Source organism: Hypanus sabinus, chromosome 8, assembly GCF_030144855.1.
Source record: "Hypanus sabinus isolate sHypSab1 chromosome 8, sHypSab1.hap1, whole genome shotgun sequence".
NCBI lineage: Eukaryota > Metazoa > Chordata > Chondrichthyes > Myliobatiformes > Dasyatidae > Hypanus > Hypanus sabinus.
Genome location: NC_082713.1, coordinates 150,016,320 through 150,160,498, shown reverse-complemented (window position 1 = coordinate 150,160,498; position 144,179 = coordinate 150,016,320). Strand labels below are relative to the sequence as shown.

At 40.4% G+C, this 144,179-nt stretch overlaps 2 long non-coding RNA genes across 3 annotated transcripts; one reads left to right on the top strand and one right to left on the bottom strand.

Annotated features, from left to right (window-relative positions):
• Window positions 1-28,187: 28,187 nt before the first annotated feature.
• LOC132398591 (uncharacterized) lies at window positions 28,188-68,815 on the bottom strand. Of its 2 annotated transcripts, none has more exons than XR_009513708.1 (3): window positions 68,716-68,815; window positions 60,593-60,713; window positions 28,188-29,364 (listed from the first exon to the last, which is right to left on the bottom strand). It is a non-coding gene; the product is annotated as an uncharacterized LOC132398591 (long non-coding RNA). The 2 variants fall into 2 exon arrangements; XR_009513707.1 differs by lacking the exon at window positions 68,716-68,815 and adding an exon at window positions 60,928-60,976.
• Window positions 68,816-74,250: 5,435 nt separating this feature from the next.
• LOC132398588 (uncharacterized) lies at window positions 74,251-106,185 on the top strand. Its single transcript, XR_009513704.1, has 4 exons — window positions 74,251-74,336; window positions 77,845-78,074; window positions 80,856-81,003; window positions 102,726-106,185. It is a non-coding gene; the product is annotated as an uncharacterized LOC132398588 (long non-coding RNA).
• Window positions 106,186-144,179: the final 37,994 nt, after the last annotated feature.

Here is a 144,179-nt window from a genome sequence, read left to right as displayed (position 1 = left end):
CAAGCAGTGAGTGACCTCCATACTACATCCTGGAGACAGAAAGGCTGGGCTCAGGCCTTGATCGCCTTTATACAGGGGTCTGTGGGAGGAGCCACAGGAGCAGTCAGCAAGGGGGCGTGTCCAGACAGGTATATGTAGTTCACCACACTGGCTAACGTCCACATGCTTGCGCAGTCGTGCCCCGATCAAACTGCTGAAGAAACTAGTAGGAGGCTGGAGGATTAGTCTGGGGGGATTGAGAGGGAAGAGAGAGAGGCCAAAGAAAGTTAATCTGGTTTAGAAATGGCAGCAAAGGTGGACAGAGGGATTGCTAGGTTTGTGGTGAAGTGTTAGGGGCATTGGGGACAGCTTGAGAGAGGTCATTCCAGTGTAGAGCATAGGGTGCAAGGATGAATGTAAGTAATTTATTTACTTTGCAGGCCTCCTAGCTTGACACTGCAGTGAAAAGAACACCCGATTCTAAGAAAGACCATCAGTACTCCCAAGGCATAGATAGGGTAGATAGTCAGTATTTTTTTACCAAGGGTAGAAATGTCAGATAGTAGAGGACATGCAAAAAGTGAGGTGATGAGGAGAAGGATTAAGGGAGATGTGTAAGGCAAGCTTTTTACACAGAGAATAGGAATAGGCTGCAAGAGAGAGTTAAGGGAAGAGATTTGATACTGGCATTTAAGAGGCTTTTAGATAGACACTTGAATATTCATGGAATGGAGGGATATGGATCATGTGCAGGCAGAGCAAATGTAATTAAATTTGGCATCACGTTCTTCATAAATGTCATGGGCAAAAGGGCCTGTTCCTGTGCTGTATTGTTCAATGTTCTGTAACGCTCTCCAAGTTCCCCTACAAGGGGACTCATTCAAGAATGACACCATCTAGGGCATCTCTGACATGGAAGTTACTTCAGGGTGGTAAGACTGTTTAACAGCTAGAAACATCTGGTTTAACTTTAAAAGTGATGAATAACAATTTAGAAATGGTGCTCCACAGAAGGAAACCTGTGTTTAACTGCATACTGCTGATTAAAACAGCATTATGCCATTGAATTTCTGGGGTAATTTACTTAATTAAAAATGTTCATAGGAGTAGAATGGATAACCCAAGCAGATAACACTCTAAAGTATTAAGCTTAAGGCTTAGAAATACTAATGCAGTGTCAACAGAAGTTTAATATTTTATTAACGACAAATCAGTGGGAATTTAGCTATAAAGTATGGCTAAAGTCTCCACAGAAGTCACTTTGACAAATGCAGCTAGATTTCTTCTGGGTTTAGTAGTCTGTCAGCAGATAGGTGTTGTATCATATGCAATGAATTCTGAATGGATTTAGTGCAGCAGCTTGATACATTTTAATACATTTTTCATTAGTTGCAACAACAGGTATAGATATAAGGATTTTGCCAAAGCAACAGATCTTACTGTATTTCTTGCATTAGCAAGGCCCTGCAGAGTAAGAGGACAATTTGTTTAATGCTGAACGCTGATGAAAATCCACCCTCTAAGTCCGGGGTTCCCCACCTGGAGAAAACAGACCCTTTGGTTAATGGTAGGGGTCTGTGGCATAAAAAAGATAGGGAACCTCTGCTCTAAGTGGGTGTAGAAACAGCTTGAATCAGTTTTTCTGAACTGATTTGAATGCAACTGGACTAAACTAAACTGAATACTACTGGACTCCTGGTTTGATGTTTGATATTCTGTGTTGTTCACTCGCTATTTTGCCAGTTGTGTAATTTGTTCTCTTTTCACAGGTTGGGTGTCTGATGTTTTCTTGAACAGGTTCCAAGGTGTTTCTTTGTTTTGTGGCAGCCTGCTGGAGGATGAATCTCAGAGCTGTATTCTGTAAAGAAACATAGAAACATAGAAAGCCTACAGCACAATACAGGCCCTTCAGACCACAAAGTTGTGCCAAACACGTCCTTACCTTAGAACTACTTAGGCTTACCCATAGCCCTCTATTTTTCTAAGCTCCATGTATTCATCCCAGAGTCTCTTAAAGGACGCTATCATTTCCGCCTCCATCGCCGCTGCCAGCAGCTCATTCCACACGCTCACCACTCTCTGCGTAAAAAACATGCCCCTGACATCTCCTCTGTACCTGTATACATACTTTGATAATAAATATACATTGAATACTTTTGAAGGAGAGTTTCTGGATTTCAAATAAGAAACACATGCATTCTGAGATTTCAAGTGCCCTTGTGGACCTATTATTGATAACTACATTTAACGTATTTATCATATGGGTAAGACATTAAAGGAGTGATGTTTTGGGGTCTTCTTTACTAACTTAACACAAATACAAAGGGATAGCAGAACCCAAATTAAATTTGAAAAGGATATGAGGACTTAGCAGAGCCAACATGGGGTTATGGAAGGAAAATCATATAGTTGACTCATCTGTTGAGTTCTTTGGATGTGACAAGAAGAATGAATGAATGGCAACTAATAGACATGTTTCTTTTTCCAGTATATTTTACGTAAGTTTCTGCACATGAGGTTGATCAAGGTTAGAGCACAGAGTTGGGGTTAACATACAGATACGGATTAAGAAATGATAGACAGAAATCAAAGAGGGGGAATAAATGGCTCCTACTCAGGGTGATGACCAGTGATGCATTAAAGAGATCATGCCTAGGTCCCAACTTCTCACAATCTACAGTTTATCAATGATTTAGTTAAAAGGTCATTTCTCTAACTTTGTTGATGACACTAAACCTGTACTGTACTACATGCTGTATGTGACTAAAGATCAGTGAGATAAATGCCAGCTGATGAGTGGGCAAGAAAGTGCGACATGGAATATAGTGTGGAAAAAAGTGTACAGTCACCCACTTTTGTGATTATAATAGAAAAGCAGAGGATTAAATACATGTTGAAAGATTAGGTAGTGTTGCTATACAAAGTTACTGAGGAGTGCTTATCTGCAAATCACTAAAGGCCAAAATGCAGGTGCTGAAAGAGAGAAAATTGTATATTCATTTTTATTGAGAGGATTTGATCTGGTGCAGTTGAATAGGGCCTTTGTGAGGTTGTGCCAGAGTATTGTGTATAGTAAGCAGAATATACCTGCTCTGCTTGAGGAAATGCAAGAAAGATTCACTGGACTGGTTCCAGGGTTGACAGGATTGTTGTACACACAGAGACTGAGTTCACAGGGGCTGTAATCTTTAGAATTGTGAAGGAATTGTGGAGATTTCAGAGAATCATGTATAATTCTTAAAAGGCTTAACAGGCTAGATGCAGAGAAGGTGCTACCCCTGGCTGTGGAACCTATTTCAGAGTATGTGGTAGATTCTTTTAAGACTTAGATGAAGTTGCATGGTAGGTGGTAAATGTTTGGAGTTCGATACCAAAGGACTGTGGAGATTTAGTCATTGTGTTCATTAAAAACACAAGTCAATATCATGTCAATATCAGGTCAATATCAAGGATAAGATTATGCAGAGAGATTAAGTCTAAGGCCGTGGAAATAATTAAGTATAGGTTTTTGTTACACAGAGTAATGAAGCTTGAAGAATCATTTTATCGAAGTCTGTAGGGTTTTGAAAGAAATTGGTAGTGCATGGAGAGAGGCTTCTTATAGTATTGAGGACGTAACTTTTAAATCAGGCAAGTTGTATTGAAGAGAATTTGGGAAATTCTTCACCCAAAGAATTGCAGAAATATGAAATGCTGACCTCCCAAAATCATCATGATTCCAACTCAAGTAAAATTTTAAATTTGAAATCAATAGATGCTCTTCCAATTCTGTTGAAGCACCACAGCTCTCTTCCTCTCTCCATAGATGCCCAACTTAATATTTCAAGCACTTATTTGGGATATGGAGTCAAAGTGGGTTATAGCCAATTAGAGGAATAAGAATGAAGGATGAACAATTGATTGACATCCCAATCCTCCTGTTACAAAGTGGAAAGTTAAACAAGCCTGCACGCCATACTGAGGGACTTTCTCACATTTCCTTGCACATTGATAAGGGACATGGGAGTCCTAGTGGAGGATTCCTAAAGGTTAACTTGTAGGATGAGTTAGTAGTAAGGAAGGTACATTCATTTATTTTGAAAGGATACACTATTGATGCTTTATAATGCATTTGTCAGACTGTGGTTAGAATGTTGTGAGCAATTTTGGGCCCTGTAGCAAAGAAAAGATGTGTTGGCCCTGGAATGAGTCCAGAGGTGGTTTTCAAGAAAGATCCCAGGAATGAAAGAATTGATGTATGAGGAGCACTGGTCCGCTCTGGGCTTTTCTTGATGGAGTTCAGAAGGAGAAGGTGGGGGAAGAGTGGAGGAGGGAATCTCATGACACTTCCAGATACTGAAAGGCCTGAATAGAATTGACATAGAGAGGAGGTTTCCATTAGTAGGAGAGTCTACTGTCTAGGGGAATAGTCTCAGAACAAACGGGAATCCCTTTAGAACTGAGATGAGAAAGAATTTCTTCAGCCAGGGCGTGGTGAATCTGTGGAATTTGTTACCACAGTGGGCTGTGGAAGCCAAGTCATTGGTTGAATTTCAGGTTGAGATCCATAGATTCTTGATTAGTAAGATGATTAAGGTTAACAGGGAGAAGACAGGAGAATGAGGTTGAAAAACAATTAGCCATGATTGAATAGCAGAGCAGGCCCAATGAGCCAATGGCCTAATTCTGCTCCTATATATTTATGGTCTTATAGATAAATTGATTATTATTAATATAGTTTTTTTCCGAGTATGATGTTCAGACATTAATTATGGCTGGATAATCTGGATCAGAGTTGCCATTTGTGAATTTAGTACTTGTTAAATTGTTACCAATCAGATCCAAAAGGAAAGAATTGAATTGCAATACCCAAAAATCCAAGCAGACGTTGAATGGCAACAGATGTATTATTAAATATCAGAATGGGTTTTACCGGCACTTTTCTATGTAAATGCAAGCAAGTCATGTGATTCCCATGTGACTAGAAGAATCCTTATTGGCCAAAACTCACTAAAAATTACTGGTTGCTGACACTGCTGTATTCCACATGCAGTCCAATGGTGGAGAAGGAACTTACACTTTGAACAATCTGTTGTGTAGGGTTCCTGAGCCCAGTCCTGTGAGGAAGAAAGATAGGAACAGGATAGTATAAATTTTTTTGTATTTGGTTTAATCTTCTCAATTCACTAAATGTTTTGTGTTTTTGCTGACTTTTTAAAAAATCTTCTCATTATTTTTCTATTTTAATTTTTTTTAAATAGTGCTTAGATCCTTTTGTGTTTAAAAACATTGACACATTTGACAAACAACAAAGTTCATACCTAGAGTTTTTTTTCTTCTTACTCAATGATGAGTGCAGCCTTAATAAAACTCTCAAAAAGAATAAAAATATTGCCTGTAAATTTTAAATATCTTTATGGAATTTGTGAAACTTGCATAGTAAATGCCACAAATATCCAAATCCTGAATCTGCACTTTAAGATTTAAATTGATAAATTATACTCCGTCATTTTCCCAGAGAAATGTTCACCTGCACAGTGTCAAAAACTGCAGAGATCTGTGAGACCCAGCCCATCCATCAGAGTTTCACATAGCTGAAATATCCACTTCCATTGAATTAATAGGAATGACAAAATGAAATACTGCATATACCTTGAAACTGTCAATTGTCTCTTAAGAATTTAATACCATTTTTCTAAAGCCATTGAACAGAGTGGCAATTCTGTCACATCCTACAACATTCACTGGTTTTGACTTCTTGGAAATAATTTCCTGATCCTGGCATTTACTTTTAGCATTAATCTTGCCTTGTACCCTATAACTCAGTGTTTCTTTCCATTCTGATATCAAGCACATCATGGGTACTAGAAGCTTTTCTGTTTTTATATTAAAAACTAAGGAGCATTCCATTTTCATATATGTTAATTGTTTAAAATTTTTAGCCTTATTGCCCTTAGAAACTGAATAAATTCACTAAGGTCAGTACTTGTTTGCTTGAAGCAACCCCTGAATTGTTTGCACGGTATTAAGAGATAATCAGCAATGTTCTTGTCAACTGTTATACTGCTAATTATGTAGTTACTTGAACTGCACTGTCCACAGTATTATAGGCTACAGAATGATTTTTCCAAACACCATCTGAAGATAGATCAAGGAACAGTTGAATAATCATTAAGTGGAAATGTATTGCAAATCAATATAATCCACATCTATTGTTTTACTGTTGATGGATCGGTGATAAAGTGTTATAATTTTCTGTCAAGCTGAAGGTGAGACTAATGATTTCTGATATTTGTACTCACATCCAAAGGTGGATTCGTGTCGAAACACAGAAAGATAAAACTTGCTGATGGCATTTGAGGCTTGCCGTATGACAATCTACCCCATGGCACTGAAGGTCATCGAGTTGCTGAACTTGTGAAAAAGATGTGAATAATATGGCAAGTGGTAATTACTGTCACTCTCTAGCAATGAAACTTAATCATGACGAATTTGCAGTCTTATTCTGGCATTTGTTTTTAAGAGATTTTTTTTTAGAATTTGAATTTTTTAACTAAAATTTACATTTTTTAACTAACCAGCTCTGTCTCAATTCTCCTGGTTTCTGTAATATTATTTTTACTTCTTTTATTTCTCTTCTGGTGACAAATTTGGAATTACTCTTGTACTTCTTCCTCACTCCTTTAATTTGGTGGTTTGGGGAGGTGCACAGTTACACTTCCTGTTAATTTACATATGCCCGGATTCCCTGAATGTATTCCATTATCAGTTTGTATATTTGGCAAGTTGCCATACTAAAGATTTACAAAGCATGTGAAGTCAAATCTAACCAACGGTAAATACCCTACTACAGTAAATTCAAATCTGACCACATCAGTGTTCAGGTTTTTATCTGATCTGGCTCCATTCCAGAAGGCACATAGTGAGCTTATTTGACTGGAGACCCATTGCAATAAAATGTTACTTTGGAAGAGAGTAATTGATCTGGTTATATTTTAATAAATAGATTAACTTTGTCTGAAATTTTCAAAGGGTTTCAGTTTTCTCTTGAAAGCAGTCTCTTACATGATTTTTCTGTCAATTCACTCACTGGCTTGATTCTCAACAGCAGAATTATTCTCATTCCATTTGTCTAAGGCTTTGACATGGTTTAGCTCATTCACATATTGCTTACATTAGGAAGTATAAATACCTCTCACTCACACTTAACTCTTCCAGTGACATTGATGTTATCTATGAAGGTAGCTAATGGAATTCTTGGGAAATGCTGAAGTTGAAATTAGTTTTTTATACATATTACCACTTGAATACGAAGTTTTCTAACTAGTGGCATCCAATCCAAGAAAGCATCTTTCATTCTCCAGGCCACACAGATTCCAGAAATAGAATCAGAATCAGGTTTAATATCATCGGCATATGTCATGAAACTTGTTGTTATGCGGCAGCAATGCATTGCAATACATTATAATAAAAATACGTGAATTATGATAAGAAGTGTAATCTACATGTAGTAAAAAAGTTAAACTAAATAAGTTGTGCAAAAGCAAAGTAGTGAGGTAGTGTTCAATGTCCCGGAATTGTTGAGGGTGTGGCTTCAGACTCCCCTAGCTCTCCATGTCTGGATGATGGTAGTCCTTAATGATGGAGGAACCAGAATCAGGTTCATTATCACCAGCATGTCTCATAAAATTTGTTAGCTTAGCAGTTGCAGTTCAATCCAAACATAGTATAGAAGATAAATAGATAAATAAGTAAATAAATAGATGGATTACAGTATTTGTATATTGAATAGATTCAAATTGTGTAAAAACAGAAATAATATATATTAAAAAAGTGAGGTAGTGTCCAAGGGTTCAATGTCCATTTAGGAATCGGATGGCAGAGGGGAAGAAGCTGTTCCTGAATCGCTGAGTGTGTGCCTTCAGGCTTCTGTACCTCCTACCTGATGGTAACAGTGAGAAAAGGGCGTGCTCTGGGTGCTGGAAGTCATTAATAATGGACGCTGCCTTTCTGAGACACCGATCCCTAAAGATGTCCTGGGTACTGTGTAGGCTAGGACCCAAGATGGAGCCAACTAAACTTATGACCCTCTGCAGCTTCTTTCAGTCCTGTGCAATAGACCCCCCACCCTATACCAGACAGTGATGCAGCCTGACAGAATGCTCACCACAGTACATCTATAGAAGTTTTTGGGTGTTTTTGTTGACATACCAAATCTCTTCAAACTCCTAATGAAGTATAGTTGCTGTCTTTCCTTCTTTGTAGCTGCATCGATATGTTGGGACCAGGTTAGATCCTCAGAGGTCATGGAACCCAGGAACTTGAAGCTGCTCACTCTCTCCACTTCTGATCCCTCTATAACGATTGGTATGTGATTGACTGGCAGGTGTTCCCTCAACTTACCCTTCCTGAGGTCCACAATCAATTCTTTGGCCTTACTAACATTGAATGCAAGATAGATGTTGTGACACCACTCAACTAGCTGATATATCTCTCTCCTGTATGCCCTCTCATCACCATATGAGATTCTGCCAACAATTGTTGTGTCATCAGCAAAGTTATAGTTGCCGTTTGAGCTGTGCCTAGCCACACAGTCATTGGGGTAGAGAGTGTAGAGTAGTGGGCTATGCACACATCCTTGTGCCAGTGTTAATTATCAGCGAGTTATTTCTGATCCATCTACCAGTGAGAAAGTTGAGGACTTAGTTGCAGAGGTACAGAGGCTCAGGTTTTGGAGCTTTTTGATCAGATCTTTAGGAATGATTGTATTATACGCTCAGCTGTAGTCAATAAGCAGCAGTCTGATTTATTAGCCTGACTGTAGCATTGTCTCGATGATCCAAGAGACAATGAGATTGCTTCCGCTATGCAAATTGTTGTGGGTCCAGATCCTTGCTCAGACAAGAGTTGATTCTAGCTATCACTAACTTCTTCATCATAGATATTAGTGCTATATTGGACAAAAGTCGTCAACGCAGCTCACGCTGCTTTTCTTGGGCACTGGTATGATTATTTTGAAGCAGGTGGGAACTTCTGACTGTAGCAATGAGAGATTGAAACTGTCTTTGAACACCCCTATCAGTTGGTTGGCAAAGGGTTCAGAGCCCTGTAAAGTACTCCATCTACCACATAGTAAATCTCTTGCCTTAGTATGTTACTGATAAAATCAAAATTTGTCCTGAATGTTGATGATACTTCGCATCTCATCCAACAATCCAATGGAGCTTTCTTTAACTGTATGGCAGGTTTCTTCCCCTCCTTTCTCCTCTCCATAAGTATAGGCTCCAGTCATGGCTCTTTGAATGCTAATTACTCTCGTATATCTTATCTAAGAGAAGATGCAAGAGAGTAAATAGTATCTTCTAATATGCTTTGGTCTGCCAGCCTGCTACACTAAGCCCTGAGAGGCTCTTGCTTCTTATTGAGTATAATCCTGCAAGTGTTATCTAACATATTGTGAAAATTGGTTCGGTAATCAAATTACTCTCTATTACTTGAAAAGTGTGTTACTTATATTGTAAGCATATTTGGAAGAAGATAATGAAAATGTGCATGAATCTTAATGTACATTCAGAACATGTAACCATTTTCACAAAATAAATCGATGTTGTGGATTTTGAGGGCAGTGCCAAATGAAGAATACTTGTCAGTCTTTATACTTGCATATGCCCACAGATATTTTGTGCAATTTTTTATTTACTATGTGCCCTCTACGGGGGGCCTTACTTCTTAACTCAAAGAGGTGCACTGAAGCCTATGTCTCCTCACCCAATAATTCTTGCTCTTCATTTTGCAGTAAGAATACTTATTGCAATATGCAGAGTATAAATGAAAAAATGAAAGTTTATGTATTTAATACCATGCATAATTATTTATAGAAAGTGAAATAAAGAGAGGGAAAGAAAGATAGGAAATTTGGATGGAGCTGAATTAAAGAAAATGGAGGTTAATAAAAAATTGAAACAAGAAAGGCATCTCTCCCATTTCATGCACATCTGCTGTCACCCCATCCACCCGCCACCCCACTAGGGATAGGGTTCCTCCTGTCCTTACCTACCACCCCACCAGCCTCTGTGTCCAACGTGTAGTTCTCCGTAACTTCCACCATCACCAACGGGATCCCTCCACCAAAAAGGTCTTTCCCTTCCCCCAACTTTCTGCTTTCCACAGGAATCACTCCCTACTCGACTCCCTTGTCCACTCGTCCCCCCCATCCCTTCCCACTGATCTCCCTCCTGGCACTTACCCTTGTAAACGGAACAAGTGCTACACCTGCCCTTACACTTCCTCCCTCACCACCATTCACGGCCCCAGATAGTCCTTCCAAGTGAGGTGACACTTCACCTGTGAGTCTGCTGGAGTGATATACTGTGTCCAGTGCTCTCGGTGTGGCCTTCTATATATTGGTGAGACCCGACGCAGACTGGGAGACCATTTCGCTAAACACCTACACTCCGTCCACCAGAGAAAGCAGGATCTCCCAGTGGCCACACATTTTAATTTCATGTCCCATTACCATCCCGATATGCCAATCCATGGCTTCCTCTACTGTCAAAATGAATCCAAACTCAGTTTGGAGGAACAACACCTTATATTCTGTCTGGGTAGCCTCCAACCTGATGGCATAAACATTGATTTCTCTAACTTCTGTTAATGCCCCTCCTCCCCTTCTTACCCCATCCCTAATTTTTAATTTTTTTCCCTCTCTTTCCCTCTCACAATAACTCCTTGCCTGTTCTCTATCTTCCTCTGGTGCTCCCCTCCCCCTTTCTTTCTACAAAGGCCTTCCGTCCTATGATCCTCCCCTTTCTCCAGCCTTGTATCCCTTTTGTCAATCAACTTCCCAGCTCTTAGCTTCATCCCTCCCCCTCCTGTCTTCTCCTATCATTTCGGGTCTCCCCCTCCCCCTCCTACTTTCAAATCTCTTACTGTCTCCTTTTTCCATTAGTCCTGATGAAGGGTCTTGACCCGAAACGTCGACTTTACTTCTCCCTATAGATGCTGCCAGGCCTGTTGCGTTCCACCAGCATTTTGTGTGGGTTGCTTGAATTTCCAGCATCTGCAGATTTTATCATGTTATTGTATTTTTACTTTTGTAAAGTCTGTAGTAATAAATAAAAATTAAGTACTGAGCTTCCACAGTCTTACAAGATTTTTTTTCACAGGGGGATTTGTTTGATAATAATTAAGATCACCTTGCCATTCATGATATTCTTACATTGAGTAGACAAACTGTTAATTTTTCTGGTATGCTTAATAGGTATTTATTGAATAAGAATCACAAATGCATGCTTTTTCAAATTTGTGAATGCCAATTTTCTTTGTGACATATTGTTAAATCAAAACTTCTGCAAGAGCACAGCAACTCAAAATCCTGCATTTAACTGTGCACGTGAAGGTGTCAGAAATTAATTCTGATTTTCTGTTTAATAATAGTGAACACTAATAAACTTAACTTTATTCCTACCACAAATCCAGGACAATGTCAAAGATGCATACATGAGCATCAGATTTCCATAACTTGGGTTTTAATTTTGCACTGGAACTTGACAAATTTATTATGTTTATTGCATTGTTTAAAGGTCAGAGATTCTACAGTTAAATGTCAACGACAACTTCAATCTGTTCCCGCTTTGCCAAAGGAAAGGATAATCTTCCTTTGCATAATAAGCCTTCTTGCTAATGATACTGAAGGTGTACTTGTTCCAATGCAATGCAAACCTTTCACATCAGGAATACTATATTAAATATATTCTCCTTTATCATGACGTTAAAATATTTCCACAAGGTAAAGAACAGAGGAATCATCTTTTATTTACTGTTTATGTTATTTAGCTATCCAGCACAGTACTTGGTCCTTCTGGCCCAACAAACCCATGCTGCTCAATTACACCCATATGACCATTTAGCCTACTAACCTGTATGTCTTTAGAATGTGTAAGGAAACTGGAGCACCCAAGGGAAGCTGGCTAAATGTGTAATAATATAAATCATTGATTTACCACATGTAACAATCCAGAACAATTCTTACTGACTGGTTACTCACAGAGCTTCGAAGTTTTAATCACATAGGATAAAAGATAAACAATTAATATCCATGTGGATGACCCGATGAACAAAGAAACTTAGATAAAGTTCAAGATCTGTCCAAGGTGAACCCTGTTAAAAAACTAATGATAACAGAGCAACAGCTTCGCATGTATAATTGATATAGAAAAAATAATTGATACATATGATTGATTCTGAGAGAGCAATAAAATCAAACTCAAATGCTACAAGCTTGAACAGAGAATTGGAGATGTTTATAACCACAAACCCTTAAGTAGGAAAACTATCTTCTAACCAGTTTCTACTATCTGCTATTATTTTTAATGTAAACTGCAATAATTTTGTGGCTGGCTTTACCTGTTACTATTCAGTATACTGTATATGCTAATGGTAACTATTGGCTTGCCATGCTTCTTGGCCTTGATCTATGATGCTATTAACATGCTAATGATTTGCAACTTTGTTCCTGCAAGTTATCCAGTGGTTATCTAAGTTGACTGCCAGGAAGTTTTCTGTGTAGTCCACATTCAATTATAAAAATATTTTCCTGAATCATTAGAATAATTTAATTTCATTCTATGTTTATTGCATATTACAGCAATATGCCAAATATGTAAGAGAAGCAAACAAGTAAAACTATTGGTCATCTATTTATGAAATAGGTCTGATATTGAACTTTCTTTTGTGTCCATGAAATAATTCTCTGAACAGTTGTCTTCTATCTCCTTATCTTTTTGCCAAATGTGAATTATGCAAAATAGTATTCTTGTAAGGTTTCTAAAAGGGGTGTTGTACTCCACATATACTTGTGACAGAGGGACTTATGGCAAAATGGTACCTTCGATATACGGTGAAGTTTTACAGCAGCTCACAAATCTCCAAGGTATTCTACCAAACACACTTCTTCTGGACTAAGATCACTGCAATTAGTAACCTGTAATTTCCCTTTAAGACAGTGGTTCCCAACCATTTCTATGCCCCACACCCCTAGGAAATGTTTGATTAATGTTCGCACCCCCTACAAAAGTAATATCACATTTGAAGATGAAGAAGTCTAATTTCTCATTTTTGAACCACATACAATACTGTGGGTGAACAAATTGAATTAAAAAAAATAAGCTTTTAACTTAGTGCATAAAATGCAAATATAAATTGAGCAATTAGATTCTAATTTATTCAGAAAAAATTCTAAACAGTAAAATCAATCCCAATTGTGAACATAAAATTCAATGACTTCTTTGCTCCTGCTTCTGATTCATGATTTTGTCAACTTGCTGACTGCGATCCGCAGGTCTGCCTGTGGATTCAGGTGACTCCTAGGTTTTGTCTTGATTGACAAAAGATGACTGAATCCAGATTCACACAAGTATGTTGTTGCAAATGGAATGAGGACACGGAGTGCTTTTCCACCAAGCCTTGGGAACATATCCAGTGCTGCACACCAAAACTCCTCCGAAGTCTTGCTTTCAAATGGCATCTCAAGAGCTCGATTTGTCCACAAATCAATAAGATCTTCCTTTAGCTCTTCATCATCTGACATTTTCTCCAAATTGTAGGAATATGGATTCATGATCCATTCAGCTAAGTAAGCCAGCATTTGGGCGAATTCCTGTGATCCCATTGCCCCAACCAGATCACATTCACACTCCTCCAGGTATACTTTGATTTCTTCCTGCAGTTCAAAGAAGCAGGTTAAAGCTTGTCCTCGTGACAACCAACGGACTTCTGTGTGGAAAAGCAAAACTGAATGCTCACTTCCCAGATCCTCACAAAATGATTTGAAGATACAATGGTTCAAATCACACCCCCTGATCCAGTTAATGATCTTCACACAAGTATCAAGGACTTACTTCAAATTTGGAGGCAATGTTTTTGATGTCAAAGCATGCCGATGAAGAAAACAATGGGTAACTTGTAAGTCAGGAATCTCCTTTTTCATCAATGCAGAAAAGCCAGATTTATTTCCAAGCATTGCAGGTGCCCCGTCAGTGCACACAGAACCAATAACTTTGATATCTAAATCATGTTTGGCAAAGAAGTCTTTCACCAGTTGCATCACATCCTTTGCAGTTGTGTTTGTTTTCAGATCTTTACAAAACAGGAAATCTTCCTTCACAGCACCATCATTGACATACCTCACTAATGTGATGAGTTGACTACAAATGGAGACATCAGCTGACTCATCCAACTGAACAGAGATTTTAAGAGGACTAGCTCTGACATCTGAGGTGACTTGGTCCAAAATATCTTCACTCAAATCATTGATTTGGTTGTGAATGACATTATTCGATAGGGGTACCTGTTCAGATTTTTTTCTTGCTTCTTTGCCCAGGATAATTGTTGCCACTTCCAGTACATGTGGCTTGATGAGATCTTCCGCAATTGGCTTCTTGGATTCGGCCACTTTATATGCCACTTAGTATGAAGCAAGAAGTAGTTAGTGTTTTTTCAACAGAAATGAAACCTAATTTTGGAAGATTTCCTTGTGAAATAAAACGAGTTCTTTTGATTTTCAATGACCCAACATCATGTCCTTCAACATCAGCTCCACCATGCTTGTTCTTGAAGCGCTCTTGAAACTTGAATGGCTTCAGATTTGAGTTGGAAAACACAATGCTACAAAGAATGCACTGGGGTTTTTGCAAGCCATTATTTCCTGTTGTGCAAGTGAAGCCAAAGCACACATAGTCATCGTTCCATTTCCTTCTTTTTGACATGATGAAGGGTTAAGGGTAAAGAGGAAAATATGAACTAATATGAGAAAAACTATCTGACTAAATCAGGGATGACTGCTTTACTCAACCAGACATGTCTATAGCAAAGTATCGTGAGAAATACGCTTTTGAATATTATATTACGACATTATCTGCGGTTACACCAAGATAAGTTGTCAGGTGGAAATGCTACGGGGACATGACGCGACTTATTAGGCTACTCTCTACTGAATTTACACGCCTATTTCCGATGATTACCGGAGATATGAACTCCCATCACATGATTCAAAGTCCTCGGTGCTAACCATGATACCTCCTCAAATAACACAATTCAAAATTATCAACGATTCAAGAAAAAACCTTTGAAATTCAAAAACTCCTTTAATGCATTGAGACAAATACGAATGAATGACTTCAGCTGCTTTTTATCAAAACACGGCTTTTTAAGATTTTATAATTGACTAATTTACATACTGTCTGCGGGTTTGGTTTTAACACGAAGCCATTACTCAATGGTTGATTCGGGATGCATAAAGATTTTGGCATTATGAGATGATTTTTAACTCTGAGATGTAACCTTCTAGGCAACATTGATGAGACTCCTCAACTCTGAGGTGTAACTTCCCAGGTAACACTGATGAGAATCCTCAACACTGACTCGGGCAGCGGGAGACTGGAGTGAGTTTACATCTCTCTCGTCTCAGGCTGCGGGGGACTGGAGTGAGTTTACATCTCTCTCGTCTCAGGCTGCGGGGGACTGGAGCGTGCTTGGGACAAACGTTACTACCACTTCTCAAGGCGCACTGGCAGCTGGCTGAGAGATGACTCGTGACCCATCACTCAAGGACACAAACCACTCTTTGTCACACCCCCTGAAATTCCATCTCGCACCCCCTAGGGGTGCAGGCACCCCAGATTGGGAACCCCTGCTTTAAGAAATGTACTTTTGAACTGTATAAATGAACTAGCAATTTTATGATTTCCAGAAGAATTCAATGAACGACTCGAGAATGAAGGTACGGCACCTAGGAGACGAAGGCTGGCCATGGCGGGGGTGGATTTCAGGTCAGATTAAAGCGCCGAGGCCTGGGAGAGGAAAATGAACTGGTGTTCAACCCAATACTTCAAAGGCCACCAAGATTCCCCAGCTGAACCCATTCTGTCTGCCTGTACTTGACCCATCTCCCTCTCTTCTCACTACTGCCATTGTGTGGGAGGTGCAGCAGTCTAGGGTCCCATGCTGCCAGGTTCGGGGGCAACTGTTCCCTTGTGGTCATCAGGCTCCTGAAGCAGCTTCCCTCACCTCGGTCCTGAACTGACTCTGCTTTCGGGGACTCTACAGTTCACACACTATGCGCAATTTGTTTACTTTTTTATAATTTTCATGATTTGTCCTCTTTCGTACATTGGATGTGTGTCAGTCTTTGTTGTGGGTGGGTTTTCATGCATCCTGTTGTGTTTCTTTCTTTTGTGGGTGCCTGGAAGAAGATGAATCTCGAGGTTGTTTATGGTTTACATACTTAGATAATTAACTTACTTTCAACTTTCAAACTTAAAGAGCAAAGTTCAGAGATTGATTGTTGGGATGGCAGGTATGTCATAGGCTGAAGGACCAAACTGGGCTTGTACTCCCCTGAGTTTAGAAGAATCTCACTGAATCATATAAAATTCTTAAGGGCTTGATAGAATGAACACAAGACTAATATTTCTCCCAATAGGGATATTTAGAACGAAGAGTTTAATAGTGTTTAATAGGCCATCCAGGACTGGGAGAAACTGAAAGTGTATTCCCCCTCCAACTTCTGATGTTCCGGTTAATGCACTGTTGTCCTTTAAGAGAGAATCCTTGCACGTTCAGAATAATATTCCGAACTGGCTACATTCCGCTGTTTCCATCAACCTTTACTTTATAGTCCTAAACACTTGTCAAATCTTCATGAAGTATCATTAAGGTGCAATATCAAGGGTGGTTTACAGAGTTCATGCAGACCGTAAACATTTGTTTATTGGAGATGCTTTTAAACCTTGCAATCGATTAATAATTGTACCACTTGCAATCAAATATACGTATAGATTTTTATCAAATATTAATATAAAGATGGACGTATGAAGAAAAGTAGGCGCCATTGTTACATGGTGTTGTGCATTTGACATTTCAAAAATATTTGAGTATTTCTTGTATATATCGTATGTTGGTAGATTAAGCATTCTTGTCCGTATAAATAATTAATTATCGGTTAAATGTATAAATACATGAATCACGTAAGTCATCACACTACCACATTACATGCACATGCCTTGCTTAAAGTAAACATAAAGTTGGACCCACATTTTTGGACTCCCATGTCTTCCTTTGAATTTGTTAAATGTTTTGGTTACACAATATAACATTGATGATGAAGTATTTTTAAAATGAGTCTGAGATGGTTATCGTTCAAACGCAGTGAGATGTTCAAGTTTTCAAAAAAGCACAGCAAGGGACATCAAAACAAAGCAACGTGTATTCTTCGGAAGGGAAGACAAAATTGAGTTTTCTTAATAAAGTCAGAAAATGTAACAATTCATGGGTTCATAAAGAGTGAATACCAGATGATAATAATCATAACAAAGGAAGAGAAATGGCTGGCTATGTCAGAAAAATCCAAAAGTTTGATTGCTCAACGGGTAACTGGCTCATGTATACTGAGCTAATTCAACAATATTTTGAAGCAAATGAAAAAGCCTATGACAAACAAGTACAGATATTGCTGAGTGCATTGGGTTTAAACATATAAAATTTGCTTCGAAGTTTAACTGTTCCAATCAGACAAGCAGAACTATGCTGTGCTGATATTGTGAAAGTAATGCAGGAGCATTTAGAAACAAAGCTATTGCTGATTGCAGAATGCTTTAGCTTTCATAAGCAGAATCAAAAAGAAGGGAATATCAGCATTTGTGACTGACTTGAAGAGATTGTCAGACAGTTAAAAGGCATAATGGTGCAATATGAGATTAATTAGTTCGTAGAATCTTAAATGAAAGCATTCAAAAACAACTCCAAGCTGAAGCACAACTTAAATTTAAAAGAGCAGTTGAAATTGCTGTTTCAATGGAAACCACGGACAGAGATGCAATTGAGTTGCAGTCAGGGATGAAAGTGAGCATGAACAAAATAGAAGCCAGACTGGCTGAACAAATTGTGTTACCATAGTGGCAGAGGGTCACCTACACTAAACAAGTGCATGTTTAAAGGTGAAACTTGCAGAAAATGCAACAAAGTAGGTCACCTACAAGGAGCAGGTCAGGCAGACAAAAATAAATGGAAGGGATTAAATACAGAGCAAAGAGAAAAATTATTTTTTAAAAAAAGGCAAGCTGCAGTTTCAAAAGAGCACAAATCTGCATGCTGTTGATGAAAGAATCTGATAATGATTGAAGTGATGCAGGTCTGGGTACAGTGTAAAAATTAGCAATAGACAAACAAATGGCTTACACTAGAAGAGAACAGCAAATTAATTAAAATGGAATTGGACACTGGCCCAGCTGTTTCAGTCCATTCCACAAGATAAGTTTGGGCAGCATTTTAAAGATATCAGACAGAAGGCTGCAGATATCCAACTAAGAATTTACACTGGAGAAAAGGTAACCCTTGTTGGAACAACATTCATAACTGTGAAATACAACTAACAAGCCACATTGGGCTTGTATGTGCTGAAAATAGACGGACCAGCATTGTGGTGATGTGATTGGCTGAGGCAACTACAAATTGATTGGAGATCCATCCACCAATTACATGCCACATCCCCTCTAACAAAGCCATATGAAAGTGAAGTAAGAAAGATATTGGATGGTACCACAGTAGTGTGCAAAGATGGGACTGGAAAATTCAAACTGATCAAGGGTAAAATGGTGTTAAAAGGAAATGCCACATCCAAGTTTTGCAAAACCTGCCCGGTTCCTTATACCATATGTGATAAAATAGGAACCGAGCTCGGTCACATGGAGGCTGAAAGAATTCATTCCAAGGTTGAGTGGAGTTCATCGGCAATGCCAATGATCCCAGAAGCCAAGAAGAATGAGTCTGTCAGGATCTGTGGTGATCTTAAGGTCACCATCAACCCTATAGTAGATCAATACCCTCTACCCAGGATAGACAATATCTTTGCAAATCTTTCTGGAGGAAAACACTTCTGCAAAGTGGACTTAGCTGAGGCCTAACTACAGATGGAGGGGGATGAAGAGTCTAAACTGTTTCTCACCATAAACGCTCACAAAGGGCATATTTTTGGAGTAGCATCTGCACCTGCACTCTGGCAGAAAGCTGTAGACCAGCTGCTGCAAGGCTGCCCTCAAACTGTTACTGCAGAAGAAGCAATGGACAAAGCAGTGTGAGGTAGCTTTCAAAAAGGTAAAGAAAATAGTGGTGCCAGACACCATATTGACGCATCATGATCCATGTTGTCCAGTAAAACTAGTCTGTGATGCCTTGCCTAATGGTATAGGTGCAGTCATGTCACATGGAATGAGTGATGGAAATTAATGTCCCTCCAACTTCCCTTACCGCTGCAGAGAAAAGTTACTCACAGATTGACAGAGAGGCCTTGAGTCTGGTTTGAGGTCTAAAGCATTTCAATCAGAACTTATATGAGAGCAAGTTTTACGTCATTACTAATCATCAACCACTTGTGTCCATTTTCAATCCACAGAAAGGTGTTTCACAAACAGCAGCAGCATGAATGTAGAAATGGGCTCTGTTTCTTGGAGGGCATAATTATAAGAATGAACTCAAAAGGACGACCAATCACAGAAATCCTAATGGATTGTCCCATTTACCCCTGGAAAAGGGAGTACCAGAAAAATTTACTATAAAAGACACTTCTTGACGTATTCTCCCTGATGCAAATCTAAAGTCTCTCTGTTATGGCAGAGATGGTCCACAGGCAAACCGGAAAAGACCCCACACTGTCTCAAGTCTATATGGCCACCCAAAATGGCTGGAATGCGCAACAGAAACTCCAGTTTCCCCATTTATCAGTGGCGAGTTAAGCTTGCTTTTGACAGAGAGTACCTTATAGAGGGGTTGAGAGTTGATGTACCATTGAAGCTGAGATCTAACATTTTAGAGGAGCTACATGCCGGTATCTAGGTGTGGCTAAAATTAAAGCGTTGGCTCGAAGCTTTGTCTGGTGGCCTGGGACAGATCAGCAGATTGCGCAGCTTGCTATGCACTATCAGGGATAACAACATGTCCAGAAGATGCCAAGAGCAGTGCCTCTTCATTCCTGGGAATGGTCTGCATTGCCCTGGAAGAGGAATTATGTGGATTTTGCCAGGTCATTCATGGGCACAAAGTTCTTGGTAGTATTGGATGCAGCTACAAGGTGGCCAGAGGTGCTCCCAATAGCTTCCAGTGCAGCCTCGCATGCTGTTGATGTATTGAGAAAGCTCTTCACAAGGACTGGTGATCCTGAACACTTTGTCAGTGACATTGGACCACAGTTTCAATCATTCCTAAAAATGAATGGAATTAGACGTATTACATCAGCTTTATACCACCCAACTACAAATAGTTTGGTGGGAAGTTTGTCCAGAGTCTAAAGAATGAACTGTGAGTTCTGTCAGCAGAACCCACTACACTGACATTGAATCAGAAGCTCGTTGATTTCCTCCTTGCATATCGTAATGCAACACACTCCAGAACCAACAACTCACTAACTATGCTGCTCCTGGGTCGTCCCTTGTGTTAATGCTTGGATCTCCGCAAATCCAGTCTCAGAAGGAATGATAGGAGGGGGCAGGACAAATGGTTGAGACATGTTGAAGGCTCCTTTTGTTGAAGTTTTGTTGTTTCACTCCTGGACAAGCAATCCCTGACAAGGAATTACAGAGATGATCAAAAGTGGGTAGATTAAGGACAGAACTGGACCATTCTCCTACACAGTGGAGACTGTGTCTAATGTCATCTGGAGAAGACACATTGATCAGTTGAGGAGAGCAGAATCAATTGTTAGAGAAGAAAGTTGACTACTGCTATCAGAAGCACTTCCTGCAGTCTCAGAGTCAACTCCTACAATCACCACAGAGGAGGCCCCAGAACCCAAGCTTGTTTCACAGACACAAGTCTCACCTGCCAAGCAGAGTGACCCCCTTTGTCAGGAAAGATGTTATCCAACGACAGTAAGAAATCTTCCACAGCGATTAAATCTTTAAGCCTGAATGGGACAATTTAAAATTTACTATGCTGTGGATGTCTGTATATAGTAGTTGTATTCTACAGAGTACTGTGTACATAGATGAGATGTATTCATAAATTGGAGTTTATAGCTAAGCAGAGAGGAGTGTTGTGTATTTAAATTTTTCAATAATATTTGAGTAATCTTGTATATATCTTGGTTGATTAAGCATTCTTGTTTATTTAAATAATTCATTACAGGCTATATGTATAAATACGTGAATTGCATACATCATGGCACCTACCACATGATAGATGTGTAGATTTGTGCCTCACTTAAAGTAAGCACGAAGCTAGGTCTGCATTTCTGGACTCCCATGTCTTCCTTTGAATTAGTTTAATGTTTTGAAGTTAGAAAACATGAGCAGTCATAAGCCCCAATTAGTGTGGATGTGATGCCCAGCATATATTTTAGTTTACAGAGCTGAGAACATATGTGGTTATCTATAGTTAGAAATGAAAGCTGTATTACCATCAGTTTGGGTGTTTAAAAACAGTTGGCACAAATTGCAGATTAATTATTCATTAACTTGTGGAATTTAATTTGTATCATATTTACAGGTTAATACGATGGATCATGTGACAGTTATATGTGAAATATCATTCCAACTGTATTTACTGCAATTGCTGTCAGTGAGTATTATTTACTCTAATGTGCAGTGTTCCACAAAAGAGTTTTTAAGGAAAATACCTCCGGTAATGACATGTCATGTAATCCATGAAATCATTCCCATGATATTGGTATATGGGCAAAATATCAAACACTATTTAATTTTAATGCAGCAATTTCAATTCAATCTAAGAAGCCCCATGGCTAGAGTGCAGATTGCTGGGCTTTCAAACAAAGTCCCTGATTTCAATTTCTTGCCAACATTCACTAGCTTTCAAACTTGACTAAATTTATAGGATGATTTTCACAGATTCTTTTCCGGTGATATTCATTTTCCATCTCAGGACAAGAATGAGCTGACTTTGTAAAGATCGGTCTGGGGTGTTACACCTCCTGCTACCCAGTTATTGTAGAAAATATTCCAGAAATGAGATTTCAATATTGTTTTGTTGTGTCAAATGTGTATTGCACCTAATGCTAGCATTCTAACAGGGAACTCCAAGAAACTGCAATACTTAGCTTAAAAGAATAATTAGAATGTTTTTCAACGTAATTGCTGTATTAAAATGCGACCTACATGTTTCCCAAGTACAATTGCCTGAGAGATCTCAGTTGTCATGTCTCAGCCACTGGGAATCATAGGTTCATAGGTAACAAATCTCAGAATTAATAACTGTCTCCATGGCAACTACAGTGCAACAGCAATATATGGCTGGTTATGAGGGAAGGCATAGATGAGGGGAATAAGGTGGCTTTATTATGTTTTTAAATGTTTTTAATTGCCCTCAAAGATTGAGACCTATACCATGGTTGGGCCCATGTTCTGTGAGCCACAGGCTCATCATTCAGTCAGAGGTTACAGGAAATCTGCTCTCTGCAGCTTGGTGTGTCACAGTTCAGAATGCAATTCCAATGTCCTCTGTAAGGAGCTCTTCCCATATGAACCTGGCTTACTCGACAGTCCAAAGATGTTGTGGTTATTTGTTTAATCGGTCATTGTAAATTGTCCTGTGATTAGGCTAGAGTTAAACAGGTGGGTAGCTAGCCAGTGTGGATTTTTGGGTAGAAAGGGCCTGTTCCACACTGTATATCTAAATAAAAAAATAATAATTTTGCAAGTCTACAGTAAATATGTAATTATGCGCAGCAACTATGTAATGTACACATAGTACTGAAACTCAGGCCAGCAGATCCAAATAGCAACACATCGATGTTCCAATTGGAATCCTTTCCTAAAAGTCGCCCAGTCCAGATGCTGCAGAGTTTGCTCTTTGTCTCACTGTAAATTATAATGAGTATTACTCCAAGGTACAAGAATGGGATGCTCTTTCACAGTGCCTTCAGCTTTACGAACCATGTTGGTAAAAAGGTAGGTCCAACAAATGTAACTAATAGCTGGAACTGCTAGGTCCAGTTTCAAAAAGGCAGAACTTCCATGAGAAACATCACTATTGTGCTTAAAAACAGGTACAAATAGCTCAATTTTCTGGGAAAATGCACTTATGAACTTACAATGTCATGGTACGGCTGCGTAGAGGTTAGAGTAATGACTTATAGTACCAGCTACCCAGTTCAATTCTCATCACTGTCTACACAAAACACAAGGTGCTGGAGGAACTCAGCAGGCCAGGTAGCTTCTATGGAAAAGAGTAAACAGTCAATGCTTCAGGCTGTGTACCTTCAGCAAGACCCTTCATGGGGTCTCAACCTGAAGTGTCGAATGTTTATTCTTTTCCATGGATGCTGCCTGGCCTGTTGAGTTCCTCTAGTATTTTGTATGTAATGCTTGGATTCCTCACATCTGCAGATTTTCTTCTGCTTGTAGTCCCACCACTGTCTGTAAGGAGTTTGTATGTTCTCTCCATGACCGCGTGGTTTTCCTCCCACGTTCCAAAGACGTACTGGTTGATAGGTTGATTGGTCAATGTAAATTGTCCCATGATTGGGCTAGGGTTAAATAAGTGGGTTGTTGGGTAATACTTGCTTAATAAATGAGTAAACAAACAAACAAATAGATAGATAGATAAAAACCCAGATAGATAAAACCTTTCAGTTAGATTTTATGTTTCCAGGCATTTACAAACATAAGATGTCTGGTGTTTATAATAAAGTAGATGAGAAAATATGAGCAGTTCTCTGCAGCTACTATAACTACCTAGCCTCACTTCCCTCTCAGTGCCTGTTGCTGGTAAATGTAAATGCAACAAACACATAGAATGCAAATGAAGTTCTAAAAGCTTTTCCACCGTGGGAGGTAAAAATTACAGTGGCAGCAGGAAAGATGGCAAATCGGTTCAATCACAGCTCCCTATAAAGGAATTTATTAAAACCTTCAACATTGTATAGGACATGTGTGAATCAATGGAGCTTGAAATAAGGTGCCCAGTTTCAAAGAGCTGGTCAAAATGATTCCAAATAGCAAAAGGCTGATGACAGCAACACATTTAATGTGTGCAGTGGAAACTCTTTCATACATCTGATGTGACTGAATCTGATATTTTGTTGAATGAGTTAAGTATGCATAAAAGTATGACATGGCAGTGCCCAGAAGGTTTCCTCTGTGGTTCCAAGTTCTGATGGATACACTTATGATGTATTTCTAAAGAAATATTTAACAGCAAGAGTTATGTCTGATATTGTTTATGTCAGCATGTGAGTACTTTTAGTTGAATAGTTATTGGCTGTCAGTCTGTGTCCTGAAGATTCTATGAGATGTCCAGGCAAATTTGCACAGGATGGACTGTAGTTCACAACTAGTACACCAAAGGGGATCTCCATTTCCTCTATTTGTAGACAATTTCTCTTGTTGTGGACTTGTGAACACTCAGGCCTTTCGAAATGCATTTGCAGCCTTTTCCAGCTGCATGCATCTCTACAATTCTTCTAAGATCCAGAAAGTTGTTTTGGGAAAAGGCTCCGAAGCATTCGGGCTCTCACAACCAGACTATGTAACAGTTTCTTCCCCCAAGCTATCAGACTCCTCAATATCCAGAGCCTTCACTGACACCCTGCCCTATTGTCCTGTCTATTATTTATTGTAATGCCTGCACTGGTTTTGTGCACTTTACGCAGTCCTGTGTAGGCCTGTAGTCTAGTGTAGCTTTCTCTGTGTTGTTTTTTATTTTACGTAGTTCAGTCTAGTTTTTGTACTGTGTCATGTAACACCATGGTCCTGAAAAAGTGTTGTCTCATTTTTACTATGCACTGTACCAGCAGTTATGGTCGAAATGACAATAAAAGTGACTTGACTTGACTTGACTTGACCGAGGTATGGTGAACATAAACAGATCTTTCTTGAGAAGAGCAGACTCTATCAGTAACCTGATTTTGCGTGTCTTTTTTATAGGGCAGAGTACCTCTACAATCCACACCTCTAATCTCATCTCATTGATTGGAACACTTGACTCTAAATAGCTTTTGTAGAGAGCATTACCTCAGAGGTTCACATACTTTTTCCAACAAATACATGTAATATTGAATCATTTTTCTAAATAAATAAATAAACATGTAAAATGATTGTGTGTTATTTATTTAATTGGGTTCTCTTTATCTAGGTTTAGGACTTACATGAAGATCTGATCACATTTTAGGTCATACTTATGCAGAAATAGAGAACGTTCTACAGGGGTCACAAACTTTCTAGCACCGCTGTAGGTAAACTCTGCCGCAAAATTGGATTATGTGCATAAGTGACTTGGAATGAAATCACCAGAGATCACCATCCTGAAAGAGCACTGGATGCTCCCATATCCTGCTTACTTTAGCACATTTGAACTTCTTCCTATTTCAGATGCAAAGCATTCTATCAGAATGCATTACGGGTGCTATCACAGAAAAGCAGTATCCATCATCAAGGAACCCACCACCCAGGCCATGCTCTATCCCCACTGATGCCATTAGGAAGACAGTACAGAAACCTTAGGACCCATACCACCAGGTTCAAGAAAGGTTATTACCCTCAACCATTAGGCCCTTCAAACAGAGGGGATAACTTCACTCAGCTTCACTTACCCAAACACTAAACTGTTCTCACTGTAATGTTTTCTAATTCCAGAATATTACAAATAAAAGAAAACATAAAGCCAGGAGGTAACTCATGTAAGTTTAGTTTTCTTTTACTTTAATCAAAGTACACACATATCACATAGTGGCATGATGACGTATGCCATTTACTTACTTTTACATATAACCCATCATAAATTATTTAAACCAAGAATGCTTTATCAACAACATATTTACAATATTATTCAATTATTCCTGGTATTGAATACATAACTCTCCTCCCTGCTTAGCTATAAACTCCTATTCATTATAGAATGCAACATTATTATCCTATAGGTGGTTTCAGCACCTAAGTTACAGAGAAAGGTTGAACAAGTTAGGTCTTTATTCTTTGGAGCATAGAAGGTTGAGGGGGGACTTGATAGAGGTATTTAAAATTATGAGGGGGATAGATAGTTGATGTGGATAGGCTTTTTCCATTGAGTGTTGGGGAGATTCAAACAAGAGGACATGAGTTGAGAAATAGGGGGGCAAAAGTTTAAGGGTAACACGAGGGGGAACTTCTTTACTCAGAGAGTAGTAGCTGCGTGGAACGAGCTTCCAGAAGAAGTGGTAGAGGCAGGTTCAATATTGGCATTTAAAGTAAAATTGGATAGGTATATGGACAGGAAAGGAATGGAGGGTTATGGGCTAAGTGCGGGCCAGTGGGACTAGGTGAGAGTAAGTGTTCGGCACGGACTCGAAGGGCTGAGATGGCCTGTTTCCGTGCAGTAAATGTTATATGGTTTTATATATATATAATTTAACTACTATATAGACATTCACAGCATAGCAAATTTTAAATTGTACTATTCAAAATTTGATCAGTGTGGAGGATTTCTCATTCTCGTGGGATAACGTATGTCCTTACAGGTGGGGTTACTCTGCTTGGCAGGAGAGACTTGTGGCTGTGAAACAATCTCAGATTTTTATAGGAGTTCATTCTGGAACTACAGGAAATGGTTCTGACAGCTGTGGGCACCTTTCATTTGGACATGTTGACATCCTGAACTGTGCATTGCAGGCTTTAATGGATGATGTGGATCATAATGTGTGAGCACATTGTCTGATGTCACGATTTCCTTTAAACTGTTGGAATGACACCTCACACAGCTTGGTCCACTGCAATTTCTTCCTGATCTGTAGTAATGAGTTTAAGATGTGGAGGACAGTAGCCAGGTTTGGGAGGAACCAGTTATAGTAGTTGACAAATCCTGAAAAGGACCGCAACTGTGACATGTCCTTTGCCTTAGGAACATCCACCACTGCTTGAATTTTCTCAGCACACTTGTGTAATCCTTGTACATCAAGTGTGACAACTATAAATGATGCTTGGTATAAAGAATACACATTTATTGCATTGTGCTCTGAGCCCATAATCTTCTAATCTTTTTAAACTGCATTGAGATTTTGGAGATGTTCCTTGTCATTCTTGCAGGTAACAATAAGGGTCTGAGCAGCCTTGCAGCACCTGCTCCGCAGTCTTCTGCCAGAGTACAGGTGCAGGTGCTACTCCCAAAATGAGCTTATTATAAGGATAAAGTCCTTTATGAGTGTTTATGGGTGGAAACACTTTGGAATCTTCTTCCACCTCCATATGTAGGTAGGCCTCAGCATCATCCACTTAGCTGAACTGTTTTCTTCCAGAAAGGTTTGAGAAGATATCACCTATCCTGGGCAGAAGATATTGATCTGCTTCCAGTGCTGGGTTGATGGTGACCTTAAAATCACAATAGATTCTGTTAGACCCATTCTTCTAGGCTACTAGCACCACTGGCATTGCCCATGGGCTCCACTCAATCAGGGAGAGAATTCTTTCAGTCTCCATGCGATCTAGCTCACTGACAACTTTATTATGGTTGGTATAAGGAACCAGATGGGTGTTGCAAAATTTAGGTGTTGCATTTTTGTTCAACATTATGTTGGCCTTGATATCTTTGAGTGTTCCAGTGCTGCCATTAAACACTGCTGTGGCAATATCCAGTATCTTTATCAATTCACTTTCAATTAATTCAATTGCACAGGATATGGCATACAACTAGTGGATGGATCTCCAATTGCTTGTCTATTGTTAGTTTTCACATGTAAATCTCAAGGCTATGCAGTCCTGAGTCACTTTCATCATTACCAGAAGTTTCTTCTACAACATGTAGATTAATTGTCTTTTTAAAACTGCAGTTTGACATTTCATCTTTTTTCCCTTCCCTGTGCAGTTCATTTATTTTTGTCTGCCTGATATAATCTTTGTATGTGTCCTACTTAATTGCATTTTCTGCAAGTTTCACCTTAAACCTGCATCAGTCTAATGTATGTGAGCCCCTGCACAATGGTAACACAGTTTGTTTGGCCAGGCAGGTTTCTACTTAGACGTTGCAATTTTGTTCATGCTCACTTTCATTCATGCTGACTGCAACTCAGTTGTGTCAGCAGCAACATGTACAACAAGCTGGAGGAACTCAGCAGGTCGGGCAGCATCCGTGGAAATGAGCAGTCAATGTTTCAGGCCAAGACCCTTCGTCAGGACCGAATTGCGTCAGGACTGCTCGTTTCCACGGATGCTGCCCGACCTGCTGAGTTCCTCCAGCTTGTTGTACCTGTTGCTTTGATCACAACATCTGCAGTGTACTTTGTGTTTACAACTCAATTGTATCTCTGTCTATTGTTTCCATTGATACATTTAAAAGAGCAGTAGAAATTGCTATAAGCTGTGCTTCAGTTAGTAGCCATTTCCAAAAGCTTTCATGTAAGATTCCATAACCTAAACCATCTCTCAGAGCATAATTAAGCCCATTATCAAACTGAAAATGTTTAAACATCATCTTCAATTCAGCCTCGTAAGCTGAAGTGGATTCCTCCTCTTTTTGATTCTGCTTAGGAACCCTAAAGCATTTTGCAATTGAATATGGTTTCAGTTCTAAGTGTTCCTACACTACTTTCAGGATATCAACAAAACTCATTTTGGCAAGTTTGGTTGGAGCAGTCAAACTCCTTATCAAACTGTATGCTTTTCCACCAAATGCACTCAGCAAAATTGGCACTTGATTCATTGGCTATTTTCATTTCTAAATACTGTCACTTTGCTCAGTATACATATTCCAGTTATCTCTTGTGCAACCTAGCACATCTATCATTCTGACGTAGCTAGCCGTTTGTACATTTTTTATTTATGGTTATAATCACCCAGTATTCACTGTTTATGAACCCATGAATTTGTTCATTTCCGGCTTTTTTTTAACGACCAACTTTCTCCCCTTGCAAAGAAAGAAAGCAGGTGCTGCGCTGCTTTTTTCTTACTCAATTGTCTTGCTGCGCTGCAACAGGTTGAAGTAGGTTGTCTCAAGTTCACTTAAAACCTCCTCATCACCACTGTTATGTTTTGTAGCTCCAAGCTATAAAAATTAATTAAAAGAAAAACATGGAGTTGGGAGATAACTCAAGTATGTTTAGTTTCATTTTTACTTTAATCATGGTGTGCATGTATGACATGGTGGTGTGATAAAGTATGTCATTTATGTACTTGCACATATAACCCATAATGAATCAGTTAAACAAACAAGGAATACTTAATCAACAACATATTTACAATATTACTCAAATATTACTGATATATTAAATATGCAACACACTCAACCTTTAAGGACTCTTCATTTCATCTTCTTGATATTTATTGATTATTTGTTTCTCTTTTGTATTTACACTGTTTGTTGTCTTTTGCACCTTGGTTATTTGTCTGTCCTGTTGGGTGCGGTCTTTCATTGATTCTATTATGTTTCTGTATATGCCTGCAAGAAAATGAATCTCAGTGTTATATATGGTAACACATATGTATTTGATAATAAACTTATTTTGAACTTTGAACTTTGGTATGACAACTGCTCTGCATGAGAGCATTAGAAGCTGCGGAGAGTTGTGGATACAGCTCAGTGAATCACAGAAACTAGCCCCCACTCCATGGATTCTGTCTAATCTTCTCACTGCCTCAATAAACCAGCCAACATAATCAAAGACCCCACCCTTCCCATCCAGCAGAAGACACAAAAGCCTGTCCCCAGACTCAAGGACGGCTTCTCCTGTTATAAGGCTGTTGAACTGTTTCCTAGTACAATGAGATGAACCCTTGACCTCACAATGTATCTCGATGTGACCTTGCATCTTACCGTCTACTTGCACTACTCTTTCTCTGTAGCTGTTATGCTTTATTCTGGACTCTGTTGTTGTTTTATCTTGTACTACCTCAATGCACCATTGTAATGAAATGATCTCTATGGACTGTATACAAGTTTTTCAGTACGTGTCAGAAAAATAAACCAATCTACCAATTTATACTATTATTTGCTTAACCCCTGTTTCCACCCTTCAATAATTGTGGTTTAGGCACATTGCAACAAGGAGCTCATCTCTCCAATTTGTTGCTTTTTTTCCATTATTTACTAGAAAACTCCACTGACATTGACAGACCTAACGTGGTAGATTTAGAACAACTGCAGACAGATGAAACACATTTGTTTTATCATACTTCCACGGTGCTGCTGCTCAGAGAGTCTCATCACCTCGGTTCATCCATGTTGAGGAACATGCAGCATAGTTCAAAGATAGAATGCTGCGTGATTTCCAGTGCAAACTGGCGGTGTTGGTTCCCCATGCACCTGCTACCCTTGTCTTCCTTGCTGGTAGAGATGCAATCAGATTAGTCTGGCCAAAAAAATGTGAAGCACTTGATAGAAGAGAAATAGTGTTGCCTCTGTATTATACTGGTGTGGTGAATGCATATTTAGGGAGTTTGATGGGGTATAAACATTTTATTTATTTATTGGGATACAGCACAGAATAGGCTCTTCCCGGCTTATCAAGCTGGACCCACCCCCCCCCCCCCCCCCCCAGCAACCCACCAATTTAACCCTAGCTTAATCACAGGAAAATGTACAATGACTGATTAAACTACTCACCAGTATTTCTTTGGACTGTGGGAGGAAGCAGGAGCACCGGGAGAAACCTCTGCATTTCACAGGAAGGGCACACAGACTCTTTACAAGTGACGTTGGAATTGAATTCCAAATCCCGATGCCTCGAGCAGTAATAACATTGCAATAACCACTACACTACTGTGATGTCCTGTGCGTTGCATTGTTGCAGATAATGCTACATTTCAGAAGAACATTTCTGACTTGAGTTTTATAGAAGATGGAAAGGCTTTAGTGTGTCCGGAGGTGAGTGACACACTGCTGGATACTAAGCTAATGTCCTGGTGCAATTACAACCTGGAGCTGAAAGCCCTCAAAACCATGGAGATGCATATTGTTTTCAGGAGAAATGAGTTTCCTCTGCACCCACTCATCAAAAGCTCCACAGTTAGCTCTGCTTCAAACTTCAGGTTCATCATTATTTTGTAAGGCGTCATGTGGCGGAGCCATATCTCCTTCATTAACAAAAAGGTTCAGCAGTGGATGTTCTTGCGGCAGTCGGTAAAATTCCACCTTCTCCAATTCTACACTGGCATCACGGAGAGCATCCTCACATCTGTCTGGTTTGGTGCAGCATCCTCTCACAAAATACGAACAATACATTGAATTGTCAGGTCAGCAGGACAGGTGATTGGCTGCAATCTACCATCACTGCAGGACTTGTATCTGTCCAGGACGAAGAAGTGAGCAGGAAAATCACTGAGGACTACACACCCCACAAGCTGCTTTTTTTGGAAAGCGCTCTAGATTATTAAAACAAAACTTAACCTATTTTAAAAGTTTCTTCACCCAGACAGTTAATCTGATCGAGTTAGCCCTCTCCCCACCCCCCTCTATCTATTGCCACTGTACTGCACTGCAAACACTCTAAACCACTTTTTATAATGCTATTTACCTTGCAATACGTGCTGGTACCTCCTTCTAGAATTCAGCAGATCTCCTATACCTTTTCTTAATCCTGCCACCACCCCCACAACTCCCAACACAGAGAAACTCCCTCTTGGCATTTATGTACCGATGAGAGTACCATGTTTCTTTCACTAAATTCAGAGGCTCTCCTCTCCCCTGCAGCCCCTGCCTCCTCCTTTGCAGTCAATGTTTGCCCGGTGTCAGGCTTCTCAGAGGAATGTGTGGTTAAGGCTAATACTTTTCCCAGATTGATATGCAGCACACTGTCAGGGGCTGCATTCTGCTGAGCCAGTCCTGTTGTGATCTGTGCAGTTGCTTCTCACACCGTTTCTAATATCTTTCGAAATAACTTCACAATATTTTTTTCAAATAAATGGAGGAACCTCAGGTTCACGAGCAGAACAGAACAGAAAAAGAGAAATAAATTTTTAGTGAATGCTTTCGTGAAGAGTTTGTCCAGCCTTTTGCTACCTTTGATCTCCATTTCCCAATGCAACGCTGAGCCCTTCTTTTGATGCACAATATATCACACCTGACATCCGCAGAGTCTGACCAGGCAAGGCTGCTGTTGTCATCGGGTGCAAAGAGGAGTGTATTCCAGTCTTACAGATCCAGCCATCCGTCACTTTGATGGGCAAGCATGCACACAAAGTCATAATAAATTTGCATAAGTGTCTGAGCTTAGCAATTATCATAGTTCCCAGCAAAATCAAATTAACGGCCTTACTGAGTCCCATCTGTGCCATCTTCAGTAATATTTAATTATATAATTGCTATTCTGTGAACAAGTGCGGCTTCCTCACAATTTGTTTCTGTTCCTTTCGGACTCTGTGAGATTAAGGCAGCATTTGAGTAAAGGAAAAACAAAAGAGAAAGAACTCTTAATACCCCTGAGGATGACCATTCTCAGTTTGAAGAGAATGAGAGAAAAAAACATGATCTTTAACCATTATAATGAAACAAAACACCAGCAATAGCAGGTGGCATTTCTAAATTATAATTGTTTGAAATGCAATTTCATTAGTATTAATAATAAAGTACAAGCCACTGACAACATAACAGCAGTAATGATCTCTCCACACTTCTGAGAAAACAATCAAACCAACTGACATCTATAAATCTCATAAAGGCTCAGCCGCAAAATGTGGATTGTGAAAACATTTGAAAGACAGAGGTTTAAAATGTGCTGTTTCTACAACAGAACAGTACACATCCTGGGAAATAACACATTCTTAGTTTAGGGGTCTATTGATGTAATCACACCCACAGCACATACGTAAGTGCAGGGTTAGACCACATACTCAGCTCCTCAACACTGCTGTTGCATTCAAAGAAATGGAGATTTTGCAAGGTTGAAGATCTGCAGCATGCTGTGCGCAGAGAGATTTGGGAGTGCGTGTGCATGAATCGCAAGAGATTGGCTTGCATGTGCAACAGGTTATCAAAAAGGCAAATTTAACATTGGCTTTCATTTCTAGAGAGATTGAATTTAAGCGTTAGGAAGGTTATGCTGAAACTGTATAGGGTACTGGTGAGGCCATATCTGGAATGTGTGGCTTTGTCAAGGGCAGGTCGTGCCTTACGAGCCTGATTGAATTTTTTGAGGATGTGACTAAACACATTGATGAGGGAAGAGCAGTAAATGTAGTATATATGGATTTCAGCAAGGCATTTGATAAGGTACCCCATGCAAGGCTTATTGATAAGGAGGCATGGGATCCAAGGGGACATTGCTTTGTGGATCCAGAACTGGCTTGCCCACAGAAAGCAAAGAGTGGTTGTAGACGGGTCATATTCTGCATGGAGGTCAGTGACCAGTGGTGTGCCTCAGGGATCTGTTCTGGGACCACTTCTCTTCATGATTTTTATAAATAACCTGGATGAGGAAGTGGAGGGATGTGTTAATAAGTTTGTTGATGACACAAAGGTTGGAGGTGTTCTGGATAGTGTGGAGGGCTGTCAGAGGTTACAACGGGACATTGATAGGATGCAAAACTGGGCTGAGAAGTGGCAGATGGAGTTCAACACAGATAAGTGCAAAGTGGCTCATTTTGGTAGGTCATATCTGATGGCAGAATATAGTATTAATGGTAAGACTCTTGGCAGTGTGGAGGATCAGAGGGATCTTGGGGTCTGAGTCCATAGGACACGCAAAGCAGCTGCGCAGATTGACTCAGTGGTTAAGAAGGCGTACGGTGTATTGGCCTTCATCAATCCTGGAATTGAATTTAGGAGCTGAGAGGTAATGTTGCAGCTATATAGGACCCTAGTCAGCCCCCACTTGGAGTACTGTGCTCAGTTCTGGTCACCTCACTACAGGAAGGATGTAGAAGCCATAGAAAGGGTGCAGAGATTTACAAGGATGTTGCCTGGTTTGGGGAGCAGGCCTTACGAGAATAGGTTGAATGAACTCGGCCTTTTATCCTTGGAGCAATGAAGGATGAGAGGCGACCTGATAGAGGTGTACAAGATGATGAGAAACATTGATCGTGTGGATAGTCAGAGGCCTTTTCCCACGGCTGCAATAGTTGCCACAAGAGGACACAGGTTTAAGGTGCTGGGGAGTAGGTACAGAGGAGATGTCAGGGTTAAGTTTTTTACTTAAACTTAAAGAGTGGTGAGTGTGTGGAATGGGCTGTCGCCAACAGTGGTGGAGGCGGATACGATAGGGTCTTTTAAGAATCTATTAGATAGGTACATGGAGTTTAGAAAAATAGAGGGCTATAGGTAAGCACAGTAATTTCTGAGGTATAGACATGTTCAGCACAACTTTGTGGGCCGAAGGACCTGTATTGTGCTGTAGGTTTTCTATGTTTCTATGGAATACTTTGTGCAGTTCTGGTCTCCTTACTTTGGGGAAAGATATGCTGGCTTGAGATGTGGTGCAGGGGAGGGTCACGCAGTTGATTCCAGAGATCAGGGTGTTAGCCTATAAAGAGGGGTAGAGTTACCTGGGACTACATTTGCTGGAGAGAAGATTTTATAAAAACATTTAAAATTATGAAAGGATTCAAGGCAGGGAAGTTATTTCCACTGGTTAGTGGGATTAGAACTAAGAGACATAGTTTCAAGATCCCTCAAGATCCAGTAGAATAGATATGACAAAAAAAAGGCTATTCTCAGCAAGTAGGTTATCTATGGAATTCTCTGCCCAGGGAAGCAATAGAGGCTATCTCGTTAAATAAATACAGAAAGACAGATTTTTGTATAGCAGGAGAATTAAGGGTTCTGGGGTAAAGGAAGAAGGGTGGAGCTGAGTTCATGGCCAGAAAAGCTATGATCTTATTGAATGGCAGAGCAGACTCATGGGAGAGATGGCCTATATCTTCTCCTATTTCTAAGGTTCTTATGTTCTTATGTAAATATCAGTCATCTTCTTAATTAATACCATAGTTCTCCTGTTCTATATAAACCTTAAAAAGCCTGGATTCCCAAATTTTATTCATTTTGGCTCAATCTTCATTAATCTTCACACATTAGCATCCACTGTCCTTTAGGTGGAGAACTTAAAAGAATTACTCCTGTGTGTCAAAGTTGGCTTGTTAGTTATTAGATGAGACTCCCAAAGCCCATCTGATTCATAGAACATAGAAACAAGTTATAGAATGGCACTGACGCATGAGGCCAAGCCTCAGCTGAAAAACAAAGGATAATTAACGTGAAAAACCTTGAATATTTAAACATGTTAAGGGAATTATAACAAAATATAAGACACGGTAATGCTGTGTTAAGCGTATTACATTATACATGGTAGATTGAAGGAATAATTATATTGCAGAAAGGAATTTTCTGAGGCAAGTGGATAAGCCAGAAACCCAGTGATTTTTTAAAATATTTCATGGTAATTTTGTGGAGGGTTTGCTTTTTCTGGAAGGGGTGGCTGTAGGAGAAGATGATACAAATCCCATTCTACGTGTGAATACATTGGCAGAAATATAATATCCAAATTAAACTTGCCATGAAGCAGCTGCCTCAGTCTATAACCTTAGAGGCTTTATAGGTGTGTGCAAGCAACCCCCATAATTCCATCTGCTGGGAGGTCAGGTGGTGCCAATCACATTTTAATTAGATTAACTTAATGGTGCTTTCCCCAATGATTTCAAACAAGAAATTCCCCAGCAATGGCATCCTGTGCTTCATGAAACTTGTTAATACAACAGAAACAAAACTGACCGGCATATCCCAGGTTAATTAAATGTCAGAAATTGCAACATTTATAAGGGTTCAGTGTCCGTTGCTGGTTTTCCAGTTTCCTCTGGAAATTGATTTGTTGGCAATAGCTGTTGTGAGCACTTAATTGTGGTTTGGGGGGTCTTCACACAGAAACGTTTGGCTGGGAGGCGTCTTCACTGCCTTGGATGACGATCAGCAGGGCCAGGGCTTATTGCGGAGAGAACTGCAGGCTGAGAAAGGGGAAAGAACACAGATTGCTCAGGTGTAGATAGGAATGCCAGCAGCGGGAACAGCAAAAGGAAAGGAATAGGGTTAGTAGAAACTGAAAGATGATCAGCAGAGAGGGGAGGAACAAAGTGGGGGGAAATAGGGCCCCCAGCGGCCACTGCAAGTGCAGCATGTGTACAGACAGAAGCAGAGACAGTCACATCTGGTGATTGCACACCTCTGCAATTTCTAGGAACAAAATCTGTTTATTGCTAAATCAAAAAGTAACTGCACTGAACTAGCACTGGTCATGAGTAGCATTTGATGGTGCTGGGCCTGCACTCACTGGACTTTAGCAGAATGGCAGGGGATCTCACTGAAACTTATTAAATATTGAAAGTCCTAGAGAATGGATATGGCGAAGGTGTTTCCTGTAATGGGGGAATGTAGGACCAGAGGGCACAGCCTTTAGAACAGAGATGAGGAGGAATTTATTTAGCCGCAGGGTAGTAAATGTGTGGAATTCATTGCCATAGATGGCTGTAAAGTCAATGGGTATATTTAAAGTGGAGGTGAATATGTTCTTGATATGTAAGGGTGTTGAAGGTTACAGGAGAATGGGGTTGAGAAGGTTAACAAGTCAAGGCTAATGGCCAAATTTGCCTCAGTCTTATGGTCATAGAAATGTGTTGCTAGTTAAGAAATTAAACCCCCTTCTCTGTTAGCTGATGACTGGTTGTCAAGTGCCTTTTAATGCAGCTTTCATGAGTTTGTCTAGTAGGGATTTCCAGATTTGCCTTCAGCCAATTAATTGAGAAGAGATGGTTAATTCACAAACTGACAATCTATTATAGGCAATAGACAATAGGTGCAGAAGTAGACCATTTGGCCCTTCGAGCCTGCACCGCCATTTTGAGATCATGGCTGATCAACTACTATCAATACCCGGTTCCTGCCTTGTCCCCATATCCCTTGATTCCCCTATCCATAAGATACCTATCTAGCTCCTTCTTGAAAGCATCCAGAGAATTGGCCTCCACCACCTTCCGAGGCAGTGCATTCCATACCCCCACTACTCTCTGGGAGAAGAAGTTTTTCCTTAAATCTGTCCTAAATGACCGACCCCTTATTCTCAAACCATGCCCTCTGGTACTGGTCTCTCCCAGCATCTGGAACATACTTCCTGCCTCTATCTTGTCCAATCCCTTAATAATCTTATATGTTGCAATCAGATCCCCTCTCAATCTCCTTAACTCCAGTGTGTACAAGCCCAGTCTCTCTAACCTCTTTGCGAAAGACGGTTCGGACATCCCAGGAATTAACCTCGTGAATCTACGCTGCACTTCCTCTATAGCCAGGATGTCCTTCCTTAACCCTGGAGACCAAAACTGTACACAATACTCCAGGTGTGGTCTCACCAGGGCTTTGTACAAATGTAAGAGGATTTCCTTGCTCTTGTACTCAATTCCCTTTGTAATAAAGGCCAACATTCCATTAGCCTTCTTCACTGCCTGCTGCACTTGCTCATTCACCTTCAGTGACTGATGAGCAAGGACTCCTAGATCTCTTTGTATTTTTCCCTTACCTAACTCTACACCATTCAGATAATAATCTGCCTTCCTGTTCTTACTCCCAAAGTGGATAACCTCACACTTATTCACATTAAACGTCATCTGCCAAGTATCTGCCCACTCACCCAGCCTATCCAGGTCACCCTGAATTCTCCTAACATCCTCATCACATGTCACACTGCCACCCAACTTAGTATCATCAGCAAATTTGCTGATGTTATTCTCAATGCCTTCATCTGAATTGTTGAAGTAAATTGTAAACAGCTGTGGTCCCAATACCAAACCCTATGGCACCCCACTAGTCACCACCTGCCATTCCAAGAAACACCCATTCACCTCTATCCTTTGCTTTCTATCTGCCAACCAGTTTTCTATCCATGTCAATGTCTTCCCCCCGATGCCCTGAGCTTTGATTTTACCCACCAATCTCCTATGTGGGACCTTATCAAATGCCTTCTGAAAATCGAGGTACACTATATCCACTGGATCTCCCTTGTCTAATTTCCTGGTTACATCCTTGAAAAACTCCAATAGATTAGTCAAGCATGATTTACCCTTGGTAAATCCATGCTGGCTCGGCCCAATCCTATCACTGCTATCTAGATATGCCACTATTTCATCTTTAATAATGGACTCTAGCATCTTCCCCACCACCGATGTCAGGCTGACAGGTCGATAGTTCTCTGTTTTCTCCCTCCCTCCTTTCTTAAAAAGTGGGATAACATTAGCCATTCTCCAATCCTCAGGAACTGATCCTGAATCTAAGGAATATTGGAAAATGATTACCAATGCATCCGCAATTTCCAGGGCCACCTCCTTTAGTACCCTAGGATGCAGACCATCTGGACCTGGGGATTTGTCAGCCTTCAGTCCCATCAGTCTACTCATCACCATTTCCTTCCTAATGTCAATCTGTTTCATTTCCTCTGTTACCCTATGTCCTTGGCCCATCCATACATCTGGGAGATTGCTTGCGTCTTCCTTAGTGAAAACAGATCTAAAGTACTCATTAAATTCTTCTGTCATTTCTCTGTTTCCCATAACAATTTCACCCAATTCATTCTTCAAGGGCCCAACATTGTTCTTAACTATCTTCTTTCTCTTCACATACCTAAAAAAAGCTTTTGCTATCTTCCTTTATATTCCTGGCTAGCTTGCGTTCGTACCTCATTTTTTCTCCCCGTATTGCCTTTTAAGTTAAGTTCTGTTGTTCCTTAAAAACTTCCCAATCATCTGTCCTCCCACTCACCTTAGCTCTGTCATACTTCCTTTTTTTTAATGCTATGCAATCTCTGACTTGCTTTGTCAACCACTGTGGCCCCTTTCCCCCCTTTGAATCCTTCCTTCTCTGGGGGATGAACTGATTTTGCACCTTGTGCATTATTCCCAAGAATACCTGCCATGACTAAGTGTATTTTAAATGTTTTAGTTGTACCTGCAACTACCACGTCCTCTGACAGCTTGTTCTATCTACCCCTCTGTGTGAAAAAAAAGTTGTTCCTCAGCTCCCCTTTAAATTTTTGCCTTCCACTCCCCCATCCACACCGTAAACCTATGCCTGCCCTAACCTGCAGAAAAAGACAGTGACCATTCATCTTATCAATGTCCTTCATGATTTTATAACCCTCTGTAAGATCACCCCTCAACCTCTTTCATTGGGGCTCCACCTTTCTCACGTTGACTGTTTTATCTGTTATATACATTGATATAAATTAGTAATGTGACTAAAAAGCTATCTTTTACACATGTGGACTCGGCTAATTTGTGTCTTCCTACTCATCAACAATTTAAAAGGCCAATTCACAATATGCCTGTAAAAGAAACAGGCAATAAAGGAGTTGAGAGGGAAATGCATGCATTTTATGTGACTGATTTTAAAAATGGAAACAATGAATAGTACTTTTCAAATACTCAGCTCCAAGCCCTTAGGGAAGTACAATGAAAGGGTAGAGGCATTCTGTTAGATCTCTGCCTAATCAGGGCCAGGACAGATGATATTGTATCTGAATGGGAAAACTAGCCAAATTTGATTACTACTGAACACAGGCTGAATATAAGTCTGCAAGTCAACAATAAAAGTCTTATCAGTCATTGTCCAATGAAGCACAGTCATTATGTAGTCTGGTTTGGGATGAAATAAAATCCATCAAGATTAAAGGTGCTGTCCAAATTAGGCAGGAACTTTTAACCCTTGTTAAAAGACTGTTTTAACCCTTGACACAGTCATTGTGTGTACAATACACCCACAATGGCTAATGTGTAGTATGAGGCCTGTGTAGTGCTGCCATATTCTACAGATTTATAGACTTGCTGGACCATTACTTGATTTTTCACATGGTGATTCACAACTCAAGGTGAACTGGTATGGTTTATTGTATTCACACAAACAATAAAATGTACTGCTCTCAGCAGTAAGGTGTCAGATCAGATCAGATCATTAAGAGATTTCTGCCCATTCTTCAAAGTAGCATCTTACAATAAAGCAATAATTTACAGTTACTGACAAGGAAGGCAGCCGGTGATAAATGTCCACAGCAGCAGGGAAGTTCCACGTCTGTGACCCCCTCCTACGCCAGGCCCATATCTCTCCTATACGCAGTGCAAAATAGCTTGACTAAAATTAATGACACAGATGGGGTTGTGTTCAATCTGTTTTAGGTAATGCATGTTGACACCTAGACATAATAAATGTCAACTGTTTATTCTCCTTCATAGATGCTGCCTGACTTTCTGAGTTTTTCCAGCATTTTCTGTGAGTTACTCTAGATTTCGGTATCTATAGACTCTCTTGTGTTGGCATCCAGAAACCATGTGGCTTCTATAATTGGCCTGCTAATACTAATCTGAGTACCATGATCTTCTTATTCCATAGGTGAGTCTAGGTAACCACAGCAGACAAATTTGTACTGCTTGCAATACCTATCCACAGGTACTTGAGCTGCAATCTTCAATCGCCTTAGCAACTATATAGCATCATGGACAACACATTACAAAGTTTCTGCTGTGTCTTTTGTGATTGTTCTTTTCAATGATGGCATTCATCATTTCTGTCCAGCTGATTGGAGGTGAGGGAGTGCAGTTGCTTCATCAAAAGACTCTTGACAGCAGCCTCTTTTAGCACCATCCGCTCTTCTTCACTCCTGAACTGTGAGTCACCAGGTGAAATGCAGTGAGCCATCCAACAGAAGCTCTCTGGTGGTTGAAATGCATCCTGTGTTGTGTGCCCTTGTCAGGAGTCAGCTCCTTGAAGGAAGCATCATCCACAGGAGGTGTTTTCACATAGAGATCCAGAAAGAGGCAAGTTAAGCAAATAACTCATCAAAGTCAAAGTAAAAGTCAAGATAAATTTTATTATGGAAGTACATATGTGTCAGAATACACAACCCTGAGATTCATTTTCCTGTGGCATACTCAACAAATCTACAGAATAGTAACTATGACAAGATCAACCAGAGTGCAGAAGACAACAAACTGCAAATAGCAATGAATAATGAGAACATGAGATACTGAGATAAAGAGTCCTGAAGGTGAGATCAGTGGTTGTAGGAATATCTCAATGGATGGGCAAGTGAGTGTAGTTACTACCCCCTTTTGTTCAGAGCCTGATGGTTGAGCAGTAGTAACTATTCTTAAACCTGGCAGTATGAGTCTTGCGGCTCTTTTACCTTCTACCTGATGGCAGCAATGAGAAAAATGCATGGCCTGAGTGGTGGGGATCTCTGATGATGGGTGCTGCTTTCCAACAACAGTGTTTCATATAGATGTGCTCAATGGTTGGGCAGGCTTTACCCATGATGTACAGGACTGAATCCACTACCTTGATAAGACAAGGAGTTGCTATTGCATCTCTAATCAAACCTTGGTGAGCCCAGCATGTTCCTCCTTCTCAATTTCATCTCAAGCATTGAAATATGCAGCTTATGAAAGTCTACGTGCTAACTTCACTAACATTTCTAAACATTTCCACCTCCTCCACTGGTTGCTTAAGTGGTCAAGTTGAGAAGGCATCATATGAATGTGCATCTTAGTCACTTAAGTGCTCTAGAAATACATAGCCAGGAAATTATTGTAACCCCCCCATCGTCAGAATGAAGCCTGTTGCCTGGACAGCAGCAATCATCAAACTGATATTCAGAAGGGAAAGAGATGAGGACACTGAGGAACAATTAGTCCACAATAAAAGAATGGAAAATGCCAGTATTTTTTAATTAAGATGGCAATGGGGCATCTAAAAACAGAACATCACTGATAAGTTATAAAAAGAGAATTATGTTTGTCAATATCAGAAATCATCCCTTCCTCCTTGGTTGCACCCTAGGTATGGGGCTGTAGTGTTCTCGCTCAGGTGGAAGATAACGCTGAACTAAACACCGAGGTAAACCGTAGTCAATGAAAACAGGATTGCAGTAAGATTAACCGTTTACTGTTCAGTCTTCCTCATTAATGTATGGTGAAAACTGTTGATAAAACAATACGAGATTTGTACAGCATTTGTTTTCTTCTTGATATTACATTTACATCGTAAATACTTGCAAAAGTAATACTACAACAACTACATTACATTAAAGTGCAGCATACAGTCAGAATCTACCTATGTCATTGACTGCTTTAAATACACTTCAACACAAACTATCCTCAACTCTTTAACTAACGCAAACATAAACCTTATCAACCATCATTACTTTTAACGGAATCGGCGTTAACATTTTAATTCAACATATCGATTATCTCATGAACTTACGGCGTTGCTTCACTATGTTTCTAGTACATAGAAAGACAACTTTACTTGCGCTGATCTTGCACATGTGAGCCCTCTCCTTCCTGTTTCTCCAAACCGGCATTTTCCCACAGGACGTGGCAAAACCGGATGTGACGTCATCGCATGCCGCAATATATCACAGTTAATGAATTTACTTTAAACAATCCTAACTTTAACTAGAAAAATGCTAACAAACGACTTACTAAAGCGAAAATATTATAAACTAAACAAATGCCATAAAGGCAGCACAGGGGCCACACCTGTCTAAGACCAGAATCAGTCCTTTCTACATTCAGATATCTCTCCCTGCATTCCTCCTCACCTTGCCTCCAGGGCTAGAGATCAAATCCGCCTCAAAGTCTAACCTAATCCACATGCCTTTCACCCAAATGAAAGCCCATCCTTTAGGATGACTTGTGAGTGATGGGGTCCTTGCCAAGTAAAAATAATGAGGTGCTGTGGATTTAAACTTCAATGCATGGTGGTCAGTACAGTTTTGCCACCACTTCCCCTACACTCCCCACTCCCAAAATATATAAGTTGGGTTGACAAATATCCAGGTCATTTTTTTAACATTATTTGATACCCTTCAGCAGAACTGAAATAGGTTGAAGATGGAATATAATTAAACAAATAGGGAGGGCAGGGAAAGATAAAAAGATAAGGAGAGAATGGATGAAAGGCCTATGATTGGGCAAAAGGCAAGAGTAATTAGAGGATGATGCTCCAAAACAATTGGTCATTAAGTAATGGTCATAGTCCAGTCTTCTCAAAATAGGAAAGATCAAGCACTGATAGGTGATTGCTTTGTGAAACTGCCACATCTGACTGACCCTTAATTCTGTTTGTTTGCCATTTCAAGTCTCTTTTCCATTCGTTTTCGAACCTCAGTCTCCTACACAGTTCAAATGAAGCTCAAGGGAAACATCCTTTAGTCATGCACCTTACAAACTTCTGCACTCTGCGTTAAGCACTCCCACATATTTGGATAGCAGCTTCTGGAGTTACTTCACGACTCCCATAGAGATAACAGACAAAATTAGCAGAGTGGAAATGCATCACTTTTCACTAGCATGTCCAAGAGCTTGCCTCACTATCAATAAGCAGAAGATCAGTTTATTCTCATCCCGAAGTATTCTCATCTCTCTCAGAACATAGAGGGAGAACTTTCAATCCACTGACTCAATCCTTCTTTATACCATGGAGCCTTACCATTAACCGAGGGGTCAGTGGACCAGAGGTTGGGAACCCCTGGTCTATGCCGTCTCTCAGAGCATTCCAGTCCCCCTACTTACTTGCCTGAAATCCATTCATTGTCACATCTCTTCAATAGACAATAGGTGCAGAAGTAGACCATTCGGTCCTTCGAGCTTGCACCACCATTCTGAGACCATGGCTGATCAACTATTATCAATACCCGGTTCCTGCCTTGTCTCCATATCCCTTGATTCCCCTATCCATAAGATACCTATCTAGCTCCTTCTTGAAAGCATCCAGAGAATTGGACTCCACTGCCTTCTGAGGCAGTGCATTCCAGACCCCCACAACTCTCTGGGAGAAGAAGTTTTTCCTTAACTCTGTCCTAAATGACCTACCCCTTATTCTCAAACCATGCCCTCTGGTACTGGACTCTCCCAGCATCTGGAACATATTTCCTTCCTCTATCTTGTCCAATCCCTTAATAATCTTATATGTTACAATCAGATCCCCTCTCAATCTCCTTAATTCCAGCATGTACAAGCCCAGTCTCTCTAACCTCTCTGCGTCAGACAGTCCAGACATCCCAGGAATTAACCTCGTGAATCTACGCTGCACTTCCTCTATAGCCAGGATGTCCTTCCTTAACCCTGGAGACCAAAACTGTACACAATACTCCAGGTGTGGTCTCACCAGGGCCCTGTACAAATGCAATTCATCTTCAACTCATCTCCTGGTTCTTCCAGTGCTTTACTTCTCCTAATACCAGTTCCTGTTGCCTTCCATTATTATGCTGTACTTCCTTCCTCACTTCCCATTTTCCCTGCCCTTACTCACTGATCTTCAACTACTGCTGAACAGTCAATAACCTGAAATATTAGCTCAGTTTCATTTTCTACAGACACTACCTGACCTGCTGAGTACATCCAATTTCTTCTGTCATCATTAGCACCAGACAATTTCTTTGCTGTCACTCTCTCTCTCGACATCTCTGCACTATTCACATATGCCCACGTTCTTACAATGGTTCATTAACAGAAGATTGCTCCCTCTTGGATTCTAATCATTTCTATACACCTCCTATCTGTTGAATCAGAATGAAATGAGATTGTCAATATTCATTGAAGTGTATGTGGTGCATGGCTAATATGATAATAAAGTAAATATTGACTTAATTGGAACTTGCATTATTTCCCCCTTATAGCACAGTTTATAATTGCATGCCAGATGGGTTTCATGGAAACTAGAAAAGCAAAGCAATGAATTTGTTTGTGGGGTATTTGTTTTTAATTATTTTGCTGAACTCTGTGTTGTCCCAAAGCACTGAAAAATTAAATAGTGTTTGTTTTATCAGTAAATTGGCATCAGCAAATTACCATTTCAACATTGATTAACATGGTAATTTATTCAGGAGCAGGACAGAGGGGTCCTGCCTGATTTGGAGAAGTTAATGCCCTCTGGCCTCTGCTTTGAAGCATCAGGCCTTCCCCCTGGCTGAATGACAATCTATAACCAGCTGCAGGGCTTGCTGTTTAACTGAAGAATTTTAATGCAGCCATTTAAAAAATGAAGAGTATCACAAAGCTGTTCTGCTTTTGTAAGCCTCATTTAAGTTGCACTTTAAAACTTATCCTAACATGAATCACATGAAGAGTTGTTGAATCAAGGATATAGTCAAGAAGGGGTATGTATAGGAAAGCTCTTCTGTCTCATGTCATCTTGTCAACCCTCTGAACTGCCGGTTCGGGTTCAATGTGGGCCAGTGCTGTTTCAGCATGTCTAATCCTGTCTTACTGTTAGGGCATATTCTGGAATTAGGGTATTGAGCAAACATTAACTTCAGCAACTAACCAATCTTTAGACCTGAATATGGATTATACAAGGGGTGATTGATAAGTTCATGGCCAAAGGTAGAAGGAGTCAATTTTAGAAAACCTGGCACATTTATTTTTCAACATAGTCCCCTCTACATTTACACACTTAGTCCAGCGGTTGTGGAGCATATGGATCTTGGACCTTCAGAAAGTGTCCACAGCTTGGCTGATTGATAAGTCTGTGGCCTAAAGTAGAAGGAGATGAGTTATACAGCTCTCATTATATGCACATGCAGGTCAACTCTTTGAGTGATTATGCAGAAAGTTTGAAGTTAATAACTCATCAGTTAATAACTCATTGGGGTGATTGATAAGTTTGTGGCCTAAGGTAGAAGGAAATGAGTTATTATTAAAAATAAATGTGCTAGGTTTTCTAAAATTGACTCCTTCTACCTTAGGCCACAAACTTATCAATCACCCCTCGTAAATTAAATTTAAAATGCAGCCCTGGACATTAGTTTCCTGAAGTTATGGACAGCAGTTAATTGAAAAGCCAGTCAATGCTGATTGACATTCATTTTGGGTGTCTGGAGTGTGGGTGTGAAGGAGGAGTGAAAATTACATGTAATTCAAAGGAAGCATTGTAGATACATCGTAACTATAGAATTGCCCTTTGACCTTAAGCATACAAAACATCATGTAAGATTGGGTTGAAGAGGCTTCTTTCTCCAGAGAGTGTCCCCTTTTGATAAATAAACCACTTCTGTTTTCACTAGCTTCAGTCTCCCTCTGGCAACTTTGTTCACCTTACAACACCGACAATCTTAACTTACTAATGAACAAACAAAATTAGGCTAACAGGCATTTGTTTTCACAAGGTGCTCTTTGGCTTGAAAATTAACAGCCTAGTTCATTCTACCTATCCCCTCCACCAGATAGTTTCATCTGTCCATCATCCCTCCTTTATCTTGTTCCACCTATCACCTACCAGCCTCTATCTCTCCCTTCCTCCTATTCTGTCCCACTTAGCTTCATCTACCTATATTTTTTCTTATCAATTTCCATCTATTATCCATCAGTCTTTAACTCAACACTCCTACGCTCCCCACTCACCCGATTCCACCTATCACAGGGAGCAGCTTCACCCCTCCCTTTCACTTCTGTGGGAGTGGGAGGAGCCGAAGTTGGCGCAAGAGGCTTTTGCAAACCTGGGCAACTTCTTCCAGTTTGTCCATGAAACAGCTTATTCTCCTCTTCTCATGTCTCTCTTTTCTTTTCAAGGTGACTGGAGTTCTGATGGAGTCTCTGATCTACAGCTGTAGCTCAAACTACAGTTATCCATGTCATTCTTGGACAAGACGAGCAACCTGGTGTTTCGATATCACCAGGTGCGGCCTGGAAGACGTGTGCCTTCGGGGTTCGGCACTGTGACTGTCACGGTTCCTCGCCGATGTCGCCAGCTGAAGTGTCGTAGCCGATTGAAACGTCAAGGCAGCAGGTGGTGTACGCTGCTCACGAAAGAAGGGCCCTGTACTCCCTTAAGTCAGGGACCTTGGAAAAGCAATGCAGCATTGAAACAGCAAGCTGTTGGTCTTCACTCACGCTACTGCAGGAGCGATATCTCTCTCTCTCCCTTGCTAAGTGAGAGAGTGGGCCTGTCTGAGACGTGGAAGTGTTGGGATGGACAGTAGTTTTGATGGGCTCTAGGTCATGGTCTCTGGGAGCTTTGCTATTGCTTGCATGGTGGGTGGGGGAGGGTTTGATGCTTTTGCCCCAGCAGGTGGGGGGAGGGGGAGGGGGGGTTGATGATTTTGCTACTGCTTGTGAAGGGGGAAAGGAGTCTTTGGGGTTCTACTATTTTCTGTCATTCATTCTTTGGGGGTTTTTCTGTTTTGTGGATATCTGTGAACAGTAAGAATTTCAGGTTGTATACTTTGTACATTCTCTGATATTCAATTGAAACATTGAATTTTGGAACAATTGAACCATATATAAATACTGGCATCTTCCCTCTCCACTTTTAGTCCTGATTAAAAGTCTCAATCTGAACCACTGATGTTTCTGCAGATGCCATTTGACTTGCTGAGTTATTCCAGCAGTTCATTTTTGAGTTTAACATATACTGCTTTATGTAGAAGACAACTTCAAACTTCATGATCATTTACTGTACATCAAGTGGTGTTTCTCGCCAGGGATGGTTTTCTACATTAAGATTATATATTTTTACCCCAGACTCTACAACCAAAAAGATTTTGTTTTATTGATTTCTTTCAGAAATTTTTCAAAAACTACCTTGTAACCCTCTTCATTAAAAGGTACACAACTCTTAAATATTTAATTTATTTTCTTAATCCACCCTTTGAACTCCCAAGGATAATGTTTCTTCCCATGATAAATATGTAGCAAGGTGTCAAAGGATTTTGAATAATTTTATTATAACTTCTTTTTTCTATTCGGGTTTGAACTGCTGGGTCCAGTGATGGATGGAAGAGTGCGCAGGAAACAAGGTGGTCGCAGGGAATGGTGGTGGTCAGGGATTCCTATAGAATTATTAAATCATAGTCACACTTCATGAGAACAGGCTGTTTGGCCCATTGAGTTTGCACTGTTAATCAATTACCAATCTCAAACAAGAGAAAATCTGCAGATGCTGGAAATCCGAGCAACACACACAAAATGCTGGAGGAACTCAGTAGGCCAGGCAGCATCTATGGAGAAAAGTACAGCTGATGTTTTAGGCTGAGACTCTTCAGCGGGACTGGAGAAATGAAGCTGGGGAGTAGATTAAAAAGAAGGGGGCCGGGGAGAGAGAAACACAAGGTGATAGGTGAAACCTGAAGGGGGAAGGATGAAGTAAAGAGCTGGGAAATTGATTGGTGAAGGTAATACAGGGCCTGATAGAGGGGAGCCTGATAGAAGAAGACATGTCCATGGAAGAAAGACCGAGGAAGAGAACCAGGGGAGGCAATGGGCAGGTCAGGAGATAAAGAGAGAGGGAAGGGGGATAGATAATGGTGAAGGACAGGAGGAGGAGGCATTAACAGAAGTTTGAGAAATCGATGTTCATGCCATCAGGTTGGAGGTTACCCAGACAGGATATAAGGTGTTGTTCCTCCACCTAAGTGTGGCCTCATCACCGCAGTGGAGGAGGCCATGGCTAAACATATCGAAATGCAAATGGGAAGTGGAATTAACATGGGTGGCCACTGGGAGGTCCCGCTTTTTCTGGCAGCGGGATCATAGGTACTCGGCAAAGAGGTCTCGTAATATATGTCGGGTCTCACCGATATACAAGAGGCCACACAGGGAGCAGCAGACACAGTATATAACCCCAACAGACTCACAGGTGAAGTGTCGCCTCACCTGGAAGGACTGTTTGAGGCCCTGAATAGTAGTAAGGGAGGAGGTGTTGGGGCAGGTGTAACACTTGTTCCTCTTGCAAAGACAAGTGTCAGGAGGGAGATCAGTGGTTCCTCCAGCATTTTGTGTGTGTTACATCAATAACCAACCCAATTTTATTCTCCCTACATTCCTCTCAACACTCCCAAGATTCTGCCAACCACCCATGCTAAAGGCCATATGCAGTAGCTAATTATTCCACCAACCCTCTCATGTTTTTGGGTTATGGGAAGAAACTGGAGCACCCACAGGAAATTCAGAAACTCCAGGGAGAAAATGCAGCAGACGTAGTACAGGAAATTCACCTTGTCCCAGGGGTGACTGAAGCAATGAAGCAGCAGGTGAATTAGCTGTTACGCAGAGCCAGACTATTTTCCATTATAAGACTGGGTGATGGATCACAGACAGGATTGACGCTTTGTCGATAAACTTATTTACATGGGTGGAAATACTGTTTCCCTTTATATTCCGCCACCGATCTAAAACAAAGTTGTCTAATGGAAGCAAGTTTTCTCGCCTTTGTTTAGCTTCTGAGTTTTGTAATGTCAGAAAGTTCTGGGAGGATGTGGTATGCCATCTTATTAAAGTACTTAAATGAACAATTTCCTTCCTTCTATGAGAGTAGCTAACTGCCTATCATCTTTAATTTGTTAAAGACAGAACTGAGTGTGTTCATGGTTCAGACGCATTTTACCCAATAGTCACAATAAATTCATTTGTTTCCTGGAAAGTTTACCAGTGCTTTGCAGGTGGAGTTAGAAGTAACCATGATATTCTACTTTCAGGAACCCTTTGCATTTCAAATAGCTACCGATGGTCAATGTAATACCATCAGTCACACAATCCTCAGGTCACAGTCTCCATTTCTAGAAGAGCAAGACAGGTTATTCACTCTGCCATCGCAGTCATGCAGCAATGTGATGAAGTCAGTTCATTTTATCGGGTTTCTAGACTTCAAAAGGTGTAGCACACCAAACATGACAATCTCCTCCAACTGTCCATAAACTTCCACGTTTAAAATTGAGCATCATATTTGCAAGGAAAGATGATACTCATATACAGTTACTTTTGAAATTGTAAATTGTTTTTAATTAATTCTGTTTAATATTTATGTTTAGAGATAAATATTTTGAATTAAGTATGATATTTAACAAAATCATTAGCTAACCAATTACACGGTTGGGCGGCACCAGTAGATCCTAATACAACTGTAATGCTCTAGAATAAAACCTTACACAGCCTTGAAATAAGTCCTCGGATCAATGGCTCTGTACTCACAGAAAGAACATTGCAACGTTATGTTCAAGAAAATAATTAATACAAATTGGAAACTCCACAAGTTATTATATCAAACCATTTTAAGCACTTCAAAATACAAGTGTATTGGCGTAATTATATCATATAAACATCATGTCTACCTCAAAAAATCTTACTTATGAGCTGTATATTTTATAAAAAAATATATTGTAGCCAAACACTTCCTGACATGGGACTTTCTTAGAAATTCATTAAGTGAAGTAATCAAAGTTATTGGAACAGAAATAGATTATTAATAAACTGAAGTTATATGATCAGCTAATGCAGCTTTCTACACTGAATACCCTCCAATATGGAATCTGGCTGATTTTTACTTTCTTTTGATTCATTTTATATATGGCAACTTCTCGGAACTTTTCTAACTGTTTATTTTATTTCATATGTGGGCAGCACAGTGATGTAGCAGAAGATGTTATGCCCTCACCTCTTGCACTTCAGGTGACTGAAGGAGTTTGGCATGGACCCCCAGATCCTCATGAACTTCTATTGAGAGCTACTGACTGGCTGAATCAGCACCTGGTAGAGGAACTGCACCAACCTCGATTGCTGGGCACTGCAGACAGCCCAGCCCAGCACATCTGTGGATGTGAACTTCCCTCCACTGAGGACACATAACAGCAGGTGCAGAAAGACAGCCTGGAAAGTCATTGGGGTCAAAGGTCACCCCAACCATAAACTGTTTCAGCTGCTTCTGTCTGGCAAGCGCTACCGCAGCATTAAAGCCAGGACCAGCAGGCTGCGGAACAGCTTCTTTCTTCAAGCCATTAGACTTTTAAAGTCACATGTCTGTACATCGCAACAGAGTCATAACTCAAAGATTTTTACTTCCTGATGTTGTGGGATGGATGAAAGGTTCAAATAAATTGTAATACTCCCAGATTTGATTCTACACTCTGGTCTATTAGTGGAGAGTTTATATATTCTCCCTGTGAACAGCAAGACCAAGGAGGTGATTATTGACTTCAGGAGAAGGAAAGCAGAGGTCCATGAGTCAGTCCTCATCCTAGGATCAGAGGTAGATAGGGTCAGCAACTTCAAATTTGCTGTGTTACTACTTTGGAGGACCTGTCCTGAACCTAGCACATAAATGCAATTATGAAGAAAGCACAGCAGCACTTCTACATGCTTAGGAACTTGCGGAGGTTCAGCTTACATCTAAAACTTCTACAAGCTTCTATAGCTATATAGTAGAGAGTACATTGACTGGCTGCATCACAGCCTGGTATGGAAACACCAATGCCCTTGAATGGAAATCCTACAAAAAATAGTGATACCGACCAGTTCATCACAGGTAAAGCCCTCCCCATCATGGAGTACATCTACATGAAATGTTGTCATAGGAAAGCAGCATCCATCATCAGGGACACCCACCACCCAGGACGGCCTCTTCTCACTGTTGCCATCAGGAAGGAGGTACAGGAGTCTCAGGACTCACACCACCAGATTCAGAAACAGTTATTACCCCTCAACCATCAGGCTCTTGAACCAAAGGGGATAATTTCATTCAACTTCACATGCCCCTATCATTGACATGTTCCCACAAACAGACTTATCCTTAAAGCCTCTTCAATTCACATTCTCAATATTTATTGCTTATTTATTTAATATTATTATTTCTTATTTTTTGTACTTGTATAGATTGTTGTCTTTTGCACTCTAGCTGAACGCCCAAGTTGGGCAGTCTTTCATTGATTCTATTATGGTTATTATTTTATAGATTTATTGACTATGCCCATAAGAAAATGAATCTCCAGTTTGTATACCGTGGCATATAGGTACTCTGATAAAATAAATATACTTTGAACTTTGAAGTTTGATGGTGTGGACTTTCCATGGGTGTTCCAGATTTCCCCAAAGATGCATAGATTGGTGAATTAACTGAATATTGCATTTCTCCCTAGAGTAGGTGGGTGTGGGAGAATCAGGGTGGAGTCTAAATTAATATGAGTGAGAATAGGTTACATGGTAATCATTGGGGAGGGGCCTCCTTTGATGCAAAGAAATATTGGTATTTGTACTGGTATTGGTTTATTATAGTCACGTGTAGCAAGATACAGTGAAAATCTGGTCTTGCAAACTATTTATACAGATTAAGTTATTACGCTGTGTGTTTAACTAGAATAAGGTAAGACAATAACAATGCAGAATAAACTGTAAAAGCTGCCAAAGTGTGCAGTGCAGGTAAACGATAAAGTGCAAGATCATAATGAGGTCATATAACATCAAAATGAACTTGACATTTAAGAAGATGGGGAAATGTTTAGAAATATTAACCTGGTACTTTATCATATGCAAATTGTACACAGAGGAATTTAACCTAGACTGAATTGCATTAGCAATCATTTCCAGATGAAATCACATGCATTAGGATGTCTGGCCACTGCTGGACACAATTCACCTTAGTCCGTCCGACGTTTTCCTAGTGGCAGTCATGCTGCTAATGACATCATAAATTGCGCATCTCACATTTTCTCCCTTGCTGGCATTAATTGGAGCTTTTAAGAGCAACCAGCAACTATTGTCAAACAATTTACAATATAAAAAAATAAGAGAGCTTTGTGCTAAGATCAGCAGTGAGGCACCAATTAAAGGGTTTGCGATGGAATTTCACTGCCTCACACACAGCATCTGGCAGTGTGCCAGTTTCAGTTTTCAATGCATCCCTTGCTCCATCAACGATTGCAGCTATTCACGCTGTAGACCACCTAATTATTGCATCGGTAGCGGTGTGAGACTACACATGGCGTAGGATATACACGATGGTTGCTTGTAGGATACCCACGAATACAGAGGATTGCCAAATCCCTGCTCCGCTGCTTGCTTTCTCACTTCCGTGGCAGCCCTTTCTACAGCCTTTCCGAGGCAGTCGTGGGGCAAATTAATTTAAGGTCTGTCACTCTTTCCAGTGATGGCTGTGTGATTGTTGGGACCTTTCCATTCAGTTTCTGACAGCAATAGCACAGGTTCTGTTGTAGCATATGAATCTGAATGCATGGCACCACTGAAACAAATATACTTTCTCATTCTTTCAGGCAATGGAATCTGAATGCCAAATGAAAATATGCTATATAGCACATATTAGTGATTCAGATACAGAGTGAAGAACTAAGACAAATAATCCTTGAAAAAAGTGAACAAGCATGAACAAATACCAGACATCCAACACAGAATTGTTGAGAAATTATGCTTAACTAACTCCTTTGATTAAATAAATCAGCAACAGATCATTAATTCTCCAACCCCAGCAACATCATTTTCAAACCCTCTCTGCACACACATGAAAGAATACAGAAACCAGTACACGGTTCTAGCTTTGACACATTTACTGTTTTATACTGTTCTAGCATGACATTCATGACCTTATATTCTCAGCTTTGGTCATTAATCTATCCTTAACCTAATGGCTTCAGAAATATATGGAAAGACACTCCAGTATCCCTTTGGGCCTCTATTGCTTTGAAGGCTTTGTTGAGGTTAGGAAATCCAGAGGCACATTTCTAGTCTACATTTCCTGGATGAAGTCATCCAGGTGGCAAAGCTGATAGGTGAGCTGCTGCCTCACCTGGGTTCAGTCCTGACATCCAGTGGTGTCTGTGTTGAGTTTGCATGTTCTCCATTTAACTCCTCTGGGTCTCCTCTGGCTATTCCAGTTTCTTCCCAGATCCCAAAGACATGTGGATTTGTAGGATAATTGGCCACAGAAACTATTGGAAGTATGGGAAGACTCATTTGAAAATGGGATTAGTGTAATCTCAGTATAGTGGATTCTTAATAGTCAACAAGTACTTGGTGGCCAAATGGCGTACTATCATGTTTTATGAATGATTTAATTATTCCATGAACATGCTAGAGGTGGTGAAGGAAATAAGAGACACCTGCTGTGGGAAGAATTTAGCTTCAGTTGAGGTGGTGATCAGCAAAAAAATCTGGAGGACATTACATCAGGAAGTGCCTTGGAGGAACCAAAGGACTAACAAAGCAAAGCAAGAGTTGGGAGAAAATCAGAAGGATCAGAGAGATTCAGTCAACCATAAAAGAAGTTTTGGGAAGATCAGATGTCAAGGCAGCAGATCAGAGTTGTTGAAGGAAGAATGGATGAGCTCGTTAAGAAGAGATTGGTTTTGGGAACAGAAAGATCAGTAAAGATCAGAAGAGATGGAGCAGTGGGAATGAGAAGTGCACCAGGGAGGGATTAGATGGAATGAGGGAAGTGGATAGGTTGGAGAATGGTAAGAATGTCAGGTAAAGATCATAAACATGAGGAGGTACAGATGTAAGGGCAACTGGTATTTTAACATAAAATTATTGGTTTCTCCACAAAGATTCTGGCCAAATATCACTTAATGACAACAGATACAATAAACATTTTACTTTTCAACAATATTTTTAAGTTGCAATTTTGCTCCTCTACTTTACCCCTGAACGAATACTTTCGCAAGGTTACGCTGAGATTTCTGTGAAAGTACAGAAGTCCATGGTTGCCAGCAATATCTGGAGACTAGGAAACTAATTGGATCATTAGGAATGTGTGGAAAAGGGGAACCCTTTGGGCATATGAATTATGCATTGAATGGAAATTTACTGTGAAGAATGAAGGAAGCTCTAAATATGTGGTAAGGACAACAATAATGCAGTCTTAGAGGATAAAAACAGAAAAGTAGTCAGCAATCTAATTTAGCTCCTTAAAAAAGGGTTACTGGTAGTGGGTCCATACAAGCATTTTGAATCTAAAATGCATTGAAAAGTTTTGAGGAGCAAAAGGGGATATTACCTCCTCTCTGAAGTTTGTCTGGATTAATCTGAACAATATAAGGATGTGATGAAGGCAGAATGGGCCTCATTCATCAAACCTTTGGGAAACTTCTAACTGATGAAAACACTTGGCTCCAGCTTTCTTAAAATTAAGTGAAATTTTAAAATACAAAACAATTATATGCTCCTTTAAACATAAAAAATTTCAAAAATTGTAACTTCCCCTGATCTTTCTTCCCCGTAGCCTTGTTATCCTACATTCAAACTAACGGGCCTGAAGATATAAAAAAGTTTAACCTGATGTAGGATCCAAGATATGTCTATCCACCATTTTAGGCTGGGAAAGCTCTTAAGCTTCTGCTCTGCCATTGGATTCCAAAGAGGGAACTGCCCTGAAATGACAAACGGAGCTCAGCTGTAGTAAGTTCAGGACTTCCAAATCCATGTGAGAGCTTTCAAACATTTGCTTATTTTTTATTTATCTGTTGACATACAGCAAGTGCAGAATAGACCCTTCTGGACCTTCAAACCATGCCACCCAGCAATTCCCAAAATTAATCTTAGCCTAATTACGGGACAATTTACAATGACCAATTAACCTACTGTTGAAGAATTTCATTGCCAATTTACTCTCGGTATACAGTTAACCCTTTAACATGTGATCACAAAGAGCCATTCCAAGACTTGGCCAGTGTCAGGTTGCATCTTAAACTTATACGGGAAATTTTGGGCAATAGTCAACAGCTGAATATACTAGGTCAGTAATTTCAAGAAACACTTGTTAGTTATCAGCCAGTCTACAAACTTTAATGGGCGATGCACAAAATGAAAACTGCACTTTCCCAATTAGCTAGACAGACTCAGACAAAGGTCAGCGATGCCTCATTACTGGCATGACCTATTCTTAGCTCACACAAGCAAGACAGAGTCTGCATCTTATCTTGTAACTATGACCCAAATCTTGGGCAAAACTTAGCTAGTCAACCTTGACAACAAAATTTAATTCAAAATTTACTTTTCTTCCACACCTACTAACCAGTACATATTGAGACAGTGGGAGGAAACCGAAACACTTGGAGGGAATCCATGCAGTCACAGGCAGAACGTACAAACTCCTTACAGGCAGCAGTGGGAATTTAACCCAGGTCGTCTGTACTATAACCACTACGCTACCCTGCCACCCCAAAGGTACCAACACTTACACAGAGAAATACCTAGCAGCTCCACACAAAGCTGCTGGTGAAACCCAACTAAGTCCAGGCAATTAGAATGATTTGGCCTGACATATACTGTTCTTGCTACCTGTTGCTATCATTGATACTGTTCTCAGAGCTTTAGCACTAAAAGACTCAAATAATTGTAAATAGTTTTACTTTAAGTAGGTCTGGACAAACATAATCACTAAGTGATGACTCAAAGAATACTTGATTGGCATACAAATTCTCCACTTTACTAAAATACTTCACAATTTTGTTTCCTTTGATATAGATTTATTTTTATTCAGTGAATCATTTTCCATGCAACACCCATGGAGAATATCAAGCATTTGTAGAGTTGATTATAAAACTTTTCATCCATTAAATGTATAAATTATACAAGACATGCAAACCAAAGGAGTTACTCATTAATGTTTAGTGTGGAAATTGACCTTCACTCTAGCATTTGGCTGGCCTGAAGCTGGAAACAATATTACAAATGTATTGGGTAATTATGAAGGGACTATTGGTAAAGGTTAGAGTGAATTACTTTACCCATATTTTATTGATTCAGGGATTTTTTATTTTAAATATTATTGAGCTAAAGACAATTGCAGCTCCCAGAACCTCCAACACTCATACCGAAGAGACTTTGCAGGGAGATCAACTGTAATAAAGGGAGTGAGAACTTTTAAAAAGCACTTCAAGATGTTGGGACTCAGTGTCATTCCACTTTTCATATTTCTCTCTCTCAACACAACACAAACGTTCTTTGATTTATCAGAGAAAGAAATTTTAGAACCCTGGGAGAATTTTCGCAGAGGATCAATTGCCAACAGGGCTTTAAAAAAACTTACACTAATAAGTAGAATTAAAAGTGACCTTGTATATTTTCTTTTGGTTGACTATTTTAGAGACTGATGGCCAAAGGTAAGAAAGACCTCATATAACGTTCACTGGAGCAGCACAGTTGTCTTAGTCTATCACTAAAAATGCTCCTCTGGCATGCGGAGACTGAGAAACATTGTCCAGAATTACCAGGATTTTCCACAGGGTCTTTATTCTCACAGCCTCCAGTATGTCCAGTTTGACTCCAATAACAAAGACAAACTTCCTAATCAGTTTATTGAGCCTGTTGGCATCACCCGTGTTGATGTCATTGCCCCAGTACACCACCACATAGAAGATTGTACTGGCAACTCAGACTGGTAGAACATGTGAATGAGAGGCCTGCATACTCCAAAGGACCTCAGTCTCCTCAGGAAGCAGAAGTGACTCTGACGCTTCTTGATGTCCAGGTGCACCCCCAAGTACTTGTAGGCCCTCACCACATACACACCCTCACCATCAATAGTAGGTGTGTGTGTGTGTGCGTGTGTGTGTGTGTGTGTGTGTGTGTGTGTGTGTGTGTGTGTGTGTGTGTGTGTGTGTGTGTGTGTGTATGTGCGTGTGTGTGTGTGTGTGTGTGTGTGTGTGTGTGTGTATGTGCGTGTGTGCGTGTGTGTGTGTGTGTGTGTGTGTGTGTGTGTGTATGTGCGTGTGTGCGTGTGTGTGTGTGTGTGTGTGTGTGTGTATGTGCGTGTGTGCGTGTGTGTGTGTGTGTGTGTGTGTGTGTGTGTGTGTGTGTGTGTGTGTGTGTGTGTGTGTGTGTATGTGCGTGCGCGTGCGCACTTGAATGTCTGAGTAAATGTTCATTATTCCCAAAGCAGCCTATATATTCCAGACACAGCCAACTCCTGAAATTCTAACTTACAATGCTAATGGACACTTTTTTAAATTCTGTGTAACCTTGAGCCCAGTTTTCTCTGAAAGTCTAACCCTGCTACCGCGCACCCCCCCCCCAAAAAAAAAGCACAACTTACTGACCAGAGCACCGCACACAAAACATTGGAAGAACTCAGCAGGCCAGTCAACACCTATGAGAAAACAGTATAGACCTGATAAAGGACCTCGACCTGAAATGTCAACTGTTTACTCTTTTCCATTGACGCTGCCTGGCCTGCTGAGTTCCTCCAGCATTTTGCATGTGTTGCTTGGATTTCCAGCATCTGCAGATTCTCTTTTGCCTGTGATCCACAACACGCCTGATTTCTTCCACAGCTTTGCAAGCCTTCAAGAACAGAGGAGACCCAATAAACTGCTGACACTGGGATTTGGATCAAAACACAAAATGCTGGAGGAACTCAGCAGGTCAGGTAGCATGTATGGAAAGAATTAGGCAGTTGACATTTCAGATTGAGACTTTTTATTTGGTCTTCTCAGAGAAACAGGCCACATTGATCATGTTTGATGCTTTGGGCCTTATATGCAATAGAATTTCACTGCTGGAGGTCCACATTCAAAACCAGTATGAGCCCGCCTCATGTGAGGTGCCGCTTTAATATACCATTGCCAGGCACTGTGGTATTGTTCACCACTGCTCAATTATCATGCTAATTTGGTTAAGCATTGATTGTGGCTATAAAATGTATAATTGTTTTGAAATAACAACAATTAGCATTTGTAGCAACAACCAAGGCAGGAGGGTGCAGCAAAAGTTGTTACACAGAATAGATCTCCCTGAAGTCAGAATTTAAAGAGATCCTTAAAGCGCTTCTGCATATGTCTTCCCCTAAAGTCTAGATTTACATAGAAACATAGGAAATAGGAGCAGAGGTAGGCCATTCAGGGCCCCGTCTACTCTGCCATTATGTGCATTATCCCAATCTCACATTACTGCCTCTCCTTAAGCCCTTTGGTGTATTTTATGTCTAAAAACAAATCTGTCTTCTTCTTAAAAATATTCAAAGCTTCACTATTTCCTCTGTTTAAATTTAAGAGCCCCAGTTTTGGATTAAATCGCTTCACTTTTCTTCTTAATGAAGAATTCCTTTATATTGTAATCAGTCTTTCCTAATGGATGACACATTACAACATTACCAGCTGAGACAGTTTTCACTTTCTTTACTTTTCTCTATATGAAATCTTAGGTCAAAGGACCTGGAAATTTCTTGCCTCTGTTTATAGCAGCTAATCCTTGCACCTTGTATCTGGTTGAATTGCTGACAAAAAATTATTATTCTTTTAGCTAATTAAAATGTAGGAAATTATGGATGGAATTATTTATGGCAAGAGGATTCCTAAATCTCTAAATCACCAATGTAACAAAAGTGGCGACTACTATCAGTACATTTGATACTTTTGCCTGCTGTATTGTTTCATAACTATCACTGAATTTACGCAGCTTTTATGTCATTAGTGTAGAAAATGGCTGGTTGATTTCAAAGACTTTTTAATGCAAGCTTAAGAGAATAGTGAAAGATGTAAAAAGGATTGTTAATGTAGAGTAGCTTTGTGTAACCTTTACATGGCAAGGGAATTGGCAGGCCAGTGGAATCGCTAATCTTCCCCTTTATAATTGACTATCTGCAAAGAATACTGAAGTGTCATCCAGGTACTGTGATGCATAAACTGAATTTGGGCAGTGTAAGTGTAATCACAGCTAAAGAAGGACAAGATTAAAATTGTGCTGATTGTTTTCCTCTGTTTTATTGTCTGAAAAACAGTTCAGAGAAATTCGATTTAATAATAAGTAATCTAAAGAAAAGTGAGGAAAGCAGTAGATAAAATAGTGAAACCATCAGATCTACAACCTGCTAAAAATAGGCTGGATGGAAGATGAAATATTAAAACCAAAAATAAAAGTATTTGTTTTGAAATATTTCCTAATCCAACTCCAGCTCCAAAATAGCGATTCCAGAGCCCACAATAAGATGTTCATGTTTGTAACAATGAACAAATCCACTACAGAGACAAATCTCACAATCTCTGGCAAATGATAAGGAGCAATTAGCATTAAATAAATTCACCATACAGGATGCTTTCCTTGCCCAATATAAATACAAATGAGATGGGGGTGGAAAGCAGAAATTTAAATAATGATTTGTTTTCAAACTTACTCCCTGCATTCAAATATAATTTCTGATTACCGATTGTAAATGTTTTCCCTTATGAGGCATTTGGTAAACATTTGGTCATCATTTGGATGACGACTGGTGAAAACTCCCTGTATGTGCTGAGTTTACCAGTTTCACTGAGAATAGACATCTAGTCACATAATGATGACCTCAAACCCGAAGCCCATTGGATGGGATCAGTATTGGAATGGTGAAAATTAGCCCTTGCAATTCAGTGACTTAATCCAACACACAGATTGATTATTTTCCATTTCATGCTGCTCTACATGATAGCAGGCAAGATGTAATCTTAGCCAAGAGGTCCACAATAGACCAAATAAAAGTGCAGATAGATATCAAGCAGTCTTGCCTTACTGCCCTAGCTCTTTTTCAATTTTTCTCACGGTAATGATGTGTCTCACCTCAAAAAAGATGAGTTTAATCTTCAGGACAAATGGGAAACCAGGGCAGAAATGAGTTTGCCCCAATTTCAATCACCCAGCTGAAGCTTGCATACATACAAGCATGGAGACTGCACTGCAAGTCATCATCGCCTCATTTACTGAACCACCAGGCATTGGACTTAACTGACGTCACCTGCAAAGTGAAGATCCTACTCCCACCTCCCTCCTTGTGCAACATCAACATCCAGCAATAAAGGTCTATGATGAAACCTTGGAAGCATGAACTGCTTTACTGTACATCCCTCATAGTATGAAAACAGGTGATGTGGACTTCAGCATCAAATAATTACAAACTCTGTTGCTTTAGGTCACAGGTTGTGATCATACAATGTAAGCAGGGCAAACAATATACTTACTGAATAAAGCAAAATTAATCCATTGTAGCAATAAGCGACAACGGCCTCCTCTTGTGCCGTAGTGAGGTCATCATCAGGGTGGGGGAGCAACACCTTCTATTCCATCTGGGTAGCCTTCAATCTGATGGTATAAATATCAATTTCTTCTTCCAGATAAAAGAAAATCAGTCCCCCTCCCCTCTTCTTCTATTCCCCACTCTAGCCTCTTACCTCTTCTCACTTGCCTAACACCCACCACGCCCCCCCCCCCACCCACCCTCGGTACCCTACTCTTTCCTTTTCTCCTTTGGCCCATTCTCTTTTCCTGTCAGATTCCTTCCTCTCCAGTCCTTTACCTTTCCTACCAGCCTGGCTTCATCTATCACCTTCGAGCTAGACTTCTTCCCCTTCCCCCATCTTTTTAATTCTGCTGTCTACCACCTTCCTTTCCTGTTCTGAAGAAAGGTCTCGGCCTGAAAATTCAACTGTTTAATCATTTCCATAGATGATGCCTGACCTGCTGAGTTCCTCCAGCATTTTGTGTGTGATGCATAGTAATAAGATTTATCGTTCTTAACCATAAAGGAAGACATCAGACAAACAGATATTTTGAATCATTTTCTTAAGCTGTAAATATTTAAACACCTGATGTGAATACACAACTTGGTAGACATGCCCCAGAAAAAAGATAGATTTGAAGCTAAATCATTAGCAATTTAAAATCTGCATTTACCCTTTACCAGTAAAAGTGTGAGATGAAAGGTCACAGTGGCTAGTTCACGCGTCCTCAGCAGATTACATTAAGGGAATGAATGGGTGAATGTGAACTACATTTTCAATCAGTGGCCTCACTGTCAAACCTCATGAAACATAAATGCTGAACTCAGACCAGCCCTTTATTAGACATTTGTGCTTCCTCCACTTGAGACTGAACAACTGATATTCTTCAGCTACATCATAAGAGTTACATTTGTCTCACTTTCCTGGGCTGAATTCAGTACCAAGTCTCAAGAGCTGTACTTGGAAATAATAGGGCTATCACCAAATTGTAGTGTGAAGCTCTAGCTCTCATGATCTCTTATTTGGAAAAATGCTGCATTCCTTGTCCTATGTTGCTTCATTTTTTAAAATTTTTATGAATGTTCCCACGAGGAAATATCAAGCTGGATTGTGCAAGCATGGATCCACTGACCAGAATTATCACTTATTTAATTGGCCCTATGCATTCTTGTCCCCTGATATGGTCCAAAGTGGCAGGGCTTCCGGTACCGTAGTGGGGAGGCCCTGCTCTGAATATTGCCCTGACAACATTTATCAGCCAAGAGAGCTAGTGATGGGGGAGAGTTGACTGGTTCTAATAAAATCCGAATCAGAATCAGGTTTATTATCACCGGCATGTGTCAATGAAATTTGCTAACGTAGCAGCAGCAGTTTAATGCAATATGTAATATAGAAGAAGAAAAAATAAATAATAATAATAAATAACAGTAAATGTATGATGAATAGATTAAAAATTGTGAAAAATCAAAAATGATATATTAAAAATGTGAGGCAGTGTTCATGGGTTCAATGTCCATTTAGAAATCGGATGATAGGGGGAAGAAACTGTTCCTGAAACGCTGAGTGTGTGCCTTCAGGCTTCTGTACCTCCTACCTGATGGTAACAGTGAGAAAAGGGCAAACCCTGGGTGCTGGAGGTCTTTAATAATGGACGCTGCCTTTCTGAGACACTGCTTCCTGAAGATGTCTTGGGTAATTTGTAGTCTGGTACCCAAGATGGAGCCAACTAAATTTACAACCTTCTGCAGCTTCTTTCAGTCCTGTGTAGTAGCCCTCCCCCCCCCCACCCCAAACCCCAATACCAGACAGTGATGCTGCTGGTCAGAATGCTCTCCATGGCACATCTATAGAAGCTTTTGAGTGTTTTTGTTGACATACCAAATCTCTTCAAACTCCTAATGAAGTATGGTTGCTGTCTTGCCTTCTTTGTAACTGCATCAAAATGTTGGGACCAGCTTAGATCCCCAGAGATCTTGACACTCAGGAAATGGAAACTGCTTACTCCCTCCACTTCTGATCCCTCTATGAGGATTGATATGTGTTCCTTTGTCTTATCCTTCCTGAAGTCCACAATCAACTCTTCCATCTTACTGATGTTGAGTGCCAGGTTGTTGCTGTGTCACCACTCCACTAGTTGGCATATCTCGCTCCAGTACGCCCTTTCATCTCCATCTGAGATTCTACTAGCAATGGTTGTATTACCAACAAATTTATAGATGATATTTGAGCTATGCCTAGCCACACAGCCATGGGTATTCAGACAGTAGAGCAGTGGGCTAAGCACACACCCCTGAGGTGCACATGTGTTAATCATCAGCGAGGAGGAGATATTATCTGCAATCCACACAGATTGTGGACTTCCAGTTAGGAAGTTGAGGATCCAATTGCAGAGCGAGGTACAGAGGCCCAGGTTCTGTAACTTCTCAATCAGGATTGTGGGAATGATGGTGTTAAATGATGGTGTTAAATAGTCGATGAACAGCATCCTGACATAGGTGCTTGTATAGCTATAAATGACTGATTTTTTAAAAATGTCTCTAGTATTCAAGAAACATTTAAAAACTATCAAAGTTGTAAAAAATATTTAACCTTAATACATAACAGTACCTAAAAGCACAAAATGACTTTGAAAATAGCACTTGATTTGAGAGGAATCCCAATAATTTAGTCAATTAATCTAGTGTTTGGCAGTGCATGTGCAAAAGTACTAATCTTCATTTAACAACTGAATGCTAACAATTCCAATTGGAAATGCCAGTAAAAATCAGTGCAATGAGCTCCTTAAATAAGTTTGCACCATACATCAGTCCAGCTTCCCAAGCACCAATGAAACATGGCACATACAAAAAAAATGCTTCACAGGTAATAACAGCTGACCACAAATTCACGATATTCTTACATATAGTTTTGTGGCAGTTTAAAACACACAGTGGCAGACACAAAACATTACAAATTAGTTTGGAATAGTGTAATTGAATTATTAATGGACAGCTGGGCATTTCAATTATTGACTTACAACCTCATTTGAGGCTCATCCAAACAGAAAAAGTGTGAATTAGAAGTCATAGTATATGACTTTTTCAAAGTGTGTGAAAAAGTCTGACAAAATGCTGGAGGAACTCAGCAGGTCTGGCAGGATCTATGGAAGTGAATAAGCAGTCAATGTTTTGGGCCAAGACCCTTCTTCAAGATTTTCTGACCTGTCAAGTTCCTACAGCATTTTTTGCGTGTTGCGCTGGATTTCCAGCATCTGCAGAATCACTTGTGTTTATGGATTGGAGCATATCATGGGTATTATAAAGTCCGAAGTGAGGGAAGGTTTCATTATAAATATATCCTTAAAACTCTTTGCTTTAACAGATATGTAAAATATAACTGCTGGAATAATGGAGCATCATTTTCATAGGAAAAGGATAACTCCAAATGTCAGGCTTTGGTACCTCTGTTCTGAGCCCCACTTTACCCTTTCCATGTTCCTGACAAAGATCCTAATATCTGTTTTAATTACCATTCTGGGTTGCTGGTTATCTTCCATGGTGCAAGAACTGTGCTTGAGATTTCCTTTGTGTGAATCAGTAGGGGAAGTTAGTACATTTTTCTTAATATTGGTAATCAAGAGCAAACCTTCCAAGGGTGATCATTGGACGACAGTCTATTGTAGACCATAAGATGATAAGACATACGAGCAGAGTTATGGCCAATCAGCTCATCAGGTCTGCTATGCCATTTTACCATGGTTGATTTACTATCCCTCTCAACACTCTTTTCTTGCCTTTAATTTTTGCATTTAATATTTAAGTAATATTTGAGTAACCTTGTAACTTTGTTGTTGATTAAGTATTCTTTCTTTGATTAAATAATTCATTGTAGGTTATATGTAAAAATAAGTGAATTGCATGTGTAATGATGTTACCACGTCTTACTTGTGCACTGTGTTTAAAGTAAAAAAAAACTATGTTAGACTCACTTTCTAGACTCCCTTGTTTTTCTTTTGATTCGTTTTTATGTTTTGGAGTTATGAAACATAACAGTGGTAACAAGTTGTTTTTAAAATGATCCCAAGATGATTACCTACCTGTTGAAGCACAGCAAGAAGTTTGAGTTAGAAAAAAGCAGTGCAGCATATGTTCCTTGGAAGTGAAGACACAATCCAGTTTAAAATAAAAGGCAGAAAATGGAAGAATTGACAGGTTCATAAGCAGTGAGTACTGGGTGATAATGACTGGCTACATTAAGAAGATTGACACATTTGATAACACTGCAGATAACTGGATTTTATACACTGAACAGATTGAGCAATTTTAAAGAAAATGGAATAGCCAATGAGAAACAAATACAAATTTTGCAGAGTGCATTGGGTTTAAAGGCATGCAATTTGCTTCAAAGTTTAACTGCCTAAGCAGCTGAAATGTGCTTTTCTAATATTGTGAAAGTAATGCAGGAACATTTAGAATCAAAATCATTGTTCATTGCAGAATGGTTTAAGTCTCATAAGCAGAATCAAAAGGAAGAGGAGTGGCAGAATTGAGGAGATTATCTGAGCATTGTCCATTCAGTGATCGGCTTAATGAGGTACTGAAAGAATATTTAGTTTGTGGAATCTTACAAGAAAGCATTCAAAAATGGCTCCAAAACTGGAGCACAACACACACTTAAAAGAGAAGTTGAAATAGCTGTATCAATGGAAACAGCAGAAAGAGACACAATTAGGTTGCATTCAGGAATGAAAGTGAGTGTGAACAAAATGGCAATGTCAAAGCAGAATCCAGCCTGGTTTAACAACTGTGTTACTGTTGTGGCAGGGACTCACATACACCAGTCCAATGCAGGTTTAAAGGTGAAATTTGCAGAAAATGCAACAGTGGCACACATACAAAGAGCATGTCAGACTGATAAAAATACATGGACTGCATAGGGAGGAAACAGCTAAAAGTTTCTAAAAGAGCACTAACCTGCATGCTGTTGATGAAAAATCTGATAATAATGAGAGTGACAGGACTGGGTAGCTTTGAAATTTACAATGTGAACACTAGATATAGACAAGCAATATGGCTTATGCCAGAAATGAACAACAAATTAATTAAAATGGAATTGGAAACTGGTTCACCTGTTTCAGTCATTCCACAAAATGAGTTTGAACGGCATTTCAAAAGTACTGAATTGAAGCCTGCTGATATCCGACTAAGAACTCATACTGGAGAAAAGATAACTCTTGTGGGAATGACATTTTTAACAGTAAAATACAACAAACATCAAGCCACATTGGTCTTGTATGTGGTAAAAACAAGAGGGACAGCATTGTGTGGGCATGATTGGTTGAGATAACTACAACTTGATTAGAGATCCATCCACCATTCGAATGTCACATCCCTAGCAGTAGAGTCAACTGAAAGCAATTTAAGAAAGGTACTGGGTGATGGCAAGAATGGCATTGGAAAACACAAACATATCAAGGGTAGAATAGAGTTAAGTGAAAATGCCACACCCAAGTTTTGCAAAGCCTGACAAGTTCCTTATACCATATGTGATAAAGTAGCCATTGAGCTGGATAGCATAGAGGATGAAGGAATTATTTCTTAGGTTATTGGAGCCCATGAGCAATGCCAACTGTCCCAGAAGAATGGGTCTGGCAGGACCTGTTGTGATTTTAAGATCACCATCAACCCAGTACTGATAGTAGATCAATACACTCTGCCCAAGCTAGAGGATATCTGGAGGAAAACGCTTCAGTAAAGTGGACTTACCTGAAGCCTACCTACAAATGGAGATGACAGAAGAGTCTAAAGTGTTTCTCAATGTAAACACTCACAAAGGCCTTTATCACTATAAAAGGCTTATTTTTTTTGTGGGGGGGGGGGAGGGTGGAATCTTCATCTGCACTCAGGCAGAAGGTCATGTACCAGGTGCTGCAAGGGTTTGTCCAGGTTCTTGCAAGCAATGAGAGCAGGACTGGATCAGAAGCTCGCTAATGTCCTTTTTGCATATAGCAATGCAGCAAGCTCCACAACCAACAACTCACCAGGTATGCTGTTCCTGGGTCGTCCCTGCATTCACACTTGAACCTCTTCAAACCCAATCTCAGAAGGACAATGCAGGACAAATTGAAGGCTCCTCAAACAAGGAGGTTTGATGTTTCATTCCTGGACAAGCAGTCCTGGCGAGGGACTACAGAGATAACCAAAAGTGGGTACTCAGAAAGATTAAGGACAGAACTGGACCTGTCTCCTACACTGTGGAGGTTGCATCTGATATCATCTGGAGATGAGACATTGATCAGTCAAGGAGAGCAGTGTCAATTGTTAGAGAGAAAGGTGGCTACTGCTGTCAGAACCACTTCCTGCAGTCCAAGGGTCAACTCCAGCAACCACCACAGAGGAGGCCCCAGAACCTGAGGTTGGTTCACAGCCACAAGTCTCTCCTGCCAAGCAGAGTGATCCCTCTTGTCAGGAAGACATTAAAACAAAAGAGTAAGAAAGCCTGCATGGCTATTAAATCTTTCAGCCTGAATGGGACAAGTAAAAAATTTACTATGCTGTGGATATCTGTATATAGTAGTTTAATTATATAGTATGCCATGTATTTAGTGAAGAACTATTCTATATTTTTATTTATTAATTATTTATTGAGCATGGAATAGGTCCTTCCAGTCCTTTGAGCTGCACCACCCAGCATCCCCCAATTTAATCCTAGCCTAATCATGGGACAATTTGAAATAACCAATTAACCTACCGGCTGGTACATCTTTGAACTCTAGGAGGAAACAGGAGCACCCAAAGGAAACCCATGTGGTCACGGGGAAAACAAACAAACTCCTTACAGGCAAAGGTGGAGATTGAACCCAGATCACCTGTATTGTGAAGCATTGTGTTAAACACTACACTACCCATTAAGCGGGGAAGAGTGTTGTGTATTTAATATTTCAGGGATATTTGAGAAATTTGTATACAGGTTGTTGATTAAGCATTCTTTGAATAATTCATTGTAAATTACTGTATATGTAAAAATAAGTCATGTTACTACCATGTGATATGTGCATGCCTCATTTAAAGTAAAAAAAAACTAAGTTAGACTCACAGCCTGGACTCCCTTGTTTTGCTTTTAATTAGTTTTTATGTATTGGAGTTACAAATCTTAACACTCCCCATAACCTTTGACCAAGAACATTAACATTAACTTTAAATATACTCAATGAATTGGCCTCCATAGCCATCTATGACAATGAATTCCACAGATTTACCACAATCCGGCTAAAGAAATTCTTTCTCATCTCTGTTCTAAATGGACATCCCACTACTCTGAGGCTGCGCTGTCTAGTCCTAGACTCACCCATTATAGGAAACATCCTCTCCACATCCACTCTATCTAGGCCTTTCAATGTTTAATAGGTTTTGATAAGAATCCCCCTCATTCTTCTAAAGCCCAACAAGTACTGGCCGAGAGCCATCAAATGCCCCTCATATGCTAAACCTCTTATTCCTGGAATCATTCTCGTGAACCTCTCCAATGCCAGCATATCTTTTCTTAGATAAGGAGCCCAATTCTGTTCACAATACTCCAATTTGACCAATACCTTATAACATCAACACACACAAAATGCTGAAGGAACTCAGCAGGCTAGATAGCATCTATGGAAAAGAGGACTGTTGATGTTTTGGACCGACACCCTAACCTTTTAACATCCTTGCTCTTATATTCTTGTCCTCTCAAAATGAATGCTAACATTGTATTTGTTTTCCTTACCACTGACTCAACCTGCAAGTTAATTCTTAGGGAATCCTGCACAAAGACTCCCAAATCCCTTTGCACCTTTGATTTTTGAATTTTCTTCCCATTTGGAAAATAGTCTATGCTTTTATTCCTTCTACCAAAATGAATGACCAAACTCTTCCTTACACTATGTTCCATTTGCCACTTCTTTGCCTGTTCTCCCACTGCAGGCTCCCTGCTTCCTCAACACTATCTTCCCCTCCTACCTTTGTATCATCTGCAAACATGGCCACAAAGCCATCAATTCTGTCATCCACATTGTTGACGTATTTACAATGTGATAAGAAGCAGTCACAATGCCTGCTCTTGCAGAATACCTCTAGCTACTGGCAGTCAACCAGAATAGGCATCCTTTATTCTGTCTGTTTGCTTCCTGCCAGTCAGTCAATCTTCTATCCATGCTAGATTCTTTCCTGTAATGCCATGGGCCCTTATCTTGTTAAGCAGCCTCATGTAAGGTACCTTGTCAAAGGCCTTCTGAAATTCCAGGTAAACAACACCCACCGATTCACCTTTGTGTATCCTGCCTGTTATTTCCTCAAAAGAATTCCAACAGGTTTGTCAAGCAAGATTTCCCCTTAAGGAAACCATGCTGACTTTGGCCTATTTTATCATATGCCTCCAAGTACCCTAAAACCTTAATAATGAACTCTAACATCTTCCCAATCACTGAAATCAGGCTAACTGGTCTATAATTTCCTTTCTTTTGCCTCTCTGCCTTCTTAAAGAATGGAGTAACATTTCCAATGTTCTAGTTCTCAGGAGCCCTTCCAGAATCCAGTGATTCTAGAAAGATCATTACCAATGTCTCCACAATCTCTTCAGCTACCTCTTTCAGAACTTTGGTGCGTAGTGCATCTGGTCTTATTGACCTATCCACCTTCAGGCCTTTCAGCTTCGGAAGTACCTTGTGCTTAGTAATAGTAACTACAGTCACTTCTACCCTCTCACACTCACAAATTTCTGGCATACTGTTAATGTCTTCCACAGTGAAGACTGACTTAAAAAACTCATTTAGTTTGTCCTCCATTTCTTTGCCCCCTATTATTACCTCTTCATTGTCATTTTCCAATGGTCAATATCCACTCACACCCCTCTTTCTTTATACATCTGCAAAAGCTTTTGTTATCTCTTTGATATTATTGGCTAGCTTACCTTCATATTCCATCATTTTTCTCCTTATACTTTTTAGTTGCCTTCTGTTGGTTTTTAAAAGCTTTTTAATCTCTAACTTCCCAATATTTTTTCTATTTTATATGCCCTCTCTTTTCCTTTTCCACTGTCTTTGACTTCCCTTGTCAGCCATGGTTTCCCCATCCTCCCTTCATTTTTGGGATGTATCTATCCTGCACATTCTGAATTGCCCCAAAATCTCCAGCCATTGCTGTTCTGCCATCATCCTTGCTAGTATCCCCTTCCAATCAACTTTTTCCAGCTCCTCTCTCATGCCTCAGTAATTCCTTTTACTCCACTGTAATACTGTTACATCTGACTTAATCTTCTCACTCTCAAACTGCAAAGTGAATTCTATCGTATTATGACCACTGTCTCCAAAGGATTCTTTACCTTAAGCTCCTTAATCAAAACTGGTTCATTACACAACACCCAATCCAGAATTGCCTTTCCCCTTGTGGTCTCAAACACAACCTGTTCTAAACAGCCATCTCATTGGCCTTCTACGAATTACCTCTCTTGGGATCTAGCACCAACCTGATTTTCCCAATCTACCGTATATTGAAGGCCACCATTGCTACCATAACATTGCCCTTATTCCAAGCCTTCTCTATTTTCCATTGAAATTTATGTCCCACATCCTAGCTAGTGTTTGGAGGCCTGTATACAACTCCCATTCGGGTCTTTTTACCTTTGCAGTTTCTTAACTCTACCCATAAAGATTCTACATCCTCCAATCTTTTGTCACCTCTTTCTAAGGATTTGATTTAATTTTTTACCAACAGAATCACCTCACCTGGTCTGCCTCCTGCCTGTCTTTTCGATACAAGGCATATCCTTGGATATTAAGCTCCCAACTGTGATCTTCTATCAGCCACTATTCAGTGATACCCACAATGTCATACCTGTAAGTTCTAAACTGCACTAAAAAAAATCACCTATCTTATTCTGTATACTGCATGCATTCAAATATAACACATTCAATCTTGTATTCATCAGTCTTTTTGATTTCACCCTATGTTATACTTCAACTCACCCTACTGACTGCAATTTTCCCCTATCGGCTGCCTGTCCTTCCTTGCCTCACTAACTACAGTGAGGATGGGACCAAATGCCCCATTCTCAGCCCTATCACTGAGTTTCCCACCCCGCTGCAGGTCAATTTAACCCCTCCCCAAAATCTCTAGCAAACCTGCCTACAAGGATATTGTCCACTTCGGGTTCAGATGTAACCCATTTTTTTGTACGGGTCATACCTTCCCCAGAAGAGAAGCTAATATTCCAGAAATCTGAATGTCACTGCACCTCTTACTCAGCCTCTCATTCATCTATACTATCAACCTGTTCCTCCTCTGACTAGCTCGTGGTACTGGAGGTAATCCAGAGATTACTACCATGGACCTGTTCTTCAGCTTTTTCTCTAACTCCCTATACTCACTGCACAGGATCTCTTCCCCCCCTTCTCCCTATGTCTATGCTGCCAATGTGCACCATGACCTCTCACTGCTCAGCCACTCTCTTGAAAATATTCTGCAGCTGCTCGGAGACATCCTGAACTCTAGCACCTGGGAAGAAACCCACCATTCTGGTTTCTCTTTCACAGCCACAGAATATGTTGTAAGTCCCCCTAACTACTGAGTCTTCTATCACGATTGCTCTGCCTGACCTTACCCTTCCTTGCTGAGCCTCAGAGCCAACTGCAAAGCCACTGGCCTGGCTGCTGCTCCTGATAGGTCATCCTCCTGGCAGTACCCAAAGGTGTATGCTTGTTGCTGAGGGGAATGGCCTGCACTGACAGCTTACTCCCTTGAAGCCTCCTGGTGGTCACCTGTCTACCAACTGAAGCTTGCATTCTCAGTGAAACCACCTCAGTAAAAGTCTCATCTCTGAAGTTCTCAGCCTCCTGGACGGTCCTGAGTGGTTCCAACTCCAGCTCTCGTTTCTTGACTTTGAGGTGCTGAAATTGGGTGCATTTCATGCAGATGTAGTCCTCTGGGAGGCTGTTAGGTACCCTGAAATCCCATTCTCCCACAGGAGAAGCATCCTATGACCTGAACTACCACTCTGCCTACACATGATACACCTCTCACTTCTCAAATTTAAGTTCTAGCCTTCACCTGTTCTCACCCAAGCCTGTTGAGCCAAACTCTAACCACTCTAACACTGTCCACTCCTGCTATGGCCGCTCGGCTTAAACCTTGCTCACCATCCTTCTTACTTAGTGACAATTAAGGCATGAAATGAAGAAGTAAGCACAGTAACCAACTAGCTTATGAACCCCCATGTCTTCTGGATATGGGAGCAAGCCAGAGCACCCAGAGGAAATCCACAGCAAGGTTACAGGGACTAAGTGCAGATAGCACAGGTAGCACTGCCAAACAGGATGGAACCTAGTTCAATGGAGCTGTGTGGCTATAGTTTCCCAGTGCTATTGTGCTGCTGTGTGTTTATAATGAACACCTCAAGACGACAAAAAAGAGAAAAAGAAAATTCTGAAAATTTACATAAGTTTTCTAACTTCCTGCAACTGATCAGTTGAATAACACTGGAAGGCCAGGACGTGCTTGCAAAATGAATCAAACTCTTCAATGCGGCAATCAGGAAACAGCGCCTTCATGCAATTTTAAACATCAAGATCATCCACTTCGTTCTGTAAAAAGAACAGCATGTAAAACCATTTAATGCTTTGATTAACTGACATAATGTAATCTCTGCAGGGTTTTCCACATAAAGAGAAAAGTATAGGAAATTGTTTGATTTATTATCATCCGGAATTTCAGTTTCCAGGGAAAATTTAGTCCCTGAGGATGATGTGTCACCTCTATGACAGAACTAAAAGCTTTGAATTAATATACAAAGGTAAAAGCAAATCCAATATACCTTGTCACTGGTGATTAATGTTAAGCATGTCGTTCATCGTGAGTTTGCTGCAAGTTAATTAGAATGAACAGCCACCAGTCAAATATTTTGTGTATCAATGTCAATAGAAGTAGAGTTTTGCCATGCTAGTGATGGGAATAGTATCGTAACAGTTTAATATGTGACTTATTTCTCTTTCAATATTGATCCTGCTTAAAGCATTGAAAAAGTTTGATTAGATTTTGGAGCTAGTTTTGGAACCAGTTCTTAGTTGAACATTGTACTTAAATTGCAGTTTTTGTTTTAATTGGTTCTTCTCCATTAGGTCCTGAATAGAAAAACAATGTTTCTACCAACTGCATAAAGAATCTACCAATACAAGTTCTTCCAAAATACATATACACATAGTTAAAAGTAAATTTTATTATCAAAGTACATTTGTGTCACCAAATACAAACCTGAGATTCATTTTCATGTGAGCACACTCAACAAATCTGAAGGATCATAAATATAACAGAATCAATGAAAATGCACCCAACCAGGGCATTCAACCAGAGTGGAGAAGACAACAAACTGCGCAAATACAAAAAAAAGAAACAATAATAATAAATAAATAAACAATAAATATCATGATCATGAGATGAAGAGTCCTTGAAAGTGTGTTCATAGGTTGTGGGACCAGTTCAATAATGGGGAAAGTGAAGTTGAGTGAAGTTATACCCTTTGGTTCTAGTGGTGGTTGAGGGGTAGTAACTATTCCTGAACCTGGTATTGTGAGTCCTAAGGCTCTTGTACATTTTGCCTGATTGCAGCAGCAAGAAGAGAGCATGACCTGAGTGGTGGGGGTCGCTGATGATGGCTTCTGTTTTCCTGCCTCAGCTTTTCATGTAGATGTGCTCAATGGCCCATGATGAACTGGGCAGTATCACTACTTTTTGTAGGATTTTCCATTCAAGGGCATTGATGTTTCCATACCAGATCGTGATGCAGCCATTCAATATACTCTCCACTAAACAGCAATAGAAGTTTTTCAAAGTTTTAGATCTCATGCCAAATCTTTGCAAACTTCTAAGGAAGTAGAGACACTGCCGTGCTTTCTTCATAATTGCACCTCTGTGCTGGGCTCAGGGCAGGTCCTCTGAAATAATAACGTCTAGGAATTTAAAGTTGCTGACCAACGACCCAGTCCTCCAAAGAGGAGTGGCTCATGGGCCTCTGGTTTCCTTCTCTTGACGTCTATAATCAGCTCCTTAGTCTTGCTGACATTGAATAGAAGGTTGTTGTTATGATACCATCCAGCCAGATCTTCAATCTCCCTCATACATGCTGATTCAATACAATCTTTGATTTGGTCTACATCAGTGGTGTCTACAGAAAACTTGAATATGACAGACAAGGGGACGAAGCACACAACCTTGTGGTGCATCTGTGCTGTTGCTGTCACAACCACGGGTTTGGCTGTGAGGTAGATATGGCAATTGCGCTTGTGAATTTGCACTGTCAGCTAATTATTATTTAATTGTGATAGGATTTAACTCCATACTTGTCGTCATAGTGCTTGTTGAGACTTGGACAGAGCACTGCAATGCTTCACTGCCTGTTTGCTTTCAGCCTTCCCAGAGAAATTAGACTTTTGAATCTAATGTAGTCGTAGTATAGGCTTCGTTTCCCATTTGAAAGTTTTAGTTAACAGCCTTATTTGGCTTAGCGTTCATTGTTTATTTTCCCTTTAACACTGTTTACAATAAAGTTTGTGAACTATCAACCTGCTTCAGTGTCTCTCACTCTGCGCTTGGGCCATATCCAAACCTGGTAACAGTTGGAAATCGTCGAGGAGATGCTGTTGCCATTTCAAGTTGACTGGGGTCTGCAACTGAGGAAATCCATGATCCAAATGCAAAAAGAGGTATTGAGGGCAAGGTCTTGAAGCTTATTGTTTAGTTTTCAGAGGATAATGGGATTGAATGCTGAGCTGTAGTTAATAAAGAGCATCCAGATGTATGTATTGTTGCTGTCCAGATGTTCCAGGGTTGAGTGAAGAGCCATTGAGATGGCATCTACTGTGAACATGTTGCTCTGGTAGGCAAATTGGAGTGGATCCAAGTCCCTTCTCAGGCAGAATTTGATATGTTTCATCACCAACTTCTCAAAACATTTTATCACTGTGGATGTAAGTGCTACTGGGCAATTCACCCTGCTCTCGAGCACCGGTATAACTGAAGCCTATTTGAAACAGATGTGTAGCACACACTGACAAAGTGAGAGGTTAAAGACTCAGTGAACACACCAGCCAGTTGATCAGCACAGGACTTTAGTACGTGGTCAGGTATCCCATCTAGGCCAGATGCTTCATGTGGGTTCACCCTCCTGATGGTTTTTAGGCTGTGATGGTTCCTCCATGTTTTGGTGGTCACAGCAAACACAGAAGGCATTAAGCTCATCCAGAAGCAAAGCTCTGCTGTCTCAAACGTCGCTTGATTAAACTTTGTAAGAGGTGATAGTATTCAATCTCTGCCAAAACTGTTGATTATGCTTCATTGATTCAAGTTTGCTCTGGAATGGCAACTTTGCATGTGAAATTGCTTTCTGGAGATCATGCCTGGAACTCTTGTAAAGAGAGAGACAGACAGACAGACAGAGACAGATAGAGAGAAAGAAAGAGAGAGACAGAGTCAGAGACATAGAGAAAGAGATATGTAACTCTCTCAAATAAAGTTAATAGTTCATCTTGAGCTATTATGGTCTTCCTAAACTTGCAGCATATTAGCAATTACAAACGTCAAAACGTTAGGATTGTATGTCTTATATTTACTTTGATAATATTCTTGAATGTGTTATTACATCTCCCTAAACTTTCCTCCTTCTAAACTCTTGAATTTGAATTCCTTATTACCTAGTTTACCTTAGGTGCTTGAATATCTCTAAGATATTTTGCACTTATTTTTATATTATAATATTGCAGCATTTTAATTTTACTTCACAACCAAACAGAGCTAAACCTGGGAAATCAAAGTTCATTTATATTGAGTACTAACCAAATTCACTTACCCAGTGGGATTGAAAATATCGAGCAACAAGAGGCACATAGTCATACAGCAGAGAAATAGGCCCTCAGACCCGACTCACCCTACCTGAGGGTTATTCCCATTTGTCTGCATTTGCCGCATATCCTTCCAAATCTTTCCTATCAATGCACTTATCTAAATGTCCTTTGAATGTTATAATTGCACCTGCCTCTAATATCTACTCTAGCAGCTCATTCTGTATACCCACCATCCCCTGTATTCTTTCCTTTCTCACTTTAAACCTTTGACTTCTGATTTTGGATTGTTCCTGGCAACAGCCTTGTGGCTTTTTTCTGAACCCCTTTCAGCTTATTAACATCGTTCCTATAGTTGGGTGATCAGTCATGTACAGAACAGCCAACGTCTTGTATATCTATAACATGACATCCCAGCTCTTTGACTCAATGCTTTGACCAATGAAGACAACAGATATCCTCTTCACTACCCTGTTCACTTTCAGAGAACAATATCTCTTTGTTCTACAACACCTAAACATATTTATTTTCAGTGGAAGTCCTGTCATGGTTTAATTTTCCAAAATACAAACTCTGCACTTGTCTAGGTAAAAGTTTATCAGTCATTCATTGGTCTACTTCCACAGATATTTGAACTCCTGCTGTAAATGTAGACAATTGTCTTTACTGTCCACAATGCCACCAGTTTTGATGTCAATTTTGATGAATTTTGAACAAGAGGGGACCTACTGCAGGTACCTGAGGCACCCGATTGGAATTGGCCCTCTGATCTGAAAAATAACTCTCCACTACCACCCCCTGACCTCTACCAACATGCCAACATCGTATCCAAAAGGTTATCATTTCCTGTACCCCAGGTGATCTAACCTTATGAACTCGGCTACCATGAGTGACCCTGTTAAGGGCCTTCCTAAAGTCCACGTAGGCAATGTCTATTGAACTGCCCTCATCAGTCCTCTTAGTCACCTCTTCAAGGAATTGAATTCAGTTTGTGAGACATGATTTCCCACGCACAAAGCCATGCTGCTGATAAGTATGTGTGGGCTGTACTTTGTCTTGTAATAGTCATTAGTATCCCAAAGCCCTCATGTTTGAAATTCTCATCCTTGCCAATAATAATGAATAGAAAATCATGTCTAAAGTAATTGCTAATTGATATTTGTACTTGTTTTCCCTCCACAAATCCCGCCTGACCTGAAGACTATGTCACATTTACTTACAACACAGAAGGAGAGCACTTGGCCCAACTGGGTCCATGTCTGCTTTCAGAGCAATCCCATTGGCCTGTATAATCTATTCTTTCCCACTCATATTCCACAACTCCTTCCTTCCACCACCCTCCTCCCCCACACTCCACAAGATTCTGCTGCTCCCCCTAACCAGGGGCAACTTAGAATGACAAAGTAACCTCCCAACGTGCATGCCTTTGCGATGTGGAAAGAAACTAGAGCACCTGTTTCTTATAGGGATAATGTGTAAACTCCAAATAGAGAGAGCCTGAGATCAGGATTCTACCCAAATCCCTGAAGCCGGGAGCAGCTCCACCAGCCCAGAATCCTTGCCAGATGAGATATCTCCCCCTGCCATCCCCCCATCATTTATAAAATCCCTCTCATTTTAGTTCTGGATTCCATTGTGTCAGCACAAAGACAATTAATTAGAATTCATGGATTAAATCTGAATAACAGCTGGTAAGAATGAGAAAATTCTTACAGTATATATAGCTGGAGCGCTAAGACTTTTGCAAAGTACTGTATTTGCTAACCTGGAATGGAAAGCAAATTTATTAATGTGGCAGGAGCAAAGTATGGTGGGATTGGTGAGGGTGGAGGAGTGTGGAACAGGGCACAGGGAAGGGGTGCCAGTGGCAAGGGGTGGTCTGGCTGTAGACACACACAGCCCAGAGACACCAGGAAAGATCATTTGACTCCAAATAATTGGTTTATTGATCATTACAGAACATTTCTCTGCGCTTCCCACTCCCTTCCCCTTTTCTTCAGCTTTTCCCAACCATGTTTCCCCTCTCCCTGCCCCCTTCCCACTCTCAGTCCACAATAGAGACCCATGTCAGAATCGGGTTTAATTATCACTCACATATGCCATGAAATTTGTTTTGTTTTGTGACAGCAGGACAGTGCAACACATAAAATTACTACAGTACTGTGCAAAAGTCTTAGGAACCCTAGTTAAATAGACTGTATATGCAAGTGCCTAAGACCTTTGCACAGTACTGTATTTTGCAACATTTTTAAAATCACATAAGACCTAAATGGTTAAATATTTGTAATGAAATTACACTGGCTCATTCTGCTCCTGACATTTCCCAGCAGCTCTGGGGGTGGGTTAATGGTTTATATTCTCATTTCTATTGCAGCGCTGTTAATCATTCAGAAGTCATTGCCATCCGTGGGGTAAGACAAGCTGGAAGAGTATCAATGATTCTTTATTCACTGAGAACTGAAGAAGCTTTTCAGATTCAGCAAAATGATTGAGGTTTTATCGCTGCTGGTAGTCAAGGCATTGAATGAGCATTTAACTACAGTATCACCAGGAGCTGACATATACTTAATCAGATACAATCTGCAAACTCGCTTACACGTTCTGGTGAGTTTACCAATGGTTCCAGTAAAATACAATGACAACTTAGCTGCACTTTATTTGTTGATTTGTGGAAACGTGTGACAAAGTCATTCATTAAATATGTATGGTATTTATTAGATGAACTGTTCTTAAAATAGACAGGGCACAGATGTAAATTTGCATAATTCACCCAAGCACCAATAATCCGAAAAACTGGCAAATGGAAAATATCAATCCACGTGAAAGTAAATAACGTGATGCTGATCAGGTCACATTTTGGCTTTGATCGAGTTTGAATAAACTATTTTGTAAAGATCAGAAATTATTACACCATTTACAGGTAGGAAAGAGGAAATAATCCCTTCCAAGACAGATTAACAAAGAATTGATGATGAAATTGCCAGTGGTGAATTTCCTCCAGCTGCTCCGGTTTCCTCTCACATTCCAAGGATGGAGGAGTTAATATGTCCCATGGGTATAATTGGGCAGTGTGTGCTCATCGGGCCAGGAGGGCCTATTACTTGTACAGCAGAAGAACACAATCTGTGCTGTATCTCTAAACGAAACAACTATAATGGCTAGACCTGTAAGTTACATCATCACAGTATAAAATAACTTTGAAGCTTAGACTTCACTTCAATTCACTAAATATTTGGCAGTGACAAAGTTAGCACTGACAACCGGAGTAGAAATTCTCCCCTAACGTATGTCACACCAACTATTTTATGATCTTATTCCATTTTATTTATATTTTAAACTATTTTAGCCTCAGATGGAAATCTGAGCTTTCAGCACACACGTATTAATAGTGGCAAGATGTTATTTTATTGCAAGAGATGGCTTAATTTCAAAAGATTGGCCTAATACTAATAGATCTACAAACATTATTTCAGAGTTCTGAATGGATGGCCAGAGATAATACATTCATTTAGAGCAGGGGTTCCCAACTTTTTTATACCATGGAGGCTTACTATTGATCAAGGGGTCCATGGACCCTAGGCTGGCATCCCTTGATTTAGAGTGTGATTACGATATACTTAATGAATGGGCCATGTTGTTATCTACCATTGTTGCTGTATTCAAAACTTGATCCATAAATATGCCTTAATTTCTCCCTATACATTCTGCATTGTAGATAGTTTCTATTGTGATACTTTGTAGCAATGGAAGCCTAATAATTTAACCATTAGACTTTAATCATCACTGCCTGGGAGATCAAGCTAGGGATGGGAGTTCGCTGCTCACCAAAGCCATTGGGTGTTAATCCCATCTACTAAAGTCAAGAAGCTTTTGTAAAAGACAGTGGATTCATGCTGCCAAGTTACAAAAACTATTTTTGATATGCATTAATATCTTATATGCATATGAATCAATATCCCAAGGGTTGATCTTTCATTTTGTTTTGATCTCTGATCAGACACTGACTACATAGTTAGGATTCATCTAATCTATTGTTTATATACTGTATTTATTTTCATGATATGTACATCACTGGCAAGTTCAAACTTTATTGCCGTTCCTACTTGCCCTTGAGGAGATGGTTGTGGGTTGCCTTTGTAAACAGTTGGTGTCCTTCCGGTGAAGGAACCCCTACTCTGCTGCTCGCTGGCATTTAGCCCCACCAAGGATAAAGGAATGGTGATATATTTCCAGAGCAAGAAGGTGTGTGGCTTGCAGGGGAACTTGCAGATGGAGGTGTTTCCATGCATTATTTTCTTCTTGATGGTGATATTGAGTAAAATATGATGGTGAGTAAAATGGCATGCGCAGCAGCCATGGTGTGCTTGTAGTGGAGCAAATGATGATTTGGTTGTTTGGTGGGGTGCCAATCAAATGGGCTGCTTTGACCTGGATCTACACCTATTTAGTTCTACACTAAACCAGGCAAATGGATAATATGCCATCCTGCTTCTAATTTGTACCTTCCAGATGGTGGAAAAGACTTGGGGTGTCAGCAAGTGAGTCATTTTCACAGAGGCAACGCAGAGCTGCTTTTTTTGAAGAACTCTGGTTCAATCCTGATCTCAGGTGCTATCTGTGTGAAATTTGCACATTCTCACTTTAGTTGCAATAGTTCAGTTTCCTCCGTATCCCAAACAGATGCTTGTCTGTGTGTTTGTGTGTATAGATAGAATCAGTGAAATTTGATGGGCAAGGGGAAAGTACTGATTACTGGGAAATAACTGGGGGAATTAGGTTGCTCTGAGAGCTGGCATTGACTCATTGGGCTGAATAGCATCCTTCTACAGTTTGGGAAGTGGGGTATCCAACTGACCTGTTCTTGTAGCCATGTTTATACAGCAGATCCAATTGAATTTCTGGTCAGTTGTGATCTCCAGGATATCGATGGTGGAGGATTCTGGCAGTTGTGAAGCCATTGAATATCAAGGGAGTGCAGTTAGACTTTTCCTCGTTGGTCATTGTTCATTGCTAATTTTGTGGCAGTGATTGTTACTTGCCGCTTACCAACCGTACCTGAATGCTCTCTAGATCTTGCGGCGTTCACACAAGTCGTGATGGCATTGGGTCTGCTGACCACAGAGGGCTAAGCTCAAGTGAAAACATTAGGCACAGTCCGATATAAACAGCTATGAGTACACTAACTCAAGGGAGGTTAAATGGCACCAGTGGCCAATGCAACTAATGGGAATGTCCTGCAGACAGTTCACAAGACTACTTCTTCTAATCTTTCTTTTTAATATACTGTACTTCTACTACTAATCTGTGTGCGATTGGAGCCTGTAATCTACATTTTGATGAAGTGTTTCACAGCCAACTGAGTGACTGGCACTTTTGTTGTCTCAGAGGAATTTTGGTGTGGCTGAGAGCAAGATTCAGAACAGAGTGTGTGACCTAATGGTGGAGTGCGAACCCTTCAACAACTCCAACTCTCTACCAACTTGACAATTAAAGCACTGAACAAGATTGAAATCAAGGCGGATGAGAGCGGAAGGTGAGTGGGTGTTCAGCATCGTCCGCCGGTATTTGATCAGTCTCTCTCGTTGTTGCTGGAGGAAGCTTTGGTCAGCGTGGTTTGTGGATTGGACTCATTTTCAGAGGACTCTGCAGTTCATGTTATATGAGTTTTTGATTCCTGGTTACTCCTTTTTTTTATTGTTGTTTTGCATGATTTTGATTGGGGTAGAACAACACAGCACTAAATTGAACTGAATTGAACGTTCCTATACTGTTACAAGGGCTGCGTGGTTTGATATTTAATATTCTGTGTGTTATTCACTCATTTTTTTGCCTTTTTTTACATTAGCTGTTTGATGTTTTCTTTGAACTGGTTCCATGATATTTCTTTATTTCATGGTTTCTGTGGTAAGACATATACTGCATACGTACTTGGATAATAAATGTATTTTGAATCTTCGAATCTTTATAATGTAACTACCCAATCTTCAAAGACTCATTTAGCTGCCAATGCCCTCTATTTGAGCGGTGGGTCCCACCTTTAACAAGAAGATACTTCCAGCTAACAACGTAGTTTAAAATGCGTTCAATTATTTTCATTGATACTCATTTTAATCCAAATAGCATTCTTAAAACACATTTAAAACTCAGACAATTTCTATCTTATAAATGACTTCCAAACTACAAACCATTTCTAAAGCCCAAAGGATTTCCAAAAGACGGGGACAACTTCTAACAACTAAAAGTATATAGCCCCAAGTCACAGATAAGCTATCGTAGGAATCAAAGGGAGAGGAACGGATTCCAATTCACCCCATATTTCTGTCATTCTTTTTGATGTTTCTGGAGTATTCCTAATAAGACAGAACTGCTCTCTAAATTTGTACTGACTTTTTGTGTGGCTTCACACACATGCGATATTCTTTCAGATACCCCTTTACATAAATACTCTAAAAGTTTCTGGAGACAGGGATCCCAGGTACCCACAATGCTGTGAAGCTGACTCCATGACTATACAAACTTTCCAACTATGAACAGATCAGCTATTTTATATGCTAAGTGATATTATCTATCTAGTCTGCAAGCTTCCTTGAACTAAACAAATCAACCCTGCTTTGTCTGTTTTAAAACAAGTCACATTAAATATCTCATTGTCTTATACAGCAACTTCTTCAGCAATAGGCCCGGGTACTGTTGTCAAAGGCAGATCGACCCGATGCAATAGCGCAAGGTACCACGAATTCAATGAAACCATAAAACAAGCGATACTTCGTCAAACTTCACTTTTTACTCATGGCATGCTATGGGGGAAGTTACAGACTGATCTCCCAAAGAGACAGTCAGGACACTGCCCTCCCCCCAAACACAATTCCACACAACTTATAACATTGATCATTACAAGAAATATTATACTTGTGCGAGTTAATACAGTTTTAGAAGTTTTGATCACATGCTAAGATGCAATTAGATGTAAAATCATAATTGGTTAGTTATAATTATTTCTGCCAAGGCCAGCTTGGATACAATCTCAGTTCCTCATATTGGCACCTCCCCTTGACACTTCCCCTTCTCTCAAACGTTCTGTCCCATATTTAGTTATACCTTGAGACGCCCCTTCAGTCATTCTATACCTACATTTAGTTATGCTTAGCACTTTCAGAGAACAATGCCTAGTGCGTCACCTGTTGCCAGGTAGAATTTCTGCTCAGTAACATAAAGTACCTATAAGACAATTGATCATAAGCTAATTATACCCTTAATCCATTCCCCCATCTACCCATCCCTGTACCTAAGTTTACCTTTCCCTTCATCACTGTGACCAGCATCCTCTGCCAAAGACAGTGCTTGTATGCAAAGCTGTATTTTAAACTCCAATCTGATTACTGTTTTCCATTTACATTAAGACTTGCTCTTATTTATGACCAGAAGCTAAACAAAGATAATTGCTTAGAAGTTGAGCTTATTCAAAAATGATAGTATGATCTTTACAAGAGGCAGGTGTTGTGTTTAGAAAGCTGAGATTGGCAAATAGCAAGGCTCCCTGGGTCATAGACAGTGAATATCCATCACATTGTATTTTTCATTTGATTGGTCTTGTCTGAATTTACCACCAATGTTTGATGTCACACCCAGTCAGGCACTGGCTTAGATAGAGGAACAGCTGACAGGCAGGAGACAACGAGTGGGAATACAAGGGGTCTTTTCTGGTTGGCTGCCAGTGACTAGTGGTGCTTCTTAGGGGTCAGTATTGGGACCACTACTTCTCACTTCGCTTGTCAATGAATTGGATAATGGAATTGATGGCATTATGGCAAAGTTTGCAGATGATACAAATCTTGGTGCTGAAAAAGCAATGTAATTGCAGCAGGACTTCAAGACATAAGACCATAAGACATAGGACCAGAATTAGGCTATTCAGCCCATTGGGTCTGCTCTGCCATTCCATCATGGCTGATCATAGATCCCACTCAATCCATACACCTTCCTTCTTGTCATATCCTTTGATGTCCTGACCGATCAGGAAATGATCAACCTGTGTTAGGAAATGTATGATAATGCATTTTGGTAAAAGGAACAATAGTGCAGACTATTATCTAAATGGGAGAAGGTTCAAACATCAGAGGTGCAGAGGGACTTAGGCGTCCTCGTGCCAGACTCTGAGAAGGTTAATTTACAGGTTAAGTCTGTGGTAAAGAAGGCAAATGCACTGTTGGCATTTATTTCAAGGGCAACAGAATATAAAAGCAAGGAGATAATGCTGACCCTTTATAAGTCAGGCCACACTTGGAGTATTGTCAACAGTTTTGGGCCCCACATCTCAGAAAGGTTGTGTTGTTATTGGAGAGAGTCCAGAGGAGGTTCAAGACGACAATGCTGGGAATGAAGAGGTTAATACATGAGGAGCATTTGGCAGCTTGGGGCCTGTACTCACTGGAATTTAGGAGAATGTGTGGGAATCTCATTGAAACTTCCCAAATGTTGAAAGGACTAGATAGGATGGATGTAGAGAGAATGTTTCCTATGGTGGGGGTATCCACAGCTAGAGGGCACAGCCTCACAATTGAGGGGCGATCTTTTAGAACAGAGGAAAGGAGGAATTTTTGTTTCAGCCAGAGAGTGGTGAATCTGTGCAATGCTCTGCTACAGACTGTGGTGGAGGCCAACTACGTGGGTATATTTAAGGCGGAAGCAGATCATTTCCTGATCAGTCAGGGCATCAAAGGATATGGCAAGAAGGCATGTGTATGGGCTTGAATAGGATCGGGAGCAGCCATAATGGAATGGTAGAGCAGACTCGATGGGCTGAATTCTGCTCCTATGTCTCATAGTCTTACGCCTTGAAGTCAAGAATAGTCACTCTCACATCACATCTGAAATGTAGCTCTTTGATCTATGTTTAGACAAGGTAGTGTGAAAATCGGGATGTAAGTTGTTTTAGCAAAACTCAAACAGGGCCTCAGCGAATCAGTAACTGGTAAGTAAGTGCAGCTGATGACACTGTTGACAAATGGTGCCAAGTCTAAGTCATTATATACATTGGAAAGATTACTTTTCTGTCTCAATCTTACTTTTGTTGATAAACACGTTCAGTCTAAACTTATTGGGTTAAAATTTAGGTCAAAGATCTACTTATGAAAAGTAGATCTACTTACACCTGGAACCCAACGGTAGATGCGAGGAGAGAGGGACATTTAAGGGACTCTTAGAGGGATACCTGGTTGAAAGAAAAATTGAGGGCTACATGGGAGGGAAGCGCGAGATTGAACTTAGAGGAGGTTAAAATGTCAGCACTATATCATGGCCCACAAGACCTGGATTTTGCTGTACTGTTCTATGTTCAATGATTTGTAACAAGAACAAACTATACGCAAATAACAGTGGATAATTTTTCTATTCAACTACCACCAAGCATGTACCAATTATGAGAACAAGTGATACAATTATACATTAACCTACGCTCAAAACGGAGTCACCGATTGAACAGGATACATCACAGATATGCTAAGTGAAGTAAAAGTTCCATTCTTTAAAAATGAACCTATAACTAAAACTCATTAAGCTTCTAAATTGTTTAGACTAAAAGAAAATGAAATTAAGTAGGCCAAATAAATATATACAGTCTCTTAAGATTCTAAAGTATGGTAATTTGGCAGTGACCTGACTCTATAGATGAATTCCTAACAAGATTCATTTATTACTTTAAAGAATTTTGATAAAGATGGTGAACTTTCATAAAGATTGTGACAGTTCATTTAAAATATAATAGGAAAACAGTCAATCATTTCACACACTCAATCTAAATGGAGTAATATAATATCTAGGGAGCTTAGAATTTAAATGATGCATATCATTAATTTATACAAGAGACCTGATTGTAACTCTCTAAAGACGTGGTTGTGTTTCTAGGCCAGAGTTTGATAATTAACTTGATTTGCCGCAAGTCTTGTTAAAAAAAAAGTGATCTAATAATTAAAAATATTTTCTGGGGCATATTGGATAAAGTCTTTAATTTCTTATTCAGATCAGTGTCTTATTGTTTAAATGAGTATGATATATTACCAAAATTACTACTTCCATGATATTATTTCAAAAATATTTTATTCTGATTGGTGAAATCAAAAATGTGGATAAGCTCTAAATCTAAAAAGTCTTGCATTACTTCAGGTCTGTAGTTCCAGCTCTGCAGTTCACTTCATTGACAAAGCCTTAATTGAAGAGTATCTCCTGTGGAGTATTTCTTGATTCCTCTTATATAACTTAGTAACAATAAGTGAAATGTTGCAGCATATTTAAAACTGAGCAAAATACTAGTCAAAAGAAGCAGCCAAAGAAAATTAAACACCTTCACCTTCATAAGAAGCTGTGAAAGAAAACAGCAAATGTTGGAAATCTTGAATAGCAGCAGAATATTTCAAACACAGAAGGAAGATTCATTAGATAAAATGCTCAAACATCATCTGATCAAATCAGCAGGATGGTACAAGGACTTAACAACTATTATTCAAGAGGGCTACTATTTAATCTGCAAATTTGGCAGCCTATTTTAGATATTGTAATATCTCTCAAATAACAGACTAGATGAAGAGTCAGTGAAACAGGCTGAAAGATTAATATTGGGCAGGCTTTGCACAGAACTCTGCTCCTCCTCAAAATGTGCCAGGGTACTTTTAATATCTGCATGAACTGGTATAAAGGATCTTGCTTTAACCTATGAATGAGAAATGTGGCATTTTCATAATTCTTACTGAACTTTCTGAACCTTGATTGATTCAACAATTAGCAATGATCTTATTAAATGACAAAAATGACTCAAGAAACCTCATAACCTACTCCTACTCCCACTATGCCTCATGTTATAATGTCATTATCTTGAAACCTAACCTTTCAAAGACTAGCTGATCTCCTTGGCATTGACGGCAAGATCTCCTTCCATATCTACTGCAAACAAGTAATGCCATCTTATAAAAATAAATCTAAGTTGGCACAGAGTGACCTTACTAGAGAAGGACCAAATACCATGTTCTGCACAATTTACTCCCTGGGCATTTCAGCTTTAAGTAAAAGTAAAAGTAAAAGATTCCTTAGATTTCTGAATGCATTTTCAGTGGTAACAAATCACCTGATACATAAAGCACTTGTCCTACTTAGAGACCTTGATATACTGTATGCTCATATTAGATATTGACTGTTCTTGCTTTGCAATGTCAGCAATAAAAAATGACAGAAGTAATACCAAAGCTGGCAGCAACAGCAGCTAAACATGGGAAAGTGTACTGTGTGTCCCACTGACACATCACTCAGACATCCAACTGGGACCTGTATTTGAATGCCTTTCTTTAAATGTAAAACGCAAGGAAATTTGGTTTCAGATATTCCAGCCTGAACGTTGCAGTCTTGAACTTATCTAAAAGTAACTACACTCTGTGGCCCACTTTATTAGATACACCAGTACACCTGCTAGTTAATGCAAATATCTAATCAGACAATCATGTGGAACTAACTCAATACATAAAAGCATGCAGACATGGTCAGTCGTTCAGATCAAACTGAAAAGAAATGTGATCTAAGTGTCTTTGACTGTGGAATGATTATTGGAGCCAGATGGGGTGGAATAATATAGAACATAAAGCATAGAATAGTACAGCACATTACAGGCTCTTTGGCCCACAACGTTGTGATGACCCTCAAACCCTGCCTCCCATATAACCCCCCACCTTAAATTCCTCCATATACCTGTCTAGTAGTCTCTTAAGCTTCACTGGTGTACCTGCCCCCACCACTGACTTAGGCAGTGCATTCCATGCACTAACCACTCTCTGAGTGAAAAACCTTCCTCTAATATCCCCCTTGAACTTCCCTCCCCTTACCTTAAAGCCATGTCCTCTTGTACTGAGCAGTGGTGCCCTGGGGAAGAGGCACTGGCTGCCAACTCTGTCTATTCCTCTTAATATCTTGTACATCTCAGAAATTGCTGATCTCCTGGTATTTCCACGCACAACCATCTGTTGTGTTTACCGAGAATGATGCAAAAATCAAAGGATGTCAGAGGAGAATGGCCAGACCTTTTCAAGCTGACAGGAAGTTAATAGTCCATCAAATAATCATGCATTACAACAGTGGGGTGCAGAAGAGCATTTCAGTACACACAACACATTGAATTTTGAAGTGATTGGAATAGAGCAGAAGATCACGAACATACACTCAGTGACCACTTTATTAGAGGTGTCCACTAAGTGTAGTCCTATTAATAATGAATACCTTTCAGTATATTGTACAATGTTTTTACGCTAACAGAATTTCATTACTTGTACTTTCCGGCTTTAATTTTACTTGTAAAATCCTTGGCAAAACTGATGGCCTTAACATTAATGCTCATATATCCTCACCATTCACTGAGCTGAGGAGGTGGTGCTTCATCCAAGCACAACTTCCAATCAAGCAGCCCAAGTTTTTTTATATATCTCTGCATGTTGCTTGTCTAAGCATTTATCTCTCTTGCTCCACAGGCTGCTTGCCTCTGCCTTACATCCTAAATAACCTTTTAGCATTCCATCCACTGCATCAATAATACTTCACCATATCAATCAGTTGAGGGAAATATCTGCTGATTGTTTCCTAATGAGCATTAAGTAAATGCAAGCCCAAAGAGACCACATGTATTGGATCTATTTTTATTCCCTTGAGCATCTTTAGAAGCAAAGCCAAAATCTCATTCCACTCCAATAAAGTTATCAGACAAATGAGTTCTTCTTAGCTACACTTAAAGGACACGAAGTAAATTGGTTAACAGTATAATATCAAAGCAGCAGAGATGCTAGAATGTTGAAAAGGTTGAAAACGCTCAGCAAATTAGGCAGCATTTGTGGAGAAATAAAGAAAGTTAATACTTCAAGTCCTCCGTGTTACTTTCTCATGCCAGAAGAAAGGCATGGAGTGTGTTAAGAGTTCTTCATGATGGGAAGACTAGCTTCAGTTATATTGGGCTAATTGGGATTCTAACTATGCTGGCAGTCAAGCTAAAGGATGAGCATTTAAGAACATAAGACATAAGACCAGGATTAGGCCATTTGGCTCATTGAGTTTATTCTGCTAATCTATCATGGTTGATTTACTATCCCTCTCAACCCCATCCACTTGCCTTCTCCCTATAGCCTTTGACACCCTTACTAATCAAGAACCTCCAATTTAAATATATCAATGACTTATTTATACCACATACATCCAAGGTGATGATGTGTTTTGAGAGGTTGGTGATGTAACATACCAAACCCTGCCTGAGAAGTGACCTGGATCCACTCAATTTGCCTACTGGCACAAGAGACCCACAACAAATGACATCTCATTGGCTCATCACTCAACCTTGGAGCATCTGGACAGCAAAGATGCATAAATCAGGATGCTCATTATCGACTACAGCTCTGCATTCAATACCATCCCTCAAAGCTAACCAATAAGCTTCAAGTCTCAATACCCCCTTGTGCAATTGTTTCCTCAATTTCCTCATTCTTAGACTCCAGTCAGTTCGGATTGGCAACATCTCCTCCACAATCTCCATCAGCACAAGTGCACTTCAAATATCTCTGCTTAGCCTCCACTTTGCACTTTTGACTGTGTGGCTAAGCACACCTCCAATGCCATATTCAAGTTTGCTGATGACATCACTATCGTAGTGAGAAATCAGCATATAGGAGGGAGATTGAAAATCTGGCTGAGTGATGTCACAACAACAACCTCTTAGTCAATGTCAGCAATACCAAGGAGCTGACTATTGACCTCAGGAGAAGGAAATCAGAGCCAGTCGTCATCAGAGGATCAGAAGTGGAGAGGGTCGGATACGTTAAATTCGTCAGTGTTATAATTTTGGAGGACCTGACTTGAGCCCAGCACTTAAGTGCAATTATGAAGAAAGCATGGTAGTACCTCTACTTCCTTAGGAGTTTGCAAAGATCCAGCAAGATTTCTAAAACTTTGACAAACTTCTGTACTGATGAATATATTGACTGGATGCCTCTCAGCCTGGTATTGAAACACCAATAATCTTGAATGGAAAAATCCAACAAAAAGTAGTAGATTTGGCCCAGTCCATCACAGGTAAAACCCTCCCAACCACTGAGCACATCTACAGGGAACCCCACCCCACCACCCAGGTCATGTTCTCTTCTCAATATTGTCATCAAGAAGAAGGTACAGGAGCCTCAGGACTCAGGCCACCAGGTTCAGTAACAGTTATTACCCCTCAACCATCAGGCTCTTGAACCAAAGGGGGTACTTCGCTCAATTTCACTTTCCCCGTCACTGAAATGTTCCCATAGCCTATGGACTCACTTTCAAGGACTCTTTATCTCACGTTCTCAATATTTTTGCTTATTCATTTATTACAGTTCTTTCTTTTTTGTATTTGCACAGTTTGTCGTCTTTGGACACTGATTGAACGCCCAATCTGGTGCATTCTTTCATTGATTCTATTATGGTTATTATTCTGTTATGGATTTATTGAGTATGCCTGTAAGAAAATGAATCTTTGGGTTGTATACGGTGACATAAATGTACTTTGATAATAAATCTACTTTGAACTTTGATTTTGCCTCCACAGCCATCTATGGCAATGAATCCTTCTACCAAAGTGCATGCCCATCCTTGTCCTTACACTGTATTCCAACTGCCACTTCCTTGCCCATTCTCCTAACCTGTCCAACTCCTTCTGCAGACTCTCTGTTTCCTCAACAGCTATGCTCCAGAGAATATAACAGGAGAATTTAACTGTAGAATCACCAAGATCTTACAATTATTTTACATGTTAAGGCCTATTATACACTCTATCGAGCATCTCACTGGCTGAATGAAACCGAGCTGCATGATTATTGTTGATTTGTGGAATGTATGACAAATTAATTGTTTAATAATAATTTATCTGATGAAATAAGACCTTGAAAGAGAATGACTCTTCTCCATTCTGATTTTAAAGTAAATAAATTACTTCTGCCCTTACATTCACTTGCTGACCACATGTCTGTGGCCTTCTACTCTATTTCCAAGGCCTTGTTTAACGAATGGACACAGAGGCCTATTGTATAATTCATCCTAGCTCCCATATTTTCACAAGTGAGATGGAGCTGAGCTTCTGAGTTCTCGACAGCACTGAGAGAGAATCATGTCCAATGGAGCTATGACTTTCCAGTTTGTGCTTCTAGTGGCCTTGATTCTGGGTGACAATTTGGGAGATCAATTTATACAGTAACACCCAAGATATACAGTGCTTGCAGTTAGAGGAAGCTCTTCTCAACTTGAACTCTTAATTCCATTTCAATCTCATAATTCTAAAATTTATTTGATAAGATATAAGAAGTAAGTGTCAGAACACTTCAATTTATACTTGCACACATAATTTCTTGCCAACTGCTGCAATATCCAGTATCTTTCATTTTTATTGAAATAAATTAACTGTCCTTCAGTTATTTATAATATAAATGTAAGTTTCCTCATATTGATTTTGATGCATTTCTTTCATTAATTTTGATATGTATGACAAATGGCCTCCTCACAACCTGCTAAAATAAGCACAAATCATGCTGTTGAGTCCTTTAAGCTCACTACTTCTGTGAAGAACTTGTCCTAATACGTGAAGTATACCGCTTCTTTCTAACCTGAAGGAGTATTCTTCAAGAACTCAGTTTTGGATTTAAAGATAATCGGCAGAATTTAATATACATCATCCCTTCTATCTGGACATTGGAATACAAACTGCTTGCCCTCAGTAAGTAAGTTCTTACAGGGTGAGCTTGTGTTGAACTTCCATCAGAAAAAGCCACCATTACAAATAGCTACTCTCCTCTGTTGGTATCTTGGATAGATGTCTCATAACCATTCAAAGTCTCCAATAGCAAAAAAGAATCTACAGTTCCCTTTCAGCTTTCCCCTGATCTTTATCTCCTTTTGATCATTCACTGCCAGGAACCATTAAAACTGGACATCCGAAACTCACCACTGATATCCAACAGTGATGAATTGCCTAGCAACTGCCCAACCCTTCCTCTTGATACAATTTCTCATCTAAAGGGCACACAACCATATAGCAGTCTGGCTGATAATACAAATATTCCTTTGTCACTACCTTCACGCCCGCAGAAAATAACACTGCAGGCCAATTCTGCAAATTCTTATGTAGCAAGTGAAATAATTGCCCTAGTTTATTCAGTGAGGCAAAGTCTCATATTTTCTAGGGTCTGTGCAGGAATTGTATTGCCTATGTACTTACATGAAGATCTCCAGAGGAAACCATTATAAATCATGGGATTGTTACAGCATAGAAGTAGGCCAGTTGGCCTAATAATTCTACACCACCTAAAGGAGCCTCACTCTCTTCTAATCAACTTATGTTTTCTTTATCCTCATAATAACAATAATAAATGTCACTTCACTCGTTAAGAAGGGAGGGAGGTATAATTAAGGAAATTATAGGCCAGTTAGCCTGACTTCAGTGATTGGGAAGATGTTGAAATTCATTACTAAGGATGAGGTAAATTGGAGGCACTTGTTAAAATGGGCCAAAGTCAGCATGGTTTCCTTAAGGTAAGGATTGCCGGACAAACCTGTTGAAATTCCTTGGAGAAATAACAAACAAGAGAAAACCTGCAGGTGCTGGAAATCAAAGCAACGCACACAAAACGCTGGAGCAACTCAACAGGCCAGGCAACATCTATGGGCCGAGACCCCTCGGCAAGACTGGAGAAAAAAGATGGGGGTAGGTTTAAGAGGTGGGGGAGGGGAGAGAGAAGCACAAGGTGATAGGTGAAACCAGGAGGGGGAGGAATGAAGTAAAGAGCTGGGAAGTCGATTGGTGAAAGAGATACAGGGCTAGAGAAGGGGGAGTCTGATAGGAGAGGACAGAAGGCCATGGCAGAAAGAAAAGAGGGTGGAGCACCAAAGGGAGGCAATGGGAAGGCAAGCAGATAAAGTGAGAGCATGGTGAAGGGGGGGGGGGGGGGTCATTACCGGAAGTTCGAGACAGTGACATTCATGCCGTCAAGTTGAAGGCTACAAAGATGGAATATAAGGTGTTATTCCTCCAAACTGAGTGTGGCCCCATTGCACCAGTAGAAAAGGCCAAGGACTGACGTATCAGAAGTGGAATTAAAATGGGTGGTCATATGGCAGATCTTCTTCTGGCAGATGAAGCATAGGTGCTCGACGAGGGGGGTCCTCCAATCTACGCGGGATCTCACTGAATATACAGGAGGTCACACCAGGAGCACCGAACACAGTATATGATCCCAACAGACTCACAGGTGAAGTGTTGCTTCAGCTGGAGGAACTGCTTGGGACCCTGAATGGTAGTGAGGAAGGAACTGTAGCACTTGTTCCCCCTCCCAGCTTCACCTATGACCTTGTGTTTCTCTCTCCCCTTGCGAGTGTTGCTGAGGAAACAACAAGCAGGTTTGACAAAAGGGAATCCGTGGATGTTGTTTACTTGTGCTTTCAGAAGACCTTTGACAAGGTTTTGCACATGTGAATGCTTAACAAGATAAAAACCCATGGTATTAGAGGAAAGACATTAGCATGGATAGAAGATTGGCTGGCTGGCAGGAGAGAAAGTGTGGGAATATAGAGGGCCTTTTTTGGTTGGCTGCCAGAGACTAGTGGTGTTCCACAGGGACCCCTTCTTTTCACATTATATGTCAATGATTTGGATGATGGAATTGATGGCTTTGTGGCCAGGTTTGCATAGGATATAAAGATAGGAGGGGGAGGGTGTCAGGTAGTGTTGAGGAAGCAGGGATTCTGCAAATGATTTAGACTGATTTGGAAAATGGGTGAAGGATTGGCGGATAGAATATAGCATAGGGAGGTGTATGCTCGTGTACCTTGGTAGAACGAATAAAGACATAGATTATTTTCCTAATGGGGAGAAAATTCAAAACTCACAGGTGTAAGGGGACTTGGGAGACATCTTGCAGGAGTCCCTGAAGGTTTACTTACAGATTGAGTCAATAAAAAGGAAGTCAAATACAATGCTAACATTCATTTTGAGAAGACTGGAATATAAAGGCAAGGATGCAACACTAAGGTTTTATAAGGCATTGCCCAAAGTTGCATTTTTGTTAGCAGGTTTGATGCCCATCTAAGAAATGATATTCTGGCATTGGCGTTAACCCAGAGGAGGTTCACATGAATGATTCCAAAAATGGAAGTGTAAACGGTTGATGAGCATTTGTTTTCTGGATGGCTTTGGCCTGTACTTGCTGGAGATTAGAAGTATGTGGGGAGACCTCATGGAACCTATCGAATGTTGAAAGGTCTAGTTAGAATGGATATGGAGTGGTTGCTCTCTATAGTGGGGGAGCCTTGGAACAAAGGGCCCAGCTCAGAATAGAGGGTTGTCCATTTAGAACAGAGATGAGGAGGAATTTCTTTAGCAAGAGGGTAGTGAATTTGTGGAATTCATTGCCACAGACAGCTGTGGAGGCCGAGTCATTAAACAGAGGGTGATAGATTCTTGATTAGTCAGGGTGTCAAAGGTTATGGGGAGAAGACAGGAGAATGGGTTGAGAGAGATAATAAATCAGCCATGATGGAATGGGCCAATTGGTCTAATTCTGCTCCAATGGTCTTATGGTCTTAAGTAATAATAATAATAATAATGGCATGGAATAATTTGCCAACAGAGAGTGACAAAGCTGTTTCCCAAAAGCTACTATGATGGGTGTTAAATATCTCCCAGTTGCATTGGCACATCAGAACAATATGAATTAACACAAGAATTGAAACAGGGTTTACTTGGTCAGGCTGTGGGAAGAAAAACAGAGATAACTTTCAGGTCTGGGACCCTTCAGCAGGACCATCTGAAGTGATATGAGAGTGAGTCATTACGAAGGGGAACAGTAATTGCAGCTGAAATTGTCTGCCTATCTCTGGCTCTGAACCCCTTCAACTCTGCCTGACACAGATGATCCTGGCATCAGTCATGTCCTGTCTAACTTATCCCACAGGGCTTTGTGAAAGTAGTGAAACAAGGATGCACTTGCACATGTAGCTGAATTTAACATGGTTTCATCGAAAGAATATGCATTCCTGCATTTGTAGGTAATGGGTCACATCCCATTGCAGGAATCTCTGCACAAAAATCTAGTTTGAGTGATATAAGTAAAGAAAGGTGTTGAAAAAGCAAGCTGATTTAAAAATGCGGCTTCCCAAATCTTGAAGATTAATTAATTTCTGAACTGAAACACCAGGCATGTAGAACTACATTTTCAGATCTGTAGAGGTTGCTTGGCAATATTTCAGAACATACACAGAGAAATTTTAATTTACCCCTTTACCGTCAGTTATCTCTGATTGAATGAAGTTTCACATTTTCATTGTTTCTTTAATATAACAATATGAGTAAAATGTTGAATTTCATGTATTCTTTCCTGCAGCAAAGTTGACAATAATGTATCCTGTAGGGGAGCTTGCCATCACTGAGGGTGATTTCTGAACTTCCCTACATAACTGCTGGTATATAAATGCCAACGTTTGCTCTCAGTTTTTCATGGTAAAAGCAGATTGTGTAAAGCAGTGGCACTAATGATGAAACTCACACATGAGTCTTGTCATTAGCACTACAGCAAATTCAGGGCCACTGGATTATTTTCCACTTGTCACGAGACAAATAATCACATTTTTCTAATTATGTTGATATGTGCTAGTTTACAAATAGCAGGTCAGGGAAAAGGATGCTCTAATCTCACAAAATGCTATTCCCTGCCCTCAGAGCCCACCTGTTATCAATGCAGCCCAGACAGCAACTTTCCTGATATCGTGAGGAAGATTGAGGCTTAGACATAACTGGATGCAATACTGTAGCAGCAAACATCTTCTTAGAGTAAAATGAGACAAGAGGGATTTTATAAAACTAGTTTACATGGAAAAACTTTTAAAATAACTACATAATTTTTAAGATGCTGGATGCTGCATGGGCTGCTGTGCTCCATGCCCGCTAATATGATGAACTGATAACTGAGGCTTTGGGCCTACTGCAGGCTGCTCTGGGGTTCGAACCTGAGGCGTCCATGGAAACGTGCGTGGAGCCAGAGGAGGTGGCGGAGGTACTTAATGAATACTTTGCTTCACTATTCACCAGTGAAAGCACCTTGGTAATTATGGAGATGACTTACAGTGGACTGAAATGCTGGAGTGTATAGACATTAAGAAAGAGGATGTGCTGGAGCTTCTAAAAGGTATTAAGTCAGATATGTCACAGGGACCAGATGAGATATACCCCAGGCTACTGATGGAAGAGATTGCTGAGACATTTGGCAATGATCTCTGTATCATCAATAGGGATGGGCTAAGTACCAGAGGATTGGAAGATTGCAAACATTGTTTGCTTTTTCAAGAATTGGAGAAGAGATAACCTAAGAAATTATAGACCAGTAAGTCTTACTTCAGTGGAGGGCAAGTTGTTGGAGAAGATCCTGAGAGGCAGGATTTATAAGCTTTCGGAGAGACATAATCTGATTAGGTATAGACAGCATGGTTTTGTCAAAGGCAAGTTGTACCTTACAAGCCTGATTGAATTCTTTGAGAATATAGCAAAATACACTGATGAAGGTAGAGCAGTGGATGTAGTGTATGCAGATTGCAGTCAGGCATTTGATAAGGTTCCCCATGTAAGGCTCCTTCAGAAAGTAATGAGGCAAAGAATCCAAGGAGAACTTGCTTTGTGGATCTACAATTGGCTTGCCCATAGAAGGTGGTTGTAGATGATTCATATTCTGCATGGAGGACGGTGACCAGTGGTGTTCTGCAGGGATCTGTTCTGGGACCCCTCCTCTATGTGATTTTTGTAAACGATCTGGATGAGGAAGTAGAAAGGTGGGTTAGTAAGTTTGCTGAAACCACAAAAGTTGTGGTGTTGTGGGTAATCTGGAGGGTCTGGATGCAGAGCTGGGCTGAGATGTTGCAGATGAAGTTCAACCCAGATTAGTGTGAAGAGGTTCATTTCGGGATAGGTCAAATTTGAAGGCAGAATATAATGTTAATAGTAAGACTCTTGGCAGTGTGGCGTATAGTGTGATGGCCTTCATCAACCATGGGATTGAGTTCAAGAGCCATGAGGTAACATTACAGCTTTATGAGACCTTAGTTAGACTCCACTTGGAGTACTGTGTTCAGTCCATGTCACCTCACTACAGGAAGGATGTGGTTATTATAGAGAAAGTGCAGAGGAGGTTTAAAAGGATATTGCCTAGATTGGAGAGCATGCCTTATGAGAATAGGTTAAGTGAACTTGGAGTGACCGAGGATGAGAGGTGACCTGATAGAGATGTATAAGATGAAGAGAGGCATTGATCATGTGGATAGTCAGAGGCTTTTTCCCAGGGCTGAAATGGCTAACATGAGGGGACATAGTTTTAAAGCGTTTGGAAGTAGGTACAAGGGTGAAGTCAGAGGTAAGTTTTTCACACAGAGTAGTGGGTGTATGGAATGCACGGGCAGCAACGGTGGTAGAGGCAGATACAATGGAGTCTTTTAAGAGACTGTTAGAAAGCTATATGAAGCTTAGAAAAATAAGGGGTTATGCGGTAGGCTAATTCTAGGCAGTTTCGAGAGTGGGTTACATGGTCGGCACAACATTGTGGGCCGAAGGGTCTATAATCTGCTGTAGATTTCTATGATTCTATGACCTAATTTTGGTCTGGAATGCTGTTGTTCGCTTCAATTGTTTGCATGATTTGTATTTTTTTCCCTTGTGCATCAACAGTTGGTCTTTTTTCTTCTTTTTGTTCTTTCAATTGGGCTCTTTCAGGTTTCTTACTTCGTGGCTGCCTGTGAGCAAGCACATCTCCAAGTTGTATCATTTATACGTTCTTTGATAATAAATGAATCCTGAAATTTAAATGTATAGTCCATCACACAACAAAAACAGATCAGGGCCATGCATCAACAAGAACTTTAAATAAATACGTTTTATCCACTATCCCCAAGGCTTCCAGTACAACCAGCAAGTCCATTCACACCCAGAATTTACTTTACAGGCATCAGCTATTTTGAATCTTGCTTGAAAAAGAGAAATATAATAAGCTTTTATCTGAAATTTTGTAGAGTAAACCAATTCTCAATTGTCTTATAGCTTACAGGATTAATTTTATGTTGTTTAATGTATTTCCTAACATGAAGCAACTGCTGTTAGCACTGCAGTGGCATTTACATACTATGCATCAGGTCATATACCTTTAACATTTTTCTCTTTTTCACATATGTTAAGCTGCTTCTACAACTAAAATATTTGTTTCGATCTAATGGAATTATTTATAAACTCGTTGCAATCAAACAAATATTTTAGGAAAATGAAAATGAAAAGGAAAACGAGCCTTGATATTACAAAGTTTAACATGATAATGCCACATTTCATCAGTTACCCTGTTGATGTAATACAAGTTGCTCAGTAGTGCGACATTTTGGGCCATCTCTTAAAGGGAAAACTAGGAGAAGGTTTCCACTAAGTAAATGGATGCAGTAATGATGGTAGTCCCTCCAAGGGATTGGAAGGGCCGAAATGGGTTCATGAAGGATAATGCTATAGGAGGTATTTTTATTTCTACAAGAGAGCCCCAAGGATGTTTCAAGATGCTCTGTAAGGAGTAGTTTAGGAATAACTACACTTTGGAGAAATTGTGTTGACTGTGCCAGCTTAATTGTCTCTGGGAACTGACAGAAAACTAGATGAACTCTTCTGTCCTGAAACATGGAGGTTGAGAGCTCCCTGTAATGCAGCAGCAAGTAGCAACTTGGAGATGTGGCAGTGATCAATATATGCTACATGCAATGCTCCTGCGGCTATAAAGTTAAAAGTGACTATAACCCTGACTCAGTGGCCAAACAAGTCAAGACAAACATGAAATCTATTTTAGACTGGGGGTGATCATTGATCTCAGCAATGGCAAAGAATGAGATACAGTGTTGGCTCTTTAAATAATATTGTTAAAGGGAAAATGCGTTTAGCAAAGCCTGCCTGTTTCAAAAATTTTATTGTAGATATTGTAAATTTGTTGGATAAGTTTACTTGGGAAACATAAGTCTCACTCCAGTATGAGACAGGCATTGAGATACCCCAGAACATGCTCAAAAATACTCTAAATAACTTAACATCTACAACAGCACAATGCAGTTTATTTCAGAGTTCAGTGAATGAATTTATACCCCAGAGTATGAAATTGAAAGTCATAGAAACATAGAAAACCTACAGCACAATACAGGCCCTTCGGCCCACAAAGCTGTGCTGAACATGTCAATAGACAATAGGTGCAGAAGTAGACCGTTCGGCCCTTCGAGCCTGCACCGCAAGCTCCCTACCTTAGAAATTACCAGGCTTACCTAGAGCCCTCTATTTTACTAAACTCCATGTACCTATCTAAAAGTCTCTTAAAAGTCCCTATTGTATCCACCTCCACCACTGTTGCCGGCAGCCCATTCCACGCACTCACCACTGTCTGAGTAAAAAACTTACCCCTGACATCTCCTCTGCACATACTCCCCAGCACCTTAAACCTGTGCCCTCTTATGGCAACCATTTCAGCCCTGAGAAAAAGCTTCTGACTATCCACACGATCAGTGCCTCTCATCATCTTGTACACCTCTATCAGGTCACCTTTCATCCTCCTTCGCTCCAAGGATAAAAGGCTGAGTTCACTCAACTGATTCTCGTAAGGCATGCTCCCCAATCCAGGCAGCATCCTTGTACACCTCCCCTGCATCCTTTGAAGAGTAAGGGTCCCAGAACAGTTCTTCTTCCTATGTTGTTAGTACCAATATGTACCACAACTTCTGACTGCTCACCCTCAGGATATTGTGGATGCGTTCACAAATATCATTGACCCTGACATCTGGGAGGCAAACTACCATCCATGTTTCCATTTTGCGTCCACAGAATCGCCCATCTGTCCCCCTGACTATAGAGTCCTCTATTACGGCTGCTAACCCCTTCCATTTCCTACCCTTCTGAGCCACAGGACCAGACTCAGTGCCAGGGGCATAGCTGCTTTTGTTTCCCCCAGGTAGGTTGTCCCCTCCCCCTTACCAACACTACTCAAAATGGAGTACTTATTGTTGAGGGGGACAGCCACAGGGGTGCTCTCCACTCTCTGACGTTCTCCCTTCCCTCTCCTGACAGTCTCCTTTAGCCTTGGGGGATGACTACCTCCCTGTAGTTCTTGACTTTCACTGCTTCACTTTCCCTAACAAGCTGAAGGTCATCAATCTGCAGCTCCATTTCCCTAAAATGGTCTCTAAGGAGTCTCATCTCGATGCATCTGGCACAGATGTGGCCGCTGGGGATGCTGGGAGTCTCCTGGAAATTCCATGTCTGACACCCAGAACAAAACACTGGCCCTGTAGCCATTCTCACTAGAGTTAAATAAGAAATGAACTTACCTAGCCTCCTCCTGTTCTCACCAAAGCCTTACCACTCTGACTCAAGACTACTCCAATAACAACCATTCTCACGGCGACCGCTCCGCTAAGTGCAAAATGCCCAAGCAGAACTTGAGGACTTGTTTTCCTCAGGTTCTTAGAGTGGAGGGGTAAAGATGACGTAAAGTAGAAAGCAATCAGAAGATCAGGATCCCCCCTGTAGACTGAATGCAAGTTCTCTGCCTCATCACCCAGTCGGTATTCAATTTCTCCAGTGCAGAAGGGACTATGTTGCAAACAGCAAATGCACCACACTGGACTGGAGTAAGTGCAAATGGACTGCTGCTTCACCTGGAAGGCTGATTCACTCCCTGGATGGTAGGAAGTGAGGAGCTGTAAGGACAGATGCTTTCCCTCCTGCAGTTGCATGAGCAAGTTCCAGAAGATGGGGAATAGATGATAGTAGATCAGAGAGTCACACAGAGAGCCATACTTCTAAAAACTGCTGGAAGGTGAGGGGAGGAGAAGACACATCTGGTGGCGCGGTCGTAGTGAACCACCTACCTAATCACTTGAATAACATCTTTTGTCCAGCTTTCCCTCCTATGGCAAAATCTCAGGCACATAATCACCAGCCATTATTACTCAAATATAAAGAAAGTCTTCCTGACCCTGTCAAAGTGAACAGCTCAACAAGGGCATCCGTACATTTCTGCAAGAATATGATTTCTACAATCTATGACTTTCTATCTACCCTTGAAAAATAATGTCACAAGTGAGCTGTAGTTTTACAAAGCAGGAAATAATAAATGAAGACTATCCCATTGACTTTGATGTAACAGATTCTTAATTAATCGGGACCTTCTTCTCCTTAATGGCAACATTTTTTAAAATGAACTTCAATCACCTGAACAATTGCACATTTAATCCTCATTGCTGAGACATTCTCGTAGTGACTGCAAAAAATGATCTATGTAGCCAATGACACCACAATTACAGAATTTCAGAGATCAAATTCTACATGTTTTGGGTGCCTGCATATAAAAAGAATGAAATTGCTTAACTTGTGTCATGTTGAATTTTTGTTTGGTTTGGGATCATTCACTTTGTCATTCCATGAAAGGATTGTAACCTGCAGAAGCATTGATGTTCTTGTGTGTCTCCAACATGTAGCATCCAGAAATAATCAGAAACCACCACAAATAATAAAAGTTAAAAGAATGTTACTTAAAATGCTACAAGCCAATTAGTAATATTAACTAATCTAAAAAAAATGTAAATCATTATTACTGTACTGTACATTTAAACAAAGCCATTAATACTTTGATTAACTTCCAATTGATATTTTTAACCATGGCATTAACCCCAGGTGCAAACTCTATGGACGTCAGAGTGTAGATTGAAGAATCAATAACCACCAGCAGGCTGCATCCAGGCCTGATACAACAGTTAGCCCCTGTGCCAACTGCCTACAGGATTCATTTGCATGAGTTCTTATCCAAAGGGCTCAAATGGAGTGTGGCGTGTGGGCATTGGAATATTGAGGGCCTGCCTGCCAGAAAGCCTATCTTAAATGGAGACGCAAAAGTGACTGTAGATGCTGGATATACTGGGGAGATTTGTACTGTAGCCGGGAGTGCGCAAAGCCATGCACAGAGTCAGCAGCCCCTCATTTTCAGTGTGTACACCCAGCCACAGAACTGTGTCAGATAAGCCACCCAATATATAGATGGCACAAGCCCCTCCAGCCATTACCCAACAGACGCCGATAAAGGAATATTGTGTAGAGGAATTGAAACAAAGCAATGGGTAGGAGAAGTCCCAGGCTTCCTACAAAGTTATTGTCCATCAATTCTATAGTTTAGAAATGGATTAGATTTATGAACTTTGATGGGAAAATGAGTTTGTTTTCATATTGTCTTTGTGATTTATGGTCATAGAGACACAAATGGTTAGCAAGAGAGAAAGATTAAAATGGGAGCAATGTTACTGTGGTAATAGTGGGCTTGTTAACACTCATGAGGGGAGCGTGGTAACTGGTTTCTGTCCCATTTGTAAGGGAGGGTTCAAATCACACACTGTCCTAATGGAATTGTATAGCAGAGCTGTTTGGTGTAACGTTGGATCTGCCCATGTAGCACCACCATGCGATTACCTTCAGCACAAGCAATACATCAGGGCAGAAATGCAGCCCCTCACCACCTCATCAGGTACAATTAGGTCAGGAGAAATTTCACTAGCTGGGAAGCGGTGAAGCTCTGGAATTCATTGCCACAGGCAGCTGTGGAGGCCAAGTCTTTATGTATATTAAGGCGGAGGTTGCTCGACTCTTGATCACTCAACGCATGAGGGATACGGAGAGATGGTAGGAGATTGGGGCTGAGAGGGAAAATGGATCAGCCATGATGAAATGGTGGAGCAGACTCAATGGGCTCGTGTGGTGTTTCAGGCCAAGACTTCCTGATGAAGGGAATATGCTAAAACCTTAGGATCTGATGACTGCATCTCAGAGCTTGAAGAACATGAGTATGAAGATAATAATAGCGGGTTCTAGATCCCAAGATTATAAAGGAGTAAATGTAACTCCATATTGTAAGAAAGAAGAGAGAAAATAGGCAATGACAGACCCTTAAACCTGACATTAATTGAGAGGAAATATGGAATATATTATTAAGGAAATGGAAACATACCACTTGAAATAATAACTGGATTTGGCAGTGATGACCTGGATTTCTGAAAGAAAGATCATCAGCTGGATTTTTTGAGGTTATAACTAACAGAATAATTAAGTTCTTTTTTGCTGACAAACAATTCCAGGTTGACAAATGGACTCACATATCTGCAATGTATGGCTCCTTTGTGTTTCAGAAAGCAACAACCTGGCACATCAACATACACATGCATTCTGCTGTTTCCCATTCAAGAAAAAGGAATGAACTTGCTCGCTCAGAGTAGAGCTATCGCCTCACAGTGCGCTGCAGATTGCAAGAAAAAAAAGGCACCAATCAGCTTTCATGATCAGAAATAAATTGAAAGCAAAAGCACTCGGGGACATATAACTTTTGACTCTACAAAGAGAGCAGTCCAGCAAGTCACCAGCAGCAGCTGGCATTACTCAGTGACCTCCATCTTTGAAACTCTTGGCATCTTGATTCATTGCACCTCTGACACGCGGTTACTGGAAAGAAAAGGTTTTCCTTTGTAATCCTTGAACCTTCAGCATTAATCTCAGTAGAGCACAATGAGTTCTCCTCCAAAAACCAATAAACAAGGTCTCCGTTAAATAGCACAGAGCAGAGCTTTCTTCTGTCTTCCAGAGATATATGATCCATGTTACTTGTTAGGGCATACGTATATAAGGGCGATTGTGGAGTTCAGGCATTGAATAAGTTGTCTGTGCAGAAAATTTAACACTACTTCATATTCTGCATTCCTCCTGTGTGTATAACATGCATAGCAATACTTGAATTAATATTGAGTCAGCTCATATAATGTTGGAACTCAAATTGAAAACCTGAACTGCTAACAAATTCTAAACAGCAGCCTTAAAATTTTGACACAAAAGCACTATTAGCTTTTTGGTCTTTAAAAGGAGTGAATGAATGATGTATCAGCAGGGGAGGTTTATCCCTTTCCTGTCATTCTAAAATGCTAAACCAAGAAATGGCCTGGATATTATTTTGAGAGTGAAAGATATAAACATATAATACACAAGCAGAAATTATCATTCTCTGAGATAAGCCTCAATTGTCCATTCTGCTCTGTTGAACAGACACAGCCATTACTGTTAATGTCAGGCAATTTAAAATAGATTTGAAGCTCAATGGGAAGCTGAGTAAAAGGTCTTCTGTCCACTAATCTCAGCCTTATGTTCAGACAGGCTTTTGTATTTGACCTTCAGAGTGACCTTGGTAAAGCATCCCCTGAGGAAATGCATGCGACTTTCCCAACATTGCTGCACCGAGGATGCACATAAATCTCGCCAACTAAAGCAACAACAACATTCAGCCACGAATATGGCTTTGGATGATCAGTGTTGATGATTATTTAAGTACAGGTCCACGTCAGTTGCTGCTTTGTGATAACCAAGAGTGTGCAATTACACAAATCTATTTTACTTCTTTGGTTATTGATAAATCTCAGTATGGAAGAATTAAAATCAATAGCATTTTTTAAATTACTATGAAATTAGACAGCACCACAAGCTAACCTTATAGAAATTCAGAGGGAGAGCCTGCAGTTTTACTGTTGGGGACTCTCTTTGTGTTGATTTTCACTCCTAACAACATACTAACGTATTGTTCAGTTGCTTTGTTGCATACCATTTTTGCACCAACAGAGTATTTTGAACTTGTCTTTTGAAAACTTCAAGTTTAATTAGTCATAATAAAGTAGTATATGTTCTTTGAGGAGAGAGAGAAAGAGCTAACATGACATTTTAACCAAACTGACAATCAGAATTTGCCAAAATAGTGACAAGTTTGTTTGTTGCATTATGTACTTAATCAATGTCTCCGGATCATTTTTTGATATTAAACCTCATGCACTGGCATCCCCTCCCTCCACACTGGGGTGCCTTCTCTCTTATATATGAGACAGGCATTTCCCGAGACAGTGATGAAAGCTGGAAGCCTGTCAGCTGCTGGGAATATAATTATTTTGAGCTGTCGACCTTTCTCCCGACTAGGAATCAGCTGTGAAATATCAGACTTGTATGATGCAAATGCTTGGATTTTGCCAAAATACAGAGGGCTGATGGCAGATTCCCTCTCCCAAGCAGTTTAGTGAATCAAATACCATTTTCAGAAAGTTCAGAAACTACTTTGTATATTTTCTGTTGCTAGCCCACAAATTTTCCGATTAGTTGAACTCAGGATCACAATATGTGTGTTCTTATGAATCATGATATCCGGCCACACCAGAGTTTTAACCACAGATCCTCCATATCTATCTCAGAAAACCTAGTATGACTTTGTCAGGAGGACCAGAATCCTCAGCAAATGATTTAATGGTACTATAACCAGTACATTGTCACACAGTCATTTAGAAAATTGCATTGAGATATAATCCCGCAGCACTTGCGTTGCATGGATTATAACAGCTTGCCATTAAAAATTTATATTGTGTAGGTGATTGGTTCAAATGCTCTAAATCAATGTGTTTGGATCTTATGAAGAAACAATATGTGAAGTAATAGCTGACAGGATCTGAAGCACAGTACTTATACCACTAGGCTGGTTTCCAGAATCCTGGGCTGTCAAACCAAAAATATCAGCTTTGTAGCAGTCAAAAGTAAATTTGACTAAATAACTCTAGAACTAAAAAGCTAGTAATCATGAAATATATAAATTGTTGTAAAGACATTTTTGGATGACTAATCCATTTCAGAGATGTACATATATTGTAGTTCATACCATCTACACCTCATCTGGACAATATGTATGTTCAGACCCTCTAATAGAGTTGACAGTTAATTGGCCCCTGAAACGGCCCAGCAAGCCAGTCAGTCCAGGTCTATAAAGTGATTTACAATATCTGGCTTTGCGAGTCATATCCACATCCCTATGGAAATTAAAGGAAATTGAAAACAAATAATTCCTAGCTAAAATGAACTTCTCAATATCTCTAGGGGAACACATTTTAAATCTATTTTCATGATATAGATTCAAAATATCAATGTTCATGGCATATATATTTCCATGATCTTGTAATCGCAAGGTCAAATAGTTACTTCTACTAAAGCTGTATTTTTTTTAAGCATTTCTAAACCAAGTTATTGAAATGCCATGGTGGGAGAAGAACTCATTTTACAAAAGTTGAATAGTCCAGGCTTCTGGATTACTGGTTCAATACAGGTTGACCACCGATTACCTGGCACCCTCGGTCCCCAAGCCTTGCCAGATTAACGTTTTTGCTGGGTTAAAAGAGGTTACACAATAATAATGGCAAAAATAGACTGTACAAGCTTAAAAGGATCACTAATTAAACAAAAATTAAATGTAAATTTATTAATTACTGTGCTTACAAAGAATGTTGCTTCTCAGTTATCTTTTTAAACATTTCATCCAAGACGAAGTTGTTTCATGTGTTTTGATCTCTCCCTGTGTAATTTTTCTTGCACTAATTAAATTTTATTAGCTCTTCTATTCTATCATGAAGGTATGTTTCTCTAACCTTTTGATTAAATGACCCAATAACTCAATTAACTTGTCAATAGTTAATCTTTGTTTCATCATCATCACTGCCACCTTCATTACTTACCATGTTTTTGTCAGCATTCAGAACACAGTTTATAATTTCTAAGTCCGTAAGGTGATGCACAATAGGTGCTTCGTCATCGACAATCATCTACTCATGTTAATTCAGCTTACGCAGAGAAACACCTTGGTCCAATTTCTCAACATTTCGACCTCTTGGATCAATATGATGTTTACAGTGACACCACCATTGATACTTGTACTTATAAGCCATAGCTAGGATTAGGTTTATGTAAACTAAGCAAAAATAAGCACAAAATATTGGGACTACAACCAACAAGTGCAATGTAAATAATAAAAATAGCGTGCTTTTGTGAAAATAAATGGCACTGTGCATGCTCCAGACAATGCCATCTAGTGGCCACTCAGTAAACTATGTCTCATAAATTCATCAGAATTAAAAGAGATGCCAAACCATTGGTTTCCTGAAAAGCGGTGGTCAACCTGCTATATAATATCCATGTCATGAATTATTTGAGACCAGTTTTGAATATTTGCAAAATAGAGAATATAAGTATGCAAATCTAAACCATTGAAAGGGGTTGTGGGACTGAATTACTGATGACATTGCATCTAATTATCAGCAAAGTTTACAATTACATAAAGTAATAACATCTTTCATTTGGAATCCAGTTAAATTCTAGTAGCAATGATTATTTTTACGGTGGACACAATAAATTACTGTTCATCGGCTGGTTTGTTTGTTTCATCACTCTAGTTATAGAACCATTTCAGAATATGTCACTGTAATTTATACATTACTGACAGTCCGAAACCGATACTGGAGACAGGACTGATTGCCTGAACAGTATCTGTTTCTATTGGCTGTTAATAAAGATTTGAAGCAAATAAGCATTATGAGAGAATCATTAATCTTACTCTTGAAATTAATTCTTCACATTAAGGAGCTAGAGGAATTTATTACTCACTGAGCATAACATGATACAGGATTGATTAACAATGGTAGTTAGCTCTGAAATAAGGCAAGTTAACTAGAACAATGTCACATCATCAATGTTTGCCTCAATGAAAGCAATGATCTTAAGTCTGCCTTTCTATAATAATAAAAATAGATATTCTTGAAGACTGCAAATCACAAATGATTTAATTTGTCCTGATGTTCCCATCAGGACACTTGGGTGATTGGGTCGGCTGTCCATGTGAAACTACCTGATTTTAGTTTTCCTGAAAAATCTATTTATATCACTTTACCCTTGGTTGGGTTGGGTAAAAATTACCTCCTATTATTGTATACCAACTGAACAATGATATCGTGAATTTTCAGTGAATGGATTTGTTTATTTCAGAAAAGTCAATAGAAGGGCCAGAATTTCAGAGATTCTGCAGATGGTGGAAATCTTGAGCAAAGCACCCAAAATGCTGGAGGAACTCAGCTGGTCCTGATGAAGGGTCTTGGTCCAAAACATCAACTTCATTTCCCTCCATAGGTACTCTCTGATCTACTGAATTCCTCCAGCATTTTGTGCGTGAAAGACTGCTGTGAGAAATGATGATTCATGCTTCATTATATTAGGCCAAGCCTCATAACTGTGACAGCATGTTTTATTTCACTTATTAGACAAGCTGAGAGAATCTGGACACTTCCCAGTCTTGGTCATTTGTTCATTGTGGAGAAAGACATCACAAGGAAGAGAATGAGGAGCATTTTTAGCTGAGGCATAGTGTCCAAATTTACCCCCTGGACAGTCACTTACCTATTAACCTTCTCTGTGGAAATTTGCATTTACTCTCAAAGCTCCCTAATGTAGTGATCGCAGAATTATTCTGTCTTCTTATCAATGCTTCCTGATGCAGTGATCACAGAATTATTCTGTCTTCTCAGCTGAGGCCCTGACAAATTCAATGCCTGGGATAGCTCTACCAGTGGCAGGGAAAATCTTGTTCTGGATCCTTTCAAACAAAGGGATAGAATGTATCTCAACTATTTCAACTATACTGATGCATATAAAATACAAAAAACACTTTGTTTGGGTCAAATACTTATGATAAATCATGCAGGAGTGCACTATGTTTTACTTAATGCTTAATGCTGCCTGGTTTAGAGGGCACGTGCTATCACAAAAGGCTGGATAAACTTGGGTTTCATCCTTAATTACTTCAGATCTGTCAAGGGAAGTCTTGATTTTTGTTTCCCAGGTTTTCCTGATCCCATCCATAAAATGCAGTTAAAGATCTTCCACTGTGATTTGACTAATCCCATTTTATTCTCCTCATGACTCCATTTACACAAGCATCCCCTGGTTTACACAAACATCCTCGACGCGTACCAGGCAGAGCCCCGCCCCTCGGATACTCAGACCACATCTCTGTTATGCTAATCCCAGCATACAGACCGCTCATTGGACGCTCTAGACCTGTTCGGAAGCAGGTGAAAACCTGGCCAGCAGGAGCCATCTCTGCTCTTCAAGACCGCTTTGAGCACACAGACTGGCGCATGTTCAGGGAGGCTGCAACCGAAGGCAACTCTACCAGCTTAGAGGAGTACACAGCATCAGTGACCAGCTACATCATCAAGTGCATCGATGATGTTACTCTGTCCAAGACCATCACTATATGTGCCAACCAGAAGCCATGGATGACCGCAGAGGTGCGTGCGCTGCTGAGGTGCAGCGACTCCGCCTTCAGACAAGGCAGCTCTAACAACAGCAAGGGCCAAACTGTCCCGATCCATCAGGGGGGCAAAGCGTGCACACGCCCAGCTAATCCACAGCCACTTCCAGGACAGCGGCGACACGCGGCGCATGTGGAAGGGCATCCAGGACATCACCAATTACAAGACAACATCACCTGACTGTGCAGGTGATGCCTCCCTCCCAAGTGTGCTGAATAACTTCTACGCCCATTTTGAGGCGGAAAATGACGTGGCGGCGAGGAAGTCCACCCCTCCTACGAATGACCAGGGGCTGTGTCTCTCTGTGGCCGACGTGAGAAGAACCCTGTGCAGGGTCAACCCATGGAAGGCTGCTGGACCAGACAACATCCCTGGTAGAGTGCTCAGAGGATGTGCAGACCAGCTAGCAGATGTTCTCACTGACATCTTCAACATCTCCCTGAGCAGTGCCACCATTCCAACGTGCTTCAAGGCCACCACCATCGTCCCCGTGCTGAAGAAGTCTTCAGTGTCCTGCCTAAATGACCATCTTACATCCATCATCATGAAGTGTTTCGAGAGGCTCGTCATGAGGCACATCAAGACCCTGCTGCCCCCCTCACTGGACCCCCTACAGTTTGCGTACCGTCCCAACCGCTCAACAGATGACGCCATTGCCACCACCCTCCACTTGGCCCAACCCACCTGGACAAAAAAGACACATACGTTCGGATGTTGTTCGTAGACTTCAGTTCAGCATTCAACACAATCATCCCTCAGAAGCTGATTGGAAAGCTGAGCCTATTGGGCCTGAACACCTCTCTCTGCAACTGGATCCTAGACTTCCTAACTGGGATACTGATGCACCATCAATAACTCACACTGAGACGTAAGGCGAGATATCGGCTTTTATTGACTGGAAGAAGGAACCAGGAGTGAGTGTCTATCATACAATGTCTTGGAGACTGAGGCCGAGCGTCAGGCCGCAGATCTCCTTTATACAGGGGCCTGTGGGAGGAGCCACAGGAGCAGTCAGCAGGGGCGTGTCCCGACAGGCACATAGTTCACCACAGATACCTCAGTCAGTCCGGATTGGGAGCAGCATCTCCAACACTATCACACAGAGCACGGGGGCTCCCCAGGGCTGTGTGTTCGGTTCACTGCTGTTCACTCTGCTGACCCACGACTGTGCTGCAACACACAGCTCGAACCACATCATTGAGTTCGTTGATGACACGACCGTGGTGGGTCTCATCGGCAAGAACGATGAATCAGCTTACAGAGAGGAGGTGCAGTGGCTAACGGACTGGTGCAAAACCAACAACCTGTCTCTGAATGTGAACAAAACAAAAGAGGTGGTTGTTGACTTCAGGAGGGCATGGAGCGACCACTCCCCGCTGAACATCGACGGCTCCTCGGTAGAGATCGTAAAGAGCACCAAATTTCTTGGTGTTCACCTGGCAGAGAATCTCAGCTGGTCCCTCAACACCAGCTCCATAGCAAAGAAAGCCCAGCAGCATCTCTACTTTTTGCAGAGGCTGAGGAAAGTCCATCTCCCACCACCCCCCCCCCCCCATCCTCATCACATTCTACAGGGGTTGTACTGAGAGCATCCTGAGCAGCTGCATCACTGGCTGGTTCAGAAATTGCACCATCTCAGATCGCAAAATCCTGCATCAGATAGTGAGGTCAGCTGAGAAGATCATTGGGGTCTCTCTTTCCACCATCACGGACATTTACACTACATGCTGCATCCGCTAAGGAAACAGCATTATGAAGGACCCCATGCACCCCTCATACAATCTCTTCTCCCTCCTGCCATCTGGGAAAAGGCTCCGAAGCATTCAGGCTCTCACGACCAGACTATGTAACAGTTTCTTCCCCCAAGCTATCAGACTCCTCAATACCCGAAACCTGGACTGACACCTTGCCCTACTGTCCTGTTTATTATTTATTGTAATGCTGGTACTGTTTTTGTTCAGTTTATGCAGTCCAGTGTAGGTCTGTAGTCTAGAGTAGCTTTCTCTGTGTTTTTTTTATTATGTAGTTTGGTCTAGTTTTTTGTACTGTGTCATGTAAACCATGGTCCTGAAAAACGTTGTCTCATTTTTACTATGCACTGTACCAGCAGTTATGGTCGAAATGACAATAAAAATTGACTTGACTTGACTTGACTCCATTAATCCCAATCTTTATTCTCCCCATCACCATCAACACTTCCCCACCCTCAGATTCTACTACTCATCTACACATTAAGGGATCACGCCACCCTGAACATTTTTCGGATGTGGAAGGAATTCAAGGAGGAAACACATGTGGTCACAAGGAGAAGATGGAACTATCCAGTCCGACATATCCAAAGTCTACATGGAACTGTACAATGAGCTCTCCTACTGTTGAAAGTGCAACTTTATAAAACTCTGGTCAGGCAACATCTGGAGAGTGGCGTCCAGTTCTGGAAGTATGCTGAGACTTTGGAGAGTGTGCAGAAGAGGTTTACCAGGATGCTGCCTGGTTTACAGGGCATGTGCTTGTCACAAGAGGCTGGATAAACTTGGGTTGTTTTCGCTGGAGCGTCAGAGGCTGAGGGGAGATCTGGTAGAGATTTACAAGATTCTGAGAGGCATAGACAGAGTGGACAGAGAGTATCTGTTTCCCAAGGTTGAAATGTCTGATATCCAAGGACATGCACTGTAGGTGAGAGTGAGTAGATTCAAGGTAATTTTTTTACTCAGCGTGTTGTGGATACCTGGAATGCTCTGCCTGGTATAGTGGTAGAGGCAACTACATTAGAAGCTTTTAAGAGACGTCTGGATAGGCACAAGAATGTAAGGAAGATAGAGGGATATGAGCAAGGTGTAGGTAGGAAGGGTTACTGTTCAGGTGTTTTTGATTTGCTTTTTAGCTAGTTCAATACAAGATCCTGGGGCTGAATGGCCTTTTCCTATGCTGTACTCTTCTATGTTCTTTGTACCATGAAACTGGTTGGGTTAATCCCAGTGCATTGCCATTGATGACATAAAATTCCACTTCGTATTCTTTATCTCAGAGTCTGATGATAAATATAATCTAACGCTCAATCATTTGGTTTATCATGCCACAGATCTGGGGAATTATTTTTCCAATATCTGGAAATAACCCTGACTATGAATCAGGGTGTGTAATTCCTTATATTTTTTCTATGGGCATAGATTAATATCCTTGGCCATTACCTAATTGAACAATTGCTCATCCAGCAGCCTAAGTGGAGAGAACTGTGCATTAGAAGGGAAGTAGCCTGTGTTATCTCTGCTGATTATTGCACAGTGACTGTAGAGTCAGAGAGCTTTCTACAGCATGGAAACAGTCCTTCGGCCCAGCTGATCCATTCTGATCAAGATTTCTACCTAAGCAAGTTCCACTGGTTGGATTGAGTTGTTCACCAATCTTGGCGATCCACTTGCAGGTGTTTCGTCACCATACAAGGAGACATCATCAGTGCGATTTCACTTGCGGTGTCTCCTCCGAATGCTTGGCCTTTATAAATCAGCTGAATGGCTGTCAGTACAGAAACTCAATTGTGCCGTAGGGAGGGGGTCTTGTCGCTGATTGGCTGTGCAGTGGACTCTGCGCCTTATGGTCTAGAGTTTTGCCAGCTTTGGCTTATAAGTAGGATCAAGGTCTACATACCTGTTTACGGAATTGTTTGCGGAAAACCACGCTTCTAGGGATTCTCTTGCATGCTGCATGCTTGACTGCGCCATGACTTTCACTGATGTCCCGTCGAATTTGTGCCCCTCTCGATCTTCATGGGTGGAGACTAGCAAGAGTTGATCATGCCACTTGACAGCCAGTTGATGTTCATGGATCCTTGTGCATAGTTTTCTCCCAGTCTGGCTGACATAATGTCTACTGCAGTTGTCCCGTGTTGGATTTTGTAGACCACATTGGTCATGACCAAAAGCTTGGTCGTTCTTTTGGTCTGCAGAGTACTCTATTCATTGTTGCTGTCGGCTTATGCACGACCGAAATTCTAGGAGCAGGCAGGTCATCATTTCCAAGATATTTTGAATATATAGAAGGGTAGGCCATTTGGTTGCTTCTTGGTTGGTGTGTTGGCAACCTCATAGCATGTTTGTATGAAGTTACATGGGTGTCCATTTTGTGCAAATGCTTTGAAGAGATGTTTTTCCTCGTTATTCTTTAGTTCCACCGTGCTGCAGTGTTTCTCTGCTCTTCAGAGCAGAATTTTCATACAGCTCTTCTTGTGCATCAGGGTGGCTGCTGTGATGGTTCAGGACCTGTTCGTTCAGGTCACTGTGACGATTTAGGACCTGTTGGTTCAGGTCACTGTGATGGTTTAGGACCTGTTGGTTCAGGGTACTGTGACGGTTTAGGACCTGTTGGTTCAGGGTATTGTGACGGTTTAGGACCTGTTGGTTCAGGTTAATGTGACGTTTTAAGACCTGTTAGTTCAGGGTATTGTGACGGTTTAGGACCTGTTGGTTCAGGTTACTGTGACGTTTTAAGACCTGTTAGTTTAGGGTACTGTGACGGTTTAGGACCTATTGGTTCAGGGTACTGTGATGGTTTAGGACCTGAACTGCATGTGTTCCCCTCTGAGTTATTTCCAACAGGTTCCATTTTCCTGTGTTTGGCTCATGACACTCTAAACCCTTTCCATCTAAATGCCTTTAAACGTCTCAATCTTACCCACCTCTACAGTTCCCTCTGGCAGCATGTTCTGTACATACATATATACACACACACCATCCCTTGTTTTGTCTCAGAAGAGTCCTGGCCTAAGATGTCAACTCTGCCATAGATGCTGCCCGACGTGCTGATTTTCTCCATCAATTTGTGTTGTTCAACGTTTTCAGCATCTGCAGAATCTCTTGTGTTTCTGTTTCCCCTCAGGTCTCTTTGATGGGTTCTCCTTTTCAACTTACATCCGTGACCTCTGGTTTTACACTCCCCCACTCTGGGAAAACGACCGTAAGCATACACCTAATCTATGCCCTTCATGACTTTATAAACCTCGGTAAGTCACATCTCAACCTTCCATGCTCCAGGGGGAAAAGTCCCAGGCTATCCAGCCTTTCTTTATCATTCAAGCCCTCCAGTCCTGGTAACATCCAATGAATGATTTCTGCTGCACCCTTTCCAACTTAATGGCATCATTACTATAAATGGGTGGCCAATACTCCATGTGCAATCTCATCAGTGACTTCTGCAGTTGTAACATAAAGTCCCAACTCAAAGTCAATGTCCTGTACTCAGTTGACCAGGTTTCAGGTAATGAAATCAGACACCACAAAGATAAAGGGCAGGAAACAGAAGCCTCATTATTGTTAAAATATGGAAAACTTGCCAAGAGCTATATAATTGTTTCTGAAGACAGACAATGACTTCAAAATCTGAACTATATATGGATTGAGGTATCCATCTAAAAGGGAAGAAACATACTTGAAAATTAGTCACCTATGAATTGATTGATTTATTTGAGGCCTTATTAGTTACTATTTTTCATAATGTACTCTACATATTTTAATTTTTTGGTTTTCTATATGAAATGATTTAATCAACTTGATCTATCACAGAAATTATCTTTAATATGTCTTTAATGTACCTCAATTTGATTATATTGCTGCAGTTATAAATAAGTTAGACAAACAGATACAGTCACTCACCCAACCAACTCCATGTTATTTTTGCAGTTGTCTATTCTATGAATGGACTTTAAGGACTCAGCATGCAGATAGCTCTCCATCCAAAAGTAAGAGCCACTTACAGGTGGCAGGCTTGGGATTAGTGTGGCTGCCTGGGGTGAATGTGATTCAGTCAATCCCCCATCCAAGTAGGCTAGCAAAGTTCCATAAGCTGGATGGCAACAGGTGAACTACTGGTAATTGGGAGCAAGAGGCTGGGAGTTCTGCAGCATTTTGTTATTGTGTAGAAGAGCTGAGAAAAAAAGTCACAATGAGCATATTGTTATGAATGAGGAGCAACTCTGATGGGCAGAAGGGTGCAAAGTCGCCCCCCCCCCTTTTGAGAATCACAAAATCGCTATTATTTCGGGTCTGATACCCAGGAAATGAGAGAGATAAAAAGCTCATGTCAGTAATGAGAGAGAGAGACAACACAGGGATACACAAAGTGGAACAGAACCACTGATTACTGTTATTGTCTCTTGGAGAAGGAATTGTGTATTGAGTACTGTTCTATTCATTGAAACCCCTCAGGGGGCAACCAGAGAGGTCTGGTTGATGGGTTGCATCATCCCAACTTGATTAACACCTGAGACCCCATGAGTGGGGTAAAAGTAGGGTCTGGGGAAACACCCCTCAGACGCACCAGGAGAGACACTACGAGACTGGTGGGGGGCTTGTGTGTGTGTCCACCCTTGCCTGGATGACGAGCCCTCCAAGGAACGGTCTAGCTAATGGATGGAGGGGTCATACGTGAATGGCCACAACAGTAACGCATCAACGGATCAAGATCATAAAAGGAAAGTCGGCAAGTCAATAGCTGTTACTCTCTCTCTCTCTCTCCAACAATTGCAACATAGTGTCCAACAAACTACCGCAGACTGCATGAACTGAACTTTATATTTCCATCGGACAATTCATTATCCCCTAGACAACGATAGAGCTTATTTCTTATTGATTATTATTATACCCGCACTTTTAGGCTTAGTATTGATGACGTATATTATCTGTATATTTGGATTGATATTATTTGTGTGTATTTTTACTAATAAATACTGTTAAAAATAGTATCATCGGACTTCAATGGATACTCCTATCTTTGCTGGTAAGACACCCAGTTACAGGGTTCGTAACAATAGCAATGGAGGAGTATAGCAAGATTTGTTCATTTGCCGCATATATATAAGTAGATTACACTACAATACTGCCTGAGAATGAACAGTTGTTAACTGGAGAATCCATTCCAAAATATCTGAAGAAATTAACTTCTTTGCATACCTAAAGATCACAAGTGTTTGAAAAAAAAACTCTTCTCGGGCTTCCAGACAGAGCCTTGATGAAGATAGCAGAGTTGGTCATCAAACAATTAGTTATAATCAATCCCTGATGAAGATGGCAGAGTTGGTCATTGAAACTTTGGTTATAATCGATGCCTGTAGCTGGCTGGAAGCCCAAGAGGAGTTTATTCATCATATATGCCGAGAAAGCACTCGATCTTTTTTCAGTGCAAGTGTTCCTACAAAGTCTTGTACTATATGGAATCTACTCCAGCAACACTCTGGAAGCTTATCACTGTCCCAGGCATTGCAGACTGATGGGTACCTCTATCAGTAGTTTACAGCATCTACAAAACACAGGCCTGCAACTTGTCAACTCCTAAATCCATGATCTCTGCCAGCCATATGGACAAAGGGTGGAGGTGCATGAGAACATCACCATGAATTATTCCCGCCCGAAGTCACACAATGCCAGGACATTGCTGAGCCTAATGCCAGCTCGGAATCCTGGAAGCCTCCGCCCAACAGCACCATTGAGTTTCTTCACGATAATTCCAAAAGGCTGCTCATGATCGTTTTCTCAAAGCTGTTTAGTGATGAGCAATAAACGCTGGCCTGGTCAGTGACATTCACATTCCATAAACTAATGAAAACTAAGCAGTCCCACTATTAAAAAAATATTATCTGAACAAAAAGTTGATTTTCTTTCGGACACGTGTGCTTCAAAGCATTGCTGCAACTTTTGTGGCATTCTGCAATATTGCAAGGAGTGTTGTGGACAACTTGTGTTGCTTCTATTTGATATCAGGGGTATCTTAACACTATTGCAGTTTTATGGAATATACAGTGATTGCTTTAATGAATGCCCAGTGTAGATAACCAATCCCACCATATCCGATAGAACTGGTAGGTGACACAAAGTCTGCAAGTAAAATTGTTTAAAAACTTAAATGGTCCATGGAAATTGCTTTAATTCAATTTCTTTCCAAGAGTTAAGAAAAGCCTTATTCCACTGTTGCCAGCTTTTAAATTCATGATTTGAGTAAATGTTCTGCACATTTATTGCATGGCATGACAAATATAATTTATCATAAATGTTATAAAATTATAGTGCAAAAGTGATCTATTTGAAATGACATTCTGTCATTTTATATTTAGTACACCACAAAAATACTACTTATGTCATTCTTTGCCTTATTAATCTTACAAAATGTATAACATGATTCATTTTCCATTTTTTAAATGCTGCTGCTTCATTGTCATACACTATTAAGGTTAAGTCATTATTCTCTGTTTCACTGGCAGGCTTCTTCCTCCTGTCAGCAAGGCAGAGTCACTCCCTGCCGGCACTGATAGCCCCAGCAGCATATAGTTGATAGAAAGATGACACCAAAATGGGGCACAGCCTTTGAGTCGCTGAATTCCTTCTGTCAGCTTCTCCCATGAAGCTCTCAAGTCCATCAAAATGTATGACTTTGGAGTGCCCCTTTAAATACAGGAGATGGAAGCTATTCATGTGGATCTCTGCAATTCCCAGTCACAGTAATTAGTCCGGAAGCCTACAGTGTGAGGCACTGGTTGGGTGACAATCCACTGACAGCCACTTCACATGCGAGCTAATTTCCTCTGCACCACAATGGACCAAATCACCAAACACTCCTAGTGCATTAGCAAAGTAAAATACATTGCTTTCAGTAAATGGCATAAAGGTCTACTTACACCAACTTTTCCATGCCAACGTGTCCACTCCTCTCATTCTTTGCATCTAATCTTATCTGCATGTCTTTCTAATTCTTTCTTGCTCATACTGATTTAAATTTCCTTTCTAGTAACTAACCTTCCTTTGTTCCTTCTTTATTGCATCAAAGCCCATTTTCTACCCAGTCTTTCTCTTATTGACTTATATCCTGCTGAATTATTGTGTTTCATTGAGAATGAAATTGATGGGGTGTAAACATAAAAAATAAAGAAAAGGGGCAAGAATAAACCACTTGCCCCTTTCATGTCTGCTTTCTCATCCATCACATTCTTAGCTAAGCTTTTACCTCAGCACCATCCCCCATAACTTAATTCTCAATGCCCATAAATCTATTGATCTGTGTTTGAATGAAGAGAATTTTGAAGATTTACTACCCTGTGAATGAGGAAATGTTTCTTCATCTCAGATCTAAATGTCTACCCCTTATTTTCAAACTACTCACTTTCCTGGGGCTCATCACTCAAGGGAAAATTGCTCCCTGGATCTAGCCCATCACACACTTCAAGAATTGAGAAAGTTTTGATGAGTAACCACTCATTCTTCTGGACATTAAAGAACAGAGCTCCTGCTTGCTCTATCTTACCTTATTCAGCAAAGCCACCATCCATGGAATCGTTCTAGTAAATTTTGCACTACCCCTATGGCAACACATCCTTCTTTAGGTAAGAAGACAATTATCCAGGAACAGCAAGTACTCATAAATAGTATTCCCACTGGGAGTTTTGGGGTTTACTGTGCCTATGCATTGAGGTACTTAACTGAAGACTGCATTTGTGGCATCTTGAAGGACAAACTAAGGAGAAAACTGCGTGATAAGTATCTAGTGAGACAGAGACTGAGGCAGAAAATAACTGTATCAGTAATTAGAGAGAACATGATGGGAAAATTATTAGGGACGTTTGCCTCAAAGGAATGAAGGAAAGGGAATAAACATCAGGAGAGGTTATTAGGGCAACCGAATGGATGCTGGGAAGAAGATGTTCAAGGATAGGTAATGGAAATGCAGGAAGGACAATTGTCTTGGGAGGGAAGAACTCAAAGGTAAAAGTATGATAGATGAGCCAGAGATGAGTTTAGGGGTTTAGGGACACAATATATGTAGCTGTATTCAATCATTTCAGATTTACTTACAGCAACAGGACCGACCAAGAGCCTAAGAGCATCACTGTGTTTGACTGGGGTACAGAGAGGCAGTGCTAAAACAAAGAGCAGAGAGAGACAGCACTGACGTACATAAGATAATGATGGAAAAATGGGGTTGTGTCATAGATGGAATGATGGAATAGAGAAAGAGTGTCACTGTGTACTGGAAGAAGGAGCAGATTAAGTTCAGAGTCTGTGATGAGAAGGACAAAGTGGTGAGTTCAATGAAGAACCACAATGCCAGGGAGTGAGGTGGGGGAGGGTGTGGTGTCAGAGATTGGAAAAAGGAAGGGTTCAATGCCAATATAGATTGGAGGGAAGGGCGGGGCACAGTAGCAATATAGACTGAGAAGAGGGGAACATGATTAGAGTACAACATGCAATGAAGTAAAACAAGATGCCAAAATAGATTTTTAGTGTGTAAAGCATCAGCAGAAATGGAAATAGGGAAGATTAAGAAGAAGATGCCAATGTGGACTGGGACAAAAGCTGGGATTCTTGTACCATCTGCCCATATCTTTATATTAACATGCTTTTTTAAATCCCCGATACAATTTCTGCTAGTGATACAGCTAACTATTGGTGCAAAACTGAGCTTATTATGCTAGGTCAAGTAGACTGAGTCTGAGAGCCTGTACAAGCATCACAAGGTGAGGAGACCAAACAGAACCGTAACTAACGTTTTGAAATAAGATCAACTCTCTGAGACTGATAATGAAGAAGTGCCTTTTAAGTAGAACAAGGGGGATCCCTTTCTTTCCTGAAGGATGGTAATACTATCGATCTTCTCAAAGGAGCTCTGACTCTCCAAATATAGATGGGCCAAAATTAGATCTAGAAGCTTTAACTTGTAAGGGGATGCTGCAGATATTTTATGCATCTGACTGAATTATTAGACAAATTGGAAAAATCTTCTGTCACAGCTGTAATGTATTGCATATCATCTGCTGCAGAACCTAGAAATGACTGAGTCTATAAAGGCACCTCTAAGCTTGTGCTCTGTAACAGTGGGCTGTAGTGTATGGTGACAGTTTTTCATGCCACTATAGACAGTGGAGATGAGCATGATGGATATGTAACTGTGACAGACATATAGTAAAAGCTCTCGACACAAATAATTCTGCAGATGCTGAATCTCTTGAGTAGCACACACAAAGTGCTGGAAGAACTCAGCATGTCAGGCTGCATCTATGGAGGGGAATAAACAGTTAACGTTTCAGATCAAGATTCTTCATCGGGACTCATGAGTGAAAAGTTAGTAAAAGCTCTGTTGTCGGCCTCAACAGTTGCCAACTCAACAAATCTGCTAGTTATCCTGACATTGGTCTGGACATTCTCTCTGGGACAATCTGTTGCTGGCCTGAGTGCTCCCTTCATGCTATCTCAGTCTCTGCTCTTGCACCAGTCGATGCAGTGTTTGGTTAGTGAAGTGCCAGTTAGCCAAATGTCTAATGAATCTTGACATTATGACAAAATTCGTAGACAGCCCCTCGGGCTTCCATGAGAAGGTGGCCACTTTGGGACTACGGTCTTAAGGCTTGTAGGTTTCCTAGCCAAAGAGTGTTCAGGTTTGCCTGGGAGAGCCTTATGAGTGAAGTGGTATATTAAGAGGCAGAGCAGATACATTGACCGGGATAAAAGCGATTAGCAAGCAGTAGCAGATAAGATGATTATCATTTCTAGCACTATAGGATTACTGTCACTCTACAAGCACAATTCTGGCTCACTTCTGAGAAAAGGCACAATATTTGTGGTTTGTGCTTCCAATTATAATTCTTACTCCAAGAATGCTTTCTTTTAAAGTCTTGTCCTACTTAATATAAATGATGCCAGCCAAGAACTAATATCTATTGATTTTGAAATGTAAGTACCTGTTCCAGCATGTAAATTCACAATAGCTGCTTCTTGTTTGCACCAATTAATATGCTGTTCTCTTGACTCAAGCGAAGTTTCTCATGGATTCATTTCTGCTGTGTTGGATGAAGACTTAAGTCATTATGAAAACACTGCAAATTACTTACAATAGCAGATGTGATTTGTTCCATCATTCATTAAAAGTGAGACTCACTATTTGCCATATTGTGTTGAAGACAATCTGAGATCTATTTCTGAAACTGAACGTGTAAAGGAGTAAAATGAGTAAAGGAAATATAATGATGAATTGTAAAGGAAAAATTATCCCCCTGTGGTCAGAGGAGGGATGCAACCATTTAGTGAGTTCCAATAAAACAGCCAGCTTAGTCTGACGAGAATAACCATTTGATAACATCTAAAAACAACAAGCTTAATCGATTACCCATTTAAAGTCTCCACAAAATAAAAATGGCCTGGAGAAGTTAATTTATCAGAATGTCATTTCATAAACTAGCTCTATTGTCAGTTTAATATCATGCTGTTAAACATGATGAATCAACATTATTTTGCTTCACAAATAAATTGTTTAGCATTAAGATAATCCTATCTGTGCTAACAATTTCTTTTAGTTTGAATGGGGAATGATTTCAGGAACATATGCCTTATCCAGGCAATATGTGAAATTCTGTTTTAAATGTGTGATGAAAATTGTTAATTTAATAGCTTAATTAATGAGCTCTCCCTAACTAAAATTTTGATCCATTTATTGATAATTAATCATTTCTTTGACACTCAAACAAGCACCATCAATCATTCTCCCATCTGGCAGAACAGGCAATAACAAGGGATTTCCACTTTGAGACTTTCTGTAGGTATATATCTGTCAGCGTAACAAAGCGTGCAATTTTTTTGCATCTTCAGTGTATTTTGTCGATTTTTGAATGATGAAGCAGCACATAGACTGCCAAAAACAGTTTTTGTTGGCAACTTGTATGAGTGTGAGATGCTTTCATCAGTTTTACATAAGCTAGAGCTGACCCCAATCTTACCAGCTGAGATCCTGTTTATTATGGCAATCCAACATCCTTCACCCTGAAATGGAGCCTCCAAATGACATACAGCTGAGTGAAACACAATGCATCATAATGAATATTAATGCATAACAAAGTAATTCTACAAATGGAATTTTTTGGCATTCTTGCTGTAGAGGATAAAAGGCAAAGCATGAAATATTGGCTGCTAGTCATTAAGAATAAATAAATAAACACTATGTTTACAATTGACAATAGTGCTTGTGGAGAATTTCCAAACCATGGAAAATGAATTCAAACCTGCTTTATAAATTATGAACTGTAAGCAATGAGGCTTAATTTTGGGGAACCAAGACAAAAGAGTTTGATATGTTATATGAACATAACCTGTCATTCCAATAGTGTTTGTCCAATTATTTGCAGAAGTTGGAATATCAATTTAATCCTTCAAGAAATGCTTTTTCCTTTTTCCTTCTCACTGTGATTTGTTCATTATAAACATATTGCTGCATAGTGAAGCGCTTCCACACAGCTTCAGTGATCTGTATTTAATCCTGACCTCCAATGCTATCTGTGTGGAGTTTGTTCTTTCTCTTTATGACCACAAAGGCTCCCCCCAGCTGCTCCCTGTTCCTTCTAATCTCAAAGACAGGCAGCTGGCAGATTAATTCACCACTGTAAATTGCATGCACAGTAAAGGTGAATGGTAGACTCTGGAGGGAATTGATGAGGACGTGGGAGAATATATTGTTTAGTGTAAATGGATGGTTGATGGTCAATAGAAATGCAGTGTTTCCATACCATTTGATCTATGACCGACTAATTTGTGAAAATGGAGGTTCCAACAGAAACCACAAACCCCCTTAGTAAGTCCTTAGGCACCTCTTGGATAATTTTTGCAAATTAAAGAAAGATACAGGTAAGTTTTTGCCCATTGGATCTCATTCACTTTAGTTGGTATTCATCATGTGTGCTATTTAACAAAGCTGGCAGATTACTGTTAAATCTGAAAAGAGTAGATTTTGATGGACTCCAGATCATCTTCTTTGCCGTTGCTGCGAGGTAGGAGGTGAAGGGGGTTGATGCTTTTGCTGGAGCAAGTGGGGGGAGGGGAGAGGGGTAAGGTTAATGCTTTTGCTACTGCCTGTGCATGGGAGGCAGGAGGTGGAGCTTTGTGGTCCTGACATTTTTTCTGTCATTCATTCTTTGGGTTTTTTTTTCAGTTTTGTGGATGTTTGCGAAGAGTAAGAATTTCAGGTTGTACACTGTACACATTCTTTGTTGTTAAATTGAACCATTGAGCCATTAAACCATTGAACTTAGGTAAGTAGGAAATATTGCAGAATAATGAAATTAGACATTAGATGAAAGGCAGAAAATTGATTTCTGATTTTGAAATACAATTTTGTTTTTACCAGAAGTAAATCACACTTCCAGGCAAAACTGCATGAATTACAAAATTGTTCAGAGCTTCCAGGTATAACCCATGTTACAGCACTTCAGCCATTTCCTGATGTCAGGTCCACACCAAATAATCTCATTAGCCATCGGTCCTGTTGTAGCATGTGTTTCGAGATGCAAACCACCTTAAAATAGTTTCAAAAGTCTTTCCCATCATTTTCGTGAATCCAAACGGGTGTAGCACTGAACTCAACCATGTTTCAGTGCACCAAGTGGTGGTGAAATACATTTTCTGGGCAAAACATTTGCAGATGAGTATTTACCTTTCATAAGCTAAAACCTGATCTACCAGAATTTCTGCCGCATTAACTATGGGACTGCTTTCATCTTTTCATTCTGTAATTCTTCTCCTATTTCCTTTTGATGCAGAAGAAGCCTGTTTCTTCCATCAAGTTAATTATAGATCTCGCCCAATATTCCCATTTCCTATCTATCTCCCCCTAAGTGATATTTTCTCACAAGACCTTAAACTCCACACAATTCTACTTCCATCCACCATTACTAGAATCAATTAACTTACTAGAAAGTCATTAAATTTGGGGGTGGGTGGTGAAATCTAGGCATTGTTTCTCAGGTTAAGGACTCAATATTGAATATAGATGGTGAAGCATTACTAAGAACTTGCAGTTGTAGCTACATTCCAAACTTGGAACTACCATTTCCATCATGATACTCGCTTTCTGACATTTAAAAATTACAGTATCGTGTTTAAAAGTCAGATGCTGTTTATTAGTCAACAGAGCTGTGAAACAGTTCTACCACTTCAGTATAAAACTTGCTTACTGTTTGGTAAGCATTCAAACACTCTAAGGTACAGCTATTAAAGGGACATCTCATAGGGAGTTAGGTAGAGAACTCAAGAGTAGTAATCTCTGGATTGTTGCCTGTGCCATACACCAGTGAGGGGAAGAATAGGATGATTTGGCAGATGACTGCATGGCTGAAGAATTAGTTCAGGGGGCAGGGTTTCAGATTCCTGGATCATTGGGATCTCTTTTGGTGAAGGTATGACCTGTACAAAAAGGATAGGTTACACCAGAACTCACGGGGTACCCATATCCTTCTGGACAAATTTGCTGGAGCTTTTGGGGCGGGTTTAAATTAACTTGGCTGGTGGGGTGGGACCAGAGGGATAGGGCTGAGGATGTGGCAGTTGGTGTGCAAGTTGATGCAGTTTGTAGTGAGATTATGAGGAAGGACAGGCAAGTGACAGGGAAACACTGAAGCTGGTGGGAAGAGTTCAAGTGTAACATAGGGGCAAGTTCAAAAAGAGTGATGAAAACAGGACAGAAGCTGTTATATTTGAATACACACGGTATATGGAATAGGGTAGGTGATCTTGTAGCAAACTTAGAGATGGGAAAGTATAAGGTTGTGGGCATCACTGAGTTGAGGCTAAAAGAAGATTACAGGTAGGAGCTTAACATCCAAGGATACACATTACGTTGAAAGGACAAGCAGGTAGGCAGCAAAGGTGAGGTGGTGCTCTTGGAAGAAACGAAATTAAATCCTTAGAAAGAGGTGACATGGCATCAAAAGATGTAAATACTCGTGGTGGAGCTAAGAAACTGCAAGGGTAAAAAGACCCTGATGGGGGTTTTCTACAGTAGTTAGGATAAGAGGCACAAATTATAATGGGAGAGAGAAAAGGCATGTAAAAAGTGCAAAGTTACAATAGTCATGCAAGATTTCAATTTTCAAGTAGTCTGGGAGCATCTAGTTGGTGTGTGATCCCAAGAGAAGGAATTTGTAGTATGCCTACAAGATGGGATTTTAGGGCAGCTTGTGTTTGCAGCCACTAGGGAAAGGGAAATTCTGGATTGGGTGTAATGTAGTAAAACAAATTTGCTTAAAATCTGCTTAAGGTGAGCTTAAAGTAAAAGAACACGAGAGACAGTGATGATGATAATAATAATATGATAGGGTTCACCCTGCAGTTTAAGAGGGAGAAGGTAAAGTCACATGTATCAGTATTCCTGTGGAGTAAAGGGAATTTCAGGGACACAAGAATATCAGACTGCTGGAAAATGACACTGGAGAGAGTAAAGTAGGACAAAGAAACGTATGTGTTAATATGTACTTTACATAAGTTCTCATTGTGGAAGACACTAGCAGGGTACCAGAAATTGAGAACGTCAGGCAGAAGTGAGTGTAGCTGCTGTTACTACAGAGAAGGTGCTTAGGAAGCTGGAAGGTCTGAAGATAGATACGTCACCTGGACCAGATGGACTACACCCCAGTGCTCTGAAAGGGATAGCTGAAGCAATTGTGGAGGCATTAGTAGCAACCCCTCAAGAATCTGTAGATTCTGAAATGGTTCCAGACGACTGGAACATTGTAAATGTCACTCCATTCTTTCAGAAGGGAGGGAGGCAGAAGAAAGGAAATTAGAGGCCTGTTAGCCTGACCTCTGTGATTGAGAGGTTGTTGGAATCCATTAGGAAGGATAAGATTTTGGGATACTTGGAGGCTTATAATAAAGTAGGCCAAAGTCAGCATGGTTTCCTTAAAGAGAAATCTTGCCTGACAAATCTGTCAGAATTCTTTGGAGAAAATACCTGGCAGGATAGGCAAAGGAGCCCCAGTGGACGTTGCTTACACAGGTTTACAGGAGGCCTTTGACAAGGAGCCATCTTGAGGTTACTTAACAAGTTAAGAGCCCACAGTATTACAGGAAAGTTACTCACAAGGATAGAAGATTGCCTGACTGGCAGGAGGCAAGGAGTGGGAATACAGGGAGCCTTTTGTGGCTGGTTGCTGGCGATGAGGATGCTCCGCAAAGATCAGTGGTGGGTTGGGGGCTTAGGGTTAGGGTTAGGGTTGGGAATTCGCTGCTTTTCATGTTATATGTCAATGATTTGGATGATAGAATTGATGGCCAAGTTTGTGGACGATGCAAAAATAGGTAGAAGGGCAGCTAGTGTTGAAAAAACAGGGAGTGTACAGACGGACTTAGGTTAGGAGAATGGGCAAAGAAATGACAGATGTAATATTGTGTAGGGATATGTATAGTCATGTTCTTTGAGGAAGAAGTAGGGAAGGTAGAGACTATTTTCTAACTGGGGAGAAAATTCAAAAATCAGATGTGCAAAGGTACTTGGGTGTTCTCATGCAAAATTCCCTAAAAGTTAACTTGTAGGTTGAGCCAGTGGTAAGAAAGGCAAATTCAATGAGAGGACTAGAATATTAAAGCAATGGTGTATTGCTTTATAAGGCATTGTCAGACCACACGGAGCATTGTGAGCCATTTTGGGCTCCTTATCTAAGAAAAGATGTGCTGGCATTGGAGAGTAGTTCACGAGAATGATTCTGGGAATGAACAGGTTAATGCGTGAGGAGTGTTTAATCGCTCTGTGCCTGTACTCACTGGAGTTTAGAACAATGAGGAGGGATCTCAATGAAACCTATTGAATATTGACTAGACAGAGAAGAGGATGAGGAATGTGAAGAGGATGTTTCCTGTGGGGGAGTCTAGGACCATAGTGCTCAGCCTCAGAATAAATGGATGTCCATTTAGAACAAAGATAAGAAGGAATTCCTTTAGCCAGAGGGTTGTGAATCTGTGGAATTCATTGCTACAGATGGCTGTGGAGGCCAAGTGATTGGGTATATTTAAAATAGAGGTTGGTATGTTCTTGATTAGTCAGTGTGTTAAAGATTACAGGGCAAAGGCAGGAAGAATGGGCTGAGAGAGATAATGAATCAGCCATGATAGAATGGGTGGAGCAAGCACAGCCTAATTCTGTTCCTATGTCTTATGGTCTTATCTCCAACATCATCAGAAATGTGGAGCTGCAAGTAGTGTTTATTTTATGATGTAACATTGACAGTATACTGAGACCTGGGAACATACCCCAGACACTTGGAAAGAGATGTGGAAGTCATGGAAATAAAACCGGTATTACCTTTGTGGAAAGACAGAGTAATCCAGGTTGTGAGGTCTTGCAGACATTGTTAGTATCCAGAATGATAAGGTAAAGCCGTTGCTTCAAAATGTGTGCCTTCCGAGCTTTGAGCAGGAGCTCCAGAAGTTGTTAAGGAGCAAACATCCCTACTGGGATTCTGCAGGAAATTCCGAATGACAGAATGTTCCATATCTCCCACTTGGGATTTATGGCACTTCAAAAGAAATGGTGACTTCACAAGACCCTTCATGAACATTATTAAAAGCAATGATCTTGCACACCAAGTATTTTCATGTCCAATTTCTACAGCAATATTAATTTGGCTACAAAATTCTATTGCAATCATTTTGTCAGTCTGCCGCTCATATTGACAATCAACGTCCAACAGAGAAAAGCAGCCTGATGGACTTTGATATCTATTGCTCCGTTTCACAGACGTTATATCTCACTACCACATCTGTAGTGCTTTTAGACATAATCTAGAAATCCACACGGTCACGTGCAGAATGTAAAAACCCCTAGACAGTGGCAGGAAGTAAGGATATAAACAAGCATTGCCAACTCTGAATTTTCCACTAGTTTCTAATATCCAGATTGGAGGGTAGGATTTTTTTCTCAATCAATAACGCATTTAAATGTTTTTTTTTTCCGTTGGAGAAAGGAATTAGAAAAAATTACCATAATGCCTATTTATGCATTATTTATAATTTATTTCTCAGTCATCCTGAGTTTTGTCATAAATATCTGAAGCTGCTTCATTTATCTTCTCAATCACAATGCTAACAGATTTTCTGTAATTTAAGCATGCTTAACAAGTATTATAAATCTACTAAAGAAGTAATTTTCAATTTGGTTATTTATATTATAAATTTAATCCCATGAGATCTTTCCTGAAACAGCAAATGTTTTCATGTGCCAGTGATTTAATTTCAATGTAAAATCAACTGCAAAAGAGAATTGTAATATTGTAGAAAGTCATTAATTCCTGAAACTACAGAGGGGTTCGGATGAGTGCAGTGGAGTCTGACGTTGGGAATCAGTCACATTAAAAACCTTGCTGCTTCATCAGCACTCACTGATTCACCACTCCCCAGATCTCAGTCATAATGCCTGTCACATCATCTCACACATGCCAGAACAACAACATGTAAACTTCCATCTGCCAACAACATCCATAAATGTACCCAATCACCAATCAACCATAAGAGCAGTCCACTAACCATACCCACACCTCTTTTCCCTACTAACCTGAGTGAGTCAGTCTTTCCATTTTTCAATGATGTTACCCCTCCTTTCAGGTCCCTCTTCAATCCCCGAGTGACAACACAACACAATCCTACCTCCCATAGCTTTACTCCTCTAATATATGGTCCACCAGCCACCACAAACCCCCCTCCCCCCAATCCCACCAAAACTGCACTCTGGTCTCAGGACTGGACCTGGAAATAGATCCAGAATCTGTCACAGGCTTAATTTGCTGTTCCTTGTCACCATGGACTAGGAAAACAAAAAACCATTCAGTGTCGAAGGCCGACCCTCAAACAAAATACTCACCAGGTCATTATGACTAGGCCCTTGTGATTAGCAACATTATTCTTCTGAAATGAGAAGCACAATGAAAATAAGATGAGAATCAATTGGACAAGATTTTAACTCTGAGCTAATTTCTGGGAGTTAAAAGACATTGACTCCCCTCTTCCTCAAAATTTTAACTCAATGCTTTAATTTCCTCCACAGTCTCCATCAGCACAGGTGCACTACAAGGCTGTGTGCTTAGCCCCCTGCTCTACTCACTTCACACTTCAGACTACATGGCGAAGCACAGCTCCAAAGCCATACTTAACTTTGCTGATGATATCACTGTTGTAGGCCGAATCAAAGGCGGCCGTGAATCAGCATATAGGATGGAGGTTGAAAATCTGTCTGAGTGATGCCATAACAATAACCTCTCACCTAATGTCAGCAGGAGCAAGTAACTGATTATTGACTTCAGAAGGAGGAAACCAGAGGTCCATGAGCCAGTCCACACCAGAGGATCAAAGCTGGAGAGGGTCAGCAATAGGAACAAGAGTAGGCCATCTGGCCCATCGGGCGTGCACTGCTAATCAATAAGATCACGGCTGATCTGGCCATGGACTCACTGCCTACCTGCCTTTTCCCTATAACCCTTAATTCCCCTACTATGCAAAAATCCATATGGCCTTGTCTTAGATATATTTACTGAGGTAGCCTCCACTGCTTCATCAGGCAGAGAATTCCACAGATTCAGGACTCTCTGGAAAAAGCAGTTCCTCCTCATCTCCATCCTAAATCTACTCCCCTGAATCGTGAGGTTATGTCCCCTAGTTTTAGTCTCACTGACCAGTGGAAACAAATTTCCTTTCTCTATCTTATATATCCCTTTCATAATTTTATATATCTCTATAAGATCTCCTCTCATTCTTCTGAATTCTAGTGAGTATAGTCTCAGGCGACTCAATCTCTTCTCATGACCTAACCCCCTCATCTCTGGAATCAACCTGGTGAATCTCCTCTGCACCACCTCCAAAGCCAGTATATCCTTCCTCAAGAAAGCAGACCAGAACGGCATGTAGTGCTCCAGGTGCGGCCTCACCAGTACCCTGCTCAACCCCCTTGCTCTTGAATTCAATCCCTCTAGCAATGAAGGCCAAATTACCATTATATTAGTCTTCTTTCCCCCCTCTTGAATGGCTCCCTGAACTACAGTGCCACAGTTAGGTTGCTCACCCTTCCTACAGCCCCCACTCTCATCCACACAGGGAGCAAGAATCTCAGACCTGTTGGACAAGCTGAAGGGCTGAGGCTCCTCCAGCACTGTCTCCTGAATCCCACAACTTGCTTCACTCGCAGTCACATCCTCTTATTCCTGACCACAGACCGAATTTGAGGCAACTAATCTAACGGGTGTGACTACCTCCTGAAACAGAAAATCCAGGTAACTCTCCCCCTCCCTGGTGTGTTTGAAGCTTAGATTCCAGCTCATCAACTTTGAGCCTGAGTTCCTTGAGCAGCCAATACTTGTGGTCACCAGGAACCATAATAGAAACATCGAAAACCTACAGCACAATACAGGCCTTTCAGCCCACAAAGTTGTGCCGAACATGTCCCTACCTTAGAAATTACTAGGCTTACCCATAGCCCTCTATTTTACTAAGCTCCATGTACCTATCCAAAAGTCTCTTAAAAGACCCTATCATATCCACCTCCACCACCGTTGCCAGCAGCTCATTCCACGCACTCAACACTCTCTGAGTAAAAAGCTTACCCCTGACATCTCCACTGTACCTACTTCCCAGCACCTTAAACCTGGGTCCTCTTGTGTCAGCCATTTCAGCCCTGGGAAAAAGCCTCTGACTATTCACACGATCAATGCCCTTCATCGTCTTATACACCTCTATCAGGTCACCTCTCAGCCTCCGTCGCTCCAAGGAGAAAAGGCTGAGTTCACTCAACCTGTTCTCATAAGGCATGCTCCCCAATCCAGGTAACACCCTTGTAAATCTCCTCTACACCCTTTCTATGCCTTCCACATCCTTCCTGTAGTGAGGTGACCAGAACTGAGCACAGTACTCCAAATGGGGTCTGACCAGGGTCCTATATAGCTGCAACATTACCTCTCGGCTCCTAAATTCACTTCAACGATTGATGAAGGCCAATACACCATACACCTTCTAACCACTGAGTCAACCTGTGCAGCTGCTTTGATTGTCCCCAAAATGCCTTTGATCATCCACACTGCCAAGAGTCTTACTATTAATACTATATTCTGCCATCATATTTCACCTACCAAAATGAAGCACTTCACTTACCTGGATTGAACACCATCTGCCATTTCTCAGCCTAGTTTTACATCCTATCGATGTCCAGCTGTAACCTCTAACAGCCCTCCACACTATCGACAACTTCATCAGCAAACTTACTAACCCATTCCTCCACTTCCTCATCCAGGTCATTTATAAAAATCACGAAGAGTAAGGGGCCCAGAACAGATCCCTGAGGCACCCCACTGGTGTCTGACCTCTTTTCAAAATATGACCCATCTACAACCACACTTTGCCTTCTTAATATCTACATGCTCAAGCTTTTCAGTCTACTGCAAGTCATCACTACAATCCATAGTGAATACTGAAGTAAAGTATTTATTAAGTACCTCTGCTATTTCCTCCAGTTCCATACACACTTCCCCATTGTCACACTTGATAGGTCCTATTCTATCAAATCTTATCCTCTTGCTCTTCACATATCTGTAGAATGCTTTGGAGTTTTCCTTAATCCTGCCCACCAAGGCCTTCTCATGGCCCCATTCTGGATCTCCTAATTTCCTTCTCAAGCTCCTTCCTATTAGTCTTATAATCTTCTATATCTCTAATATTAACTAGCTCTCTGAACCTTTGGTAAGCTTTTCTTTTCTCCATGACTAGATTTACTACAGTCTTTGTACACCACGGTTCCTGTACCCTACCATAACTTCCCTGTCTCATTAGAACATACCTATATAGAACTCCACACAAATATCCCCTGAATATTTACCACATTTCTTCTGTACTTTTCTCTGAAAACATCTGTTTCCAATTTAAGCTTCCAATATCCTGCCTGATAGCCTCATAATTCCCTTTACTCCAATTAAACACTTTTATAACTTGTCTGTTCCTATCTCTCTCCAATGCTATTGTAAAGGAGACAGAATTATGATCACTATCTCCAAAATGCTCTCCCACTGAGAGACCTGACACCTGACCAGGTTCATTTCCCAATACCAGATCAAGTACAGCCTCTCCTCTTGTAGGCTTATCTACATATCATGTCAAGAAACCTTCTTGAACACACCTAACAAACTCCACCCCATTTAAACCCCTTGCCCTATGAAATGCCAATCGATATTTGGGAAATTAAAATCTCCCATCATGACGTCTGTTATTATTACACCTTTACAGAATCTGTTTCCCTATCTGCTCCTCGATATCCCTGTTACTATTGGGTGGCTTATAAAAAACACCCAGTAAAGTTATTGATCCTTTCCTGTTCCTTACCTCCTCCCACAGAGACCCCATAGACAGTCCCTCCATGGCGTCCACCTTTTCTGCAGCCGTGACGCTATCTCTGATCAACAGTACCACACCTCCACCTCTTTTGCCTCCCTCCCTGTCCTTTCTGAAACATCTAAAACACGGCACTTGAAGTAACCATTCCTGTCCTTGAGCCATCCAAGTCCCTGTAATGGCCACCACATCATATCTCCAGGTACTGATCCACGCTCTAAGCTCACCTTGCATTAAAATAGACACATCTCAAACCTTCAGTCTGAGCGCTTCCCTTCTCTATCACCTGCCTATCCTCCCTCTCGCACTGTCTACAAGCTTTCTCTATTTGTGAGCCAACCTCCTCCTCCCTAGTCTCTTCAGTTTGGTTCTCACCCCCCAACAATTCTAGTTTAAACTCTCCTCAGTAGCCTTAGAAAACCTCCCCGCCAGGATATTGGTCCCCCTGGGATTCAAGTGCAACCCGTCCTTTTTGTACAGGTCACACCTGCCCCGAAAGAGGTCCCAATGATCCAGAAATCTAAATCCTTGCCCCCTGCTCCAATCCCTCAGCTACACATTTATCCTCCACCTCATCCTATTCCTATTACTGTCACGTGGCACAGACAGTAATCCCGAGATTAGTACCTTTGCAGTCCTGCTTCTCAACTTCCTTCCTAACTCCCTGTAGTCTGTTTTCAGGACCTCCTCCCTTTTCCTATCTGTGTCATTGGTACCAATATGTACCACGACCTCTGGCTGTTCTCCCTCCTGCGGCAAGGTATCTTGGACATGATCCAAAACATCCCGGACCCTGGCACCTGGAAGGCAAACTACCATCTAACGGGGTCCACCAGCTCCCACATGATACAGCTACAGCACATCACCTGATCCTGCATCATCGCTACTTTATTTAATTAGCTGTAGTTTAAAGACTTTATTCAAACACTACAGAAGTCTGATCTACTACTTACCTGTGTCTCCTCACCAAAGTTTCTTGAGCCAAAACCTCAAGTTCCCACTGCTACACTGGTCCACTCACACAATGGCTGCTCTACTTTGACCCTGCTTTACTTTTATTTGCTCCTGCTAATGAATCGCAAGTCGGTTGGTCCGCCACTAATGTGCCGAGTCCCGCAAAATGCTCCTTTTTTAAACTCTTCTCCCTGACGTATGCAAATCTCTCTCCCTCAAGCCCCGCAAAACGTTCCCTTTTTAATCTCTTCTTCCTGACCGGTGTGAAACTCTGTCTCTTTGAATCAATTGTTCCACCTCGAAATTTCTCAGTATTACTATTTTGGAGGACCTGTCCTGGGCCCAGCACGGCAGTGCCTCTACTTCCTTTGGAGTTTGTGAAGACTCAGCATTACATCTAAAACTTCAACAAACTTCCATAGATGTGTAATGGAGGGTATATTGACTGGTTGCATCAGCTGGTATGGAAACACCAATACTGTTGAATGGAAAATCAAACAAAAAAACAAAAATTAGTGGAAATGGACCAGTCCATCACAGATAAAGGCTTCCCCAACATTGAGCACGTCTGCATGTAGCATTGTCCTAGGAAAGCAGCATCCATCATCAAGGACCTCCAGAATCCAATGCATGCTCTCTTTTCACTGCAGCCGTCAAGAATATGGTACAGGAGCCTCAGGAGTCACACTTATTAACTCTCAACTGCCACACTTTTGAAGCAAAGTGTAACTTCACTCCCCCATCTTTGAAATGTGTAATGTGTAAAATTCTGTAATGTGCTGTACTATTCTATGTTCTATGAAATGTTCACACTACCCATGGAATTGCTTTCAAGGACCTTTATCTCATGTTCTCGATACTTATTGCATATTTATTTATTATTTTTTTCTTTCTTTGTGTATTTATACAGTTTGTTGTCTTTCACACACTGGTTGTGATTTTGCATGAATGAAGTCACTGGAGTAAAGTACTGGTAGATACAAAGCAGCTTCTTTACTCGACAAAACAAGGTACAGCAGGCAACATATGGAGACGCTTTCGGTCGAAAGGTCTGCTGACCAAGCGGCTCGATATTTTATGTGCCGAACATCAAAGGACAACAGTGTGGACAATGCTTTCTTTGAAACTACATACACCCTTCACACCTGATTTGCATCCTCACCACAGACATCCAAATGAATTTTAATCAGCATTGTCTGGTCTGGGATTCATGGCTTTTAGGAACCCATTGTTCAGAGCTGCATTCCAAGTTAAGGCTACATCCACACTAGACCGGATAATTTTGAAAACGCCGGTTTCGTGTAAAAACGATAGGTGTCCACACTATGGGTTTTTGAAAATATCTCTATCCACACTGAAACTGAGATTTCAGCGAATCTCCTCCTCCTGTGCATGCGCAGAACACATCTACCGAAAACAAGCGACATGTTTAGTGTCGAATCTCGCCGTAGAAGTGCGCATTTGTGTAGTTACAGACTAGAAAAACTTAAAACAACGGACTACCATTGGCTGTCGCGCAGGAGAACATAAAACTAAAAAAAAACAAATACTGGAGCGTACGGAGGCAACCGACAGGGAGTTCACGGACAGATTGACCCAGCTGATGACGAATATTAAAAAACTGACTAACTTTGTTGCATTAATAAAGCACCTTGTCAAATGTATAAAACACGTCTGCATCAGTGTTATCTTGTATTTCCATACAATGTTACATTAGGCTGTTATACATCTATTGTCAGAGAAGTACTTGCGTAAATAGGTAAACCACCTTCATACGAGCAAGGACAGAAAACAGGGCAAAGTGAGTATACTTATTTATTCAGTAAGTTATGGATCAAAGTATTTGGTGAGTACGTTTCCAACTCTTCTGGCTTCACTCTCGTTGCCGTCTGTTCTGAAATTGTTAGGTTGCGTTCAAGAAAACAATGAAATAGTGTGCTGCTGTCTGACAGCGTTTTCAAGTCTCCGGTTACTCTGTCCACACTGATCTGCCCGAGCAGCGATTTCAAAAATACCCACCCTGGAAAGCTCCCTGAAAAGCTCCGGTTTCGGGGGACAAAAACGCCGTTTTAGTGTGGACGGAGGGTAAAAACAAAGAGAAAAAGCTTCAGTTATGGATTTATCCGGCGTAGTGTGGATGTAGCCTTAATCTACAATACATTTTCAGACGTGAATACTGGTAGCCAAAGTCAGTTGCTAAATGTATATGTCCTAAGTCCAAAACATCACTCTAATAGTTGAATGTCCAAGTTGGTATGGTCTTTCATTGATTCCATTATGGTTATTAGTTTATTATGGATTTGTCGAGGAGGCCCACAAGAAAATGAATCTCAGCATTGTATATGGCAACATACGAGGGGTGATTGATAAGTTTGTGGCCTAATGTAGACGGAGACGAGTTATTAACTTCAAACTTTCTGCATTATCACTCAGAGTTGAATTGCATGTGCATGTAATGAGAGCTGTGTAACTCACCTCCTTCTACCTTAGGCCACGAACTTATCAATCACCCCTGCTGTGGACTCTTTCTGGAGGTCCAAGATCCGTATGCTCCGCGACCGCTGGACTAAGTGTGTAAATGTAGGAGGGGACTATGTTGAAAATTAAATGTGCTATGTTTTCTAAAATTGACTCTTTCTACCTTAGGCCACCAACTTATCAATCATCTCTTGTACACGTACGTACCAGTTTTCCACTCAGTCTGCTTGGGAAATTGAGTTTCCAATACTCAGGGTCTTCAGGCTCTTTTATGTTTTCTCTGATGGTGGTAGCAAGAAAAGGGCATGAATGGCCTGTTTTGTGCTGTACTGTTCTATGTTTTATCTTAAGTTCATAAAAGTTGTTTTTTTAAAAAAAATATTTTGCCCCAAAGGAACTTTATATTGCTTTTAACTGTCAGGAAGCTCACTCACACTCATGCCTCAGAGGCATAACTGATAACAATGTCAACATGATGCAAATGTTAAAAAAACATCCATTAAGCTTCATGTACTCAGAGACTCTGCAGATGCTGGAGATCAGCAGGTCAGGTAGTATCTGTGGAGAGGAATAAACAGTCAACATTTCAGGCCTAGACCCTTGATCAGGACTTAATCATATTTGAATGACATTAACTTCCCACTTAGTTTCTGCTAAATATGTAGAGTTATAATCAGGACTAACTACTTTCTTTTCTTTGAAATGTGCCAGGTTCACTATTATAAAGTATAAAGCACCCATATCAATGACTCACTGTAAAAATTCCTACAATGAAAATTATGCTGTGTCATGGAATTCCATTTTGTTATTCTGACCGGCACTTCATAATCCAGAACAGCTGAATTTTACATTTCACTTAAGATTATGCACTCCCTTTAGGACCTCATATATTCACAGTTTTGGAGTTAAGGTTCGGTTCTTAGCTATTTGTCAAGTTTGGATTGGTTCTGTGAAGGATGGAAGAAGAGATGAAGGAATATGACAACAGGATATGCAAATGTGTGTTGAATAATTTTTCTCACATGAAAAGTTCAAGTCAATGTGGACTGGCTGTGTCAAAGACCTATTTCCTTTTGAATCAATTTCCTTTCTGGTATGATGCTTCGAATTTAAAATCACTTTAACATAATTTTTCAACTAATGTGCTGCACAATATTTTTATGTTCAATGGATAAAATTTGACAAGATAAAAAGTATGTAGGATGAGATGAGATGAATGAATCATATTGCTTCAGTCATATGATTTTAACCCAAAACTTCAGTTGCTGCAGCTCTACAATGCTTTTCAACATGTTCTCCCCAAATCAGTTTATTGGTTATAATAAATGAAATTACCATTCAATTACATCACAAAATTCAAGCAAACTACACTTCAAATCTTGCCTAACTGAAAATTCTTCAAATATTAATGTTTGATAGAAAAATGGATCATTGTACAGAAGTAAACAGTTAACAATCCATTTTTGTGATTTTAGACTCTACAGATTTATTAGCATAAAATTATTTCATGAATTATATAACATAAATAGAGCCAAGAATTTCATTTATACCATTAACTGCCATTCAAAATAATACATTTAGTGAAACATTCAGTGAAGACTAACATTAAAATAAATATTTTGTTAAAGTGATTAGTGACCAACATACTGTACATAAGCATCAAACCCTTTGTATGTAGGAGAATGAGGTATTTTATGGACCTTAATATTCAGAAAAAAAAACAAAGGAGCTATGGATTTTAGTCACAAATGACAGATTACCATGGATGAATAATTATTCTCTCTGCAAAGAGTGCTGTTGACCCTCAAGATGGATTTTGACAATGATTTGACAAAATGGCTTCAATTGAGTGAATTGTGAGTATACCACTGATGCTGGCAATGTAATTATTTAAAATTATCGAGCTCAAAGTGACAGGGAATTATCAATACATTAAAACATTACAATCTTTTCTTCACTTCTTCTCAACTCATTGAATAAGCTTGGCTGTCCATCTTTATAATCTTTCTTGTTTGATTGTAGACCTAATTTATGTGTCTGAATAAAGATGTGACTCGTATATGATCACATGAACAATTTAAATGAGTAAAATTTATTTCAAAAGTGAAATATTAGTAAGTGAAATTCATAGACTGGGGCTTTCCAATGTATTAACTCATTCCAGATTGAAAAACATGTTTGCCTGCACCAAACATTGCTGCTGGAAGTTAAACCAGCAAACAGTATGTATTTCAATACTGATTGCTGTATGCTCCTCAGAAGAGATATAATTTTAAACACATTGTCTTGCATGTCCTATCTTTTTTTGACAACTGACCAAATTTAGTGATGTAAAAAGCATATCACTCTAAAGCTAAGACATATTACAATACCTTTTGGTTCTTTGGATTATTAAGGGACTGCTGCTATTGAGCACACTTCTGCTGTTTCTTCATGTTGTGACAACACTCTTGACGTCACTATCCCACCATTGTCTCCAGTCCAGTTTTGTGCCTGGACGAAGAACCCAGCAGCCCCCTCCAGAGTCAAGGAGTCATAAAGTCATAGAGTGCTACAAAACAGAAACAGGCCCTTTACTTTATTGTCACCAAACAATTGATACTAGAGCGTGCAATCATCACAGCGATATTTTATTCTGCACTTCGCGCTCCCTGAAGTACAAATCGAAGTAAATATAATAAAAATTTAATTATAATTCATAGTTAGAAAATAGAAAAGGGAAAGTAAGGTAGTGCAAGTCAGGTCTGGATATTTGGAAGATACGGTCCAAATCCGGGTCAGGATCCATTCAGCAGTCTTATCACAGTTAGAAAGAAGCTGTTCCCAAATCTGGCTGTACGAATCTTCAAGCTCCTGAATCTTCTCCTGGAGGGAAGAGGGACAGAAAGTGTGTTGGCTGGGTGGGTCGTGTCCTTTGGCCTATCTAATCCACGCCATACTGTTATTCTCCCTATCCCATCAACCCAAACCTGGACCATAGTCCTCCATATCCCTCCCATCCACGTACCTATTCAAATTTCTCCTAAATGTTGAAATCGAACCCACATCCACCACTTTCACCGGCAGCACGTTCCACACTCTCACCTCCCTCTGTGAAGAGGTTCCCCCTCAGGCTTCCCTTGAAAAACCAACAAGACCACATCACCCAACCTGGAAAAACCTGCTTGGATTTACCCTTTCCATGCCCCTCATAATATTGTATACTTCTATCAAATCTCCCTTAATTGCAAGGAATAGAAGTCCCAACTGATTCAACATTTCCCTATAATAACACAGGTTACCATCCTTTTTGGAATTTCAGCAGCAACCACAGGCATAAAACTCAGTGCCTGTGGGCAAGGAAAGACACTGAAGGCAATGGAAAGGTGATTATGCATTGTTGTTCCATGGTTTGGAATGCTGATTTGGTCTCTGTCTGGTTTTCTGTTCTGACCAGGGAATGATGCTGTGACTAGCACTGGAAATATAGTGGAATAAAATCACAGACTGGTCAGTTGACTACAGCCATCCTAGCCAGTGAACCTTAATTCTCCATTCGTCTCCTTAGCTCTCAGCTGGCCTAGTATTTCTCTGAGACCTCTGACAGAGACTTTAACCTCCTCCCACCCCCCTGACTCCAGGTGCCAGTCCTGATCACCAAATCCACCACCCTCTCAGTCTGTTTGCCTGCTTGTTGACTTCCACAACGTTCCCCAGCCTTACAGCTGGCAACGTCCTCAATCAATCAGTCCATCCGTCGGGTCGCAGAGCTGGGTGGCAACAATACCATTCATAAATTGTGCAATGTTCAGGATTCCCATTCCCATGACTGTCACTGTCATGCAGCATACTGCTGCTGCAACATTAGAACGCCTGTTAACTTCACTAGAATTTCCAGGCCTATGACCAAGTAATCACATTCTCCTTTTCTTCCCGGACTGATGGTGGATCCGCTTGTTTTCAGGTACAGCAAGTAAAAGGATATAACTGATGACCCCTGGAATAATGCAGGCTCAGTGGGATGAGCTATCTCCACAACCATGTCCCTTGGATGAAATTATGCCAAATAAATAAAAGAGGACAATAGAAATTAATCTATTTAATCTAATATTATCAGAATTGAACCCGAGTTACTGTAATATAATCTTGATACCTGTACCAACTGTCTTTAGATTATGGTGGGCACGGGGGGGGGGGGGGGGGGTGTTAACCTGTAGAATGAATTTCCATAGAAGGCTGCGTATGCCAAGTGGGTATATGTAAAGTGCTGCGTAAATGTTATGGGAACTGCAGTACAGTAAAACTCCAAAATACTACACGACCATTTGGTAATCCCAATGATTTGGCATCTGGCTCACGACATAGTGTTTGCAATATTCCCTTTCAATCTGCCATGGTCTCTTTTTACCACTTACCAAGCCTCATCTCCCACAGCTTTCTGTAAATTTCATAAGGTCCCTTTTCTCTATGCTCCCTTTACATTTATTCAGTTCACTTGGAAACTGACCATAACACTGCTTAACATCTAAAAATTTAATTAATGAATGCATTGGAAATTGGTGGAGGAACAACCATAGGACCATAAGATACAGGAGCAGAATTAGGCCATTCTGCCCATCAAGTCTGCTCCACCATCCCATTATGGTGGGTCCAATTTTCCTCTCAGTCCCAATCTCCTGCCTTCCTTCCATATCCCTTCATGCCCTGACCAATCAAGAATCTATCAACCTCTGCGTTAAATATACATAAAGACTTCAGCTTCACAGCTGCCTGTGGCAACAAATTCCACAGATTCACCACTCTCTGACTGAAGAAATCCCTTCTTATCTCCATTCAGACTCTCCCACCATAGGAAACATCCTCCCCACATTCACTCTATCCAGGCCTTTCACCGTTCGATAGGTTTCAATGAGGTTACCCCTCATTCTTCGGAATTCCAGTGAATACAGGCCAAGAGCCGTCAAACACTCCTCATAAGACAAGCCATTTAATCCTGGAATCATTTTTGTGAACCTCCTTTGAAACCTCTCCAGTTTCAACAAATCCTTTCTAAAATAAGGGATCCAAAACTGTTAACAATATTCCAACTGAGGCCTCATCAGTGCTTTATAAAGTCTCAACACTACATCCTTGCTTTTATATTCTAGTCCTCTTGAAATGAATGCTAACATTGCATTTGCCTTCCTCACCACACAGCAAATTAACCTTTAGGGAATCCTACACAAGGACTCTCAAATCCCTTTGCGCCTCAGATTTTTGTATTTTCTCTCCATTTAGAAAATAGTCAATCCTTTCATTTCCTCTACCAATTGCATGACCATACACTTTCTGATTGTATTCCATCTGCCATTACTTTGCCCATTCTCCTAATCTGTCTAAGTCCTTCTGTAGCCTCCCTATTTCCTCAAAAATACCTGCCCCTCCATCTATCTTTGTATCGTCTGCAAACTTAAAGCCACGACAATCCAAAAAAATCAGCCATTTCAGCATCACCAGTCCCTAATGTGCTAGACTATTAGAGTCTTCATCAGCGTGCATGGCTCTGTGGTTCTCTTATTAATCATGGGAAGGAGACGTAGTTAAAAAGCTACTCACAAGGTGGCCTGAACTTAAAAGGACACAATTTCATATAATTTCTCAATTTGCAATGACTTGAACCAGCAAATTATACAAAGTGATCAAAGGAGAATGGACGCAGCAGATTCATTCCAAAATATTATTGCATTGCAGGCAAATCTTTCAATGGTGGTTTAAAGACCTCTACAGCTGTCAGTACTGCATTATATTTTGTTACAGAAATCGTGCCCGTACGTCAAGTGGTGTAGTACATCCAGGAAGGATGTCAAGCACTTCAACTTAAATTCTGTTTGTATATTTCAAAAAGTTATTAAAAAGGGCTGCCTGCAGTTTTCATTCTAAAGGAAGACATATGTAATGTGATTGTGTCCTTTAACTTTGCCCCATACAGCTGTTTCCTCTTGCTCATTCTGGCAGCTCATTAATTTTCTTTCTTCCTCGGTTGACCAGCTGAAATACAGTTCACTTACAGCTCTGTTTGAAGTGCTAACCCCTAACCTACAATTATTAAATGGAGATTTACTATAGTGCAGTTTTAAATAGTGCCCAATGAGTTGCATTATGCTATCAGCAGAAACAGTCCTTTAAAACCTTTCTCTGGTCCAAATTCCCATCGTCATAATATGTGTGCTGAAATGTATTATTCGATCAATAAATGATCTTTCATTTTGATTTACATTTTTATAACTAGCCTGCACAGATTAATTTGCAGCTGGAGCCTTCATTATGTCTGAGCAATAACCCTTCAGGAAATTATAAATGTATTAAGAGCGAGGCGTTGTGATGTTATTATTTAGTCAGTTGGTTTAGTCTAGGTCAGTTCAGTTTTGTTTATCTTAGTTTAATTTGATTTGAAAGTGAGTGGTAAATTTTCAAATCTCTGAGGAGTTAGTAAGGGGCATTGTCTAAATTATGGAGAGTGTAACATAGATTGAAATGATATGTTTTAGAATTTGAGGAACTTCCAAAGAACAAACATAAGCAACAATATCACAGCAACCCATCCACTACTTGATCTTGTTTGGAAATGGCTCCAATCCTTTAACAGATCTTGTACCTTAAGTATCTGGATGATTTCTTGCCACACTTAAAGTGAATGCCTATTCCTAATTTAATGACAATTTAGTAATACTTTAGTTATCACCTTCAACAGTGAAAATTTTTCTAATGCAAATGTGTCTCAGCTTCAATGACTCTTGCCAACACACCAAAGATTTAGAAGAAGATCAATATCCATTCCCTCGTCCTCAGTGAAATCACTGAGAAGTGAATGCCTTTTTGACTGTCACAAGCAAAGGCAATTTCCCTCACACTGCAAAGATGATTTTATTCACAAATAATCACATGTTTAAAGGTAATTTCACTCACAACCTGTTTTACCCTGAAGGTAAATTCACTCACATCCTGTCTCACTGTGAAGTTAATTTCTCTCACAACTTGTCTCACTCTGAATCTCGTCTGCTGAAGACTAGATCTATAGCATTCAAGTCTGGTGACCCAGGCCTGTACCAGAAAACGAGGTATGATTTGTGGAGGGCTATTTCAAGGGCAAAGAGATAATTTCGAACGAGGTTGGAGCCAACATCGGATACTTGGCAACTCTGGTAGGGTTTGCAAGACATTACTGCCAAAAGAGCAAAACCCAATAACATGAATGGCAGCGATGCTTCACTACCAGATGAACTCAATGCCTTCTATGCCCGCTTTGAAAGTTAGAATATAACAACAGCTGTGAAGATCCCTGCTGCATCTGATAATCCCATGATCTCTGTCTCAGAGGCCGATGTTAGGCTGTCTTTAAAGAGAGTGAAGGTGGAAGGTCCCTTTGGAGTACCTAGTAAGGCTCTGTAAATGTGTGCCAACCAACTAGCGGGAGTATTCAAGGACATTTTCAACCTCTCACTGCTATGGGCGGAAGTTGCCACTTGCTTCAAATAGGCAACAATTATACCAGTGCCTAAGAAGAATAGTGTGGTCTGCCTTAATGACTATCACCCGGCAACACGACAGTGATGAAATGCTTTGAGAGGTTGGTCATGACTAGACTGAATTCCTGCCTCAGCGAGGACCTGGACCCATTGCAATTTGCCTATCACCACAGTAGGTCAATGATTGAGAAGTTACAGAACCTGGGCCTCTGTACCTCCCTCTCAACTGGATCCACCACTTCGTAACCAGAAGGCCACAATCTGTCCGTATTGGTGATAACATATCCTCATATCCTCCTGACTGACGATCAACAATGGGGCACCTCAGGAGTGTGTGCTTTGCCTGCTGCTCCACTCTCAATATACCCATGACTGTGTGGCTAGGCATAGCTCAAATATCATCTATAAATTTGCTGACAATACAACCATTGTTGGTAGAATCTCAGGTGGTGACGAGAGGGCATACAGGAATGAGATAAGCCAACTAATGAAGTGGTGCCACAGCAATAATCTGGCACTCAACGTCAGTAAGACAAGAAGAGCTGATTGTGGACTTCCAGAAGGGTAAGGAAGGAACACACACCAATCCTCAGAGGGATCAGAAGCGGAGAGAGTGAGCAGCTTCAAGTTCCTGGGTGTCAAGATCTCTGAGGATCTAACCTGGTTCCAACACATTGATGTAGTCATAAAGAAGGCAAGACAGTGGCTATACTTTATTAGGAGTTTGAAGCAATTTGGCATGTCAACAAATACACTCAAAAGCTTCTATAGTTGTATCTTAGGCTGCATCACTGTCTGGTATGGAGGGGCTACTGCACATGACCAAAAGAAGATGCAGAAGGTTGTAAATCTAGTCAGCTCCATCTTGGGTACTAACCTACAAAGTACCCAGGACATCTTCAGAGAGTGGTGTCTCAGAAAGTCAGCATCCATTATTAAGGACCTCCAACACCCAGGGCATGCCCTTTTGTCACTGTTACCATCAGGTAGGAGGCACAGAAGCCTGAAGGCACACACTCAGCAATTCAGGAGCAGCTTCTTCCCCTCTGCCATCTGATTCCTAAATGGGCATTGAATCCTTGAACAGTACCTCACTTTTTTTTAATGTACAATATTTCTGTTTTTTGCATGTTTTATTAATCTATTCAATGGCCATATACTGTAATTGATTTACTTGCTTTGTTTTTCTGTTCTGTATTATGTATTGCATTGAACTATTGCTGCTAAGTTAACAAATTTCACGTCACTTGCCGGTGATAATAAACCTGATTCTGATTTTGCTCAGTTTGGGAGATGTCAAGTATCCCAGATAGCTCTGGGGAGAGGAGGACGAGGTGACATCCAACGTTCCCTCTAAAGTG